This window comes from Gymnoscopelus braueri, assembly GCF_963280865.1.
Source record: "Gymnoscopelus braueri genome assembly, chromosome: 15".
In the NCBI taxonomy this organism is placed as follows: domain Eukaryota; kingdom Metazoa; phylum Chordata; class Actinopteri; order Myctophiformes; family Myctophidae; genus Gymnoscopelus; species Gymnoscopelus braueri.
The window spans coordinates 41054300-41176195 of record NC_137620.1 but is presented as its reverse complement, the minus strand read 5'-3'; the positions used below and the strand labels follow the sequence as shown (position 1 = coordinate 41176195).

At 41.6% G+C, this 121896-nt stretch overlaps 6 protein-coding genes across 10 annotated transcripts; all 6 read left to right on the top strand.

The window, feature by feature from the left end:
- The first annotated feature begins 323 nt into the window (after positions 1–323).
- Positions 324–11341, top strand: LOC308102066 (triokinase/FMN cyclase-like). Of its 3 annotated transcripts, none has more exons than XR_013934614.1 (16): positions 324–418; positions 655–842; positions 1217–1295; positions 1494–1583; positions 1987–2021; positions 2479–2563; positions 3296–3385; positions 3548–3664; positions 4269–4388; positions 5118–5255; positions 5449–5555; positions 5724–5830; positions 6543–6576; positions 7159–7251; positions 9662–10094; positions 10470–11341. XR_013934614.1 is itself a non-coding variant. In XM_080451658.1 (15 exons), exons 1-15 carry the CDS (start codon positions 331–333, stop codon positions 9818–9820), a joined length of 1530 nt encoding a protein of 509 aa, XP_080307784.1. In that variant the 5' UTR covers positions 324–330; the 3' UTR covers positions 9821–10215. The 3 variants fall into 3 exon arrangements, 1 of the variants encoding a protein (XP_080307784.1); XR_013934615.1 differs by having other exon boundaries at positions 10466–11341; XM_080451658.1 differs by lacking the exon at positions 10470–11341 and having other exon boundaries at positions 9662–10215.
- Positions 11342–11909: 568 nt separating this feature from the next.
- LOC308102065 (circularly permutated Ras protein 1) lies at positions 11910–41301 on the top strand. 2 transcript variants are annotated; one of them, XM_080451657.1, is made up of 20 exons: positions 11910–12016; positions 13555–13612; positions 14077–14154; positions 15821–16063; positions 20003–20074; positions 20237–20322; positions 20771–20992; positions 21473–21523; positions 24180–24269; positions 31679–31830; positions 32025–32106; positions 32859–32980; positions 33213–33297; positions 35984–36090; positions 36801–36913; positions 37149–37260; positions 38124–38264; positions 38750–38843; positions 38932–38982; positions 40703–41301. In XM_080451657.1, the coding sequence occupies exons 2-20, from the start codon at positions 13555–13557 to the stop codon at positions 40853–40855; spliced, it is 2112 nt and encodes a 703-aa protein (XP_080307783.1). In that variant the 5' UTR covers positions 11910–12016; the 3' UTR covers positions 40856–41301. The 2 variants fall into 2 exon arrangements, with proteins under 2 accessions (XP_080307783.1, XP_080307782.1); XM_080451656.1 differs by having other exon boundaries at positions 11961–12179.
- A 5415-nt stretch (positions 41302–46716) lies between these two features.
- On the top strand, positions 46717–64362 carry LOC308101563 (E3 ubiquitin-protein ligase TRIM39). The gene is made up of 15 exons (XM_080450984.1): positions 46717–46930; positions 50037–50178; positions 51838–51987; positions 52414–52629; positions 53231–53335; positions 54069–54164; positions 55166–55399; positions 55548–55695; positions 56339–56386; positions 56552–56578; positions 56827–56891; positions 57617–57727; positions 58837–58955; positions 62474–62570; positions 62782–64362. The coding sequence occupies exons 2-15, from the start codon at positions 50038–50040 to the stop codon at positions 62932–62934; spliced, it is 1710 nt and encodes a 569-aa protein (XP_080307110.1). The 5' UTR covers positions 46717–46930; position 50037; the 3' UTR covers positions 62935–64362.
- Positions 64363–84007: 19645 nt separating this feature from the next.
- On the top strand, positions 84008–102868 carry ovol1a (ovo-like zinc finger 1a). Its single transcript, XM_080451884.1, has 5 exons — positions 84008–84611; positions 92229–92464; positions 93218–93433; positions 94719–94863; positions 99490–102868. The coding sequence occupies exons 1-5, from the start codon at positions 84512–84514 to the stop codon at positions 99882–99884; spliced, it is 1092 nt and encodes a 363-aa protein (XP_080308010.1). The 5' UTR covers positions 84008–84511; the 3' UTR covers positions 99885–102868.
- LOC308102257 (exportin-2-like) lies at positions 95119–98095 on the top strand (the record flags this gene model as incomplete). Of its 2 annotated transcripts, XM_080451883.1 has the most annotated exons (2): positions 95119–95877; positions 96034–98095. In XM_080451883.1, the coding sequence occupies 2 exons, from the start codon at positions 95119–95121 to the stop codon at positions 98023–98025; spliced, it is 2751 nt and encodes a 916-aa protein (XP_080308009.1). In that variant the 3' UTR covers positions 98026–98095. The 2 variants fall into 2 exon arrangements, with proteins under 2 accessions (XP_080308009.1, XP_080308008.1); XM_080451882.1 differs by having other exon boundaries at positions 95119–98095.
- A 3466-nt stretch (positions 102869–106334) lies between the features above and the next one.
- mus81 (MUS81 structure-specific endonuclease subunit) lies at positions 106335–118111 on the top strand. Its single transcript, XM_080450983.1, has 16 exons — positions 106335–106484; positions 108646–108775; positions 109709–109794; positions 110231–110359; positions 111000–111080; positions 111227–111315; positions 111594–111821; positions 113374–113544; positions 114568–114695; positions 114948–115060; positions 115245–115364; positions 115591–115686; positions 115953–116084; positions 116496–116599; positions 117334–117417; positions 117782–118111. The coding sequence occupies exons 1-16, from the start codon at positions 106341–106343 to the stop codon at positions 117846–117848; spliced, it is 1902 nt and encodes a 633-aa protein (XP_080307109.1). The 5' UTR covers positions 106335–106340; the 3' UTR covers positions 117849–118111.
- Positions 118112–121896: the final 3785 nt, after the last annotated feature.

The following is a 121896-nucleotide window of genomic DNA, read 5'->3' as shown; positions in this document are numbered from 1 at the left end:
GTATTATGTCATTATTATGAAAAACATAACACAGTGCTGTCTCTGACACAGTCAGTGTCTCAAATACATTTTAGCGGAACATTTGAAACTTTAGACCTCGTATGACCTGCCTCACGAGCTTATTAACAAATTGAATGGTTCACGAAACCAACAGACAGAGGAACTGGTTATGTTTTTGTTACATAATCTGCTTTTTGTTTTATCCAATTCTACTGTCTGTCTGTCCGTCCGTCTTTATCTATCTATCTATCTAATCTATCTATCTATCTATCTATCTATCGATCTATCTATCTATCTATCGATCTATCTATAGGTTATATAGGTAGAGGTATGCTGTCAGCAGCAGTAGCAGGGGGGGTCTTTGCCTCTCCACCTCCTGCCAGTATCCTAGCTGCTGTACTGTGTCTGCACAATGCAGGTATAGTCGTGTGTGTGTGTGTGTGTGTGTGTGTGTGTGTGTGTGTGTGTGTGTGTGTGTGTGTGTGTGTGTGTGTGTGTGTGTGTGTGTGTGTGTGTGTGTGTGTGTGTGTGTGTGTGTGTGTGTGTGTGTGTGTGTGTGTGTGTGTGTGTGTGTGACCTATGTTTGATACTCTGCATGTCCTTGAAATTAAAAAGTTATAGAATCACTGGATTAAATCAACCCTCTTCTCCTAGGCGCCTCGGGGGTCCTTCTCATCGTTAAAAACTACACCGGTGACCGTCTCAACTTTGGATTGGCTGCTGAACAGGCCCGTAACCACGGCGTCTCCGTTGACATGGTGATAGTCGCCGAGGACTGTGCGTTTGACCGTCCCAGCAAGGCAGGGAGGCGTGGCTTGTGTGGGACCGTGTTCATACACAAGGTAAGCTTTGGTTTACAAGGCAAGGAAAGTAAACTTAAATTACCATTCTTAAGAGTTCCATTAATTACATTTCTGTAGAAATTCAACCTTGAATTTAACAGTTAAAGGGGATTTTCACTGTAAAGCAACATTAAACAAGTTTGAGGCATACAGGAACGTTGCGTGAACATGCAGTTGGAGAGGTGTATTTAATAAAATGGCCAGTGTATATGAAGCGTGCTTCTCGATTATTTCGAAAAACGTAATCGATAGAATAATCGCTAAGAAAATATTCAATAGTTGCAGCCCTATGTCTGTTTGAGGGGCTAAAAAACACTGTCCATAATTCACTATTGTTTTTAAATAAACGTCACTATATATTGTTTGTGTGTTAGCTGGCAGGTGCATTGGCAGAGGAAGGCTGTCCATTGGACCAGATCGTCTCCAAGGTGACAGAGGCCTTGAAGGGGATAGGTGAGTCAATGCAGGTTCCTACATCCTGTTATGGTAGATGATGGGATATGGTTTATAAGGTTTTGCGTGTATTTTTGTGCATCCATAAAACATGCATGCATGCATGCATCTATCTAGGCCTGGGCAATATCGAAATATTGAAACGTACAATAGTGCTAAAAGAAAAATAACATGCGTGTGTGTATTCTCCATCCTCAGGTACTCTGGGAGTGAGTCTGTCTCCCTGCAGTGTCCCTGGATGTCTGCCTTCATTTGACCTTCCACCTGGAGACATGGAACTGGGACTGGGTGAGAGGGAGGAGGGGAGGGGTGGATGGAAGGAAGGGTGGATGGACGGATGCATTCATTTGGATTGATAAGACAGTTAGTGGAAAGGATGAAGACAAGGAAACTTCTTTCCCACAGATTGAAGCAAACATACATGCATGCATAAATGAATGTGTCCCAGCTGTGGAGTCATAAAACAGTGGCTCACCACCAGAGAGAGCCTGCTTCAATTCCCTGCAGCGGTGCCTCAGTGTTCATGGGTGGGAAGCCGGTGTGTGATCCTTGTCGCTGTGGGGACCCCTGCTGGTTACATGCAGTACATGCGTTTTTTTTTAATGTTCTGTCAGTGTGAAAAGGGAAATTTAAAAAGCTTCTCTAGTTTCTTTGGTTAAAATTGACAGCTCTGTTCCCTGCCACTATTCAGGTATCCACGGTGAACCTGGCATCAAGCGATCAAAGGTAGGTTTTCACCCCAAAACTGCCCACTCGTAGACTAAAATAGGCACAGCACATACAAGTATTTTCTCTAGTTTTTTTAAGGTAGTGGAATCATGCCCATGATGCATTTTGAGAACAGCCAGAGCCAAGCATAGTTGAGCTAAAGGTATAAATTCAAGGTATACTTGTTTGTGTTAGGCATTGCAATGAGTAAAAGTACAATGATTAAGATTAGGTATAAGTTTAAAAATGGCCTGGGATGGCGATTAGCCAGCAGTTAGCCAATCAGATAGTGTGACCTTAAACTACAAAATTAGCTTGTAGAAATCGTTACCAGTTCAGGAGCCCCAAGCTTTTTTTTTATTGTGAGCTCATTGCATAATGTCTATTTGTAATACATTTAATGAAACCCAATGGCAATTCATTTTTGTTCTATTCTATTGTCTTTCTCCATTACACTTCTGTTTCTGTCACTCAGGTGTCGTCAGCTGATGAGGTGGTGAAAACCATGCTGGATCACATGACCAACACTGACAGCCAGTCACATCTGTCGCTGAAGTCGGGTATGTATGACACTGCATGTTTGTGTATTCAGTTTATTGGCTTTACTTCAATCCTATATACTTAGTTGACCGGAGTTCCCCAGGGGTCTATACTTGGTCTCCTCCTTTCTTCCCTCGACACCAAATGTCTTTGCTGAAAATAGCCGATCTACAAGCTTACAACGAATGTTTCGGCAATTTTCACCAAATGGTCCCCTATAATATAACATGCCCAGTATATAATAGGGACGCTAGGGTTCATGTGGTTAATGGAATATGCTGGATTGTCATAATCGATTGTAGTTTATGTGCCTGCTGACACTTTTATGTTCTTTTATTACATTTTCAGTTTTACCTTTATTCTTTTTATGCAATCGTACGTCTCTATTTTATTTTGTACTCTTTTTTCATATTTTGTGTTCTTTTATTTCATAATCGAAAAAACTCCTGCACGCCGTCTTAAAATGCAAAAGAATTACATGAATGGGAACATAACAACAACTATGTTTTGGTCTTAGACCTTCATCAGGTTATCTTGGGGGGTTGGGGGTCTGCGGCCAAATACATATCAATATGGGGGCCTTGACATGAAAATGTTTACAAATGTGTCTGTCTGTCTGTCTGTCTGTCTGTCTGTCTGTCTGTCTGTCTGTCTGTCTGTCTGTCTGTCTGTCTGTCTGTCTGCCTGCCTGTCTATGTCTGTCTATGTCTGTCTGTCTATCTATCTATCTCTATCTCTCTCTCTCTCTCCAGGAGACAGTGTAGTGGTGTGTGTAAACAACCTTGGAGCTCTGTCCTGTCTAGAGATGGCTGTGGTTACCAGAGCAGCTCTCAACTGTCTGGGTAAGTGTGTGTGTGTGTGTGTGTGTCGTGCGTAGACTACACAAGCATGCATCCGTCAAATGTCTCTATGGTTTTGTGTCTGTTTTGAGAGACGCTCACTTGATTGGTCGTTTGGTCCTGTCATCATGATGTGTGATTGGTTGGCCCTTTCTGCGGTTACAGAGGGTCGCGGGGTTACGGTTGCCAGGGTGATGTCAGGATCATTTATGACATCGTTGGAGATGGCTGGAGTGTCGCTGACGCTGATGAAAGCCAACCCGGAAATACTGAGACTATTTGGTGAGAAGAACACACACACACACAAATCTGCTATTTTTGAATAGCCCAAAGTATAAAATAATGGTTATAGCTAAAATATAAAATGACACAGATGCGTTCCCGGATTGAATGGGTTAAGGCAGGGGTCTTCAACATGGGGTCCGGGACCCCTAGGGGGTCCTCAGAGCTACTATAGGGGGTCCGCCAAATCTTTGTGTGATAGGATTTAGTTTTTTTTACCATTAACCACTTGAACCCTAGAATTCCTTTTCTGAGGGGAACATTAGCCGAAAATAGCAGATCTACAAGCTCTCAACGCCTCGCAGCGCGAGGCGTTGAGAGCTTGTAGATCGGCTATTTTTGGCAAAGAGGCTATAGGTGTAGAGGGAAAAAAAACTTTAATCTGAAACACAATTTTATACAATAGAGTAGGAGGTCCCTGCTTCTCCTCTCTCTCAGCTAGGGGGTCCCTGCTTCTCCTCTCTCTCAGCTAGGGGGTCCTTGGCCTGAAAACGTTGAAGACCCCTGGGTTAAGGCGCTCTGGACAAACGCATCTACTAAATACCTAAATTGAAAGTGTTTGTATTTGTATATATATACGTACATGGTCTCCTCTCCTGTCCAGATGCTAGTACCAGTGCTCCAGCATGGCCAAACCTCAGCAGTGTGTGTGTGAGCGCGCGCAACTGCACCGTGGAAGCTCCAGCTCTGGGGGCACGACCCCAGGACGAAACGCACACCGAAGGTCAGTCACTCGGTTTCTCTGAAAATTGTGGGTTCGAGTCCAGCTTTATGACCGAAAAATTTATAATACGTAATGTGCATTATTTAAAGGATCTACACCATGAATTAAAAAAAAATATTTGATATTTAATATCATATGGTGTATGTCCCTCAAACCTTTTTCAAAAGGTTTGAGCCTAAATCATCACTCAGATATACTCATCCCAAGTCAATTGTCTCTGGCTTATACAGCACTTTCAGCTGCAATACCAAAACGTCCTCTTGGGCAGGGGGGGGCTACTGAGCAATTCTGTCTGGCCAGCATCAATGCAATGGCAATGCAAGTGATGTCACTTGCATTGCCATTCTGAAATGGCCTGTTCAGACACGCCCATTCTGAAAATCTCTGAAATGAGAATGAATGACTGAATGTTAAAAAAATATATTTTTTGGGGTACAAGAGACACTGGGGAGCCCAAAAAATACTAAAAACCAAAAGAAAAAATGAAATTCATGGTGTAGACCCTTTAATATTTATTATTTGGTCTTTAATCACATTTTGGTCGATATACAGTTTTGAAAATAAGTCATTGGATTTATATTTACTCCCTGAATTGACTGAAGTAACTTAGGCAGACAAAAAAATATGATATGTTTGTGTCTTTCAGTTGACCCAAAAAAAACATGTCTCTCCTCTTTGACTGGTGAATGTTAGTATTTATCTGCCGGTGTGTTTCATTTTGCTGTCCAGGTAGCTTGAGCCCTGTGATGCGTAGATGTCTGCAGGCGGTCTGTTCCACCCTGTTACAGCACCGGGAGGAACTCAACTCCCTGGACCGCGCTTCCGGGGACGGAGATTGTGGGAACACCCACGCACAGGCCGCTAAAGGTGAAGATCAAGCAGTGCGCACACACACAGAAAAAAATATATAATTATGTAATGACTGGAGGGTGAATGGTTAGTGTGCCGCCGAACATAATAGTTTGCAACATCTCTGGTATGAGTCCAGCTGGACCGATGTCTTGAGTATGAGATGCATTGGAATGCATCGTAGAATCAAATCGAAATATTTTGCTCTCAGCCATTCAGGAGTGGCTCCAGAGTCATGTGGTACCTGGTTGCCCGGGGAAACTGCTGTCTGTCCTCGCTGGATTGGTGGAGGAGAAGATGGGCGGGTCATCGGGAGCAGTGAGTAGATAATAGGCCGTGGGTAAATGCTTGTACTGTCACATGCATATATATATATATATATATATGCATGTACAGTACACTGCAATACAAATACAGTACACTCGTCTCTTACACATCTCTCTCTGCCTTCAGTTGTACAGTCTCTCTCTCTCTCTCTGCCTTCAGCTGTACAGTCTCTTCCTGACAGCAGCAGCTGGTCATCTCACTGAGGGGCGGAGCAACGCTGCAGCCTGGGCCGACGCAATGCATGCTGGGACAGAGGCCATGAGGAGGTATGACTGGTGGAAGGTGTCACGCTTTTGGTTCTTCACTGAGAAAGAATGTGTGAGCTTCAGCGTGCCCGTATTAGTACTCCGATATTTTACTTAAGTAAAAGTAGAAATAGAAATACTCTGTTACAAGTAAAAGGCCTGTGTTCAAAATGTTACTTGAGTAAAAGTGCAAAAGTATTGGCATCAAACTGTACTTGAAGTACCAAAAGTAAAAGTACTAAAATATTAAAAAATAGCAGATCTACAAGCTCACAACGCGTCGCATCGAGCTTGTAGATCGGCTATTTTCAAATAGCCTATGTATAAAATAGGGCTAAAGTGGTTAATGTATGTTTTATAATATCATAATTTATAACTGAAAAGTAACTAAAGTAACTAAAGTTTTCAAATAATTGTAGTGGAGTAAAAGTACAATATTTGCCTCTGATATGTAGTGGAGTAGAACTAAAAGTATTGGAAATTGGAAATACTCAAGTAAAGTACAAATACCTCAAAATTGTACTTAAATAAATGTACTTGGTTACTTTCCACCACTGTCAATTACTATACTTGTGAGGGCCAAATGTCCCCACATGTAGAGATGTAGAATTAGAGAAAGGGACATCGTAAGGACCATTTTCCTCGTCCTCATAAGATAAATGTCTGTCTGTCTGTCTGTCTGTCTGTGTTGTCATCAAGATGTTTAATGACGCTGAGCTGACCTGTCTTTCAGATATGGTGGTGCAGACCCTGGAGACAGAACGATGGTAAGAGCTCAGTGAATCACTTCTTATTTAACTCCTGCATATTCATTTAGTGTTTAAGCTTGTTGTTGTTTTAGCCCATATTTCAGTCAAATTCCATTCAAAATAAATGAATGAATGGTGTATTTATAAAGTGCCTTTATCCAAAGCCTGTTACAATGTACGTTACATTCACCCATTCACACACACACATTCACATACGGACGGCGGAGGAAACAAAACCATGCAAGGTACTAACCTGCTCATCGGCAGCAGTTAGGGCTTCAGTGTCTTGCTCAAGGACACTTCGCCACTAACCAATGGGGAGCTGGGGATTGAACCATGTGAACTGTGTGTAGCTGTTTGATCTATGATGGCATGATGATGATGATTTACAAATATGTTTTCATCTGATTACATCCAAAACATTACTGTTTTGCTTATAAACAGGGAATGAGCATTAAACACTATTAAATTAAATTACACTTGGAATATGAGGCTCACGTTATTTCTGTAGTTGATGTATGTACAGTACACTGTACACACAGGCAACATTAATTAAAGTGGACATTGAGATTAAGTCTTTCTCTCCTCATCTCCCATCAGTTGGATGCTCTGTGCCCTGCAGTGGATGAGCTGATGAAAGTAACCACAGCACCGCCTGGCGGTGAACTTGTGACACTGCAAACAGCTGTGGAGGTAGGTTTAAAGTTAACCACTTAAACCACTATATACTTAGTTGACCAGGGTCGCCCAAGGGTCTATACTTGGTCTCCTTGACACCGGAAATAGCCAATCTACAAGCCCACAACGTGTCCTATTGTAACACATTGTGAGCTAGCTTAGTAGATCTGCTATTTTCATAGAATGTTGGCCTATTAAGACAGGAATACGGACGCTACAGGATCATGTGGCTAAAGGAAAAACCTGAATAAATGAGTGGAGAAACATAGCAAATGCAGATGCTTCCATACAACTGTACTGCATGACCCTATCATGCTTTGTGTCATGTGTAAAATGCTGAGCAGGCACAGCTGGCCTCAATGTTGGATAAAGATGGCAAGAGAAAAAGATTTAAGTGACTATGAACGGTGGGTTCATTATTTTGGGACATGGATGACAGGAGCTTCAGTCACAAAGGCTGGAATTGGAGTTGGAACAGTGGATGAAGTTTAAGTGACATCTGCATTTAGAACGATGGAAAATACACTAGTAGGGTCAGAAATGTGTGGTTGAAAGCACACATTCAATGACAGTGATGCTTGCACATTAGAGTTCTCAACGGGTCTGAAAATTAAGGCCCGGCCCTACTGGGCCGGCCCGAGGCTTGGCCCGGCCCGAAAAATTACCATACTTTTAAACCCGAAAAGGTGTCATTATGTGCTTAATGTCCTCTAAGTCAAGCATCCAACAAGCTCTGAACTGAGCAGATTGGACCTACCGTTCCAGAGATAATGGCCAAAACATCTTGATCGCCAATTTTCGATTGAGTTTTATCCATCGTCGACCGTTTTTCTTTAATAACACAGGCTAGGAAGGTCGGACGGTGACAAACTAGATACCAGAATTCGAGAATATCAATGCAGTGATCGATCAGACTGTGTCAGCAATAACAGTCTGTCGACGATTACACAGGGACGGATGTTCTAGTAGGGTTGCAGTGCATAATTAAACGCCTACTTACAAAGAGAAATACAGATTTCTACAGAAATAGAGAATTTGAGAGTTCAGTGGTGCAAAAACCATTGTGGCACTGTGACTGGTCTACTACAGAGATGTGGAAAAAAAGGTGATGTGGTCAGGTGAGTCATCCTTCACCATATTCTACACAAGTGGGTGAGCGTACACCAAGAGAACGCTTACAGACATATTTCCACAAAAATTTGTTCAAATATGCAAATTATCCAATTAAATATGCACAATACCAAAATTACCCTAGGGTTTATAAGACCATTGGTTTCCAAAAAAGTATTGTCTAGAAGTCAAAAAATGATTCACACACATCACAGCTGTATATATGGGGGTAGGTTTGTTTAGAGAGTGATAATAACTGTCCTTAAGCTACTAGATTGGCAGATGTATCATACCAAAATATAAATTAGAGACATGTAGGAAGACAAAAATACAAAATATTTACGGTCACCTTTAACTGTAAAGACTTGTACCATCTTATTCCAAGTGCATCGAAGCTGTTCTGGTACTGTAGCTTACACACCTTAACACCTTACTAAGACACTTTATGATGTTTTTTCCTTTAATTTGTCACCTGTCAAATACAATAGAATACAGTATGTGTTGTGTTGTTTGAAATATATAATAATATACGTACAATATATCCATCACATCCTCTCTTAGGATGATGACCATATGTGCAACATGATTGCTTAAGAAGTGCTTTAGCCCAACTCATTCACTGCCACTGACGTAAAAAACGTAATTTGTCCCGTTTACCAATCCTGCCACTGACGTAAAAAATGTAATTTTTTTTTCTTCAAAAAAAATATTTTTTTTTTTTAGTTTTTTTTTTTAGTTTTTTTTTTAAATTTGACCCAAAGACCAAGGAGATATGATTGTTTAAAGATCTACACTCCCATCCACTTCCTTGTTAACTTAAAACTTAAAAATTCTGTATCTCGGCTCCTGAGTACTTTTTTTTTTCAATGAAAAATCTCTGGCAGTGGGCAAACGCGGCCAGCAATAATTGTGGCAGTGAATGAGTTAAGACCCGATTCTACAAAATATCTTCTAAATCCTAACAGTTTTTAGAAAAAAACTATGTTCTCTATCAGTGGTTCTCAGACTTTATCATGTGAAGGACCCCCAAAATGATATGTATTTGGCCGCGGACCCCCATCTCAAAATATTTTGTTCCAGTGACCCCCCAGAAGCAAAGATTTGAGTTACAAATGGTCGCTTTGAAAATATATTATATATTCAAAGATTTGCACAACTTTTCACGATAAAAAAAGAATAGCAGATCTACGAGCTTGTAGATCTGCTATTTTTTGAATAGCCGAAGAAATCTAAAATGACACAGATGCGTTCCGGGTCTTAATGGATTAAAAAAGTCATGACTCTGTACTGTATATGTACATTTCTCACTCCTCAGAAAGCGGAGTCGGGGGCGGAGTCAACCCGTGACCTCACAGCTAAGGCGGGGAGAGCCAGCTACATCGCCACGGAGCGTGTGACCCTCCCAGACCCGGGCGCCGTGGCGATAGCCGCCATTTTCAGAGCCGTGCTGGGGTCACTCGGTGGACAGAAGTAACCTAGCAACCATCCATGGGGCTGTGTTGGCCTATCACAAAACGTTCAAACTTTCAAAACTATCATCAGCTAGCATTTGGATAAAGATTTGTTATTAAGCTAATATAGGAATCTGTCCATATTCACATATTACTGGTGACTATAGATTGTTAGACATATCCATTGAGAACAGTATTAATTGCAATCGTCTAACCATTGATATATGGCAATATTACATACTGTAGTTAATTTAGTTCTTTACAGATGGGTCAGTGTTGATGTACTGTATAACATTGGTTCTCAAACTTTTTCATGTCAAGGACCCCCAAATTGATAAATATTTGGCCGCGGACCCCCATCTGAAAATATGTTGTGCCAGGGACCCCCAGAAGCAAAGATTTTTGTTTTTAAAAAAATGCCTTTTAAGATTTGCACACATTTTAAAGATCTTTCAAAAATAGCAGATCTACAAGCTTATAGCGCGGCACTCGGTGCCGCGCTATGAGCTTGTAGATCTGCTATTTTTGAATAGCCAAAGTATAAAAGGTTAAAGTGGTTAAAATGATTTTGATGCTACATTAACTACTTTTGCTGGGGACCCCCTAGAACCCCTCCAAGGACCCCTATTGGTCCCCGGAACCCACTTTGAGAACCAATGCTGTATAAGTTAGGCCTTGGTAGCAACCATAAGATAATGCACTATAACTGTGACAGTTAAGCAAGGGATATTGAATGGCGAGCATGTCATTGTTGAGAAATAAACGCAGACAGGGTGATTAGACCCTGATGTGAAGCAGAGACACATTCACAGTGGAGTCTCCCGTCGATCCGATGGATGAGTAGACTAGACATGCAGTCATTTCCTCTTAGCGTGGCTCCTCATGTGGGAGCGTAGCCCTATCCCTGGGACACACAGTCTTCCACAGATATACTGCAGGGAGTTTTGTCCTGTGTTGATGTGAGAGGTCCACGTGTCCTGCGGTCTCTCTTGTCTTGGATTGATGCCGCTCTTGTTAGAAAGTCTCAATGCCTTGGGTAAACACAACACTCTTGTAGACAGCTTGCCTCCTACAGTCACCATTACAAATTTAAGTTGACGATTAATTGTCCCTCAAATAATTGCGATTAACGATATAATTGTGTGTTTGGCTGCATTGAACATTGGAACATAAGAAGCCTTTTAGCCTTCGTAAGCAAAAATTGCACAGGGAGGCAGACATGACAAATAATTGAAATATGGAAAGAGATTATTGATATTTAATAATTTTGTAAAATAGTATGTAAAATTAATGTAAAATAGCGGAAATAGCTGATCTACAAGCTTACAACGGGTCACGAATTAACACAAATGCTAAGCACTTTCATATACATTTTGATTGAATTTACTAACTCATTTATTTGTAAAATAATCATTATTGCAGTTCTACACAAATGGAACTGATGAGGGCATTTGAACTCGTATCACGACAATTAAAGGGAGAAGACTCGATAAGTTAAAGTTTCACATGAACACTTCATGACCATTCATTAATACCTTTTAAGTGACCAGATATGTCATTTACAGAGAAAATGAATGCACTTGTTTTAAATAAAAATAAAATTACAATAATGATGCATAGAAAAACAAATCCACTAATCTTTGTAATTATGGTTAATAAAATGAATTTCTCTATGAAATGTGTTTGTCAACTCTAGCCCCCCCACCCCTGTCCACGCACCTGCATTTTTAGGTGGTAAAAAATTAAACCCACCCACATACATTGTTTTGAGTCACTGCTATCATTTTCTCTCTCTCGTCTTTGCATATTTTCCCCACTGGTGCAATATTTTATGTCTATTTCTCAATGCCTCACTTTTATTTTAGTCACTTCCGCTCGTGTTCTCTCCTGTCTCCTCTCTCTCTCTCTCTCTCTCCCTCTCTCTCTCCACTCTATGACTTTAGTTTCTCTCTCGTTTCTCTCATGTCTCACCGACCTCTGAGCTCTCATCAACTTCCTGACACACACACATCTCGCACAGATCAGACTTTGAACACACACACACACACACACACACACACACACACACACACACACACACACACACACACACACACACACACACACACACACACACACACACACTCTCACTCACACTCACACATCTCAGAGACGTAGGCTGGAGAGAGAGAGGGAGAGAGAGACACTGGTGGTGCTACAGTACAGAGACCACGCCAACGGTAAACAATCACTGTGTTGCGGTGTGATTTGTGTGTGCATATGTGTGTGTGTGTGTGTGTGTGTGTGTGTGTGTGTGGACCTGCTGTGCCGATCCAAGAATTTGTGATTCTCTGAGAGCTGATCTTCTAACTGAGACGTTAGAAACTGATCATCTGAAATGCAGTAAGTAGGAAAATACACGTGACACACATTTTGCAAGTGTGTGTGTGTGTGTGTGTGTGTGTGTGTGTGTGTGTGTGTGTGTGTGTGTGTGTGTGTGTGTGTGTGTGTGTGTGTGTGTGTGTGTGTGTGTGTGTGTGTGTGTGTGTGTGTGTGTGTGTGATAGACAGATCCAGTATATACTGTACACTGTTGACTAATGAGTTATTACTTTTACCGGTCACTTTAACTTCTGTTATAATTGCTTCTTTAGATACCTGACCTGAAATTCACAGATTTTGTACTATGTCCAGAACCACAGGGCCAGCATTTGAATACGTTTTCTGACCTGCATTACAAAAAAATACTGTGCTTCTTAAATGGCCAAACTAAGCTGAACTTATTTCGGGGCCCAGAATTGATGATTTTATTAAATCGATAAGTTGGATTAACGGTTGCAGCCCTATAGTTTTTTTCCACATTATGTAGTTTCACATAGGAAATAATGATATGCACGGTTTCAGCGGGCCACCTGTTTAACAGATCTGTAACCAAAACATGTGGTTATGTACGTTCACGCCAACAACGCATAGCAAACCACCAGGAAGTTGATGTTTTTGGTGTGGTATCTCGCTGTCAGTGGTGGAAAAAAGTACTCACATCTTTTACTTAAGTAAAAGTATCAATACTGCAATGTAGAAGTACTCTGCTACAAGTAAAACTTTAATGTACTTAAAGTACCAAAAGTAGAAAGTACTGATTGTGCAAAATGTCCCGTTTTGCAAGTTTTCAAATGTATTTAATGTATACAAATATTTTGAAAATAGCAGATCTACAAGCTGTGAGCTTGTAGATCAGCTATTTTCAAATGGCCAAAATGTATATAGGGCTGAAGTGGATAATGTATGTTTTGTAATAATAATCAAAATCGACAAAGTAACTAGTAACTAAAGTCTCTCTCATCGTCTGTCTCTAAGAGGAGACCTTGAACCATGAAAGAGCTCTTGTTCGAAAAGGACCGTCTTGTCTCCAGATAAAATGTTCTTTTGTTTCTTCTTTTTTTTGTTACTTTTTGATGACGTTCATGAACCAAATATCCTGTGGCACAGGATGGTGCCTGCACAAAATGATTACACAGGCATTTCTATCTGCACCTGTATCATTTGATTAAACGGACTACTATCTTTATAGCAATATGATTATTATTGTATATAAGGTGGTTTGTCACATGTTCCAGATTCTAAATTAGCCATTGATTGATTGTGTTCTGGCCTGCCATTTATTGGCCTAGAAAATAGTCATATTTTGCTATCATCTCTCTCTATCAATGTCTCTTTATCTGTTTCTCTCCCTCTCTCCTTCCCTCCCCTCTCTCTCTCTCTCGCTCTCTCTCTCTCAGATGGAGTTTGCCTGTAGTCATGTCGTGTGTAACTGGAGACCTGAGAGCATTAATGCAGGTAAATATCAATCCCAGTGCTCACATAATGTATTCATAAGGTCACTTCTCATAATGTATTCATAAGATCACATCCCTGTGTGCAATATATAATATAAAGTCACCATTGCACCCTAGCATCCCTATTCCGGGCATGTCCTAATAGGCGGTCATTCAGCAAAAATAGCAGATAGGGTTGCAACGTATTGTGAGCTTGTAGATCTGCTATTTTCAACGAAGATATTTGGTGTAGCGGGGGAAAAGGAGGGACCCACGTAAATATCCCTGGGGGACCCCAGTCAACTAACATAGGGCTTACAGTAGGTGTATAATTGGCTTCAGCACGTACAGTACAGTATTTCTAATATAATTCCCTTGTTTGTGATTAAGCTGAGTTAATAATGAACCCAGCATTTTCCCAGCATACACCAGTGTTTGTCCCACATTTTCCCAGCATACACCAGTGTTTGTCCCACATTTTCCCAGCATACACCAGTGTTTGTCCCAGACGGTCTGTGAATGAACATCCATATGACAACAGAACCAGTGCTTTACATCAAGCAGGTAACTCTCTCCCTCTTCTCTGTGTGCATTTCTTGCCCTCATACTCTCTCTCTTTGTCTGTTTTTCTTTCTATACATTTTGTCTATAATTGTCCTTTCTGTCTCTCTGTCACTTATTCGTTCCTTCCGTCTCTCTCTCAGTATGCCGTATGAACAGTGTTATTTGTCTGTGCGGTGAGCTGATGTCAGGGCCATTGATGGCAACAGGAAAGTTTTTTTTGCAGCGCGTGTGCGTGTGTGTGTGTGTGTGTGTGTGTGTGTGTGTGTGTGTGTGTGTGTGTGTGTGTGTGTGTGTGTGTGTGTGTGTGTGTGTGTGTGTGTGTGTGTGTGTGTGTGTGTGTGTGTGTGTGTGTGTGTGTGTGTGTGTGTGTGTGTGTGTGTGTGTGTGTGTGTGTGTACTTTAGGCATATGCTTAAGAACGATGGACAGAAAAGTCAGATAGCGTAGGAAGGTGTGAAAACGCACACACACACACACACACATAGTGCAAACCACAACACAATTCTTAGTACCAGACAACGACTAAATGTGCCTAAATTATTTCCATTATGTTCTGTCAACTCACTCACACACACACACACACACACACACACACACACACACTTCAATTTTTTTATTTGAGTCCACGTTTATAAAATACATTACAAGGGCACAAATATTTTTCAGTTGCTTTTGATGTCCCACACACTGGAAACAACATGTGTCTCAGTGCTTGAATCCAAAGTCCAGAATGTACTGAATGTAAACAACAAATGTGCATGAACTAGTCTTATTCACAGTCAACACATTGGTCATACACTTCAGTCTGCCATATTACCAACACCGGGGGGAAACTATGGGTACAGGAAGCACCTTCTCCTCCAAATACATCGACTGCCTATAATGGAGGAGATTAAGCAATATTTTGCAAGCTGCTCTGCCTCACACACACACACACACACACACACACACACACACACACACACACACACACACACATACACACACCAGTGTTGATTTCGTCGACTAAAACTGATGACAAATGCTCGTCGACTACCTTTTTTCACTGACAAAAACTAAATAAAAACTAAGCTATGATGACAAAATATGAAAATATTGACAATTTGTCAACAAATAAAAACTAGACTCAAATGTTAGTGAGGGACTAGTGGAGAAGAGATCAACAACGCGTCACTTACAACGCGTCACGCTGCGACGCGTTGTGAGCTTGTAGATCTGCTATTTTCGGCATGCAGCTAAGTGAAAATCTGCCATTTCGATGCCATCAAGGACCGCCAAAATATTTTTTGGCCGACAAAATCAACTGTAGATTTAGTCGACTATAATTTTATGATATTTAGTCCATTGAAACTAGACTGAAACTAAAACTTTTTGGATGACTAAAATATGACAAAAACTAAATGAAATGTTATTCAATAGACTGACTATAACTAAATCAAAATCTGCTGTCAAAATCAACACTGACACACACACACACACACACACACACACACACACACACACACACACAGTCACACACAGTCACACACAGTCACAGGTTGCAACTCACTTGTTCATCATATGTTGTGCTAGTGTTTACTCTGTATTTGTTATCTAATAATAATATAAAGGAAAACGGGTGGTGAACCTGTCATAGTAAGTGGACAAGTCTTTGTCTTGTTTTTCAGAGCCTCCTCCTCTGCCCCCTCGACACATCGTTCCCCAGAAACAAACGCGCCGAACCTCCACCACCACCATCCCTCCTCCACCCTCCTTCAAACCACCACCACCCCCTCCTCCTGCTCCTTCTGCGCCTCCTGCACCTCCTTCTGCACCTCCTGCGCCTCCTGCTCCTTCTGCTCCACCTGCACCATCCGCTCCACCCGCACCTCCCCCTCGCTCCACCCTCGTTCCTCCTCTACCTTCAAAAGGTGAGCGTCCGTCTGTCTACAGCATACATGGGCAACTGGCGGCCCGGGGGCCACACGCGGCCCTCACCTTCACTTAATGCGGCCCGCAGGTTGATAACGGATTACTGATGTATTATTGATTTCAGCTGTTTACAATTCCAAACATGCAGACATGACCCGCTTCAATTACTTCAGTCTATATTAGTAGCTTAATGACTAGTATTACAATTCTATTGTCTTTTTCATGTCCAATGTATTTGTGTTTAAGTTCATAAAGTTAACATAAGTATAACTAAATGCATTTCAAATGAAATACAAATGTTACTTTTCAGGATTCTATTTCAAAAATAACAAAAACAAATTCAGGATTCCAAATTCAGGATTCCAAATTCAGGATTCCAAATTCAGGATTCCAAATTCAGGATTCCAAATTCAGGATTCCAAATTCAGGATTCCAAATTCAGGATTAAAAAAAAATAAAAAATAACATGGCGAAGTACGGCATTAACTCATTGAGTGCGCAAATTATTATTATCTATTTCTGGCCATTACGATTTTTATTTTTTTATTTTTTCAAAGTAAAAAAAAAGTACTTAGGAAGCGAGATACAGCCTTTTTCAGTTATAAGTTAAACAAGGAGTGGATGGAGCTGCAAATCTTCAGATAATGATATCTTGGTTTTTTTTTTCTACTTTTTTTTTTCTATGTCTCTCTGACCCTGAGGACACTCATCTAGAACAGTTAGCAGCATCTGTCTGTCTGTCGGTCTGAGTTAACTGAGTTCACGGAATTGCAGTGGTGTGAAGTACATAAAAGTACATGTACTCAAGTACTGTTTCTGTTTTGTCTTGTTTTTGATATGAATATTGATGTGAAAATGAAAGGTTTGAAATGAAATGAACTGTACTTAAGTACAATGTCGAGGTATTTGTTACTTTGCTCACAATGCGACGCATTGTGAGCTTGTAGATCTGCTATTTTCAAAAGATTTTTTATACATTTTATACATTTGAAAACTTGTGAAATGGGACATTCTGCACAACGAGAACGTTCTACTTTTGGTACTTTAAGTACATTGTGATACCAATGCTTTTACTTGTAACAGAGTATTTCTACACTGCAGTATTGATACTTTTACTTAAGTAAAACATTTGAGTACTTATTCCTCCACTGGTTAGCGGAATTGAGCAGAAGCCACAGTTATGGTTTACTTCGAAGTTAAAAGTAAGGGGGATGTGGTTTAATGTTATCAGTTAGGCGTTTAACTTGATGATGAGATTGGTACTGTGTCACAGCCAGGAATAGTAACTGTGAGTCGCGCATATTGTTCAAGTGTGAGTCCATATGCTAAACTCAAAGTAGTCTTTATTTGCCTGTGAAAAAAGAACTCTGTGAAAGAGCACATATGGGCCTCCACCAAATCTTTTAGCCGAAAATAGCCGATCTACAAGCTCACACTGCGTGAATCTTCTATGTTTGCATAATGTTTGCTTAGTTATTACGACATGCCCAGAATAGGGAAGCTAGGGTTTGAGTGATTAAGTCAGTGTCTTTTTATTTCTATGCCTGACCTCATTCTCATGACCCCAGGCGTATTCTAAGATATTGTTACTGGTGACAGAGTCTCTGAGACCATACTTCTGCAGAAGTAATTTCATATCATTTCAAACCTTTATTTATACTCGAAGGACATAGAGGTTGCCACTCATTTTCGGTGTCGTCGAGATACATCACAGTACAGTTTCATGTTCACGTCAATATTCATATCAATGATAAAACAAAACAAAACAGAAACAAAACAAATACAGAAATGTTCCCCTATCGTGTGACACAACACAAATTTAAAAGCAGTTGGAGACACTTGGGGGTAGGTCTGCAATCAAAGATTTAAATTCCATATTTTATGGGAGAACAGATCTTAAATTTAAGCTGTAGGTCATACCAAGTGGTTGGGGCACTAAAACAAAAGGCTGTTTTTTCCAGTTCAGTCTTTACTTTAGCGTGAGCCAATCACTGGAGCGTGTCCTATGTGGTACAGGATTCCAATCCAGCAGAGATCTAATATACAATGGTAAAGTCCCATCAATTGCCTTAACCCATTGATACCTGGAACGCTTCTGTGTCACTTTAGATGCCTTTGGCTATTCAAAAATAGCAGATATACAAGCTCATAGCGCGGCACCGAGTGCCGCGCTACGAGCTTGTAGATCTGCTATTTAAAAAAAAAAACAATTTATATTTTCTTCAAAAAACTGTTAGGATTTAGATTTTTTTAAAGAATCGCCTCAGGTCTTAATGGGTTAAAGATGAACAGGTACCAGTGTTTCGCCTGTCGGCCAAGAAAGGCCAACCCACTCTGTCATACAGGATGCAGTGATGAGTCCTAATAGTGCAGTGGTTCTCAAACTTTTTCATGTCAAGGACCCCCCAAAATGATATGTATTTGGCAGCGGACCCCCATCTCAAAAATGTTGTTCCACCTCCAGGGACCCCCAGAAGCAAAGATTTAAGTTAAAAATGTTCGCATAAAAAAATATATATTCAAAGATTTGCACACATTTTCACAATTTTTTCAAAAATAGCAGATCTACAAGCTCATAGCGCGGCACTCGGTGCCGCGCTATGAGCTTGTATATCTGCTATTTTTGAATAGCCAAAGTATAAAAGGTTACAATTATTGTGATGCTATATTAACACATTTTACTGGGGACCCCCTGGTACCCCCTCAAGGACCCCTGGGGGTCCCAGGACCCCACTTTGAGAACCAATGCTATAGTGTTCACCAGATACAAAGCGCAGAGCAGAATGATAAACTGTATAGAAGGGCTCGAGGAACAGAAGGAGCAGCATTCCCATAAATGACATCTCCATGATAGTCCAACACAGAAAGAAAGACTGCTCCAATAACCCTTGTCCTACATCGTTCATCTAGAAAGAAGCATATTTATTTTATGACTCGATGAGACACTCCGGTACACTTCCCCTTCTTGAGACCTCCGACTTCCCCCTAACTGACAACAATGACCTCAATGTCACATCAATCATAGGTCACTAGGTCATTTAGTGCACTGTTCCATGGAAGATAATATTCACTTCCTACGTTACTAAATGCATGGTCAGGGACCACATGCTGTACCTTCAATGGTCCACTGACCACCCGTTGAAAACCCCTGGTGTAACTGATTCCCAGTGGTGGAAAAAGTACTCAAATGTTTTACTTAAGTAAAAGTATCAATACTGCAATGTAGAAGTACTCTGTGACAAGTAAAAGTCCGGAATTCCAAAATGTACTTGTGTAAAAGTACAAAAGTATTGGTATCAAAATGTACTTAAAGTACCAAGAGTAAAAGTACTAAAATGTTTGAAAATAGCAGATCTACAAGCTCACAACACGTCGCATAGCGACGCGTTGTGAGCTTGTAGATCTGCTATTTTCAAATAGCCTATGTATAAAATAGGGCTGAAGTGGTTAATGTATGTTTTATAATGTAATAATTTATATCTGCAAAGTAACTAGTAACTAAAGTTTTTAAATAATTGTAGTGGAGTAAAAGTACAATATTTGACTTTGAGATGAAGTGGAGTAGAAGTAAAAGTAAAAATTTGGCAATTGGAAATACTCCAGTAAAGTAAAAGTACCTCAAAATTGTACTTAAGTACAGTACTTGAGTAAATGTACTTACACCACTGCTTATTCCTGTCTGGCCAGCCCGCCACACAGTATTTCATGACTGCATGATGCAAACACTGTCAACATACATCCGCTCGCAAAGGTCACTTGTATGTGATGACATAGAAAATATACTATAGGGTTAGTTATTTGGGTTTAAAACCAGAATACTGCCTGCTTGAATCCACATACTGCACATTTATGAATCAAATGAGTGAAGGTATAGTGTGTTCTTTTTATTTGAAGCTATCAGCCATGCATTCTAATGTTCCATCCATTCCTCCATGAAGGTCAGAGCAGGCTGAGGGCCAACGTGAACGTGGTCTCCCTCAGTGTTGGAAAACTGGTGGACATCAGCAAAGGTGAGAGAGAGAGACACACACACACACACACGCACACGCGCACGCGCACGCACACACACACACGCACACGCGCACACGCACACTCACACTCACACTCACACTCACACACACACACACACATGTGCATACCACACTTAGGTCCACTGTTCTTCCTCTGCTCAGCCTCAGGTATCCAGAGTTGTCAGCGCCCGGTGAATTGTGGGAAATGTAGTGCTGCCCTGTCATCTGTGAGTTCTACACAGATCAATGTGAGTTTAAATTCATCCATATCTGGTTCATTTTCACATGTTTTTGAGAGTTCTGTCTTACTTTTGTTTTCAACCAGTGTTGATTTTGACTGTAAATTCTGTATAGTTTTAGTCCTATTTTAGTCACCTTAAATGTTTTGCTTTTAGTCTAGTTTTAGTCGACTAAGTATTAAAAAGATAAACTATTTTCGGTCTAGTCAACGAACATTCTTCGTCATAGTTTTAGTCAACGAAATCAACACTGTTTCCAACGATGTCACGAGAGACAGCCTCTCCTCTCCTCTCCTCCTTTCCTTTCCTTTCCTTTCCTTTCCTTTCCTTTCCTTTCCTTTCCCTTCCTTTCCTTTCCTTTCCTTTCCTTTCCTTTCCTCTCCTCTCCTCTCCTCTCCTCTCCTCTCCTCTCCTCTCCTCTCCTCTCCTCTCCTCTCCTCTCCTCTCCTCTCCACAGGTGTGGTTGTGTGAGTTCTGCGGTACAGAGAACACTCTCTCTCCAGACAGCTGTAGTGCCGACCCCTCCAGGCTGGGCCCTCGGCTGGGTGCGTTCCGGGGCCCCCGGGGCCGAGACGTGCTGTACCTGCCCACCCCGGTGGACGACGACTACCAGAACCTGGAGGATAGTGTGATCGTGTTCTGTGTCGATATCTCTGGAAGCATGAGCGTCACCACTGAGGTATAGTCACTACTGTTTGTGCCTGTATTACCAAACCGTGTGAGGGCAAAATGAAGAATTTGAGAAAGAGGGCCCTATTTTTTGCCAGTGCCTTATCCATAAACTTCTTTGTCATTTTTTACTATTTTTAAAAACATTTTCAAATAGTTCGAATAGCCAATCTACAAGCTCACAACGTGTCGATGTATCGGCTAGTTGAAGTATTTGAAAATGTTTTTAAAAATAGTAAAAAATGGCAAAGTCGTTTAGGGATAAATAGGGCCCATAGACTAAAGTTAGGCTTACAGTTGGGAAAAGATTCTGGTTGGAATTAGGATTAGGCATTTAGAGGTTAGGTTTGTGGGTTAGGGTTGGAATTATGCCTGATTTGTGCTTACTGTAGTTGCACACTGGTGTCATGCGCTGTAATACAAACGTGTGTGTGTGTGTGTGTGTGTGTGTGTGTCTCTTTCACCTCACAATTGTCCTTGCTGTCATCAGGTTACCCCCGGCAACAGCATGAGGTCGGCAACCTACATATCCAGACTACAGGTGAGCGTGTGCGCATGGACACACACACACGTGCGTGTGCACGAGCGAGCGTGTTAACTAGACCCTCCAGAAAAATGCGATTATACGATCGCATAATTTACCGCATAATCAGCAAAATGGCGCATAATTATGCAGGGGTAAAGATTTTTCAAAAGGGACACATCGCATCACATAATATGTGCATCGCATCGCATAATATGCGAAATATGCAGCGCATATGCAACTTTACGCATATTTAGCAACTTCACGCAATTTCACCGCATAAAATCACATAAAAACCCCACATATTTCCCCGCATAATCTAGGATTTTAGCCCACATAATCAAGGATTGTAGCCCGCATAATCTAGGATTTTAGCCCACAAAATCAAGGATTTTAGCCCGCATAATCAAGGATTTTAACCCGCATAATCAAGGATTTTAGCCCACATAATCAAGGATTTTAGCCCGCATAATCAAGGATTTTAGCCCGCATAATCAAGGATTTTAGCCTGCATAATCAAGGATTTTAGCCAACATAATCAAGGATTTTAGCCCGCATAATCAAGGATTTTAGCCCGCATAATCAAGGATTTTAGCCCGCATAATCAAGGATTGTAGCCCGCATAATCAAGGATTTTAGCCCACATAATCAAGGATTTTAGCCAACATAATCAAGGATTTTAGCCCGCATAATCAAGGATTTTAGCCCACATAATCAAGGATTTTAGCCCGCATAATCAAGGATTTTAGCCCACATAATCAAGGATTTTAGCCAACATAATCAAGGATTTTAGCCCGCATAATCAAGGATTTTAGCCCCCATAATCAAGGATTTTAGCCCCCATAATCAAGGATTTTAGCCCGCATAATCAAGGATTTTAGCTCGCATAATCAAGGATTTTTAGCCCGCATAATCAAGGATTTTAGCCAGCATAATCAAGGATTTTAGCCCGCATAATCAAGGATTTTAGGCCGCATAATCAAGGATTTTAGCCCGCATAATCAAGGATTTTAGCCCACATAATCAAGGATTTTAGCCAACATAATCAAGGATTTTAGCCCGCATAATCAAGGATTTTAGCCCCCATAATCAAGGATTTTAGCCCCCATAATCAAGGATTTTAGCCCGCATAATCAAGGATTTTAGCTCGCATAATCAAGGATTTTTAGCCCGCATAATCAAGGATTTTAGCCTGCATAATCAAGGATTTTAGCCCACATAATCAAGGATTTTAGCCCGCATAATCAAGGATGTTTGCCCGTGTTTTTCTGGACGGTCTAGTTAACATGCTGTTATGATATTGTATATCGTCAGTGTCCAGCCGGGACCAGCTAACTCCATTTTCAGTTTTTTTTATTTTTTTTCATAAATCAACGCTATTGAAACTCTCTACATCTGTGTAATTTTTTTTTAAATAATAACATATGAAAAGTATTAAAAAGCGCCTCTGACGAAAACTCCTAACTCCATTGGACCCTCAAACTGTCCGTCAAAAACAAACAACTCCCCCCTCCTCTCAGGCTCTCAGAGAAGCTCTGCTCTGTATGAGGCAGACAGGGAGAAGATTTTTCAATGCTTTTGGGAGAACATAAACTGGGAAGAGAAGAGAATGTATGTGCAAGGTTTGATAGATTTCACCCCAGTAAAGAGGAGAAGGGTGTCTTCACAAAGGTCATCTGCTCGTGTTTTCTTTTTAAATGTTAATGGACAGAGAATGAGTGTGTGCAGGAGTTTGTTTCAAACATCTCCAAGAGCTCAAGGAGATCATGCCAAAAAACTTTCACAGCTTTTATGACAATCTAAAGCACTAAGAAACATCCACCACACACACACACGCAACACAACACACAACAGTGTGATAATAAAATGTTGATAGGTATATGATAGGTAAATTCAACCGTGGTTGTTATTGTTAGTGCAGTAGGCTACAGATTTGATAGGCTACAGATTCTATTTTTCATGAATGTATTTTGTATTTATATGCCATTTATTTATTGTTGGTGTGCCATGATTACTTTTGTTAAATACATGATTGAGTATTGAGGCAGAATTGTTTGTTGCACTCAACTGTAGAAGAACAACAGTGGTAACAGTTAGATCCATGGTTGTTTACAATGCATGTTAAAGTTGTTTAAGTACAGAATTCAGCTTGATCTATACTTAGTATATGAGGATGGCGCTCACCATAAATAGCTGATCTCCAAGCTCACAATGCGTTGTGATGTGTTGTGAGCTTTGAGATCCATTGCCAGCTGTTCTTATCAATGATGGACAAAACCTCCTAACTCCACTTGCACTGGATTTGTGTTTGGACAAAACTCCTAACTCCACTTGAGCTTGATTTGGGTAAAGTGGTGATAATAAAATGACACATGCAAGTATCTGATAATATATAAAGTCACAATACCAAGTTTGGTGAGGCAGTATTGCTTTGTTTTAAAAATATAAGGTTTTCTTCATTTTCTGAAAAATTGATATTTTGTTTTTCATTTCCTGAACAATTACCATTTTGGATTTAGCTGGTTCCGGCCGAACAGCAGAGATATGATGTGATATTTGAGTTGTTCCGTTACACCATTTTAACGGACATCTGCCAGTGCCAGCTAATCAGAAGTGTATGTTTTGTGTCCATACCTATATCATAATGCTAAACTGACAGTTGTTGTATTTCCAGGGCATCCAGGATGCCCTCCAGAGGGCGCTACAGTCTCTGCTCCAGAGCTCCCCTCACAGGAGAGTGGCGCTGGTGACTTTCAACGACGAGGTAGGATGATGGGAGGGTGGGGTGCTGTGGGACAGTGGTCCCCAAGCTTTCACTGGATCAGGGCCCACTGGAAAATCTTGAAAGCATTTGCAAGCTTGTAAAGAAAAGAAATACCATGATTTTGGTTATAAGCCCTGTGTGTGTGTGTGTGTGTGTGTGTGTGTGTGTGTGTGTGTGTGTGTGTGTGTGTGTGTGTGTGAGTCACAGAGAGACAGAAAGAGAGAGAGAGTTTTACACGTGCGTATGTTGTGTGAGGGTTGACAGCACATAGCAGAATGACATTCTTTACACGTTGTTGACAGCAGAGCTGTCTGCCTAAATCACAGTCATTGGCAATCAAATGACCCTGAGCCCACACACCCCACTCATTACTACACTATTTGTCACAGGCAGGTCTTAGACAATGCATGTACATCACTGCTGCTGTCATGCAGAAATGCACTCGGAAATATTTATATGCACGTGAGCTGGGTTCACATGCAACTAACATGCATGCTACACATGCTTATGCACCCAGTACAATAATACACATAGACACTGAGCAGACATAGGAAAAACATACACGTATACCTATATTCTTACTCTGTGCCACAAACACACAAGCTTACAAATGCAGGCACGCACACAAATATCTAGGTTCTATGTGCTTACTGACTTAAGCCAGTTGTTCTCAACCTGTGGGTCGGGACCCGACATGAATTTGGGGCAAGAAAGAGGCAAGAATTGTGAAAATAGCCAGTGCTAACAACTAGACACACATACAAAAAGAGAGTGGGCAAGTATATTAGTCATATACACCATACACTATGGACATAATTATTGTTACATCCGAATCCCCCAGCTATGTATTATTATTCATAAGCTATACTGTCAGTACTGTAGTAGCATAACTAGGGCAGTCTGCAGTCAACAGTCAGTTTAACCGGTTCACATGTTAGAAGCGTGTCAGGTGTGTTGCGTTCTCTTTGCAATGCCACCGGTCCAGGTCAGTAGAGTTTCCAAGCAAGCTTTGCTTTCTTGGAAAAAGAGTTCCACACAGAAAAAGGGAACAGGATAAATCCAACTTCACATTTGGCTGCCATCAGTCATGTACCATGACCTAGGTCAGGGGTTCTCAAACTTCTATTGGCGTCAGTACTCCCTTTCCCTCCTGATTTATGTATCCAAATACCACCTTTTACCATCTACAGCAGGGGCTTTCAACAGGGGGTCCGGGACCCCTAGGGGGTCCTCAGAATTACTACAGGGGGTCCGCAAAATCTTTGTGTGATATGATTTTTTTTTTTTTACATTAACCACTTGAACCCTAGCATCCCTTTTCTGAGGAGAACTTTAGCCAAAAATAGCCGATCTACAAGCTCACAACGCCTCGCGCTGCGAGGCGTTGTGAGCTTGTAGATCGGCTATTTTTGGCAAAGAGTTATAGGTGTAGAGGGAAAAAAAGAGCAGCAAACGTTTATCTGAAACACAATGTTATACAATATAGAGGGGGTCCCTGCTTCATCTCTCTCTCAGCTAGGGGGTCCTTGGCCTGAAAACGTTGAAGACCCCTGCTCTACTGCATAGCATAGAAAACTGGAAGAGAATATCATAGCTAGTATATTGTCATGCTATGAATGAATGATAATGAAATGGAGTGAAAGCGGTTTGCACCAGTGGTGGAAAAAGTACCCAAATGTTTTACCTAAGTAAAAGTATCAATACTGCAATGTAAAAATGCTCTGTTACAGGTAAAAGTCTGGAATTCAAAATTGACTTGAGTAAAAGTACAAAAGTATTGGTATCAAAATTGTACTTAAAGTACCAAAAGTAGAAAGTACTCATTGTGCAGAATGTCCCATTTCACAAGTTATCAAATATATGAAATGTATAAAAAGCTTTTGAAAATAGCAGATTTTCAGACGTCTATTTTCAAATGGCCAAAATCTATATAGGGCTGGAGTGGTTAATGTATGTTTTGTAATGATAATCAAAAGTAACTAGTAAATAATTGTAGTGGAGTGAAAGTACATTATTTGCCTCTGAGATGTAGTGAAGTAGAAGTAAAAGTACTGTAAAATACTCCAGTGAAGTAAAAAAATACCTCAAAATTGTCTTTAAGTACAGTACTTGAATACATGTGCAGTACTTAGTTACTTTACGCTACTGGTTTAGAGACGCACGCACGCACGCACGCACGCACGCACGCACGCACGCACGCACGCACGCACGCACGCACGCACGCACGCACGCACGCACGCACGCACGCACGCACGCACGCACGCACGCACGCACGCACGCACGCACGCACGCACGCACGCACGCACGCACGCACGCACACACACACACACACACACACACACACACACACACACACACACACACACACACACACACACACACACACACACACACACACACACACACACACACACACACACACACACACACACACACACACACACACCGCAAGAGTCAGTGAAGGTGAGGGATGTTCACACATTCACATGAGATCTCTATCTGACATGAGCTTTCTGTCTGACCCAGAATTCTAAGTATTTAGTTTCTTTTGTGACATTCTCAGAACTCAACAGGGGAATTCATCATAAACACACACATCATTTGAAAAACCTTTTGTCATTTCCTCTAAAGCCAAACAAATAAATCTTGCCACACATTGGGAGATGGTAGATTGGCTATTTTCACTAATTGTCGTACGACGAAATACAGTGCACACAAAGTTGAGATCAAGTTTAGTAAAAAAAAATCTGACAACAAACCGTGTCATTGTTTTAGTCAGTGTTGATTTTGACAGCTAATTTTTATTTAGTTTTAATAGTCTTTTGAATAAAATTCCATTCAGTTTTAGTCATATTTTAGTCATCTGAAATGTTTTAGTTTTTGTCTATAGTTTTAGTCGACTAAAATATAAGATTCTAGTCGACTAAATCTACAGTTGATTTAGTCGACTGAAATGTATTTTGGCGGTGCCTTGATGGCGTCGTAATGGCTGATTTTACACTTGGTTGCAATAGCAGAATAGCAGATCTACAAGCTCACAACGTGTCGCAGCACGACGCGTTGTGAGCTTGTAGATCTGCTATTCTCAGAGCGCAACACCCAAGCGCAACCAAACATAAAATGACTTGTCTTTTAGTTCTACTGGATCTCTTCTCCACTAGTCCCTTTAAACATTTTTTTCTAGTTTTCATTTGCTGACGAAAATTGTCAATATATTTAGTTTGAATTTTTATTTCGTTTTCGTCTGTGAGAAAAGGTAGTCGACGAACATTTTTCGTCATAGTTTTCGTCGACGAAATCAACACTGGTTTTAGTGTCTTCTGACATAATCTTTTTCAGCTTTGAATCATGACTGCATTCATTTCACTTTACCTTTTCCTGTTATCAAAGTATGTTTGTGAATCATGGTTCCTGTGATTCATGTTAGTGTTTTTTATTAAGGCTGGTCCCGTTGTTATTTACATCCAGTCTTCTATCTCTACCTTTCAGTGAATTAGCCTTGATCAAGATTATATACGTTCTCAGACATTTTGCCCGTATCAAGATACAAATCTATCATAGTGAGACACATATAAGTTGTTATGATGACTGACAACTAAGTCACTGTTATTGTTTGCCCAGACAATTTTTCAGACTTACATTTGTGAAGATTGCATAAATTCTTACACCCGTTAAGTCTGTCATCCAGATATAAATCAGTGACTGTGACTTTGAGACAGAAGTGTTTTCTTCAGTAAGTCTGTTTCCATTGTTATCAGTAAGTGAGTCATTTCTTCGTGACTCAACATTATCAACGGTGCCAAAAAGTATATTTTTAGTTATACCTTTTCCTCTGTAATCCCCTCCCCCACCCTCAGATTTACATTTCTGCAATGATGCACTCTATGACTCGAAATTGCAAGCTCAAAATAACTGAAAAATGTCCATTGTTCTCCAGACGGAGTTTTTAATGTCATTTTGTATGTACGCTGAAACATGCCTAGCATACCAGGACATTGATTGTGATAGCAAAAATAGCCCCAAACCACATCGCAACTCATTATGAGCTATTTGTTTTTATTTAGATGATGTGAAATTCTTTAGAAATGTTTCAGTACATTTTTATTACATCTTAGAGCATCCTCTCCATAATGTGTTCTATGATGTCATGCCCAGAATATGGACGCTAGGTTGAAAGTGGTTAAACAAGGTGTGTATCATAGTTAGACCATAAGCCTGTCATGGTTGGCATCATGAACCTATTCAATGAATGGACTCATAGCGGGCTGGGCCCTGTGTAGTAACTAGTAACTGTAGTTACTCCACTACAATTACTTGAAAACTTTAGTTACTTTGTAGATTTGGATTAATATTACAAAACATACATTAACCACTATATAGATTTCAGCCATTTGAAAATGGCAGATCTACAAGCTCACAATGCGTCGCGATGCGACGCATTGTGAGCTTGTAGATCGGCTATTTTCAAATGATTTTTATGCATTTTATACATTTGAAAACTGGGACATTCTGCATAATGAGTACTTTCTACTTTTGGTAATTTAAGTACATTTTGATACCAATACTTTTGTACTTTTACTCAAGTACATTTTGAATTTCAGACTTTTACTTGTAACAGAGTTTTTCTACATTGCAGTATTGATACTTTTACTTGCGTAAAACATTTTTAGTACTTTTCCCACCACTGCTCATAGTGGGGCTCTGTGCTAAAAGCATGCTTATAAGGAACATACTCAGCATAGGTTACATACATCCAGACCACATAGATCATCAGTGAACCAAACGTAAACACCTATTGGGTGTCTCTTGTTGCTATGCCTGTCATGGTGTTTCCCTCGTACAGTATGTTCTAACATACAGTCGCCTGTCTGTCCACTTGCGGTAAATATGTTAAATCTGAAATGAGACAGTTTGTGTTTAGTTTTTTTGCTGTGTGTGTGTGTGTGTGTGTGTGTGTGTGTGTGTGTGTGTGTGTGTGTGTGTGTGTGTGTGTGTGTGTGTGTGTGTGTGTGTGTGTGTGTGTGTGTGTGTGTGTGTGTGTGTGTGTGTGTGTGTGTGTGTGTGTGTGTGTGTGTGTGTGTGTGTGTGTGTGTGAAACAGAGAGTGAAACATACTTGTTCAGTGTCATAGTAAGGCCTATCAAGATGTCAACAACTTAGTTTGGAATATTACCACACGCACGCACACATACCGTACGCACACATACCGTACGCACACATACCGTACGCACATACCGTATATGCACATACAGACTGTGGGAAAACTACTGTAAATGCGATTACATCTGTCGTTCAATTTGACCTTTACCTAGATTCATTGCATGGCAGCACAGAATGGTTACCAGCTATTTCCATTGTACAATAATGCTCATTCTCTATTTACTCAACAAAACAGCATCTGTCCAATCCATATTATTATTCTGAAGTGGGTAGCAATTATGAAGTATTATAATTTATAATACTTGACCTTATACATTATTATAAAATGCTTTATAATGTGTTATGATGCATAGATGACTATGCTTTTAATGCACTTTTAACTATAATTATTATACGGTGTTATCAGCAGATTTATGTTTATAATGCATTATAGACATGGAATGCACAGCAAGTGTTACCGAATATTTATATTGTTATTATTGAAGCCGTGGCTATTATGTAATGAGTGTGTGTGTGTGTATATATGAATGTACAGTATACTGTATGTACGTACATACATACGTAAGTATAGCCTCATTACAGTCGTTTTATAATCTCTTTGCGGGTCAAATAATCATAACAATGCGCATAGAATCTTATTAGATCTCAAAAGTGCAGCGGCGTGTCATTGATGCACGTCATAAGTGCCGCCCCTAGCACCAAAAGGAAGTGTTGCGCTGCCGTGCGCTGCAGGGAGAACACACACAACGTGGGGCTTTTGTTGTGTCCTGACTCCTGAGTATTCCAGGCGGCTTGATTCCTCACCTGAATAACAAATATCCAGAGCTATGGCTCACCAGGCATTCTCTTTTTTCGGGCAAGGTTTTTATAATGACGGGATTGGGGATTGTGTGTCATACAACTCTGAATATATCTCTATTACAATTTACAATTTACAATTTAGGCATTTAGCAGACGCTTTCAATCCAGACACAAGTAGACACAAGGTAATACATCAAATGCATAGAAATAGTAATCTAACTAGGATCACAGGTAAACCAAGAACCTATCATCAGTCTAAACCAGGGGTCTTCAACAGGGGGTCCGGGACCCCTAGGGGGTCCTCAGAGTTACTACAGGGGGTCCGCCAAATCTTTGTGTGATATGATGTTTTTTTTTACCTTAACCACTTCAACCCCAGCATCCCTTTTCTGAGGAGAACTTTAGCCAAAAATAGCAGATCTACAAGCTCACAACGCCTCGCAGCGCGAGGCGTTGTGAGCTTGTAGATCTGCTATTTTTGGCAAAGAGGTTTAGGTGTAGGGGGAAAAAGAACAGTAAACGTAAACAAAAAAAGTTTAATCTAAAACAAAATGTTATACAATATAGAGTAGGGGCGGGGGTCCCTGCTTCATCTCTCTCTCAGCTAGAGGGTCCTTGGGCTGAAAACGTTGAGGACCCCTGGTCTAAACAGTATAATATCACAAAATGTATAATCTGTACATTGAAAGTATACAAACTATAGGATGCCAGGTCAACAAATGAACTTGGCATCTGTCTACACAACATGCTATCTAAATTACATTTTAGCCTTTGCATAAGCCTGCAAGGTCTCTATATTGTTCATAGGGTACCAGGAAAGGACAGATGCTGTAATTGTATTGGTATTTCACATGGCATCAGTCCTTTCCTGGTACCCTATGAACAATATGGAGTCTTCATTGTTTCAAGGTGATGACAGTTGGCACCTGTGTCCGTCTGGACTTGATTGCATCATACACTATTTATACCTCACTTCCTGTTGTCTTGACGCAACACTGAGGAAAACCTGTTAGGTTCGTTGCTCTGTCCGTGGAGGGGTAATGTGAATGGCTGAGAAAACAGTAAACATCTTCCTACAGTATGCATTAAGTTTCCTAGATGATGTAACATAATGTGAATTGATGTTTGGTATTTCACAGCTCAACTATGCACACCTCTAGGTGGCTGTTTAGAAACCGTGTTGTTTTCCTATATGTTATGGCCTGCAGCCGTGCGCCTCTCTCTTGCACCGCGCATCGCATTTCGTTTATTTTTTACCAATAGTGTAGCGAAAATGTTTTTCCGTGGAGACGGCCCCTGTTTGCCATGACGTTTCTGAAGCGTCCGTGCCTGTAGTGATACGGCTAGGCGTCATCACCCCCCTTAGATGGCACACTTAGTGGATGATTGTTTATTTAGTATGTTGACCACATAATCACTATGTCCCTTCCTGTCCATCCATGTGTCCAGGTGGTGGTCTATGGGGACGGGACCGGAGAACCCATGAGGTTCAGGGACTGGGCACTGATTGACTACGACCATATATGGCAAGAGGGTGTGTCCCACAGCACACCGCATTGTATAGCGGAGTGCTACCAAGCGCTTCTACAGAGAGTCAAAGAGTGAGTGTGTTCTAACACATGTTTTAGTCTGTCTATCTGTCTGTGTGTCTGTCTGTGTGTGTGTCTGTCTGTCTGTTTGTCTGTCTATCTGTCTGTGTGTGTGTGTGTGTGTGTGTGTGTGTGTGTGTGTGTGTGTGTGTGTGTGTGTGTCTGTCTGTGTGTCTGTCTGTCTCTAACCCTGTCTCCATGTCCAGGTTCAGAGACCACGGCGCCACCTGTCTCGGACCGGCAGCTCTGGTCTCCGTTGCCATGGCGTCACGGTACCCAGGCTCAAAGGTAGGCACATTTATTGACTTTGTCATGCGAGCAGCACATGATCACAACAATGCATCGATGTCCTGTGCTCAGGTGGTGCAAGGGTAAAGTACCTGCCCACCAACGCGTAGTCTAGGGCAGGGTTCCCCAATAGGCGGCCCGCGGGCCATTTGCGGCCCGCGAGAGGCAACTGTCCGGCCCGCGACGACTCCTGTCATAAAAAATATATATTTGAAAAAATATATATATCTGTATTACTGTTCAGGCAGACTGACAAACACATCTGTAAGTAAATTGTTGATTATGGATTTTCAGTATGTACAACTGGCTGCTGTTAATCTGTATTACTTTTCAAGCAGACTGTAACAACCAAATATTTTAAGTAAATGGTTGATTCTCAACTTATTAGTAGGATGAAGGCTCTACGTCTTCCTGGTGGGGGATCCTTACTGGCACTGGAGCCAGTATGGTACACAGCAGTGGCAAGCAGGGGGAGGAGTTAATTGGCATAGGTTAATGACTAAACTGGGGAGAGAAATGGGCAAAAATAAATGTCTACTCTAAATTAAAAACAATGCTTTGTCCTGACCTGAGTTCACCTTTTACAGTAGGTCAGATCTTGTGTTATTGTTAGTAATGTAGCCAGCAGGCAGCATTTTACACTAACAATCAGATTTTGTTATCAAGTATATCACAGGTGTGAGAGGTGAGGTCACAGGATGCAGCATTCTGGGTAATGGAGTTTGTAACTCAGTTGTATCTTGTGTCCTCAGGTGATTCTGTGTACTGACGGCAGCGCCAACATCGGATTGGGAGCAATGGAGCAGGTTCCCTCCTCTTCCTCATCTTCTTCATATTTCTACAGAAAGCTGGCTCACCAGGCAGCTGTGAGCGGGTGAGGATGCACACACACACACACACACACACACACACACACACACACACACACACACACACACACACACACACACACACACACACACACAATCTGTATTTCCAAAATGGTAAATAGTACTTCTCTGTCTTCTTTCTTTCTTTCAAAAAACAACAACAAAACCAAAATTGCTAATGCTTGCCAGTGAAATACTGTATACAGTAATGTGTTGATGTGTCTCTCTGTCTTTCAGGGTGATAGTATCAATCATGACATTTGAAGGGACAGACTGTCGTCTGGTAGAGGTGGGCCTACTGGCAGACAGTACTGGGGGCCGGGTGAGACATGCGCACACGCACGCACGCACGCACGCACGCACGCACACACACACACACACACACACACACACACACACACACACACACACACCTGGCATCCCTATTTTGGACATGTCGTTATAGGCACACATTTTCTAAATCAAATTTTGTTTTTCAAAAATACCGTAAATCCTCTAATAGTGACCCGGGCGTGTATTTGTTTCAACTGTAGTGGGTACCAGGCTTTAATTGAAAGGAGGCATGTACTGTATAGGTAGTTAAATTAGCGCATCGCGATGCCGCGTGAGCTTGTAGATCGGCTAGTTTTGGTACTTTTGCCCGGCACTGTCATACGAAGAAGTATAAACCAAAACATAAAAAGATGAAATATGAAGATACAAGATTCCTCCCCTCTTATTACTGTGAGTTACTTGTGACCTGAACTCAGACGGCTGTTCAACTGTTTTGAGGTCACTCTGTGACCTTGTTGTTGTTGACTCCAACTTTAAACCAATAGCCCAGAAGCCAGGAAGTGTATTAGTGTTTAGAAGCAACGGGGCATATTACATACTGTAGACCAAATACCTGTGATGTTAGCCAAATGTTCAGAGTAGGACAGATAAGGGACGACGTGTAGGACAACATGTCTGACCTGATAATCCTTGAAACTATTTGAATCATGTACTGTACTTTAGAGCATTTGGAACGCACAAGGCTCTTTACTTCAATTCAGAGTAAGCTCTATTGATTTTATAACATTTTGTAACATTGTATAAATGAAGTGCTGACGTAGCTAGTGTTAACTAAAACTACAGTGCCTGTTCAGAGTGCATTGGGCATTCACAGCCGGCTATCTGTGTCCGGTGCACGTGCATGCATGTGCGCACCGTATGCATGCAGGGTATGCTGACATGCTTAGTACAGTATATTGTCGCTGTCGGGCAGAAACCTCTTATCTCCATATTCTAACCTTTTGTGTTTTTTTTCATAAATTAACGCCCTGCTTGATCACACTACAGCGTCGCACAAGAGTAGCAGATCCGCTGCTGCTCGAAACGTTGCGCGAAGCAACACATTTTGAGCATAACTCAGACATGCACTGGAACATGTATGTTTTACACGCACAGATGATCAACTAGGATGCAATAGAGTTGCACGGCTGTAGGCTGCTAGCCGAGGGGTGTGAAGAAGAGTATAGTTCTGTACTGACAATCTCATATGCCAGACGGAGAACTTGTAGCCGCATTGGCTAGTTCCACTAAACCAGTGGTTTTTAATTTCATAACTCTGAGAGTATACAGTGTGCAGACCGGTAAGGGTCCATTTGGAAACCCCCTCAAGGAACACAGAGGGTCCCTGGACCCCACATTGATAACCACTGCGCTAAACAGCCGGGTGGAACATGTATATCCCATAGCTTGGAGGGACGGGCGGGTCTGAGATGAGGAATTCACAAATTGTTTGGCCTGCGTGTGTACAAGACATTTGACGATGATAATTGTAGCGGTTTGTGATGTTAGCTACGAACGCAGACACACACACACACACAACACACACACACACACACACACACACACACACACACACACACAGAGGCGTAACAACATAACATTGGCCCTGCCTTTGGCTTGGCAGAGATGATAGAAATAAATCCTTGACACAACAGTGTCTTTGTTCTGGAGGGTGGAGAGCGTCTAATCAGGCTGGTCTGCCTACAGTACAGTAAGATCTTACTGATAGGATGTTTACACTAGCGCGGTACAAACTGTCCCACTAATAAGAACCTGTTGATGGTGAGATCAGATACAGAGTGCTACGGTACACACTGTGCACATCTGAAATACATTCATGACCTTTGATACTACATAGACACAGACCTGACCCCACAATGTCACTGTAGCTCCCAATGGTCAGCAGTAGAAGACTGTGGTTGTACTGGTCAGCTCCCAGTGACCATCAGTAGAAGACTGTGGTTGTACTGGTCAGCTCCCAGTGACCATCAGCAGAAGACCGTGGTTGTACTGGTCAGCTCCCAGTGACCATCAGTAGAAGACTGTGGTTGTATTGATTTATTTTGCACTTTTCAGACAACACAAAAGACAAGAAAATGCTTTTTTTAATTAGAAATTAAATTAATTAAGTGCACGTAAGAGGCAGGAAACCTCAAAAGGGCTGATAAAAGGCCTCTAAGACAGTACATACAAACAGGGCATGGCTGATCTGGTTAGCCAACCTACGATAAACACCGGGATAGGAAAGTGTTATGTTTGTTTTGATGTCTGTGCCAGGAATTGGTGTTATGAAAGTGTTGGTCATCTTTTTTTCTTTTCTTTAGAACAGACAGACTTCCTTGTTCCTTGTTGTTTTTCAATGTGCACACAGTATCATTTTATTGAGGTAGCTAAAGAACATAGATTACGTTTCTGACTGGGCAGTATACGCTCTGGCAGATTTATCAGGTTTCCAGGCAAAAAATTGTTTATCTTTGAAAATGTTCAACTATAAAGACATGCAGGGACAGCAGGTTGAAAGTGACCTCAAAGTCGGCCATCCCACCCATGACCCAAAATTGCATAATTAAACAAAATGCCAGACGCCAGAGGATTAAGCTTTTTTCCCCATTGACCTTTTTTCCTGCTGTTTTGTGTGTCTTCTTTTCACCACCATTGCTTCCGCCTGCCGGTAAAACTCTTGCCCGCACACACAGGTGAACATCGTCAACATTGGCACCGTGGCTACGGAGATCCAGTCTGCCTTGGCAGACAACATACTGGCGACGGGCGTCACACTAACTCTGTTGGCACCAGATGGCATGTGAGTGAGTGGCAGGAAAACGGAGTAAAATGTGGCAAACAGCTGGCATGTGTGACTCACCCAGTTGTCACAATTAAATCCAGAAGTGGCGGTCTCTAGTACTGGATATAATGTCCACCAGTCAATTGCTTTACTTAAGTAAAAGTATCAATGCTGCAATGTAGAAATACTCTGCTACGAGTTAAAGTTTGGAACACAAAATTTACTTGAGTAAAAGTACAAAAGTATTGGTATCAAAATGTAATTAAAGTACCAAAAGTAGAAAGTACTCATTATGCAGAATGTCCCATTCCACATTTTTTCAAATGTATAAAATGTGTTAAAAATCTTTTGAAAATAGCAGATCTACAAACTCACAATGCGTCGCATCGTGATGCATTGTGAGCTTGTAGATCGGCTATTTTCAAATGGCCAAAATGTATATAGGGCTGAAGTGGTCAATGTATGTTTTGTAATAATAATCAAAATCTCCAAAGTAACTATTAACTAAAGCTTTCAAATAATTGCAGTGGAGTAAAAGTACAATATTTGCCTCTGAGATGTAGTGGAGTAGAAGTAAAAGTACAGAGAATTGGAAATACTCAAGTAAAGTAAAAATACCTCAAAATCGTTCAAATACAATTTCTGAATATGCTCAGTTAGTTATTGATTTCTCTTTCTCTCTCAACTACCTTCTATCTTTTCCTCTCCAATGCCCCCCCCCTCTCTAGGTATTTTCCCTATGAGGATGACAGTAACCACAAGCTGGTCAGAGAGATAGGGAACGTCACAGAAGGACTGGAGATCACCTTCCAGTTTGCTGTTAAAGTGGACAGCGTGGAAAGTAAGAGAAAACACACACACACACACACACACACTCACACTCACACTCACACTCACACACACGCACACACACACACACACACTGACTAATGTTGATGGCACGCAACAATGACCTTTGCTTATGACGGTATGAATATCCATGGATGTATATTATGTGTTTGCATCTGTTTGTTTGGGAATTCATTCCAGCCCCCATATTTTTGTGCGTGCGTGTGTGTGTGTGTGTGTCTCAACAGATTTCCTCCAGAGAGACAGGCTGCCATTTCAGCTCCAGTTGAGTTTTAAGACCAGAGACCAACAGAAAGTCACCCGTGTCATCACTGAACAACGCAGAGTTACCACCGCCAGGTACGCGCGCGCGTGTGTGTTTCTGTGTACATGCATGCCATGCATATATGAGTATGAACAACTGTGTACAGGATGTCTTAACATTTGGGAGAGGGCCAGGATACAACAGGAGTGTCAACATCTTCCAATAACAGACTAAAAATAGCAATGTACAACAAAGTCATTGTACAGGAACGATGACACAGCATCGTGAAAACAACACAGGTGGTGTGTCATCACCTGCTTAAATGTTACATCGTTGTTCCCTCCTCTCTCTGACTTCATGTTTTCTGTCTCTGTTTTTATCCAGTGTTAATTTCATCGACTAAAACTATGACGAAAAATGTTCGTCGACTACCTTTTTTTTCACTGATGAAAACGAAATAAGCTGTGATGACTAAAACTAAGACTAAATATATTGACAATTTCGTCAACAAATAGAAACTAGACTAAAATGTTAGTGAGGGATCTAGTGGAGAAGAGATCCAGTAGAACTAAAAGACAAGTCATTATATGTTTGGTTGCGCTCGGGTGCTGCGCTCTGAAAATAGCAGATCTACAAGCTCGCGACGCGTTGCGAGCTTGTAGATCGGCTATTTTCAGCATGCAACCAAGTGTAAAATCAGCCATCACAACGCCGTCAAGGCACCGTCAAAATACATTTTAGTCGACTAAATCAACTGTAGATTTAGTCGACTATAATCTCATGATATTTAGTCGACCAAAACTAGACTAAAACTAGAACATTTCAGATGACTAAAACTAAATGGAATTTTATTCAAAAGACTATGATTAAAACTAAATCAACACTGTTTTTATCTATCTCTCTCTCTATCTCTCTCTCTCAATAACAATACATGATGATTGACTGTGTTTCTCTCCAGCTGGGTGTGGGCAGGCAGTCTGAACATGGCGGTGTTGGGGGTCCACTGTGCCCAGCTGTGTGCCCGGCTGACCATGGAAGGCAGGGTCCACGAGGCCCAGAGGCAACTGAAAGCCCAGCAGGTCCTCCTCAAAGACATCAGGTACGGCTTGCTTTGACAAGTTTGACTCCCCACGTGTAGTTAACTGTGCACGGGTTACTTTACAGCGCTCAGACTGAACAACAGGCGGGTTGGTGAGTCAAGAACCATTCGAGGTCCGCTTATGACAGTTATATGACCCCTGAGCTGTCCCCCCGCTCGCCTACAGTTGGCCAATCACAAAGGCGCACGCGCACGCACACACACACACACACACATGCACACACACCCAACCAAAAGAGAGAGAGAGAGAACATACAAAACACAGCACCATGGACTCAGTCATGACAGAAATGAATGGTTTATAAGGGATGTAGATAAGAGGTGTGTGTGTGTGTGTGTGTGTGTGTGTGTGTGTGTGTGTGTGTGTGTGTGTGTGTGTGTGTGTGTGTGTGTGTGTGTGTGTGTGTGTGTGTGTGTGTGTGTGTGTGTGTGTGTGTGTGTGTGTGTGTGTGTGTGTGTGTGTGTGTGTGTGTGTGTGTGTGCAGTGAGCAGAGGCCTACCCCTAAAGAGGAGAGTATCTATGGCAACTGGATTGACACCATGACGACCATCTGTGACAACCTCACTTCAGAGTCTGAGGTAATCAGTCAATCAATCAGTCAAAGTGATAATTGGAGAACGCTCGTGCACATGAACATGAACACATGCACGTCTTTCTCTTTTAAAGGGGGAGAAGGTAGAAATGCGGCTTCAGAACAACCAGTCTGCCCGTCCAGCTGTAAGTACATCACACACACACACACACACACACACACACACACACACACACACACACACACACACACACACACACACACACACACTCTTGCCATGTTAACTGGCCCGTACTTGTTTGAAATTTGTTGGTGGTTTAACCCATTCAATCCGGGAACTTATCTGTGTCATTTTTAGGTTTCTTTGGGCTATTCAAAAATAGCAGATCTACAAGCTCAGCGCGGCACCGAGTGCCGCGCTATGAGCTTGTAGATATGCTATTTTTGAAAAATCGTGAACATTTGTGAAAATCTTTCAATATATATGTTTTTTAAAGCGAACATTTGTAACTCAAATCCCTGGAACAAAACATTTGACAAATGTTCGCTTAAAACATATATCATGGGGCGCCCGCTGGCCTAGCGGGCGCCCATTTCCTGTCAGCCTACTTTCGTATCAATAAAGGCAGAAAAAAACCCCCCAAAATATCTTAAAAAACGAAAGAAACAAAAAAAACATATATTAAAAAATGTACACATTTCCACGATTTAAAAATAATAGCAAATCTACAAGCTCATAGCGCGGCACTCGGTGCCGCGCTATGAGCTTGTAGATCTGTTACTTTTGAATAGCCCAAAGAAATCTAAAAATGACAGAGATGCGTCCCTGGACTGAACAGGATAAACAGCTGATAGGACGATGACAAGAGGTTCACATGTCTCCTATAGCAACAATACAAACACACGAGTCACAGACACCCACATGGATCCATTATGTCCTGTTTGTGTTTGACACTGTGTCGCCGTGCTTCCATCTCGGTTCTGTATATTTCTTTCTGTGGTTCCTCTCCTCCAGTGGTGGAAAGTAACTTAAGTACTGTACTTAAGTAACATTTTTCAGTTCTTTTTTACTTAACTAGAGTATTTCCAATTTGCAATACTTTTACTTCTACTCCACTAAATCTCAGAGGCAAATATTGTACTTTTACTCCACTGCAATGTTTTGAAAACTTTAGTTACTAGTTACTTTGCAGATATATATCAACCACTTTAGCCCTATTTTATACATGGGCTATTTTCAAACATTAGTACTTTTGGTACTTTAAGTATAATTTGATGCCAATACTTTTGTACTTTCACTCAAGTAACATTGTGAACACAGGCCTTTTACCTGTAACAGAGTATTTTTATATTGTGGTATTGTTAAGACCTGGAACGCATCTGTGTCACTTTAGATTTCTTTGGCTATTCAAAAATAGCAGATATACAAGCTCATAGCGTGGCACCGAGTGCCGCGCTATGAGCTTGTAGATCTGCTATTTTTGAAAAATCTTGAAAAAAAATGTTTTCGATTTTTTTCAAAAAACTGTTAGGATTTAGGAAACATTTTTAAGAATCGCCTCAGGTCTTAACTCATTGAGTGCCATTAACGTGTTTCACGTGTTTCAGCGCTATGGTGCAACGTGCCATTAACGTGTTTCACATGTTTTTGAAAAACAAAAAAAAATGCAAAACAAAAAAAAAAATCTTCCTGAACCCAAGATATCATTATCTGAAGATTTGCAGCTCCATCCACTCCTTGTTTAACTTATAACTGAAAAAGGCTGTATCTCGCTTCCTAAGCACTTTTTTTTTACCAAATTTTAACGGAATTGTAACGGCCAGAAATAGATATTAATAATTATGGCACTCAATGAGTTAATGGGTTAAGTAAAATATCTGAGTACTGCTACCCTCTCCGTGCAGGCCCTCTCTGACGAGGCGGCCAAGGTGGTGTACCAGATGAAGAGAGCCAGCAGTGTGACCAGCAACACCCTCCACCGCCAGCAGAGGAGAGACAGCCAAGCGCGCAAGAGCACCCCCAAGAAGAAGCCTCTGGAAGCCATGGAGGCAACGTAGAGAAGTCCTTCACAAAGTGGGGTCCCCGGGAACTCCCAAGTGGGGCCCTTGAGGTGGTTCCAGGCGGTCCCCAGCTAAATGAACAAAAAGGACCCTTACTGGTCTGTAACTGTGAGAGTGTGCAAATTTACAACACTCTCAGATAGTGGTGGGAAAAACGTCATTTCAGTGAACGAAAGATTTTGTTCACGTTCATGGCAATGATTCGTTCAAAATGATTCGTTCTCGTTCGGCGGCGCTATTTTCTAGTGAAAAAAACGATCGCGGGAGCGGTTTTTTTTTTACGTCGCGCGTACAGCCCGACCTCCCGTCCTGTGTACGGGGGGAGGGGATGGGGGCGTGAACGATAGCGTGAACGTAACAGTTTCAGAAAGTGAACGAGCTCGTTCACATTCTCGGCAAAGAACTAGTTATTTTGAACGAATCGATCATCATCACTACTCTCAGAGTTATGGGGGTTTGTAGAGAGAGGAACAGAGGAGATGTAGAGAAAGAGGAACACAGGGGATATACTGTAGAGAGAGTAGAGTTCTCAGCGGGCCGGTAAATTAAGGCCCGCCCCTAACTGGGCCCTTACTGGGCCGGCCCGAGGCTCGGCCCGGCCCGAACAATTACCATGCTTTTAGGCCCGAAAACCCGACAAACCTGAAAAGGTGTCATTAAGTGCTTTAATGTCCTCAAAGTCACGCATCCAACAAGCTTTGAACTGAGCAGAACGGACCTTCCGTTCCAGAGATAATGGCCAAAACATCTTGAAAACGGCCACTTTCGCCGATTTCCGATTGCCCGTTTTTCTTTAATAACACAGGCTAGGAAGGTCGGATGGCGACCAACTAGATACCTGAGTAAAGTTCACTTTGAGCTGCATCCAACACATTCACTACCATTTCCGTCTGCCTTACTGTTAGGCCGCTAGGGGCAGTTGATTGGCATAGATTCTAGGCCCGTCCTGGCCCGAAAACGTCGGGCGGGTTCGGGCAGAATTGGAGAACTCTAAGAGAGAGTAGCAGAAATCACAAAGCAATGCAAGAAATGGATGCTGTACGCACAAGACTTGGTCATCTTGGATACTCAAAATTCCACACTGTTTACCGATGTGACCTTACAATCTATGTGCGTAGGACACGAGGATGGACTGAAAGACATTCTGTTTAATGAGTCCGAGCCAGAGCCAAACGCAACAGAAAGGACATTGTGAAAGCATGAAGGAAAACCCAAACTATGCCAGGTACTCATCTGCATGGATACTTGAAAATCACTCTCTTATGACATCGTACCCATTGATGAAACAGAACCCATACTCCTATGACATCATCAGCTCTGTGGAGACCTCATAGAACTCATTCTGTTGTGACATCATCACTGTATTGGGAACCCCGCAGACCTGTACCACTATGACATCATCACCAGTATTACTGTACCACAGAAAGATAACGAGCTCCAATGCTGAACAACGGCATAACAGAACAAAGGAATGCAGATCAAAGTGCACCCAAGTATAATGCTGTGTTATCATCAACTGACTGACTCATTTTAGAATAAAGCATGTAGAGATTAATGTTCATTCAGAGGTGTTCCCTGTGTGTGTGTGTGTGTGTGTGTGTGTGTGTGTGTGTGTGTGTGTGTGTGTGTGTGTGTGTGTGTGTGTGTGTGTGTGTGTGTGTGTGTGTGTGTGTGTGTGTGTGTGTGTGTGTGTGTGTGGGGGCATGGGCATGTATGTATGCTTGTGTGTAAATATTTCAGTTTCCCAGGGTCTATCAAAGCAAAAGGATTGATAAGCCATGATATCACGTCCGTCGATGTCCTGCATATACCTCTTATCTCTGTTGTAATATCTTCTCTGCACTATAATTAGCAGCCATTCCCCACATGGAGAAAGAGGTTCCTAAACCTATGACCAGGTCAACCTGCCAACAACCCCTAACCCTACAGTGTTCAAACTACCTTGGCGTAAGCCTGTCATTATAGTCATGTAAGCCGACAGTTCACAGCAAATAAGTGCAAGTGTAGAATAAGCTTACCATTACAAAACAGTGGACAGACAGACAGACTGAGAAGGAAAACATTTCTAAACAAGAGTAATAAATGATCAAGGCCACATCGATTTAATAGATTCAATAGATTCAACTGATCTGTGACTATTATTCCTATGCTGGTTGGTTTTCAAATATGATTATTTAAGGTGTTGAGAAAAAACATTGTTATGAACAACTATCGATACAAAGAAATCTGGTTCTGGGAACCAAATTTTCCAGTATGGGATTAGTTGTCAACCAGCTGTACTGGTCCTTGAGTTCAGTCAGTCAACAGTGGAATGACACCTTCTTTGACCTACTGTACTATTGTTGCGCAAAGTAGGTCGTTGCAAAATGACATAACTTCCCCTGTCACGTTTTCTCATATTTCTTAGAAAAAGACCCACAACACACTGTATAATTTGCACTTTCAATTAAACCGATATAGATTATTATTTTGTGTACTATGATTTTGTAGGATTATTCTAACTAGGGGTGTAGGTAGAGGCCAATCTTTCTATGTGTCTCCACATACATAGGTGTCACGTTTAAGTGCATACTTCGTTGTGGCTGTCACTTGACCCACTAACCTAGAAAGATTGACTTTGATCATTGTTCATACATAGAGGTGGACCGCAAGTGACAGTTTATTTTGCCATCAGCTACAGTATAGGACATGACATGAGTCAGAAATCACAGAGAGTTGAAGAGTTTGTTTTAATTGGCAGTGACTATGCAGGAAATGTTGTTATTTGGGCTGGGAGCATGTCATTACTGTGACATAGGATCAGGGACAATAAGAGCTTGGCATTTGGGTATTTTGTTACTAACAGATCAAACTTTTATAAACAGATGGCCCCAGGGTTCACAGCCGGCCATTTTCTTAACCACATAAGCCATATACTTCTTTGTGACAAATAGTGAAAATAGCTGGTTTACAAGGTCACAACGCGTTGCATGCTTTGTGAGCTTGTAGATTTTTTCTATTTGCCCAGAATAGGGATGCCAGGGTTGATGTGGTTAACATAATTTTTTTAATGAAATTGTTAAACAGTGATATCTTCAAAAAATAATTATAAATGTGAAATAGGAATGCATGTATTTAACCCATTAAGACCTTGAACGCATCTGTGTCACTTTAGATTTCTTTGGCTATTAAAAAATAGCAGATATATATCTGCTATTTATTTATTTTTATTCAAAAAACTGTTAGGATTTAGAATTTTTTTTAAAGAATTGCCTCAGGTCTTAATGGGTTAATTCAGTCTGACCAGAAGGAGGGATACAGTATATATCCCCACTGGACATAAAAATGAATGACCAGAGCAGAGGGGGGATATAAAAAGCAGAGGCTTGGTTTCCTCCACATCTGCCCCCCCGGCAAATCCAACCCTTGGCTGGACCACAAAAATAATTGGAAGTGTTCTGATACTAAGCACATAAATGTATCAAAATCACAAGCTGAATCTTGATCATGTCCAGGTGTCACATAATTAATTGGATTGGCTGAGACACCTGCAGCTCTCTGCTCAACCTCACGTCCCTCCCTATCCTCTTTCACTGACTAAATTGGCCCGTGTTCAGGGAGGGAAGCCGGGCGGCGAGGGTGTGTCCGCACGTACTCCTACGGGCTGGGGGCGGCACCTGTCAGCAGGGAGTGTTGGGCGGGAGGAGTAGTACGAAGGGCTCTAGGTCTCCCGGTGTGTGTTCCTCACTGGCAGGTGAGTCAATAGGATACGACAGCAGTGACAATTGGCATAACGACTAAATTGGGGAGAAAAAGGGGCAAAAAAAATAAATTTCTCCAGATACTATTTTCAGTTACAATAAACTCAATCAACCAATCTGCGCTTTAAATGCATTAAAATAATAACGTAACTTTGACAAAACATATATATGAAAGTACATTTAGCACTTCAGATTACCTATTGTGGGCAAGTCTTTCCGAGTTGATTTTCATGCTATATTGAAATGAATGGCTTAATCGAAAATTAAACAGTCCGCGTTATGTTTTGGATACCATATGAGTCATATGGCCTAAATATACCAGACCTCTGGTATGATCCTTTAAATGAAGCCCACACAAGCTGCACCTTGTGTGGGCAGTGTTCAGGGTGTCTCCCCTTATCTCACTGCTGTCACCGGATCACTGCAAAAAAAGCAATGACATGTTCACACCCAAAAGGGAATACACATGCAGACACACACATACTGTATGCATATGTGTATGCACATAATGGCTATGCACTCAAATACACCGACTTGTGTTCAACGTTAATGCTATGTTCTGTATCGATGTTTGTACATTTACATAATTACTGTGCATGCATTCTTTTTGCACATGCATGACCGTGTGCAATACATGAGTATGTTACTTTGCACTGACTTGCATGCATGCATGCATGCATGCATACAGTAATTGCATATATACTGTATGTGTGTGTGTGCATGTGCTTACATGCAGGTATGAGATGTCATAGCCCTACTCGTGAGGTGTCATCTAGGTTGTAATTTTTAACTTTTCTTTTTTTTATCAATTGTTTTTATTCATAAAACATATATAATATAATATAATATATATACATATCACAAAAACAATACAATTATGGCCAGCATAACATAGTATTCGTACATGGATGCATCGTGATTAAAAACTAAACAAAATAATAAGATGCATATACATCATACAACCCAACACATACACAACATAAAACTAACACGACAAAAGACCAAGAAATAAAATAACAAGCAAACCCACCCACCCCTCCCAGGACCAATGATGTCACGAAAAGCAAGGCCAAACACCATGCATACCTGTGCAAAGTTCCTACCACTGTGTAAGGACAGCCTTAAATTTAGGCCCTAAATCATGTCCTTAAGCTTATTTTCAATGCTAGACCATACGTTAGCGTTTTTCTCGCTCGCTCCATGTACGTAATCTTGCCGTTGATTCTTCTAGATATACTATATCTAAATAAGTTAAGCCGACATCTTATACACATCACTCATACCTTCTCTGACACACACATAAAATGAACAACATTGTTTTCCCTTGCTTGAAATTTCCCTCTCAGCCATACAAAACTCACAGAGGTATGGAGAACCAGCTCATTAATACGTCATACCATAGTGGTGTGTTGATCACGTAACATGCACAGTTTAAATCCTCCGAGTTCGCCAAATGCCATGAACTTCCCTCATGGTGTTCCTGAGATCTCTTTTTTCACAAGGTTTGGACGGACGGATAACCCAGACATGGCTACCGGATGAAGAGAGCTTGCCTGGGAAGCAGAAGGTCCCGCGTTCGATTCCCAGCCCTTGTCTGACGACTTGGGCAGCAATCAGCTGGGAGAAGCTGGGAAATGAATTTCCCCCGTGAGATGAAATGGGCCTTATTATAATTATTTATTTATGAGGCCATGGCTGTCATCGGCGGAGGCAAAGTAAAATATAAGGGGTGACAAGAAAAAGGTGACAAAAATAATGTTTATATAAATCTTCATCTTCATTGTCCTCCTTCTATCATGGCAACACATCATTCAGTGCTAGCAGTAAGCCTGGTGTTCACAGTACAAGAACAACATTGTGTGTGTGTGTGTGTGTGTGTGTGTGTGTGTGTGTGTGTGTGTGTGTGTGTGTGCGCGTGCGCGCACGTGTTTCACCTGTCTTGTTTGACAGATGAAAGCAAAAATTCATTTCCTCAGCCAAACCAGTCCTGCCACATTTACTTGGCACTCAGTCAAGCCAGGCGAGGGGGGGGGGGGGGCGTGGTTTTACCTGAGACAGGTAGGATGGAAAAGCACCGGCATGCTGTCACTCATTCACACACTCGTATATCACTGAGAGGAACACACACACACACACACACACACACACACATCCTGCGGGAGTGAGTTTGATAGAGAGACACTTGTGCGGTAGAGAAAGGAGAGAGGGAGAGATAAAGGGATCTCTTAACAGACTGTTTGGATATTCATCTGTTCCTACTTTGTGTCCACCAGGAGAAACCGTCACGTCTGAAGAGTTCCACCTGAGTTAGACATCTATCCCTGTCCAACAGGTAACATGAATTTACCAAACAATTATGTGATGAATACGCAGTTAGATGACACTCTTAAGTCAGCGTTGTCAAACTGGTGATCCGCGGGCGTTTTGCGGCCCGCGTCATGGTCAAATGCGGCCCGCGACGATGTGGTCCTTGGTCTGCCCCGGGGTCTCCTTCCAGTGGGACGTGCAATTAATTAATTAATCAATTAATAGATAATCTTCATAATAACATTTTTTAAAGTGATATACTGTAGTTATAGCAGTGACTGAGACAACAGACTGAAAAAAACAAAGACTGCGCGCATGCGTGTCTCTGTGTCTGCGTGCCCAGTCTGCCCACCTCAAGTCACTTTTTTGACCAGTGCGGCCCAGACCCCAAAATGAGTTCGACAAGCCTGCTCTAAGTAGACTTTAAATCTGCAATCCGCAACGTTTGTGTCCTACGCGAGATTTGAACCTGCCTAAAGCTCATAAGCGCATTATCTCCCCTGGACAGTCGAGGATTCTCTCTGTGGGAAGACTGGTAGAAACTTGGCCTCCCACTCGGGAGAACTTGAGAGAATCCTTGACTTGGCTGGGGGAGATATTGCGGTTATGAGCTTTGGACAGTTCTACGTGTTAACCAGTAGATGTCCTACCTGACACTAGGTTGTAACTTTCTCAGTGGTAGAGAAGGGAGACCACCTCCAACATACCCTAACATACACATTGGTTAAATTAACATTTTATTAATTAAAAAAAGTTCTGGACTGCAGCATTAAAATCCAAAACCGTTAGTACTATAAGCAATCTGTTGTAAGAAGTAAGAAGAACCCAACAGGACACTGTGAGATTTGAGAGTGTAAAAAGGAATGAAATAAATAATTACACTCTCGGCCAAATTAACACTGAGGATTTTACCTTGTGTCCTGGTCAGTGTTGCCAGATCTGATTATAATAATTTCCCCGCAAGATTTTATTTGAAAATTGCCGATCTACAAGCTCACAACGCGTCGCGATGCGACGCGTTGTGCTATTTTCAAATAGCTGATGTGTATGTTAAAGTGCTCATGTGGCCCATAGTTGCTTCTTTTAGGCTGGTTCTCCTAGACCTGGTTGCTTGTTTCTCTCACAGAATCTGGCAACACTGGTCCTGATGATGAACGTGACATGCTCTGTGTCTCCAGAAGCATCGTGCTGTGTTTGTGTTTGATCGATGGATAAATCGAAGAGGTGTTCGAAGAGATGAGTTTTTAGGATACGACTTGACAAGATCGATGTCCCATTCTGGCGATGGTTACCCTGGCATCCCTGTTTTAGGCATGTCAATGTAGGCAAAGGTTTTCCAAAACTTCCACAGCTTTTCTACAAAATAGTGAATATAGCAGATCTACAAGCTAGAGTATGAATTGGGGCCTGTGTGGTTAAAGGTTTGTTCAGCAACCGTTTTAATTTGATAGTGGTGGTCTTTGGATCCTTTCTGTTTCTACTGCAAATGGTGCTGTTAGCGCCTTGTCCAAAGTGCTTTACAAAGTGCATTACATTCATCCACACACTCACACACACACACACACACACACACACACACACAGACACACACACACACACACACACACACACACACACACACACACACACACACACACACACACACACACACACACACACACACACTGTTAAGAAGAGTGACGTAGAGATCATGTAATCATTACGTAATCTCCTTGTCTATATTAACACACACACAGTGACACACATTGACACACACGCACTTGCACACATGCGTGCTTACATGCAAACATGCGTACATAAATGCATGCAGGCATGTTTTAATTCCAGTGTTCCAAGACAGAATCTCGTCCAGCTTCATTCCAGGTCAGGACAGTCATTCCTGACCGCCTAATCTGATCCCCAAAAAAAGAGTGTGTTTGTTTCTGAGTGTTAATCCATTTGTTGGAGGTTATGCTCTATATCTCTCTCTCTATCTCTCTCTCTCTATCTCACTCTATCTATCTCTCTCTATCTATCTCTCTATCTCGTACTAGAATTCAAAGAGTAAAAACATGACACACTCTGAGTCCATGGACCCAGTGGTCATTAGAAGTATTACAAAAAAAAAAATTCGGAACCACATGTCGTTTTTAGCTCTTTGCTGGCAGACCGTAAACGTTAAACAATGATTTGTACTTGGTTGTGCGCCAGGTGTCTTGCACCGACAATAACAGATCTACAAGCTCACATCGCGTCGGAGCGTGACACGTTGTGAGCTTGTAAATCTTATATTTTCGGTGCAAGCCATGGAGCGCAACCAAGTATAAATCAGGCATAACGCTCTCTGCGGGTCACGGCGGCTCACATTACTCAGGTGCCCAGCTCCAGGCATGACTGCGTTTTAAATAAACATCCAAGACGGGGGCAGAAGAATGCTGTTGTTTTGCACTTACAGATTGATTGATTGATGTGTATTTCAACAGCTGTCATATTGTATGTTGAGCTTGAATGGAAATGTAGTTCTTTATTTACAGTACCCAGGGATGTAGCTGAGCACAAAGTGCTCATTTACTGCAACGCCCTACACATAGACGCGCGCACACACACACACACACACACACACACACACACACACACACACACACACACACACACACACACACACACACACACACACACACACACAACACACACACACACACGCACACACACAAATTAAAAACCTGGGAGCTGCAGTGCATCCCTTATACTGTTGGCCACTGAGCAACTCCACTGGAGCAATTATAGGGTTCAGTGTCTTGCTCAAGGACTCTTTGACAATAACACAGGGGGAGCCGGGGATTGAACCGAGTGCCTTCCGTTTCCCAAGCGGCCGCTCTACCTCCTGAGCCACTGCCATCCCCCTAGGATGGCTGCTCAGATGGCTCAGACTATTTTAGGGGTTAAGTGTCTTGCTCAGGGACACTTCCACACATAGACTGGGGTGAGGAATCGAACCGACAAGCCTCCGGTTCCCAGACGGCCTCTCTATCCGCTCGGCTACAGCTGCACAGTACTACTTTCTCTCCCTGCTGGTCGCTCCATCTCATTTTCTACCCGTCTCTCATCTCTCCTCTTTTCTCTCCTCTTTCTCCCCCTCTCTCCTCACTCAGGATGTCCTTATACGGCAGTTTCCTGTCTGACGATCAGTTCCAGTGTTCCATCTGTCTGGATGTGTTCACCAACCCGTCGTCCACGCCGTGCGGTCACAGCTTCTGCATGGGCTGCATCACCAGGTACTGGGACGGCTCCAAGGTACGTTTTCCGCTTTTTTTTTTTACCCTTGTCCTTTAATTAACCCATTAAGACCAGAGGCCGATTCTACAAATGCCTTCTAAATCAATAGTTGTCAAACTGTTTAATGCCAAATTCGTACGTATTTGGCCACAGACCCCCCCAAGGTTTTGTGCCAGGGACCACAAGAAGAAAGGATTTGTGTAACATTTTTCAAACACTTTCTAGATGTTTTTTTTTTTTTTTTACAGCAGATGTACAAGCTCGTACTTGTACATCTGCTATTTTTGAGAACTACTGTTCTAAATCACCTAACCATCTAAATCCGAAGAGTTTTCTGAAAAACGTATAAAATCTCAAATGACACGGGTTAAAGAGTTAAAGAGTCAATCTGGGGCGTTCAAAAGTCAAAGTGGTGCAGAGGGAAAGTGAATGCCCGCTAACGCAAGACTAGGGGTCGAATCCTCCGCGGCGATTTGGGAGAAAAAGGAGGGGGGAGAAAGGGTAAATCTCCACTGGCACTCTTAACTTTCAGGCATGCTGCTATTCTGACCACACTCAATCAGTGATGTCACAGCTATCCAGCTAGCCAGCGTTCGTCAGTGCTGGATAGCCGAAACATTTGTTCTTTTGTGTGGCATAATGGAGAAATAAAAATCATCTTGTCACTCTGAGTGCGACCCTTCACTCGTTCATGTTTTAAGAGGACAACGCACCAGAGGAGTCAGTAACCAAAAAAAGTTTATTTTTCGTCAAATATTTTAACAAGGGCCTCTGGGCGGGGCAATGTGTCGCCGGATTCGGGTCCCGATCCCGGCGACCTTTGTTGCGTGTCACTCCCCATTTCCTGTCAGTCTATTGTCCTATCATTAAAGGCCCAAAAACAAATCTTTAAATATATATATACATTTTAACAACACAAACCTTGCATGGGGGTCCCAGGCACACAGTCTTTCATGAAAAAGTTTAAGAACCACTTGCTTTGATATCAGTCCGTTGTGGCCGGATTAGCTCCCATGGTTGGACGATTGATTGATTGATTGATTGATTGATTGATTGATTGATTGATTGATTGATTGATTGCAGTGTTGATTTTGACAGCAAATTTTGATTTAGTTTTAGTCATAGTCTTTTGAATACAATTCCATTTAGTTTTAGTCATATTTTAGTCATCTAAAATGTTTCAGTTTTTGTCTAGTTTTAGTCGACTAAATATCATAAGATTATAGTCGACTAAATCTACAGTTGATTTAGTCGACTAAAATGTATTATGGCGGTGCCTTGATGGCGTCGTAATGGCTGATTTTACACTTGGTTGCATGCTGAAAATAGCAGATCTACAAGCTCACAACGCGTCGCGCTGCGACGCGTTGTGAGCTTGTAGATCTGCTATTTTCAGAGCGCAACACCCGAGCACAACCAAGCAGAAAATGATTTGTCTTTTAGTTCGTTCTACTGGATCTCTTCTCCATTAGTCCCTCACTAACATTTTAGTCTAGTTTGTATTTGTTGATGAAATTGTCAATATATTTAGTCTTAGTTTTAGTCATCGTAGCTTAGTTTTTCTTTAGTTTTTCTTTAGTTTTCGTCAGTGAAAAAAGGTAGTCGACGAACGTCTTTCGTCATAGTTTTAGACGACGAAATCAACACTGATTGATTGATTGATGCTTCCATTCCCAGGTGTGTCAGTGTCCTCTGTGTAAGAGGAGCTTCCAGAAGAGGCCAGATCTGCAGATCAACAGAACCCTGAGGGAGATCACAGAACAGTTCAAATCTATGAGCGTAGCCGTGACAAGAAGATCAAGTATAGGGGGAGGGAAGGAGAGGAAAGTAGGAGGAGGAGGAGGAGGAGGAGGGGGGAGGAGGAAGAGGATGGGAGGGAGCTGGGATGCCAGACGTTTTATTTCTCGAGCTGAAGAAGAAGCTGCCACGAGGACAGAGGACACCGATGATCATCATCCCTTCAGAATCACAAAGTCAAGGTGTGTGTGTGTGTGTGTGTGTGTGTGTGTGTGTGTGTGTGTGTGTGTGTGTGTGTGTGTGTGTGTGTGTGTGTGTGTGTGTGTGTGTGTGTGTGTGTGTGTGTGTGTGTGTGTGTGTGTGTGTGTGTAATTAACTTTAGGCATTATGGTTAACGTGACGTGGGTTTGGTGTGGTTAAGGTCAGGGTAAGGATGCATGCTGAGAGCAGTTTAGGATCCTATACGATACATGCTGCTCTTTAATCTGACTTCCTGTACCGCATTATTTCCAAAAGGCAATCCTTTCGCTACGTCATGCTCACCCATGTCCACTCTGGGGTCTTCAGTGCCCAACCAGAGTCCCGCTCGCCGCCATGGTCCAGGCCCAGGCCTTGAACCACGGTGCCGGTGGGCCTCCACCGCTGCCCCCAGGCCGTAGACGCTTCACCGTGTCCGGGGTAGACGACAGTATGAACGTGCCTCTCTGTGAGGTCCACCGAAGGGGAATACTGGTACGGCATGAGCGTGTACTTTATATGAACATAGTTTTAATTGTTTCAAACACATTTTCAAGCTCCTAGGTTTTTGTTGTTGCATAATCGTTGTTATTGTAAAATAATAATGTTTGTGTTTTACATACTACTGTGTGAGCAGTTGTAGACAGATGCTAGTTGTGTTATTTAGAAGATAAATGCAAAGTATTTTATTTAGATAGATGATAATTATGTTATTTAGAGTGATTCTATGTATGATTTTTAGATGCTAGGTTGTATGTGTACCTGTACCCTAGTTTCTTTGTAGCACATACTTGTTTTCTAAGCATTAATTCCTTGACCATTAACTAATTAGGTTATTGGTTGATAGGTTGAAAGGTTCATATCATTTACTCTGACCTTGTTTTTTGTACATCTTTCAGGTTAAGACCTGATGAATGACAAAAAAAAGGGAAACATGATTACATGTACATTTTAAGAGTACTGTGTCAAGTATTATAAACAAGATCATACAAACTCATCATACTAGTATGGCAACAGACGGTATAGCCATGCTATTTTAGAATTTTATTTTAGGTTTTAAAATGCTGTAATTTGAACATTGTTCTTTCATCTCCAGGTGTACTGCAGGACAGACAGGGTGTGTATCTGTCCTGAGTGTGAGACGTTGGACCACCAAGACCACGATACTGTGTCTCTGGAGTCTGAATGGCAGGAGCAGAAGGTAAGGTAGGATGGAGGAGAGAGAGAGAGAGAGAGAGAGAGAGAGAGAGAGAGAGAGAGGAGAGAGAGAGAGAGAGAGAGAGAGAGAGAGAGAGAGAGAGAGAGAGAGAGAGAGAGAGAGAGAGAGAGAGAGAGAGAGAGAGAGAGAGAGAGAGAGAGAGAGAGAGAGAGAGAGAGAGAGAGAGAGAGAGAGAGAGAGAGAGGTGTGGGGATGGAGTTAGGGAGGGGAGGGAGGGAGGGATGGATGGATGGAGGGATGGATTGAGAGAAAGGGTATAGGGAGGAAGAGTTATCACCAGGCAAGTACTTTCTAACAAGACATAGGGCCCTATTTAAAGGATCTATAGTACATACTATATGGTCTAAGCAAATTTCCCAAACTTTTCAGGCTGCGACCCCCCAAAATGGGGGTTCTTACGTAATATTTGACAATTTGGCCATTTTGGTATTAGAAAGGTCTTAAAAGTCATTAAATTGTAACGTTAGAAACGTGCAGATGCCAGATACCCTGTATACACTTATACTGTATGTTGGTTTGTTTACTGTTGAGTGAGAAAACAATGTTGCACATTAAGCTAATCATCTGGGGACTCCCCACAATAACTCATACATAATGTGAACTCAAAAGGCGCAAGGGGCAAAGGTGCTGTATTTGTTTTCTTAATAAATCTTAATTAGCTTTGGGTGTAACATGAATTAAACCAATTTGTGCGTGCGTGCGTGTGTGTACGCAGGCCCTGCTGAGTGTGTCGGAGCAGGACACTCAGGACATGATCAAACTGAGAGTCCGAAAGATCGAAGAGATCAGGATGTCTGTGTCCGATCTAGAGGTAGGACACACACACACACACACACACACACACACACACACACACACACACACACACACACACACACACACTTTGTATTACTGTCTATTGGCTGACTCATAAATGTAATAACATTGGTTGCAACTAACTGTTGAACAGAGGTTGACAAATTGGTTCTTGCAAAAGTGGCAAAGTGAACTTAATAGTATGACCTCATGTGACCTCTATGTAGAGTTCAAACAAGTTGCATGCCATGCCTTTTGCTATATCTGTATGAATATTGAATATATGTATTCTATACTGTCTATACTAATTATGAATCTGTGCTCCATATCATGTGTACATGGTCTATGAGTTAAATCAATGTTGATGATGACTATCCTAAACATAACCTGAATCTTTACCTAATTGTAAGTGTAACTCAAAAAATCATTTTTAACCATAACGTAACCATTTGGAAAGTTGTCCCTCACAAATGATACGTAGCTTGCGAGGCTAGTTCAGGCAGTACATACTCGAGAGGTTACCTGCTCATTACTATGTGGGTGTATACACAATGTTATGCAAGACCCATACGTCATACACTGACGTGGCAATCAGCTGACCAATTGGGTGGGTTATTTAAGCTCAAGTAAATCTGCGTTCCTTACGCTGTACGTGTCCCTGGTTTGTTGTTATGCGGCTGTTTGCTCCCACCGCCACCCCAGCACCACCAGTGGGCTCTGCTATTGGTTCTGTTCCCCATGGGGGCTTGTTATTGTATATCTATCTCCCTGCTCTTAATGGTTAATGATGGTTGTGTAATTGTGCTGAGCAGGGAGAAAAATGTAGCCTGAACGCCAAGATAAAATCTTACATCCACACTTGTATTCTCGTTCTATAATATTGGTTCTAATCGTGAGTTATCTGACTGAACTTCTATTTCTGAAATTCTAGTAGGTCATATTCGTGGGGACACTTGGCCCTCACAAGTATAGTAATACAAGTACACAAACAAACACTCTCTATACCCCCCCCCCCAGGTAGCTGTGGAGCGTGAGACAGCGGGCAGTGTGTGTGTGTTCACGGCCATGGTGAGCGCGGTGGAGAGGAGCCAGGCGGAGCTCCTGGAGGTGATGGAGATCAGCCGGCGGGCGGCGGAGCACCAGGCGGACGCCCTGATACGACAGCTGGAGCTGGAGGTCAACGAGCTCAAGAGGAGAGGCCACGCCCTCTCTGAGCTCGCCCAATCAGAGGACCACATCCACTGTGTCAAGGTAAAGAGAAAAGACCATAAATTAAAAAAAACTTTCACTTTTAGACCAGTTATAACCCGGTTTTAGACGGAGGTCTAATAACCGACTATGGCTCACTGGGTACTTATATCACCGACTTCCTGTCTTCGCTCACTTCCTGTTGTTATAGAGCTTTCCCGCCCTCTCCACCCCTCCACCAACCAGAGACTGGTCTGGGGTGTCCGTGAACTCTGACCTGGGAACGGGGACCGTTTATAGGTCGCTGGCTGCCCTGATGGAGAGGTTCCGGGAAGAACTGAAGCACATAGCTGAGATAGGTGAGTGAAGCCTCATTTAGACTTTGTTGTACGACCCCCTTGGCTTTCACTGACGTGTTTTCAACAGAAAATGGTGTAAACTAGCCTTAACACTCGGCTACATGTACAGACCGTGAGTCTAAAGGACAGATTCAAGCTACACTCTTTCATTTCCTACTCTGTATTTGAACCGCGCGGTCCAAGTGCTTAAAGCTTTCACCACCGAGCTAATAGAGCCTGACTGCTTGCTCAGGGGAGAAATGTAATTTTGATCTTCAGCCAGCCATTTTTCAAATGTATTGTCTTATTAATAGTCTTAATATTTCAAACATTCATTGTATGTTCAAGGTGTTTTAAAATTGCATGTATCTTTCCTCCTCTACTATGTATTTGAACCCGGGTCTCCTGGGCAAGTGCTGACATTTTGTTACTAAAGTTACTAAAACTGAGTGTCAGAGTTTAACCCAGCACAGTTCAATACTGCCCCCTAATGGTTTGATAAAGTGTCATAGTTTATAACCTTGCTGTTTGGCAGAAACCTCCCATGTCCATATTCTAACTTTTTGTTTCTTTGTAAATGTAATCTCTTGGCTCAAAAGAGTTGGAGGTTTTAACTCAAACATGTGATCCTGATCCTGATCCATGTGTTGTGGTTCCACTCCAGGTTTTCCCGGCTCAGTGTTGGAATCCAGTCCGGTCCGGAATGCACCCAGTGAGTGCCTTTTAAACAGCCCTATGTACTGTATGATCTGTCAGTGATTAGTAACAGTAAAGCATTTACCAAAACAAATAAACATAATTTAACATAATCCTTAAATTCATAGGGTTTAAGAAATTCAGTTTTAGACATTTTGCTATTTTTTTCTTTTTCTTTTAGAGGTGAAGAGGATGCAAGACTATGCAGGTATGTTACATGTAAAAAACAGAGGATGAATACACATAATACACATAACATACCCTTGAAATCATAGCTACAAATCTAATGTTTGATTTTTTGTTATGCTCTTTATCTCTCTGTCTGTCTGTCTGTCTGTCTGTCTGTCTGTCTGTCTGTCTGTCTGTCTGTCTGTCTGTCTGTCTGTCTCTCTCTCTCTCTCTCTCTCTCTCTCTCTCTCTCTCTCTCTCTCTCTCTCTCTCTCTCTCTCTCTGTAGTGGACATGACTCTGGACTCCAACACCGCCCATCCCAGGCTCGTCCTATCAGAGGACATGAAGCAGGTGAGATCGCCTGTCAATCAAATTAAACACCATTTCAATTTGATGTATCTCTGTTGTCAGGCAGAAACCAGCTAATTCCAACATGTTCATTTTTCAGGAAATGACAAAAACGAAACATAAAGTGGAGTTAGGAGGTTTTGTTCATCGTTGATAAGAACAGCTGAATGGACCTCCAAGCTCTCAATGAGGTTGGAGGTCAAAAGGGGGTGGAGCCTGGCAAAACCAGCTAACTCCACCCCCCTTTGATGGACTTAGCAGAAAGTTTGGGGATCCAATGGAGTTAGCTGGTTTTGTCAGAAGTGCTTTTTAATACTTTTCATTGCTTCAATATGTGTTTAACCAGCACACACATGTAAAGGGTGTTCAATAGCACTGATTTATGAAAAAAAATTAAAAGCTCAAAAAATGTGTTAGCTGGTTTTTGCCCGACAGCAACAATATGTTCAAAGAAACGTCCTAAGTTGAAACAAAGCTGTGTCCAAAACTGTTCACTTTTCACCATTTAAATTTAAAAATGTGCCGCATTATGAGCTTGTAGATAAGCTACTTTTGCTGTTTTTGTGTGACAATTGGTATGAGGAAATAGGGCATTAATTTACGAAAAAGCATTATAGGGCTAAGAGGTTTCTGCCTGATAGCCATGAAATAATATTGTTGTTGTTGTTGTTGCTATTATTTTCACTGTTGTTGCTATTACTGTGTTATTATGTGTTTTGTCATCACAGGTGAAGTGTGGCGAGCGTCACCAGTTGGTCCCAGACAACCCGGAGAGGTTTGACAGAGTGGTGTGTGTTCTGGGCAGAAAGGCTATTACATCTGGCAGACACTACTGGGAGGTAAAGGCTGTGTGTGTGTGTGTGTGTGTGTGTGTGTGTGTGTGTGTGTGTGTGTGTGTGTGTGTGTGTGTGTGTGTGTGTGTGTGTGTGTGTGTGTGTGTGTGTGTGTGTGTGTGTGTGTGTGTGTGTGTGTGTGTGTGTGTGTGTGTGTGTGTGTGTGTGTGTGAATGTAGAAATACACTGTTACTTGAGTAAAAGCACAAAAGTATTGCTATCAAAATGTACTTAAAGTACCAAAGTACTCATTATGCAGAATTTCCCAAGTTTTAAAATGTATAAAATGTATACAAATCTAGCAGATCTACAAGCTTAAAATGTGACGCATTGCGACGCATAGATCGGCTATTTTCAAATGGCCGAAATGTATATAGGGCTGAAGTGGTTAATGTACTGTATGTTTTGTAATAATAATCAAAATCTACAAAGTAACTAAAGTTTTCAAATAATTGTGGAGTGGAGTAAAAGTACAAAATCTGTCTTAGATGTAGTGGAGTACAAGAAAAAGTATTGGAAATTGGAAATACTCAAGTAAAGTGAAAAATACCTAAAAATTGTACTCAAGTACAGTACTTGAGTACATGTACGTTGTACATGTACTAATCTGAGTTCCCAGAAGTTTTTCGCCTCGCATACAAACGGGAGCGGCGAGGAACTTCTGGGCCAGAGCCCTGGTATTTGTGGGCGGGATGTAACTTACGCTCAGAATCTGAGCGGACACGTCACTTACCGGTCTGAGAGCTGTGCAACTCGTCTAAAAAGTCCGACGAGAGGCAAACAGCAGTACACAACAATGGCGGCCGCAATGTCTCAAGGGGAAATTGCTTCCCGTCGCTCCTATTTACATCTAACACCCACTGCGTGGATCCCGCCCCCTTTTCTTCATTGGCTGTTGATTTGAATCAGAACTCAGTGGCCGCGCCCCTGTTGTTCAGGCTTTGAGCCGAAGCCTCCCAGACTATACATGTACTAACTTTCCACCACTGATATTACACAAAATGAGTGAGAGTTTGAAAATGGTCTCTCCGCTCCTTCTCTTTGTGTATTTGTGTGAATTAGCTGAAAATTGTGTTTCACGATTCTGTTGCTATTCTTTTTTCCCCTGTAACCAGGTCGAGGTGGGCGGGAAGACCGACTGGGATCTGGGCGTGGCCAGCCAATCAATCGGCAGGAAGGGAAAGGTTGACGTCACCCCTTGCAACGGATACTGGTTCCTCAGCTTGAGAGACAAGTGGGTTTTGTGGGTTCACTCACTACAGATATACATTATCCACAGTACAGCCCGACCAATGGCAGGTGTTAGAGTCCGAACCCGATTCTAGAGAGATCAGAACCACTGATGAACCATGTTTTGACCAATATTTGGTGCATATTTAGTCTCTAATCAATTTGAAACCATTTAACTTGCAAGCATATTAGTGACTATAAATAAGTACATGATAGCTTAAAAAAATCACACGTAACCTGAACTTAATTTTATTCATCCACATTTATTTATTCAAATAATATTTGTTGTACGAAGAAAGCCAGATCTACAAGCTCACATCCAGTGTTAATTTTGACAGCAAATTCTGATTTAGTCTTAGTCAACAAAATTAACACTGCTCACAACACGTGGTGTGAGCTTGTTGATCTGGCTTTCTTCGTACGACAAATATTTTTTGGGGAGGGATACATTATCAACAGCAAATTGAACCCCTTGTATGTCCATGCCATGTCTTATGGTATTAAGTTGTATGCATGTGCCATTGCCTGTACTGCAACACTTGCCCTGCTGCATGGATAATCAAGTATGCAATCTTATAACCAGCTGACATGCAACAATAGAACAAGCTTCTGTTCCTATCTAGCGAGCTGGCATAACAAACAAAGCAGCAGTGATGAGTCCAAAGGTCAAAAGCCTCGATTAAAGCCATAGTGTCCTACTGCTAGATGTCTTCCTTTGTCCCGACAGTGGAAGACATTAAAAGGCGTAATAAGTGTTTATTACTGATACGCTCTATATTCTGGTAGTAGGCTAATCATTGCTATAGAGCAGGGGTTCTCAAACTTTTTCAGCTGAGACCCAAAAGATTAATTTGGTGTCTCCTTGGGACCCTAACTTACAAACAACCCAAATGAGTTAACCACTTAAGCACTATGTAATAGTGAAAATAGCTGATCTTCAAGCTCACAACGCATTGTGACACGTTGTGAGATTGCAGATCTACTAGTTTCAAAACATTTTAAATGTACGGATGATGTTCTGAAATTATTTTAAAAAATGTTTCAAATAATTTGACATTTTCACAGATAGTATTTCTGAAAATCCTTAGAAATAATAATGAGAAAACAAAATGTAGGTGATGTGAAAAATAAATTGATATTTATTTGCGCAACCCAAAATGGGTCCCGACCCAATCTTATAGAGTGTTTGTTCAGAAACAAAAAACAGGGGTTTCCATTTCTGTCCAGCTCCTTAGTAACCTTCCCAGACTTTTCTCATTTCACGAGGAGAAAAGCCTGGTAAAGAACGTGAAAGTGTCTATATGGCAGGACTTTGTTGTACTAAAGTGGTCTTTTTTGACCATCACACAACACATCATTTCCTTGGGCGGTACCTCTCGCCCAGCATACAGTAGCTCTTTAGTAAACAGAAAATCATTTTTTACAACAAACATAACATTAAAACAAATCACCCTCAGTGTGAAGTAAGCAGTGACTTTGATGCGTTTATTTCATTGAGCTGATACTAGGAATTCACTTGGAAGCAACAATGTTAAATCCCTGTCCATTCATTTCTATAGGCTGCTTGAAGCAAATCACAGCCAGGAGTTGCAAATGCTGCTAATTAAAGAAAAAATTAAGTGGGGATGCATAGTGTGCATTGTGCGTGCGTGCGTGCGTGCGTGCGTGCGTGCGTGCGTGCGTGCGTGCGTGCGTGCGTGCGTGCGTGCGTGCGTGCGTGCGTGCGTGCGTGCGTGCGTGCGTGCGTGCGTGCGTGTGTGTGTGTGTGTGTGTGTGTGTGTGTGTGTGTGTGTGTGTGTGTGTGTGTGTGCGTTCACACTTTGCCTTCCCGTGTGTGTATGTGTTTATAAGTACCGGGCGTGTGTGTGTGTTTGTATGTATGTGTGTGTGTGCACGCACACGCGGCCAGTGTGCGCATGCGTATCTTTTGAAGTGGCACTGTGGTCCTGTTTGTGTTGCCAATGTTACTAATCAGTTGCAGAAGTTTGTGCAACAGACAGTGATAAAAAAAATCACAATACGTCACACTTATAGCAGCACCTCTGCCAAGGAGGTTATCTTTTGATGCTGTTTGTGTCTGTCTCTGTCTGTGTGTGAGCAGGAAAACCACTGGGCCAATTTTCATTAACCGCATGAACCCTAGCATCACTACTCCGGCGGGGGAATGTTATAGCAGATTTACAAGCTATGCGTATTAAGCTTGTAGATCAGCTATTTTGGGTTCAGAGAGTGGAAAAGTAGGGGGCCTAGTATAGATCCCTGGGCGACACCAGTCAAGTTAAAGGAGAATTTTGGACTAAGTTTTTCTTACCTTTTCTAGGATGTTATGATATCTTAGGATGAATGGTACAGTAGAACAATTTCATAACTCTATCCCGGTCCACCACAGCTTAAAACGTGCGCGGATAGGCCTTGCGTTAGATCGCATATTTTAATATTTTTTAGATCTGACGTTCATAGTGACAGAACACTATGCAACCAAAAAAACCTAAGTCTCGCTAGACGAAATTGAAATCTCGAGATTTCAATCTCATCTAGCGAGACTTCTGGGTTTTTTTTCTTTCTTTTTCATAGTGACAGTGTTCTGTCACTATGAACGTCAGATCTAAAAAAAAAAAAATCTCCTTTTAAGGTGTAAGACAAGTGGTAAAACGTTGTGGATGGATGTAACATGGGCCTGGGACAAAGGCACCCAACTACAGTGTTTCTAAACAAATCTAGCCTAATATGATTTGCTTTGTGTAATGCACCTGAACACATCACTAATCCACCAACCAGTGTTAATGTTGTTGACTAAGACTAAAAGACTAAGATTTTGATATTTAGTCGACTAAGACTAGACTAACAATTTCAGATGACTAAATAGGACTCAAACTAAATGGTGTGTTATTCAAAAGATTAAGACTAAAGACTAAATCAGAATTTACTGTCAAAATTAACACTGCCACCAACAGCCCAAACATCAAATGGAGCAGCAAACAGTCAGGTCCGAAAATGGAAAAATCCCCCTGGAAAACATTTTGGTAGGCATTTTTGAGGATAGGTTTCTATAAGATTGGCACACGGCATAAATATATATCTGTGTATTCTGTTGATGTTGTTACGACACTGATCGCGGGTGTTTTGTTTTTGCTCAGTGCAGGATATGCGATGACACAGTGACTGTGTATATTTGTTCCTGCATAGTGCAGGGTACTGTATCGGTTGTATACTGTCGTATAAAGTCGTTCATTATGGCATTTTTATGTTGTTTCTTTTTTTTTACCCCTAGCTAATTGTGTAGCTAGCTACTCTGGGGTACTTTTTTTACTCTGTGTTTGTACTTTAACTGCTTTGCTGCCTCTGGCGACTGAATTTTGCCTGTGGGATCAATAGAGCTCTATCTATCCTAAATGGATTCAGTACATAAAAATAATATAGAAACAACACAAGTGCTTTTCCTCTTTTACAACAAAATTACAACAACGTTGTTTTTTGTTTCGTTTTTGTGTTTTTCCGGTCCTGACTATCTCCTCTCTTCAGGAACAAATATGCGTTCCGCACAGAGCCCTCCACAGACGTACCGCTCAGTCTCCGACCACAGAAGATCGGTGTGTTTGTGGACTACGACAAAGGCCAGGTGCAGTATAATAATAATAATAATAATAATAATAATATCTCAATATAGTGTACTACTGCAATATGTAGTGGGGGGGTCCCTGCTTCATCTGTCTCTCAGCTAAGAGGTCCTTGGCCTGAAAAACGTTTGTAAAGCCCTGATATAGGGTATAAGTGGTTAAATTTACATCATTGAATTTCTGCTCTTCTTGCTTGATCTGTTATCTCCACAGGTTTCCTTCTACAACGTGGACGCTAAGGTCCACATCTACACCTTCACGGACACGTTCACAGAGAGAATCTACGGGTTCTTCAGCCCCTGCACCAACAAGTCAGGGAAGAACGACGCCCCGCTGACCATCACACCTGTAAACATGATGGAATGATACGTATATGTGTTTACTAGGGATGCACGACTATTGACATTTTGGCCAATATCCGATTACCGATTAAATTGCATGGTCAAATCGACCAATACCAATACCGATATTACAATTACTGTTATACAGTAACTGTGATTCTGGGAATTCTTATTACCTGATTTATTAGGCCTACTGATTAAGGCCTTTTAAGGCCTACTAAGAGTTCAAAACTCTTAAATGTAACATTTTGACAACTTGATTGATCCTGACAAGTTACTCAAATATATGTTCACATTTTGTACATACTATAAGCATGTATCTATGTGCACAAAAATATATTGTACATACCGGTAAGCATGTATTTATGCGCACAGACAGAAGCATGAATGTACATTACATGTGCACACACACAGACGTGCACAAACGAATATACACATGGACACACACACACACACACGCACACACACACACACACACACACACACACACACACACACACACACACACACACACACACACACACACACACACACACACACACACACACACACACACACACACACACACACACACACACACACACACGCGCACAATTATTTTTGTTTATGATAGAAACTTGGCAAAAATCCTCCATTTGTAGTTCATAAATTTCAACACTAAAGCGCACCCTTCTACAGACAACAGTGTGTTTGACAATGATATGATGCAAGAAGATAATATTGAACAGTGAGGATGATAATGCCTTCGATCTTAATGGTTTTTAAACTATATTCATTATATCCCTGGCTGCGTTGTAAAGAGCTCCTCTTAGGAGAGGAGCTGAAAGTTTCTCCTAGATGCATTTACAAGACATGCTTAATTATACAGTGGTGTTTTTTATTGTTTTATATTCATGTCCTTTATTGATTTGTGAAACATTTCCTCACCATCCTGGTTAGAAGTACTTTGTTTGTGATGTTTGTTTATGAACACAAACATTGATTTTCCCCTATTGTTACTTTTAGCTTAGGTCAAACGATACAATAGTTTTATCATTACTGTATGCTTGACCTGCACACGCACGCACGCACACACGCATTGTGTACAGGCATATTTTCATGTGTGCATACTACATATACCATACATATACATATAAAGTATATATACATACAATATATATGACGGAAATGGTGGAGTTACACTAATGTTCCTAGTTGTTTTAATATAAATGTAAATAAGATGTTACTTTAAGTGGTAGCTGTACAGAAATCAGTATAAAGAAGGGCGTTTCATGTTTGTATAACATTTTCCATGCAGAAAATGTATTATATATCGCCGCTGTCGGGTGGAAACCTTGTATAAAGCCGTTACTTTTCAGGAAATGGAAAAAAAGAACCAGAAAAAAAGTTAGTTATTATTTAGTCACAAGTTCTTGTTCATACTTTTCATTTGTTAAATAAAACTCACAGACAAACTTAACCACTTTCAACATCATTTTCCTGATGGCTGCAGTTACACGTTTTCAACACTAGAGGGCCGAATCACCACAACTATGAAGTCAAGGGTAACATGTTTGCTGCAGTGGTGGACAGTAACTTGGTACATTTACTTAAGTACTTTGTACTTTTTACTTGAGTCATTTCTTTTGAATATCTGTACTTTACTGTATTTTCACGCTACATTTCAAAGACAAATATTATACATTTAACTCCACCACATTTCTAGGAATTAACCACATAAGCCCTCTTTCAAATATAGTGAAAATATGATTATTTTATTATTTATTTGGAAAAGATCATCATCTTTTGAATACTTAAGTATTTTTAAAGCATGTACTTTTGAATACTTAAGTGTTTCTAAACGCAAGCACTCCAATACTGTAACTACAAATTTGACTGAGAAACTTGCACTTGTAGTAGATTAATTTTTGACCAGGAGTGTCTTGACTCGAAGGCAAGGCAAGGCAAGGCAAGGCAATTTTATTTGTACAGCACATTTCAACCACAAGGCAATTCAATGTGCTTTACACAGAACATCAAGCAAAGGAAACACAATTATACAATGACATGATTAGGATGCATAAAACAAAAAATAATACATACAATTACAGTGCAGAAGAGAAAGGAAAAAGAAAAGTAACTCAATTAAAGACATGCAGCAAACAGAAAGGCCATTAGTTGTGTTTTAAAAGAAATAAGAGTGGCAGCAGACCTGCAGTTTTCTGGGACTTTGTTTATGGTTTTAGGGCAGGGGTCTTCAACAGGGGGTCTGTGACCCCTAAGGGGTCCTCAGAGTTACTACAGGGGGTCCGCCAAATCTTTGTGTGATATGATTTTTCTTTTTTTTTACCTTAACACATTGGGTGCCAAAACCGTATATATACGGTTTTGCGCATACTAACGTTGAGTGCCAAAACCGTATATATACGGTTTTTGAAAAAAAAAAAAAAAAAAATCCTTTTTTTTTTTCCTTCACAGCAACAGGAAATATCACTCCTACAAGATTTAGACTCCAATCCACCTCCTGGTTAACTTATGACTTCAAAAACCTGTATCTCGGCTCCTGTGCACTTTTTTTTTTTACAATGTTAATTTAACTATTTTCAACTGGCTGCAACTATGGAATGGATTTCCGAATGTTTTAAATTTTTTCCCCCCGATTGTACGAGACCTGTATGTGTGTAATGAGGGGATCACCGTGAGGACGGTGATCACTGAAAATATTTTGTGACTACTTGAAAAAGGTTCAAAATGTTTAAAAAGTCCTGGCACTCAAAGTATAATATTTTAATAAACCTCTGGCACCCAAACCACTTCAACCCTAGCATCCCTTTTCTGAGGAGAACTTTAGCCAAAAATAGCAGATCCACAAGGGCACTGCAAGCTCTACAAGCTCACAAGATCTACAAGCTCACAACGCCTCGCGCTGCGAGGAGTTGTGAGCTTGTAGATCTGCTATTTTTGGCAAAGAGGTATAGGTGTAGAGGGAAAAAAGAGAAGTAGACCAAGTAAACAAAAAAAGTTTAATCTGAAACACAATTTTATGCTATATAGAGGGGGTCCCTGCTTCATCTCTCTCTCAGCTAGGGGGTCCTTGGCCTGAAAACGTTGAAGACCCCTGGTTTAGGGGACAGAAAGCAGATCTTTGACCTGAGAGATCCGGAAGGATGATATCATAAATGTATTTTGGCCTCTAAACCATTCAAAGCTTTATGGACCAACAGTAGTATTTTTAAATCAATTATTTGACACACAGGGAGCCAGTGTAAGGATATAAACACTGTCTTTGTATCAGTAAGGAGTCGAGCAGCAGTAAAAACAAACTGTAAAGACACCGTTACAGTTTACTGAAGATACTGTAGTGCAGATCAGGGGTCTTCAACCTTTTCAGGCCAAGGACCCCCTAACTGAGAGAGAGATGAAGCAGGGACCCCCTCTATACATACAATTGTGTTGCAGATTAAAGCTTTTCATAGATGTTGGATTCATGTTAATGTGTATTTTCAGACATTTAACGACTTAAACCGTCAATACTTAGTAAACTTTCACTCTGTACTTGGTCTGCTCTTTCCCCCCCCCCTCTTTGCCGAAAATAGCCGATCTAGAGCGGCTATTTTCGGCTAAAGTTGTCCTTAGAATAGGGATGCTATAGGGTTTAAGTGGTTAATGTAAAAACAGAGATTTGGTGGACCCCTGTAGCAACTCTGAGGACCCCCTAGGGGTCCCCCCCTGTGGAAGACCCCTGGTGTAGACTCAACCCCACTACACAAATACTGGGGTTGAGTACTTTGCCCACCACACCTTTAGTAGGAATATATTTTTTAATGTAAAGAATACATGGACAATTGGACATCTTGTCAGTTTTGTCTTTAAATTCTCCATTCAACAACATGATTTATATCCAGCCTACATGTACCTTACAGAACCTGCGGAGTTAAACTAACCACTGCTCTCCTCTCACACCTGAAATCACACCTGGACTTGTCAACAAGTTTAGTAATATAAGATTATATTTAAGTGGATTACATGACTTGTCTGGCAAACCTCTGTGTGTGTGTGTGTGTGTGTGTGTGTGTGTGTGTGTGTGTGTGCGTGTGCGTGTGCGTGTGTGTGTGTGTGTCGGTATGGTGTTGCAAGGTAACACAAGTGGGCTCATGTCTTTTCTGCTCCTGTAGGCAAATGAGTCAACAGAACAGACCCTACGCCCAAACACACACATTTGCCAAATAAGTGGAAAACTGTGGACACACGTTTCTCTCTTCCTCCGTTTGTCCCTTCTCTCTCTGTTTGATTTTTTATTTTCACTACACTACTTTTTTTCTTATAATTACCATCCTTGTTCATTCACGTGAAAAGACATTTGCTTTTCTTTCTTTCTCTCTTGCTTTCCTTCCTGCCTTCTTTCTTTCTTTCTTTCTGTGCCCTAAAAGCTAACATGTACACAACACACAAGCCTTCTCCCTGCACATTTCTTATGGCGTATGGACACACACCTTAAACACACTTAAAAAGCACATATGTACATACTGTATGTACACACACACACACACACACACACACACACACACACACACACACACACACACACACACACACACACACACACTCACACACTGTGTCCCTTCCGAGGTAAAATCCTAACGGTATTTGTGGACAGCTATCTGCCTGTTCCAACATGTTCCAAATAACTGTCAGACTGCACAGAGAAACACTGACAGTTAGAGGGAGAGAGAGAGAATAAGGGAGGCATGGAGAGAGAAAGGGAGGGAGGGAGAAAGGGAGGGAGGGAGAGAGCAAGACAGAGGGAGGAGAGGAAGGAAGGAGAGAGAGATAGAGGGGGATATAGAGGAAGTGAGAGAAAGAAAACAAAGAGAGAGAGGGAGAATCTTTTGTCAACAACCACAATCACCTCATAATAAAGTCCCCCAAAACATTAGTACATTTTAATATAGACCTTTAATTTATATGAGAGAGAGACAGAGAGAGGGAAAGAGAGAGAGAGAGCGAGAGGGAGGGAGCCAGAGGGAGAGGGAGGGAGAGGGAGGGAGCAAGAGAGGGAGGGAGGAAGCGAGAGGGAGGGAGGGAGGGAGGGAGCGAGCGAGCGAGCAAGTGATGAACCAGGGAGGAGAGGAGCTCCATGGGAGATACCTTGGGGGTGTAGTACCATGGAGTGTCCCCTAGAGGGCATGTAATAATCAGCTTCATAATGGAATCACAGTCTATGTGGATGTATGTACATCCCCAAGGAAGTGACTTGTTAAGTTTAGCACATGGTGCCATTGTAATCCTATACCAAACGATGAACACAGCCACAGGGCTACTGTAAATAGTGTGTGTGTGTGTGTGTGTGTGTGTGTGTGTGTGTGTGTGTGTGTGTGTGTGTGTGTGTGTGTGTGTGTGTGTGTGTGTGTGTGTGTGTGTGTGTGTGTGTGTGTGTGTGAGGGCCAATTGTCCCCACAGTGGGGGCAAGCATTCAGTAGAATAGCTGATGACTCAGGTCGATGTGAACTTGTAGATCCGCTAGTTTCGGTGAAGACGTTCAAAGTTATACTTTGGGGCATTTTCTTGCCTTTATTGATAGACATAGTAGATAGAGACAGGAAACCGGGAGATAGGGGAGTGAGTGTGACAAGCAGCAAATGGTCCGCCCGGCCCGGCCCTGGCGGACCTTTCCTGCGGTTAACTGCAGGAAAGGTTATGTTAAATAACGTTCCAATGTTAAGTCTATTCTTGGATCCATTATTTCTCGAACCATGCACAGCACTTTTAAAAAGCACCTCAAAGTGTGCTATGATTACTGTACAAATTGGGTTAGTTTATTGTAGGCTACTACTCGTACTTTTCTTGTTTATCTTCTTTAAAATCTGCTCAGTGGTTTTGTGGTTAGAGTGTTCACCCTGAGATTGGGGGGTCCGGGTTCAATCCCCAGCAGAGTCCCACCAAAGACTTTAAAAATGGTCCCCAATGTCTCCCTGCTTGGCACTCAGCATAAAGGATTGGATTGGGGGAACGTCCCTGCATCATACTAGCTTCATGTTCAGGGGAAACAGGAGATAGGCTCCTGACCCATGGGCTTCGGCTTAGGAACCGTTGGTTTCCAAAGCTATGGTACTTATTCTAAAAGAAAAGAAAATAATAATATAAATAATTATTATTATTATCGTGATGATTATTTTGGTTTCTGTTGCTATAATGTTGATGAACCGAAACCAAAGAATGTCACTTGTATACGGTATGAGATGTAATGGATAACATTTAGAAAAATGCACATGTTACTGTATATTGTACATTCACAAATATTGACATATGCACATTTACACACGCATCCCACACACACACACACACACACACACACACACACACACACACACACACACACACACACACACACACACACACACATTCGGACAACCGGTTTGACTCCATTCAGAAAAAACACTGAAACTAAAATGTTTTTTAACCGGTCACATGGCGACTCACAGAGACTCTCTCTCTCTCTCACTCACTCACTCACTCACTCACACACACACACACACACACACACACACACACACACACACACACACACACACACACACACACACACACACACACACACACACACACACACACACACACACACACACACACACACACACACACACACACATTTTCACGCACCCACGCACACACAAACAGATGGATTAATGACTCAGGATTAGTGACTCTTGCGTTACTCTGGCGCAATTTCACATGGACTGTGATATACAGTATAGCACCAGGACAGTTGGCTGCTATAGGATAACTGCTGTAATGTTTTACTGCTGACAGAGGGCATATTGCTCATTAAACATGGTTGCTGTTGATTGACTGTACATATTATCGACATACTGTACATATATTATCCATATACACATTATGTCACTACACATATGAGCCTCGTTCATATCAATTCATTGACGAATGATGTATGTTCATATTACTGGTGATAGAATCATTGTACATTAAACTTATGCCTATATTATATTGTACTTATATTTATGAATACTTCATTCCTTACACTCAGTCAGTTCAAGTGCAGATGGCAAAATCCGACCTTAAAGTTGTACAATGCAAAATCACAACTAACGATTTTTAGCAACCTCTGCTGGTCACTACCGTCACTGCATAGAATTTCCGTAATCCTCGATTACCCAGAATTCCATTCGTTTTCACCGGAAGCCGGAAGCGTTTCAAAAAGCGATCTTTTAATTGTTTTATACTATCTACGGATCGTTTCTCTTAGCCAGTGGAGCATTAGTTACCATGAGCTGTGCTTTCTTTTTCTGTTCTTTTTCGATCTTCTAATCCTACATTCTCTTAAAATCAGCGTGAGGTTCCTTTTTGTTACTAGCGCGATAGTTCCTGGCCAAACAGGAAACCGTTGCGGTAGTTCCTGGCCAAACAGGAAACCAGTGCATTTCCACCTCCGTTTTCCGGCCAGATGACGTCATTTCCCCGGGAAAGTCCCCCCAGTCCACGTTCAATATAAAATATATAAATAAAAAGCTTCCGGGGGTGAAATTCATGGAGTGGGTGTTGTGAAACTTTTGCCACTCACAAAAGATATACAATTTAACTTTAGTTTTGTTGAAAACGTTACCTAGTATGCCTTTAAGTCTGCCTATTTGTATTCTTATTTTAACCGTAATACTTTTAATTTTAGTAATCTTATATGTATCTCTCTATGGGCTGATGCCCATAGAGAGATACCCCCCCCACACACACACGCACGCACGCACGCACGCACGCACGCACGCACGCACGCACGCACGCACGCACGCACGCACGCACGCACGCATGCACGCCTCCGCACTTGCTTTCACAAACTTTTAGGAACATTGCATTGACTTACATTTATTTCATATATCTCTTTTTCATATATCCCCCTTGCCTAACTTAACTCTAACAGAAAACAACAACATAGCTACATTTGACCCCAAATGTGGCCTATGTTAGGAGCACACACATGTGTGGTCACACACACACACACACACACACACACACACACACACACACACACACACACACACACACACACACACACACACACACACACACACACACACACCTAACTGAAACGTGGCTGTTCCTCTACTGAGGGTGTGGATGCTTTTAAATCCATGCAGAAAAATGACAGGAGGTGACAGCACACGACAAACTCCTCCGACCTGTTATATGATAACCACCCATGCACAATTAACATTCTCTTTTTCCTTTTAACCACTTGAAGAAGCACTTCGCCCAATTACAACCATATCTAATTGGTCCTCACTAATCCTCATTAAGATAGAACGATTTCTGTCTAATCACTGTCTATGGAGCATTCAGAAACCTGCCTATCAATGACATGATCACTAATGGAATCTACAAGGTTTCTCTTCCTGGAGAGTTAGCACACTAAAATAGAAGCTAGTGTTCTTGCATTGAAAAAAAAGTTTAAAATCTTGTTTGAAATCATCAAACCCTGCCTATCAATGATGATGTCACTGGTATAGGCAGGTTTCAGAACTGTCCACAGCCCACCTATGAGACACAGAATGAGTTAACAGAAATGGCCACTAATGCTTTATAATGAGCTTTAGAGTGGACCAATTACATGAAGATAAGGTTGAAAATGGGTGAAGTGTTCCTTTAATCCTATTTTATAATGTTTTTTTTTATTTTGTATTATTATTATTATTATTTATTTATCCAGGGTAAAGCTGAGCATAAGCGCTCATTTTCAGCAATGCCCTGCAAATAGACACACACACACACACACACACACACACACACACACACACACACACACACACACACACACACACACACACACACACACACACACACACACACACACACACACACACACACACACACATTAAAACCTGGGAGCTGACCAGTACAACCACAGTTGTCCACTGAGCAGCTCCACTGCCACTGGAGCAGTTGGGGGTGCAGTGCCTTGCTCAAGGGCACTGCAGCTGTGTTGGGGGAGGGGTTAGTGGTGACCATTCACTTCTCCGCCCCGGAATTGTTCCTGCCGGTCCGGGGGAATCGAACCATCAACCTTCCGGCAACAAGTGCGCTCCTCTAACTTTTGGGTCACCGCTGTCCCCCATAAAATATATATTTATCATCGCAATGCAATTTATCGTGTTAAGTTGTAGATCACTTGTAGTACAAAATTAAATTGTAGTCAAAATCCCATATCATCCATAAAATGTCTACCACTAAATACTATGCACATAATGTTTAATATTTCAAATTTCAATGTCTGATTAGTTGTAGAATAGAAGATAAAATCCAGTAACAACTAGCTCAACTACTGCAGGTAGGAGTAGAACTAATGTTGAGCAATCACGTCACATGCATTTCGGTGTTGGATTTGCTCCCAATTCTGTCACAATCTCACAATTCTGTCACAATTTGTCGAGATATTTACATTTCTTGTTTTTTTATATGAAAATAGCAAAGAAATCTACAAACAAGCTAAGTTAAGAAAATGCCCCCCCCCCCGCCCTCTGACAAATTTGTTCAAAGGTTTCAAAGGCTAAGTCCTAAATATGTTTTCCCCAATACATATTTTCAGCTGGGCTTATTTATTTATATTTAAATCTTAGGAGTGATAGATGTAGAATTCTCTTGAGATTTGTGATCTCAATGAGTTGTTTCCTGGTTTAATAAAGGTTAAATAAAGACCAATGTTGTTGTTCAGCCTTAAAAAATATCTGGAGAGGAGTGACAGCCAGTGTTCAGGCCAAGAGGATTTACTACCCACTGACTGGATTAATAATGACAGCAGTACACACACACACACACACACACACACACACACACACACACACACACACACACACACACACACACACACACACACACACACACACACACACACACACACACACACACACACACACACACACACACACACACACACACACACACACACACACACACACACACACACACGTTGTTTGCATGTCATGAGTGCCGGAGAGGCACTCAGAGACACACACTCAGGTATGCAGCCTGACAGGCAGGATTCTGTACCTGGGGTTCGTTAATATCAGGCACCTGTTAGTTACCATAGGCGTCTCATGAGACAATGGGCCCCTGGGCAACAGACTTATCAAGGGGGCCACGTCCCTTCCATGGCAGGGCGGGTATAAACTCACTTTGCAGCCAACGGCACAATAATTCACCTGTAGCCGTATACCTGATCAGGACTTACAGTGCACATAAACACACCGCCACCAGCAATATTAACCCATTAAGACCTGAGGCGATTCTTTAAGAAAATCTAAATCTTAACAGTTTTTTTTGAAAAAAAAAAAAAAAAAAATGTTTTCAAGATTTTTCAAAAATAGCAGATCTACAAGCTCATAGCGCGGCACTCGGTGCCGCGCTATGAGCTTGTATATCTGCTATTTTTGAATAGCCAAAGACATCTAAAGTGACACAGATAGATTCACTTTAGCATTAATTATCAATTTAAATATTAAATATTTATCTTATTATAATGAACTCACCTGTGGCGTGAGTTCACAAACTTTAATAGCGGCCTCTATCGACCACTTTCTATACTAATTAACGTGATGGCATTTTATTGCACATTTGTAGCACGCACAAGCTTCTTCTTTTTGAAGAATGGACAATAGACTTAACAAGCATTATATCTGCAAACAACATTTTTTGGCAGCCCCATTTTTTCCGCATCCCCCACCCCCCAAAGGAACAGAGAGAAACAAAAAGAAGAGAAAAGAAGAGGGTTCGAGTTGCATGGCGTGATGGTTCTGTGAGGGGAGGGTCTTTGACCCTGACCCTGACCCTGGGAAATGGTGGGAGACAGAGACAGGCGCTGTTGGAAAGTGATGTGATCATAGATACATACATATACACGTAGATAGATACTGCGTTGGCCGCTGCTGTTCATTGGAGTGATGCGGCAGCGGTGTAAAGTAACTAAGTACATTTACTCAAGTACTGTACTTAAGTACAGTTTTGAGGTACTTTTACTTTACTGGAGTATTTCCAATTGTCTATACTGTTACTTCTACTCCACTACATCTCAGAGGCAAATATTGTACTTTTACTCCACTACAATTATTTGAAAACTTTAGTTACTAGTTACTTTGCAGATATAAATGTTTATTTAAATCATTATTATAAAACATACATTAACCACTTTAGCCCTATTTTATACCCAGGCTATTTGAAAATAGCCGATATACAATGCGACGCGTTGTGAGCTTGTAGATCTGCTATTTTCAAACATTTTAGTACTTTTACTTTTGGTACTTTAAGTACATTTGGATACCAATACTTTTGTACTTTTACTCGAGTACATTTTTCATTCCGGACTTTTAGTTGTAACAAAGTACTTCTACATTGCAGTATTAATACTTTTACTTAAGTAGAACATGCAAGTAGTTTTTCCACCACTGTGCGTCAGTGGGGCAATGGGGGGCCGCCATATTGGCTATGGCAAGCTCCATTCCTCCTAATGCATGTTTGCATGTATGTCTAAGGCAGTGGTTCTCAACCTTTTCAGGCCGTGACCCCCCCAAAAAGAATCCTATTTGAACTGCGGACCCCCCACCCTGACAAGCACTTGGAATTGTAGGAGTTGAGGCATTACATTTAGTTTGACTCGGTTCCCACAGAAACATTTTGGGAAAATAGCAGATATTATCGGCTATTTTCTTGTAGATCGGCTATTTTCTCATTTCTTATTTTATTTGACAATTTGGCCAATGTTAGACGAGTTTTTATAGTTTGTTGACCTTTGATGCATCAATGGTATGATTTAGGTATTAAAAAAGGTCTTAAAAGTCCTTAAATTGTCACTTTGATCTGTCATCTGGGGACCCGCCCAAAATCATGTGGGTCCCGACCCACAGGTTGAGAACCACTGGTCTAAGGTTGGTTTGTTACAAATCTTAGACAAGTTGTCATCTGACTTACAATATAGGACACTTGTACTTACAAATGTGGGTTTTCATACCAAGAGGAGCAGTGTGCTCGAAACGTCGCTCGGCCCCCTCGGGTGTGGTACCAGAAATGAAGTCTTCAAAAGGGAGCAACAGTGTGTGAACTTTTATTGTTTTCTCGTTGATGTTTGTTGTTTGAAGTTCAGCACCTGCCTTTATATGGTACTGTATGTGGATACGCACAGCCTCCTTTGATCTTCATACCAAACCGCCTTATCTCAGGTAGATAAATTAATAACGGTAATGATTTATTAAAATAAACCATTTTAGGCTCAGGTACTCAGGCATGTTTCTTGCAGTGGAGTTGTGGCAAGATGCCCTGCTTGGGGACAGCGCTGACGTTTGGCCATGGTGGTCAATGTGGCATCTATATGCATGTATGTCTATGTGTGCGAGAACAAGACCACAAATAATTCTTGGTAGATTTTAACGGGTGTGGTCCTATGCCTATAAGTGCTAAGTTATTTAGTTCAGGTTATCAATGCCAAGAACAACAACCACACACACACACACACACACACACACACACACACACACACACACACACACACACACACACACACACACACACACACACACACACACACACACACACACACACACACACACACACGCTGCATGTGCGAATGCACACACACACTCACACACACAGGTATGCTACCTGTCCAGTGTCTCTACCTGCACACTTAAAGTATGTGGCGCTGGTGACATAACAGGACGATAAGTGCAGAGAGAGATGGAGTGACTGCTAAATGACTAAATTGTAGAGTGGAAGAAGGGGTGGTACAGGCGGTGAGGGGGGTAGGCAAGAGGAAAGAAGGATAGAATGAGAGCAAGAGACACTGTACAGAGAGACAATTCTTAACCACATCGGCAATTTTCACAGACACCGTCATACGACAAAGTATAAAGAAGTGCTTAAGTAGCTAAAGTACCATTTGCATTTGAGTCCTATTTTAACCAATGCATTGTCTCACATCTTCAGCCATACATTGTACATAAAGAGCATTCTAATGCTAACTTTCAAAGTCATTAAAACATTACTAAACTTACTTAAATAATGTAGTCAATGTCAGCTAAAAATCTTTGCATGGTTAATACATCAGATGTTTTTTCTGCAGGGACAATTTTTCGGCTATGTCTTTCCATGCATTGAAATGCAAGGCCTATTGAATAATATGCACATGCAACAACCCCACTGTGTTGCATTACCTATTTCAAGCTAATTCTCTGCAAGTTGATTTAATTTTCATCAACTTTCAGACTGTACTGGAATGAACGGACATGGATGAGAGAGACCGTACACTGCTATCCCCATTTATTTTTAGAGAGAGAGAGAGAGAGAGAGAGAGAGAGAGAGAGAGATGGTTTTCACAAAGGTTGTTCATCAGGTTGAGTTAGTGGAAAGTACATTTGCTTCATCCATCTCAGCTCCCTCGCTTTATTCTCTCTTTCATCTCTGTGTGTACTCAAGAGAGCCCTGTGTTGTTAGTCATATATGAACCGAACCATACAATGAGGACAGGTGATGTGTGTGTGTGTGTGTGTGTGTGTGTGTGTGTGTGTGTGTGTGTGTGTGTGTGTGTGTGTGTGTGTGTGTGTGTGTGTGTAGAGACTGGCTATCTGTACAGAAATAGGGGAGGAGAGAAGAGGATGCTCTTTAAACCAAACCAGGTTGATAATTATTGGTGGGTGCGTGAGAGATAGAGGCACACATAGCGAGGCACAAGAAAAACCTGTGAGAAAAGAAAATATATAGCAGTAGATGAAAAGAAAAAGAAAAAGGAATATGTGTGTGTGTGTGTGTGCGCGCGTGTGTGCGTGCGTGTGTGCGTGTGTGTGTGTGTGTGTGTGTGTGTGTGTGTGTGTGTGTGTGTGTGTGTGTGTGTGTGTGTGTGTGTGTGTGTGTGTGTGTGTGTGTGTGTGTGTGTGTGTGTGTGTGTGTGTGTGTGTGTGTGTGTGTGTGTGTGTGGGGTGAGAGAGACAGGTAAAACCATTTAGGGCGGGAACCCCTATTTGTAACTATACCTTTCAAGACGGGAACCCCTTTTGTGGTTCTTGTTGATATGTACAGTATATAGCAACATACTTTTTTTAGTAATTTTGGAATAAAACTTTTTTATAAAGCGTTTTTAGAATCGGCCTCAGGTCTAAATGGGTTAAGAAAGTGAGAGAGAGAGAGAGAGAGAAAGAGAGAGAGAGAGAGAGAGAGAGAGAGAGAGAGAGAGAGAGAGAGAGAGAGAGGAAGATCAGCTCTGACTGCCCAGACAACATACCAGTCATTCACTCCTCCCTCCACCTCTCCATCTGGTCTGACAACCTGCTCTCTCTCTCTTCCGTTTCACCTTAAACCGTCTACTCTACTGCTAGGTTACGTTATATGCTGTAAGTTAACCAACCCACGCCCTATAGGCTTTGAAAATAGCAGACCTACAAGCTCACGTGTTGGATGGTGGGGCATTGTGAGCTCGTACAACCTAGAGAAAAAACGAATTGAGCATTTGAATGCCCAGAAGGGACACCGGGGTTAATATGGTTTAATATGTTGTGGGTTCTGGTCAAAGAAATGCTTGGTGACATTTGGTGTGTAATTTGAACACCATTTGAATATTTGGAGTTAAAAAAAAGTATACGCTGCTGTGTTTTAGAAAGCTCACACTCCTACCGCTCTAACTAAGGTTAGCATGCAGGTTACAGCTTACTGTGTCCCTATCATAATGATATAGGCTAATGATAAATTAACTGTAGCAAAATGCTGGAACATTTTTGACACAATGGAAAATAAAAAGGCATTTATAGCCAAAATACAACATGATCACTTCATGTTCAGGATATATACGTATGTATCTGAAGCAGGGACTAAATCATGCATAAATAAATAAATATATTAAAAGACATTAAATCCTGTAGAAAACACTGTACATGAAATCATGTTGAAAATACATTAATTAAAGAAATAACATCATGTAGAAAAAAATACATTAAAGTGTGTGTGTGTGTGTGTGTGTGTGTGTGTGTGTGTGTGTGTGTGTGTGTGTGTGTGTGTGTGTGTGTGTGTGTGTGTGTGTGTGTGTGTGTGTGTGTGTGTGTGTGTGTCCGTGCGCGCGTGCTGTCAGGGGATCATTGTGTTTAGGTTTCAGGTGCTTCAGCGGGGGCCCTATAATGAATAAAGGGGCGGGGAGTGTGTGTGTTTAAGTCATTACAAAGACAATAAGACAAAGGGGCTAATGGAATGAAACAGGGGGGGGGTGCAAACACACACACAGCAGGGGGTTAGGGCAGGGCACAGAGAGAGAGAGAGAGAGAGAGAGAGAGAGAGAGACCTATGAAGCTAACGGTGTTGTCATGTGATGGAGAGAGAGGAAGTTAATATGTTTGATTATACATTTGTAACGTGACACAGCTCTGTTTACACATTTCTTTATTCTATGTATTTGCACATACAGTTCTTATTTTTAATTGGTTTATTATACACTGTAAACGTAAGTTTCCCATGCCAATAAAGCCCCTTTGAATTGAATTGAATCGAGAGAGAGAGAGAGAAAGAAAGAGGAGAGAGAGAGAATTTATGTTAAGCATACTGTGCTATGTGAAACAGTTATCCTATCAGTTTCAAACATCGTTATAGTAACCTGCTGTACAAGTTTAAAATAAGCCTCTGAATGACTCACAGTTCCAGAGATGCCTGCATGCAAACAGGGCTGAACAGCTCGAGAGATTCAAAGAGTCCTGGGCTGATAAGGAAAGGGATACTCACTAATTTGAGGATTTATTCATTTCCTCGGTAAAGAAATACCCTTTAAACGTCCAGCTGATACATTGCGTGATGTAATACAGAATGGTTTTAATCACTTAAGCCTGATATATATATATCGTCTCTGTCGGATGGAAATCTCATACAGTATGTCCAGAACTGTTACTTTTCAGTAACAGTTCTTTTTTCTTTATCTTGAAAGTATTGGAAAATGGATCTTCTCTTCTGGGTCCCTGGCACAAAACATTTTCAAATGGGGGTAGGGGGCCAAATACATATCAATTTGGGGGGTCCTTGACATGAATGAAGAGATGGGGGTGTGACACACAGCAAAGGTCGTCGGAATCGGGAGTCACGCTGTCAAACTGGATTACCAGCATAATATGGTATGCGCCTGGACCACTAGGCCAACTTTCTGCCCCCTACTACTCTCTTTCCACGCTATACATTGCTGTGGGACGTCACGTCCTTGTGTTCAATGTCTGTGTTATTGGCTCCCACAGCACCAGTTTGCCTACTGGGAGCTCCCAGGGTCATGTCAGTGCCCGCGGGTCACTGACTCACTGCCATTCTCCTCCTGCAATATTCTCACTCACCCTCGGTAGCCCTGTCTCTCCACCTGTCTGTTTCTCTCTTTGTCCGTCTGTCTCTCTGCCTGCTTTCTGTCTTTCTACTCTGGCCACTCCCACATTGCCATACAGCTCACCTCAATCCCAGGTCCACTCCTCGTCAGCCCTGCAGCGCTCTGACTACTGCTCACCTGTGGCCATTTCAGCAATCAGCTTGTAGTTTATATAATGGACTCACTCTCTGTGGACAATGGATATGTGCTAAGTTGTATTCCTCATCTGAGGTTCTGCCATCCTGTTATGTTCTTCATGTAAGCCTTTGTTAAATAAATGTTATTGGACTTGACCTGCCTGCCTGCCTGTTCGTCTGCTTATGGGTCCACACTTGACACACAATGTGACACAGATTCTTGTTAATGTGCCCATCCTGGTTGATGTTCAGTATAACATGTAGCTTTCTGGTGTAGCACCCATATCAGGCAAACAGGAGACAGGAGAACAGACGCTATAGTCACAGAGAAGATTCAAGATTTAATTTGTTACATCTCACATATACAAGTACACAAGAGTAAAATCCTTACGTATCGGTTCCTCAACATTGTAGCAACAATAACAAAAGAAAGAATTAAGAATAACAAAAAGTAGTAAGGTAACACAATGGTGTGTTATCCTTTCAGCCTTAATGTCTTACTGTACCATGTGCTGTTGACATTTCTGACTCAAGTATTCAATCAATCAAATCAAATGTTCAAAGGTAAAGAAATAGCTGAGCATGACCTTTTTGACTGCACTGATTCACTCTGATCGGCATAAGCACACAGATATACTTGTGACGTCATGCTTTATCAGACGCTGTATGACCAATGATATGAGATGCAACTGTTTAAGTGAAACTCATCTACATTGTAAAACATCATGTTCTACTGTACTTATTCCTATCTTACTCTGTTCCTCTCTGTTCATTTCTATATCTGTTACAAGTGACAACTCATATCTCCTGCTCACATAAAGTGACCAGTGCCAACCCTACTGTACAGTATGTGTTTAACCCATTAAAACCGGGAAAGCCGGGGAAAAAATAGCAGATATACAAGCTCACAGCGGGTCACTTCGTGTCGCGCTGCGAGCTTGTAAATCTGCTATTTTTTTTACATTTTTGAAAATTCTTGAAAGTGTGAATAATTTTGAATTTCTTAACACAAATCTTCTCTTCTGGGGGTCCCTGGCACAAAACATTTTCAGATGGGGGTCCGCAGCCAAACACTTCTCAATTCGGGGGTCCTTGGCTCGAAAACGTTTGAGAACTATTGATTTAGAGGGCATTTGTAGAATCGGCCTCAGGTCTTAATTAAAAATAAACTTCAGAACTGGTTGTGTGATAGCCTACTAAAAGGTGTCATCTTGTTCTCCCAGCTCATCCACACAACTGAATCATCACTCACCACCCTTAATTAGAGGAAAACTCTTAGCACCACATCAAGGGACTACTAAACATGAAGTACCGTATGTATTAATCGTAGCACATAGTATGAGTAGAAGCAGAGCTTGAATGGGTTGGAGGGAGGTTGGAGTTCCACACACTGTTTTTATATGAGCATCCAAAGGCAGTGGTGTAAAAGTACAATTTTGAGGTACTTATACTTTACCGGAGTGTTTCCAATTGTCTATACTTTTACTTCTACTCGATAACGTCTCCAGAGTCAAATATTGTACTTTTACTCCAGTACAACTAGTGCATGAACCGATTCAGACTACAGTTGAATGTATTTGATTGTACACTGGACATTTATCTTTCTAATCATTGCTGTGATACACCATTGACACAGGTGTTGCTGGACATCGGGCGTGGTGAGACAAATAAAGCTTAATGCCTTGCCTTTTTTCAAACGAGTGGATTTTAGGATCACACTGCAGGCCCCCAAAACATGCAAGTCTGCCTTAAAAACACTTCAGCAAACCAGGCCAAAGCCATTACACAAATACACAAACAACACATCATCTAATGGGAGTAAACTTGCATAAATATCGTCTCGGTCGGGTGGAAACTTCATACATGTCCAAAACTGTTGGAAAAATGGAAAAAAATGCCCAAAGTAACAGATCTACAAGCTCGAGCTTGTAGATCTGCTACTTTTGATGCTTTTGTGTGACGCTGTAGTATGATCAAGTAGGGCACAGATTTACGAAAAACACAAAAAGTTTAAATATGGAGATAGGAGGTTTCTGCCCGACAGCAAAAATTCGCATGTGTAACGCCCCGGGATTTGAACTCGGGTCTCCCACGTGGAAAGCCAACATCTTAACCACTATGCCAAAGGGGTATCTTATTTGCTCAGAGGAGATATTAGAATTTCACACCATCAGACTGAGGTAACGAACCACTCAGTTAACACTCACCCCCCCTTTTGACCTCCTCCCACGGGTAAACCCGATTTGGGTCACGGCACCATTGTAACACCCGGGATTCGAACTCGGGTCTCCCGCTTGCAAAGCCAACAACATCTTAACCACTAAACCAAGGATCGCTCGATGGAGATAGTAGACTTTCAGGCCATCAGGCTGAGGTATAGTGAACCACTCTGTTACACATACACTGACACTATTCTGTGTGCCCTTGCTTTAAATAATCAATTAAAAGCTTACATTTAAAGGTTAGGCTTCAGATGCAGTCGCCTGGAGCAAGTTCTAGTGACTAAACTCTGTACTTTATTGACCACCAGAGTACCACATGGGTCTATACTAAGACCCTTACTTTTTCCCCTCTACATCAAATCTCATCAAATAACCGATCTAAATCCTCACTTTACAAAACGTTTGCAGCTTGCAGCTTGTTGTGAGCTTGTAGATTGGCTATTTTTGTGTGTGCAAATGTTCGTTACAGAATAGGGACGCTATAGGGTTCATTTGGTTAATTCAACCAACTTTAAAGTAAAGATCAAGGGATGAAAACATGTGACCAATATTCCTGATATGAACGATGGTTTCTGATAGAGAATGAGAACCATGCAGTCGGCACATGTATTATAGGCTCTATTCTAAGTTGTTTTTATTCCATTGGTTCTCAAAATGGGGTCCGGGGACCCCTAGGGGTCCTTGAGGGAGTTCCAGGGGGTCCACAGCTAAATGATGGATAGTTAGGAACCAAATGGACCCTTAGGGTCGGTAACTCTGAGAGTGTACAAATGGAACCAATTTGTACACTCTCAGAGTTAAATTTACATTAATTTACAATAAAGAATTGGGGTCCCAGAGATAGAAATGCCATTAAATGGGGATCCGTAGCCTAATGCATGTCAAACTGGGGGTCCTTGAAATTAAAATGGTTGAAAATCACTGCTAGAGCCATAAAAATCTTCTCTAATGGGGGTCCCTCGCATATCTTTTCAAATGGGGGTCTGCGGGCTAATAAGTGTCAGTTTGGGGGGGACATTGACATGAAAACGTTTTAGAACCACTGTTCTATTCTACTCTATACTCATATGGTTATATGTCTACCTGACTTACGGGATATACCTAGTTGAAATACTATGCCCTTTAGCTGAACGCAATGGTGAAACATCATTCACAGTAAAAAACATAATCACAGTTTTGACTGGCGGTGCAGTTATGCTGCTTCAGGGCAATTGTGCATTTGTGTGTGACTGTTTGTGCGTGTGTGTGTGTGTGTGTGTGTGTGTGTGTGTGTGTGTGTGTGTGTGTGTGTGTGTGTGTGTGTGTGTGTGTGTGTGTGTGTGTGTGTGTGTGTGTGTGTGTGTGTGTGTGTGCGTGCGTGCGTGTGCGTGTGTGTGCGTGTGTGTGTGTGTATGCATGCATCTTTGTTTGCTCTCTCCCTTTCTGTGTATGTGTGTTGTATAATTCCTTTTCACCCCTCCACTCTCTATCTCTCTCACTCTCGCTCTCTTTCTCTCTCTTTCTCTTTTGCATGTTCTCCCCCTTCTTGCACTACCGTTTTTTTTCCCTCGTCCCCACCTTCGAGCGGAATGGAGAAGAGTTGGTGGGAGTGAGAGAGAGAGACACAGACAGAGAGGGAGAAGGAGAGGGGTGGGGGGGGGGGGGGTGTAGACAGTGGTGTAAAGTAACTAAGTACATGTACTCAAGTACTGTACTTAAGAACAATGTTGAGTTATTTTTACTTTATTTTATTACTTTATTTCCAATTTTCAGTACTTTTATTTCTGCTCCACTGCATCTCAGAGGCAAATATTGTATTTTTTACTCCACTACAATTATTTGAAAACTTTAGTTACTTGTTACTTTGTAGATTTTGATTTTTATTGCAAAACACACATTACCCACTTCAAACATTTCGGCCATTTGAAAATAACAGATCTACAAGCCCACAACGCATCGCAAAGCAACACGTTGTGAGCTTGTAGATCTGCTATTTTCAAAATATTTATATACTTTTGAAAACATGTGAAATGGGACATTCTGCACAATGACTACTCTCTACTTTTGCTACTTAAAGTACATTTTGACACCAATACTTTTGTACTTTTACCCAAGTCAATTTTTGAATTCCAGACTTTTTACTTGCAACAGGTTGTTTCTACAATGCAGTATAAATACTTTTACTTAAGTAATAAAGAAATATGAGTACTTTTTTCCACCACTGGGCTGTATAGAGGGGGTGAACCGGTCTAGCAGGTAGCGGCCTGGCCTGTTGTCACCGTTATATCTGGGACGCATGCGCGCTGGGGTCCGTTTCCTGCTACCTGTGTGTGTGTGCTTTCTTTTTTTCTCTCTCCCAGCCCACCTCCTGTATAATAGCTCTGTGTGGCTAAGGTAGTGTGCGTGTCTCCCAGTCTGTTGTGTGTGTGGTGTGCGCGTTGTGATCAGGAGGGATACGTTATCTGGTGCGTTTTAGCAGTCCCACCACCGGCCGTTATTTCTTCTTTATCCACTCGATACATTGTAGCCGTTAGAGTTACAGAGTAGCCGAGCTCACCTGAGAGCAACCGCTCACCTGTATGTAGCACTTTATACGACCGTTTAAACGGCTGGAAACAACGGATCTAAAAGAGAAACGGAAGAGAAAGAGAGAAAAGACAAGTGGAAAACCCTGCGATCGTTTGTTCGGGTGGAAGGAGGAAAGGAAAGGAATTGATACCTTCCGTTTTTTCCTCCATTCTCTTTCTTTTTTTCCTTTTTTTTTTACCCAAGGTGCAGTGTTGTTGTTTTTTTGTTTTTCCTCACTTTTAAGATTCAGATCTTAACAGGTGTTGTTCTGGGATTTAGTTTTTTTTGGGTTGAAGATTCATCAGAGACAGTTTTATAAGTTTGGACTGATAACTGATCCTCATCATCATGCCGAGAGCCTTCCTGGTGAAGAAGGCTGGTATTTCTCCTGGCAAACGGAACTGGAGTGAGATAGCAGACCACAGGAGAGGAGATGTCTACATCCCAGGTGAGTGAGTCCAGTCTTTCTAGTGTGTGGATGGCAAACTTTTTTTTTTAACTTTCCCTGGACCCCTCCATAACTCTGAGAGTGTGCAAATGGAACCAAATGGACCCGTACGGGTCCATTTGGTTCCGAGGGTCCCTGCATGGTTCCCGAGGGTCCCTGCATGGCTGGCAGTGGTATTGTAAAGTAACTAAATACATGTACTCAAGTACAAATTTGAGGATTTTTTACTTTACTGGATTATTTTCAATTTTCAGTACTTTTACTTCTACTCCACTGTAATCTCAGAGGGAAATATTGAACTTTTTACGTCACTAGGCTACAGTTTAATATTTGAAAACTTTAGTTAGGCTTCTAGACTTAAATTGTGATTACAAAACATGCATTAACGACTTTATCCCTATAAACTTTGGCTATTAAAAAAAAATATATATATATTTGTTATACATTTGATTGAAAACTTTTGTTTGTAACAGGATAGGCCTACTTCTACTTTTACTTAAGTAGCCTACAAAATGTGAGTACTTTTCCCACCACTGCAGACAGTCCACTGTCTGTCTGCATTGTGGGGGAATAAAGGGCCATTTTGTAACGGCGCTGCGAATAACGGTTAAAACCAATCTGGCTGCGATCAAGTGATCCGTCTATTATCTTTGAAGTTATAGAACTCAGGATGACTAAACTTTCACATTGAGCCTTTATTTATAATGATGTATTTAATTGATTTAAGCCTATTTATTTATTTTCAAAGCCGGTGGCCAAGATGTAGGCTACACACACACACACACACACTAGAACAGTGGTTCCCAAACTTTTTGGCTCAAGACCCGTAAGAGTTTAGACTCTCTTATGAGCTTGTAGCAGAACTACAAGCTCACAACGCCATGCACTATTTTCACTATAATCTTAAAAACATATTTTTTCCTAATTTGTGGATTTTTTTCCTCACTTATTTATGAAATTATTTAGAAAAATGTGTTAATTTGTTATTCATTTCTTTAAAATTTCATTTTTTTTTCTTTTGAAATAATAATTAAAATGTAGTTAAAAAAATTAAGGGATATTTACTCGTGACGCTTAAAAATGGGTCCCGACCCACTGTTTTGGAACCAGTGCACTAGGCCATACACACTGTAAAAGTTTACAACTGGGCTAGCCATGGTTCACATGACGCTTGTATACAAGCGTCATGGTGCCCTGTCCCCCTGGTCTAAAGTTTTGTTCGATTTTTTCAGATTGCCATCGCTCACATAAACATAAACGTTCAGATTTCAAATATAAAGTGCTTACCACCGAGCCACGGATGTTACAAGGCGATGTGGACCGCGATGAGTACCCGTATCTCCCGTATTGTTCAATAAAAAGCATTTTAATCCCATCGCCGTCCATTTTCTCCAAATTGTCTCCTATACTTTCAACCATGCGACACTAATGGTTGGGAGGTGTATTGCACTCTGATACATTACAAAACAAAAAAAAACAAAAAAAGAAAATGGCCGGCGATGGGATTAAAATGCTTTTTATTGAACAATACGGGAGATACGGGTACTCATCGCGGTCCGCATCGCCTTGTAACATCCGTGGCTCGGTGGTAAGCACTTTATATTTGAAATCTGAACGTTTATGTTTATGTGAGAGATGGCAATGTGAAAAAATCGAACACAACTTTAGACCAGGGGGACTCGGCACCATGACTGTCATGGTATGACAGTCATGTTTCAGGGCTACAACTGGGCAGGACTTTGACAGCCTGGTGGTTTGAGTAGGTTAGGTTATACCTGGTGATTTATGACAACTATTTAAAGTAAACAACTATAAAAAATAATAATACAATGAAAGACAAAGTAATATTAGTCTATTTGAGGAAGAAAAAAAGATGCATTTCGGGCACATTATTGTTCTGGCAACAAGTGTCTTGTTACGTGTGTGTGCGTGTGCGCGCGTGCGTGTTGTGCTGCTATCATAAGGATCCGTTGCTTTTTCACCTCGAGCTCATTTCGACCTTCAACCCCAGATTTCAGCTCCTTATGCTTCCGTGTGTGTGTGTGTGAGAGAGAGAGAGAAACAATATGTACAAATGTACAATATTGTCAAAATTCAATATTTATTGACATTGTTTTGATTGTTTTGTTCCACTTTTGCTTTGGCAATGTAAACGTATGTTTTCTCATGCCAATAAAGCTCCTTTGAATGGAGAGAGAGGGAGAGAGAGATAGGGAGAGAGATATTAGAGGGAGGGATAGAGAGAGAGGGAGAGAGAGACAGCCTGGTTTTATGATAATAGTCCACCAGTGGAAATTGGAATAATGGTCAGCCTGAAACTTCAAATGTTGTGTGGATGTCATTTGATACAGTTTCATGACTTCTGTTTTATCAAAACCCTATTGATGTAGAACTGAAGAAGTGTTATGTTTTAGCTTCCTTTTTGATTCATATTAGGTTTTTAATCTCATGACAGTAGCCTATGCATCTGAGTCACCAATTTCTGGGCTCCCACAGTAGCTACTAGCTACCGTTGTAGCCTTAAGTATCATCTGGTCACTGAATGGAATGTGCCGTTATGATACAACTAGGCTGATCGGTGTTACAATGATGATTAGACTGGTTCTGATATGGATAACTGGTTTAAGAGTTTTCTCAACCAGTGGTTCTGATTAGGCTTATTTATTCCTATTACTAATAATAGCCTCTCTCTCTCTCTCTCTCTCTCTCTCTCTCTCTCTCTCTCTCTCTCTCTCTCTCTCTCTCTCTCTCTCAGAACAATCCCTATTGTTGCCATTGGCAGAGTTTTATTGTTGGGTCGCATTGGTATCAGATAACAGCTAACGGACTACACCCAGTAGTCTCTCTCTCTCTCTCTCTCTCTCTCTCTCTCTCTCTCTGTCTTTATGTCTCTCTCCCCCTCTCTTTCCTTATCCCCCCCAGCTCTTTCTTTATTTCCTCTGTCCCTCTCCCTCTCTTTCTTTACTTCCTCTGTCTGTCTCTGTCTCTCTCCCTCTCTTTCTTTATTTCTCTCTCTTTCCCTCTTTCTCCCCCACTCTCATCTCATCTCCGTTAACTTCTAATCATTGACTTGTACATCCTCTTTGGGCCTGTGACCGCTGAAGCAGTAGACTAGGCCCAACATGACTTGTTTGAACAATTAGCCGCTTGTGTCCGCTATCTAGCCCAGGTTCTACCCACAGAACAAACCCAGTAGAAAGTGGTTATTGGAACATTCCTTATATAGGCCTACTTTAGATTGACACATCAAAAGTGTTCCTTTAATATCAGTTTCGATATTCTCAGAGAAATCATTGCGGGTGACCCTCATTTCTAATGATGTGTGTGTGTGTGTGTGTGTGTGTGTGTGTGTGTGTGTGTGTGTGTGTGTGTGTGTGTGTGTGTGTGTGTGTGTGTGTGTGTGTGTGTGTGTGTGTGTGTGTGTGTGTGTGTGTGTGTGTGTGTGTGTGTGTGTGTGTGTGCACGTAGTAAATAAAATAAGCTAAAATGAGATTCAATAATATATAACATACATAGTACATACATGTACACACAACATAGAATCTGTTTAAAGGATCAGAATGAGATCAACAAATATAATCTGTCAGCAACAAATCAGTTAAAACAGTTGCATACAGGTAACATGATAGTAATCTAGCAGGCTACATTCAACTTTGAACTTTTGGGGAACAACTCAAAATATTGCTACTAGTGGGGGGTTGCCTCGATTTGAAAGCACAGTTATGCTATTGACACCTGATGTGAAGACGGCGTGTAATTTGGAGGTGGAAGGTCGCCACCTTAATAACCATAGCAACGGTCTCTGGCATGTGCCGTTACTTGATGTACCTGCCCAACCTGTGACACACACACACACACACACACACACACACACACACACACACACACACACACACACACACACACACACACACACACACACACACACACACACACACACACACACACACACACACACACACACACACACACCAAGTATGATAATGGCTCTCTCTCAGAAGAAGGTGTGTTAAATAGTTTCATGAACAGAAGGCTTAGTTGGTCTCAAAGCAAAAAACTTACCAGCAGTAAAGTGGGGTTGGGTCATAATGGCTTATTTATTTTGACCATTAGCCTGGTTATTATTTTTACATTGTGACATGTCTGAATGCATATTCAGATAGGCCTTTGATTGACTCGTTCAGTCTATCAAACTTTATTTATACTATAGCACATTTCATAGTGTTTGGAATTACTTTTTAGTGAGAACAGCCGCCATTTTCCTTTTCTCTCCTACTTCACAAATTGCTTAGGTGTTTCAGAACGATCATACGGAAATGTATTAATCCCTTGTTAGAGAGGCTACATCTATGTGTTTGCTTAATTCATTGCCGTCATTTAATAACCGTGTCGCCGATACTATTTAGTTAAGTATTATTAGTATAGCGCCACGCTGGGTTAATGTTTACAGAACAGGAAATATAACGGGCCCTTTCGGACGCACGAGCGCCCGCCAACTTGTCTTCCCCGGAGTTAAAAGCAAGTCTATTGCATTCATTACACCCTTAGCAAACAGCACACACACACACACACACACACACACACACACACACACACACACACACACACACACACACACGCACACGCACACGCACGTTTGATAAAGCTATCCGCTGATTGTTGACCCTCCTCCTCCAAGCCATCATGACATGTCAAAAATAATATACTAGAGTATGTAGGCTTACTAAATATAGAGGGAGTGAGTGACTCTGTCTCTCTTCCTCTTTCCACACATTGTTGACCTGCTGTCAAAATTGTAATCATATAGGTGTATTATTCTAGCCTACAAAATCTCTCTCTCTCTCTCTCTCTCTCTCCCTCTCTCCCTCTCTCCCTCTCTCTCTCTCCCTCTCTCCCTCCAATTCAAATGGGAGTTTATTGGCATGGTAAACATACAAAACAATCCAAACTATGAAATACACGTACAATGAAAATGTAGGCCCAATAGAATAAAGACACACACACACACACACACACACACACACACACACACACACACACACACACACACACACACACACACACACACACACACACACACACACACACACACACACACAGCTGTCTAACAGCTCTCTTTCTCTCTCTCTCAACCCATTGTTTATTGGGTGGGATCTTGAAATCAATGAGGCGATTAGGCCCCCCACTACACACACCTACCTATCTGGCTGGTCCACTGTATTGACAGGCTGGACCGGTGTGAGCAGAAGGAGTGGTGAGCTGAGCAAACAACCGGCACCAGATTACAACATGCTTGACACAATGGTGTGTTATTTCCGCCTTTAAACCATATGAAAAATTAGTAGATCTCAACCTGACATCCATATTTTGAGCATAGGTGAAGATTTTACCATTTGAACCCCATAATAGTAAACTTTGGCTTGGGGTTGGTATTCTTTTTCCCACTCTACAATAAATCCCTTTACAGTAATTCTCTTTGCTGCAAATAGTTAAATTTGCTATTTAGTTATAGATGCATGCAAACCACGTTGAATTAAATTGATTGAAAAGACAATGGCAGCTTAAAATAATCTGCCTTTTTTTTATATTAATTTCAGGCTAACTTTCATGGCAACATGTATACTTTACTGCAATTAAATGTAACTTACTAATCGACACACCATTACAGGTTAAATTAAAAGACATGTGAACATTCTGTGTAAATTAAAGAGAAAAAAAGAAACGCCTTGTAAAATACATGAATACTGTAGACCTACTTCAAACTTGATCACCTGACAACATTGTTAAGCCTGATTTAAGCCTTAGTTACACACTGGTGTTGCATGCCCGTAAATAGCAGATATACAAGCGTGTCGTTGTGAGCTTGTAGATCTGCTATTTACTGAGTGTGACACTGGCATACAACTAAGCATTTCTGAGGTTTTAGCTGCATAGCCTGCATAGATCTCTGTCGTTGTCTCACCCTCTGACTCTCTGTCTCTCTCTCTCTCTGTCTCTCTCTCCCGTTAGTTTTAGTTCAACTAATTACTTCTGTATAAGTGTTTGTGTCCAGATATCATCGCGTGCATCTGAACCGCTATGGGCCTCATAGCGTTTTCATTTGCATGCTCATTTGCGTTTTAGCTGGTCGAGGTGTCTCGCCAGAGGCCACAAGACTTTACAGATTCGTTGTCTCTTGAGTAACACATAGCCTACAGTTAAGGCTCACATGGTGCAGGCCCACACACACACACACACACACACACACACACAGCCCCGCGGAGGTGTATTGTTTGAGGAAGACGCAGGGCTTGTGCCACAAGCTTGTCTGGTCTGACAAGTCTGGCTGTAATGTGTGTGTGTGTGTGTGTGTGTGTGTGTGTGTGTGTGTGTGTGTGCATGCATGTGCGCACCTTTTTGTTTTGGGTGATTGATGTCACAAATGCGCTATACACACACACACACACACACACACACACACACACACACACACACACACACACACACACACACACACACACACACACACACACACACACACACACACAGAGTATTGGAGCCTGCATGTTTGCTAATTAACAGATTGTGTAAATACAGACCGTGCACGCATGCTGCTATTGAGAAATTCTAAACGTCTAGGCTCAATCTCTCCATGTACCTCTCTCTCATTTGCTCTTTTTATGCCATGGCTCTGTAGGAGGCGAGCCGTCTAGAAGAGCGTCTGTGTGTGTGTGTGTGTGTGTTTGTCCGAAGGTTAATCCTGCTGGACCATTCGGCACCACATTTCTTGTGCACTTTGCCAAAGAAGTACAGCATTTGTTTCACTTTTGTTTTATATATATATATATTTTTTTTAAATCTTCCAACTTAAATTTTTATAATGAAGTCAATTCAATGGGAATCGGACCGGGCTGAAACCTTGCCCATACATAGTCTCTGTCGGGTTGAAACCTCATTATGTCCAAAACTTTTCAGGATTCAAATTCAAAAATAGTGAAAATAGCAGATCTACAAGCTCGAAATGCTTGTGGATCTGCTACCTTTGATGCTTTTGTGTGACGCTGTAGTATGATCAAGTAGAACACAATCACATGAAGTCTAGGGGTGCAACACTTAATCGAACTAATCGATTTAATGTATTGTAAAAATTTATCAATAATTTTATATAATTATCTGGCTGTTGATCCCTATTTCATCATGGGTGAAAAGTTTCAAAACGTGTTCAAAGTATAAAATAAGTGGTCCGAATTATATTTTTTGAAATATAAAAAAGCACTTCTTGATTATTTGATTAATTAATAAAGTATCGATAGAATAATCGCTACGGAAATAATTGATGATGGTTGCAGCCATAGGAGCCACGCTGTTGTTAGACCCCATTTTGTTTCTTTCTTTCTCTCACACTTGTTCTCTTCTCTCCCACTGTTTTTCAAGTGTCACTTTTGTTTCACTATCATTTCCCAAACAGCAAGAAAGACCATTATATTTATTTTCAACTGGAATAAACAGAATCACGTCCCTCCCCCTCTCTCTCTAAGTCTCTCTGAAGTATGTCAAATATTTGTCTCAGTTAGCAGGTTTCAAAATGTTGGTGAAAAAAAAAGTGTCTATATGTAATTTCTCTCTTTCTCTCCTCAGTCTCCATCTTCCCTCCGTCCTTCCTAATGATGGGAGCCGAGGCCACGCCCGCCGAGACCACGCCCCTGTGCCTCACTAAGCACACGCACTTTCTGTCCGACACTAACGCACACCCCGAGCTGCCCTCCTGCACCGTGTTGGGGCGACCCCCCAGCCCCTCGCTGCTGTCAGAAGAAAGGACGGAGATCAGGAGGAGGCCACAGGGTGGCTCCACCTATGTTCGATCCAAAATTAAGGTGAGCCCCCCCCCCCACATGCCATTCCAGTTTGGGGTTGATTGGGTGTTGCATTCATGGTATAATGGGGTCTTTTTGTGAAAAAAATGAAACAAAAAAACAGGCTAACAGTATGGAATATCAAAAAGCAGTTTGAAGCTGCCAAGACTCCTAATTTGGTGAAGATCGGTTAATTAAACAAAATAAAATGTCCCCCTGGTCAGCCGGGGTGCCTGATGGAGGGGAAAGGAACTGGTTGGAATAACTTGTTCCTTCCACGCGCTACGTCCTACCGGGGAAACCCCCCTCTGTCGGGTGATAATAAGAAGGCTAGTTGGCTCTCATGCATTGAAGGAGGCATGAGCTCGGCTCTGGGCTCCCTAGGCTGGCAGGAGGAGTGTAGCGCCCAGGATTAGTTAGACAATTGGCACTGGGTGAAAAAGGGTTGCAAAATCATGGGATAAAAAATAAAATCTAACTTTTTTTTTTGGTGTCAATCGGTGGCATCTTTTGTAAAATAGGCCCCTCCCACAAACTTTGCAAGTCCATGCCATTATGGAATATGAAAAGTCTGTATGATACACTTTTATCACGACTCCAGTGATAGTGGAGATGAAAACTCATTTTAGAGTTAAATAAACATTTTGCTTGTAAGGCGCTCTGGATAAGAACGTCTGCTAAATGCCTTAATTGTAAATGTTTTCTGTCTGCATCTCACTCTCTCCTGTCTTTTTCCTCCCTCTCTCTCTCTCTCTCCCCCGCCTCTCCTCACAGGTAACTACCGGTGAGTTACCTGCCATCTCCGCCCTTCCTCCTCCTCCTCCTCTTCCTCTGTTTCTTCCTATGCTCCCCACCGAACTGTGCTTCACCCAGGATGTCGCCATGACTCCAGTCTCCCAGGAAACCACCACCGCTAGCGCCCCTGACATCAGCCTGGCAGCATTCGCCCCGGCAGCTAGGTCGGCGGGAGGTCAGATATTTTCGTGCCAGGTAAGTCGAGACATTTGAGGGAACGGGCATTTAACATTACATTACATTACATTACATTACATTACATTACAGTCATCTAGCAGACGCTTTATCCAAAGCGACTTACAATCTAAAACCCATTAAGCCATTAACCCATTAAGACTGAGTGAGAACGCATCTGTGTCATTTTTAGACTTGAGCTAAAAAGCATTATTTTACACTTTGGCTATTCAAAAATAGCACAAGCTTGTAGATCTGCTATTTTTTTTTAATCGTGAATATGTGTGCAAATGTATATTCTTTTAGACTGAACATTTTTAACTAAAATCTTTGCTTCTGGGTCCCTGGAACTAAATATTTTGAGATGGGGGTCCGCGGCCAAATACATATAATTTTGGGGGTCCTTGACAATTATGAAAACGTCTTTTGAAAACTGTTGGAATTTGGAATACGCATTTTGTAGAATCGGTCTCAGGTCTTAATGGGTTAAAGCAGTAGCTTTGTAGTAGTAAAGCGTAGCCACGCCTTTCACAGCTCCGCCCACTCCGCTCGAGAGAGAGTAGGCGGAGCTCTGGAGAGGCTGGAGAGGCTGACTATCCCTGAGGAGGTTCCAGGGGGTCGTCAACAAAAAGGGTTATTACAGCATTAAAATCAGTTTAACCAATTTAACTAAGTTTTGTCAATTCAAAAATAGCAGATCTACAAGCTCACAACGCGATGCATCGCGATTCACGACGCGTTGTGAGCTTGTAGATCGGCTATTGTCAAAATGATGTGAAACACATATGTGAAAAACATTACACAAATCTTCTCTTATGGGGGTCCTCGGGACCAAAATCTTTTCAGATGGGGGTCCGTGGCCAAATGTTAGAGAAACACTGATTTAAAGGACCATACTGGTGGTCTGTCATGTTTAGAACCATTGATTATGACTCGCCATATATGTCACATACTTTAGATAGTCGATAGAGTAGACAGACAGGCAGGCAGGCAGACAGACAGACAGACAGACAGACAGACAGACAGACAGACAGACAGACAGACAGACAGACAGACAGACAGACAGACAGACAGACAGACAGACAGACATTGATAAAAAAAAATCATTGATCCCTGTGAGGAAATTCAGGCGTCATCATAGCCCGGGCATAGACTGGCCTCCAAGTACCTCTGATAATGGGTACTGCACCAGTCCATTGTAAAGTGCTTGATTTGAAAAGCTAAGGTTTTTTAAATGCTAACCTGATTATCTCTCTCTCTCTCTCTCTCTCTCTCTCTGTGTGTCTGTGTTTGTGTGTGTCTCTAGGTGTGTGACAAAACGTTCCAGTACCAGAGGATGCTGAACAGACATGTCAAGTGCCACAACGACACAAAGAAGCACCCCTGTACCTTCTGTGGGAAAGGATTCAACGACACCTTTGACCTCAAGAGACACGTACGCACACACACTGGTAAGAACACACACACAAAATTGTGCAGTATCGCTGTCAACGTACTTTCTATTGTACTTGATGGCCAGTCCATCATCTCCATATTTGGGAATAAGACCGAGCCGATGATGTCATCATGCGTATAATGTACTTATAAGGCATGCTGCATTTACAGTACACATATGCGCATACACTCGGGGTTGATGCATACAGTACATGCATAAAAGGCGCTCTGTCAACACCATACGTTTACTGGTGCTCTAGTAACGAATCAGCATGGAGTTGAATGACGCCCTTCAGACCCTCACCGAGTTTATGAGGAAAACATTGGACCCAGATCCAACCGTACGACGTCCAGCTGAGAAGTTCCTGGAGTCTGTTGAGGGAAACCAGAACTATCCTATATTACTTCTCGCTTTATTGGAGACATCACAGGAACATGTGATCCGGGTCTGTGCTGCAGTTACATTCAAGAACTACATCAAGAGGAACTGGCGTATCGTTGCACACAGACCAAATAAAATCTCTGATCCGGACCGAACGACAATCAAAGCCAAAATTGTAAATCTGATGTTAAGTAGCCCGGAACAGATTCAAAAACAGCTGAGCGATGCCATCAGCATCATTGGAAGAGACGATTTCCCCCAGAAATGGCCCGATCTTCTTACAGAAATGGTGAACCGCTTCCAAAGTGGCGACTTCCATGTCATCAATGGAGTGCTCCGGACAGCCCACTCCCTCTTCAAGAGATATCGGCATGAGGAGCAGTCAAATGAGCTTTGGTCGCAGATCAAGCTGGTGCTGGACACTTTTGCTCAACCTCTCACAGAGCTGTTCAAGGCCACCATTGAGTTGTGCCAGACTCACGCCACAGACGTCAAAGCCTTGAAGGTCCTTTTCTCCTTGCTCACGCTGATCTCAAAGGTCTTCTATAGTCTTAACGTTCAGGAGCTTCCAGAGTTCTTTGAAGACCACATGGAGATTTGGATGTCTAATTTTCATAACCTGCTGACAGTGGATAACAAGCTTTTACAAGTGGATAACGAGGAGGAAGCAGGCCTCCTGGAACTGTTGAAATCTCAGATCTGTGACAACGCCACTCTGTACGCTCAGAAGTACGATAAAGAATTCGAACCATATTTGCCTCGCTTTGTCACTGCTATCTGGAGCCTTCTGGTGTCCACTGGACAGGAGGTCAAATTTGACCTGCTTGTAAGCAACGCCATCCAGTTCTTGGTATCCGTGTGTGAAAAGCACAAGGATTTGTTTGAGGACCAGAACCTACTCACTACCATTTGTGAGAAGGTCATCGTGCCCAACATGGAGCTCAGAAGTGCTGATGAGGAGGCTTTTGAAAATAACGCAGAGGAATACATCAGACGGGACCTTGAAGAATCAGACACCTATACGCGTCGCAAATCTGCATGTGACCTGGTACAACGCCTGTGTACATTGTTTGAAGGCCCGGTTACAGCGATCCTATCGGGCTATGTGAACTCCATGTTGGGGGAGTATGCCAAGAACCCCCGGGCAAACTGGAAGCACAAAGACACTGCTATCTACCTGGTCACATCTCTTGCATCTAAAGCGCAGACTCAAAAGCATGGAATAACACAAGCAAATGAGTTGGTGAATCACACAGAATTCTTCGTCAACCACATTCTCACAGACCTCAAGTCCCCTAACGTTAACGAGTTCCCGGTGCTTAAGGCAGAGGCCATCAAGTACATCGTGATGTTCAGAAGTCAGTTGCCTAAAGATCACCTGCTCCAGGCCATTCCTCTACTCGTAGCTCACCTGCAGGCAGAGAGCCCAGTGGAGCACACTCACGCCGCACATGCCTTGGAGATGCTGTTCGCTATGAGAGGGCCAAACAACTCCACACTTATCACTGCAGCGGAGATGGCACCCTTCACCGAGCAGCTGCTCAGCAACTTGTTCAAGTCCCTAGCTCATCCCGACTCCTCTGAGAACGAATACGTCATGAAAGCCATCATGCGCACCTTCTCCCTCCTGCAAGAGGCGATTGTTCCCTACGTTCCCACTCTGATCGGTCAGCTCACTCAAAAGCTCCTCGTGGTCAGCAGGAATCCCAGCAAGCCGAACTTTAACCACTCCCTGTTCGAGGCCCTGTGCCTGTCCATCCAGATCACCTGCAATGCCAACCCCACCACCGTCAACAGCTTCGAGGAGGCCCTCTTCCCCGTCTTTGCGGAGATCCTTCAGAGCGACGTCCAGGAATTTGTGCCGTACGTGTTCCAGGTGATGTCCCTGCTCCTGGAGATCCACGACAACTCCATCCCCTCCTCCTACATAGCTCTGTTCCCTCATTTGCTGCAGCCCGTGTTGTATGAGAGCTCAGGAAACGTCCCCCCTCTGGTACGCCTGCTCCGAGCCTACCTAGCGAAGGGCGGAGACGACATTGCCAGCTCTGCGCCAGATAAGATCCCCGACTTGTTGGCGATCTTCAAAAAGCTCATCACCTCCAAGGTCAACGACCAACAAGGTTTTTGCCTTCTCAAGACCATCGTAGAGCACATGCCCCCAAAATCCATCAATCAGTACAGGAAACAGATCTTCAGTTTGCTCTGCCAGAGGCTCCAAAATTCCAAAACCACTAAATTCATCAAGAGTTTTTTGGTGTTTATTAATCTCTATGTTGTCAAATATGGAGCGATTGCTCTTCAGGAGGTTTTTGACAGCATTGAGCCACAAATGTTTGGCACGGTGTTGGAGAACATAGTCATTCCAGAGGTCCAGAAGGTGTCTGGCACCGCGGAGAAGATGATCTGTGCCGTTGGCATTACCAAGGTCCTCACCGAATGCCCGGCCATGATGGATACAGAATACACCAAACTCTGGACCCCCCTGCTTCAGGCCCTCATCGGCCTCTTTGAGTTGCCCGAGGACGACAGCGTCCCGGTCGACGAGTACTCCTTCGACACCGAGGACACGCGAGGCTACCAGACCGCTTTCTCCCCGCTGGCCTTTGGCGGGAAGAAGGAACACGATCCCATTGGGAAGGCTGTTGGCAATCCTAAGATCCTGCTCGCCCAATCCCTCCACAAGCTCTCTACCGCGTGTCCGGGACGGGTTCCATCGATGCTGAGCACCAATCTGGATGCAGAGGCCCTCCGTTACCTGCAGGGTTACCTACAGGCAGCAACAGTGCAGTTGGTTTAAAGTTAATAAGAATGCACTGCACCAGTTGAGCCAAAGTATAGCCCTGCTCAGACCAGAAAAACTTAAGACTTTGTACAGCTTTGGTCTGACTTCAGACGGCATAACATGGGGACGATGGGTCCTCTAATAGTTCTTTTTTTTTTCTTTCATTCTTTGTTTCTTTTTTACAAGGTGGTGTAATCAGCAGTTAATGACATCATGTTGATTATGTCAGCCCTATGTCAGCCTTATATGAGGGACAATCGGGCAAAGATATTCAAAACATATTAACAAAATGCGAAGAATTGACTTCCTTGGCAGCATTCACAAGAAATGTGGTGCTGATCGGTGTGGTGGTTTGCGAGATTTGCCACAGGACACACACACACGGACACACAAATGCCCCTTAGGAGCTATGCCGTAAAGAATACATTGGAGTTGTATAGGAAGACATAATGAAAAGGTTGACTACATTGAATCTAATATTTTTTTCTTAAAGATACAATAAATGACATTCAGCCATTAGATGTCACACTTACAACACTCTTTTGCATAAGGTTTATTTTCCTGATTCGTGTCTATAAGGAAGCAATCATGTAGTAGTTTGCAAAATTGTAATACAACGCCTGCCTGCAAGAATACATTGACATTTACCAACAAAAACAGAAGCACACAATACATACATACATAAACAAAACAATCGTTCTTAAGTTTTGTCGAGCTGACAAAATTAGCAAAATGATTATTTCACCAATAGCGTAAATCTCTGCGGATTTACTATTTACTTTAATTTTTTTTATTAAGTTTCATGTTTCTGCGTTATTTGCTTGCTGCGACTTCAACAAGGATTAATAAACAAAGGTGTTCGTTTATTTCATACAGCGACTGAAACAAGGTTCATCAGTATTCTGGAACTTTGAACATCTGTATCTGTAATCTTTGTGGCTCCAACAAAATGCTTCATATATTTCTGTCGCTTTATCTTCAATGTCACGTCTTCATCGTTTCTATACTGTAACAAACAAACAAAAAAAACATCTTCCTCTTCCTTACTTTCTCTCTATTTCCACACCCCAAGTCCAGAGCACACTGGTGGTAAAACTGACAGCGTATCGAACAGATTTATTCTATTGTACAAATTCTCTTGAGGGGGTTCCAGGGGGTCCCCAGCAAAATGTATTAATACAGCATCGCAATTGTTTTAACCACTTTATCTATTTTATGTTGGCTATTAAAAAATTGCAGATCTACAAGCTTACGGCTTGTACATCTGCTATTGTTTGGAAAATGTTGAATTATGTAAAAAAAAACATATGTTAAAAATGTCAAAGACAAATACTCTTTTCTGGGGGTCTTTGGCGCAGAACCTTTTCAGATGGGGGTCCTTGCACATGAAAAAGTTTGAGAACCACTGATCTCATATAAAGCAAAAACTGCCCAAATCTGATTCTAACCCCCCCGCCCCCTCCTTCTCTCTTTTGACAGGAGTCCGTCCCTACAAGTGCGGCCTCTGCGACAAGGCCTTCACCCAGCGCTGCTCCCTGGAGTCCCACATGAAGAAGATCCACGGCGTCACGCAGAAGTACGCCTACAAGGAGCGCCGCAACAAGCTCTACGTCTGCGAGGAGTGCGGCCACACCGCGCCCAGCCAGGACGCCCTGCTGGTCCACCTGCAGACCCTCCACCCGGGCAGCCCCTTCCTCAAGGGCAAGGCCGCCAGGAAAACAGGAGGAGGAGGAGGAGGAGGCAGGGGAGCAGAGAGAGAAGGTGATGATGATGGAGAGGAGGAAGAAGGAGGGATGGGAGAAGGTGAAGGGTCTGGGCCGGGATCACCGCAGGGTGACGATAGTGATGATACGACGGGTTCTGGAGGACACTAGGGATGGATGGGTGGAGGGATGGATGGATGGATGGATGGAGTGATCAGTCTTAGTCGAGACTTTTAACCCGATCAATCCGGGAAAGCATCTCTTGTCATTTTAGATTTCTTTGGCTAATCAAAAATAGCAGATATACAAGTTATGAGCTTGTAGATCTGCTATTTCTGAAAAGAAAATCGTGAAAATGTGTCCAAATCTTTGAATATATATATTTTTAAAGCGAACATTTGTAACTCAAATCTTTGCTTCTGGGGGGGTCCCTGGAACAACATATTTTACAAATTTTGCTAAAATGTTCACAATTAAAAAGAGCAGATCTACAATCTCATAGCGCGGCAAAGAAATCTGAAAATGACAGAGATGCATTTCCGGATCGAATGGGTTCATAAAAAGGGGGGGGGTGGTTGAAAAAAATGGACTCGACAAAATTGTGAAGATGTACTAGAAGAATGATGATTGTATGCACAGATATTTGAGTGCGTTTGCGTCTGCATTGATGGATGCATCAAGGAAAGCATGGGTGGTATGGGTGGACAATATGTAATATATACCTCATAGGAAACACTACGGCCAAGTTGGAGATGGATTTATTCTTCCTGAGATTATATATGATATTATTATTATTACTCGTAGTCACTCCACTGTATAAAATGCCTGACAATCGGAACGTACGTTTCCTCTATTTCTGGTAATTATATTTTCGTATAATTGTGTTTATTGTGTGAATATTTCCAGGGTTTTTCTGTATAGTATTTTCCAGGGTTTTGTGTATAGTGAGAGACACTTTTTTTTCTATGAAACATAGTATGTGCATTAAAGGGAGTAATATATATGTATATATTTACTGGAGAATGTATTTTGTAATCTATTATATACCGTGTGAGTTCATTGTGTACTGTACTTCTATTTGGGAGAATATAAAAACACCTTTATTGTATGTTTTGTTCTTACATCAGCAACTCAATTTGTTAAACGTAAAATGCAGAAAAGTAATTTCCTCCTGGGGGTCAGTAAATACTTTTTTGTTTGTTTTATAGGATAGAATTCCATATTGACAAAAAAATATATGATTAAATGTTAAATGGTACGCTATCCACTTCTATATCCGCACTGCTTTTGGTGAGACAAGATGCAGTTTTCCAATTTTCACCGTTTTAACCACTGTCGCACAATTCAAAGCATCCAAACACGGCATTTGCCATGAATGTTGCGTTGTGGGAAGGCCCAGGACTACTTATATTACACACATCCACACCTGGAGTCAGCCAGGTGTGACCCCAGTCTTCTACCGTTGGTCACTGACTGGCTCCGCTCCAGGTGGGGGTTAAAAACCGCCTAGCCCTATTTCAAAGGTAGTAAAAAATGCCTAATCTACAAGCTCACAACATCAACATGTCCCATCGCGACACGTTAGCTTGTAGATCTGCACATTTTTTAAGATTTCTGACAGTTTGTGAACGCATCTCTGTCATTTTAGATTTCTTTGGCTAATCAAAAATAGTAGATATCTATGAGTTTGTAGATCTGCTATTTTTGAAAAAAAAGAACTTGAAAATGTGAAAATATGTTTTCAAAGCGAATATTTGTAACTCAAATCTTTGCTTTTGGGGGTCCCTGGAACAAAATAAGATGCCTAATCTGCAAGCTCACAGCGTGTCCCATCGCGACACGAAAGTGAAGTGGTTTTAAGTGCCTTGCTCAAGGTTGTATGTACAGCACCTTTATAATGTTCAAGGCTTCTTTATTATTTCTTTATACAGTTACTTTACTATAAGGACAACTCACTCATCTCTTGTACAGTATACGGGTCGCAGTCTTGACTGTGTGTTCACAGAGTAACTATAGTTGAAAGAGGCCAGTAATGTTTACATGACTCTGTATACCATTATACTGGGAAAGTGGACTATTTTGTGTTTGAATAATACTTTCTTGATTTGTCAGTGCACAGTATGCTGGTAGCCACTCCTTATTTGAACATAAGTAGGCCTATATGTGTAAGAGTTGGGGTATCAATTCAGTTAAACAGTTCTGTTTAATGCATGGCTAAATTGGTGATGTTGAGAGTGATCACATGGCAGTAATATGTTGTTGTTGTTGTTGTTTTGACATTTTGAATTGTGGACGTTTGTATGGAATTGACTCCCACCCTGGTGTGTGTTTCTAGTTGGTAACTGATAAAGCAAATATACTTATCTGTCAGAGTTTTATGCAATTTTTAACAACTCCTGAGAAGTTGACATATTTGTGCAGTATGCTGCCACTGTTTGATTTGTTTTTTTGTTTCTTTTTGTCTGTCTAACTTTTGTGTATATGGGAATTTTGTATTATGTAAATATGTTTCACCTTCTCTCACTTGCTATTAGGTGAATATCTCAAAGTGCCTTTCTCTTATCTTCCTTTATACACATGTACATATCAGAGATTTTTGGTTTCATATTTGCCAGTTTACATTCCTGCTGAAGGCAACATTATCCAATATGAGCACGCTGTTTGTTCCTTTTGTTCCTATTCTATTCTAAATGTTGAGATGGCTGGTAAATTAGACTACTTTGGTACTTTTGGTACTTATCTGAGGGCCAAAACCCCTGTGTCCTCTAAACTAGGCTAATGAAAGAGGCTGGTGATTACTAGGATGTTGTATGTTAACCTAGTGTTTCTACTGCTCTTTCATCATCGAGCCCTCTTCTGCACTTTGTTTCCATTAATTTATTTCTCTTCCTCATGTTTTTATTGTTTTATTTTACATCCTTATTTTTCATCGCCTGCTTTTGCCACAGAGATTTGCCCAAGCATAATATCCAATACCCATTCCCTATACCTAGAGACTGCCCTGCTTATCTCTAATGTGTGTCACTTCTAATTAAATGTATGGAGTTTTTATGTGTTTGTAGAAGACTGCTATGATTGTATACAAAGTCTCAGGGAGACTTCAGTCCAAAATGGCTGCTTGGTTTTGTAACAATAAATGTGTTTTCTTGGATTTATTTAAGCCTCTGTGATTCATTTGTGACCAGGAGTCAAAGGCAATTATGACAATTTCTAGAGAGAGAGAGAGGCAGTGGTGCAATAAGAACATTTACTCAAGTACTGTAGTTAAGTACAGTTTTTAGGTATTTCTTTGACTTACTGGTGTATTTCCAATTTTCAGTACTTAACTTCTACTCCACTACATCTCAGAGGCAAATATTATACTTTCACTCCACAACAATTATTTGAAAACTTGAGTTACTTTGTAGATTTTGAATATGATTACAAAACATGCATTAATCACTTCAGCCCTATAAACATTGCGGCATTTGAAAATAGCAGATCTACAAGCTCACAATGCGTCGCATCCGCATTGTGAGCTTGTAGATCTGCTATTTTCAAAAGATTTGTAAAATGGGATAATGGGGATAATCTGCGTAAGGAGTACTTTCTTACTTTTGGTACTTTAAGTACATTTTGAATGTTACCAATGCTTTTTTTGTACTTTTACTCAAGTAAAGAAATGGTCAAATTGAGTACTTTTTGCACCACTGGAGAGAGAGAGAGAGAGAGAGAGAGAGAGAGAGAGAGAGATCATGGTGGGTGGAGAAGGAAGGCAGTAGTTGCAGAGGCTGAGTGTGTGTTAAGGTAAAAATTCCAGGTCTTTGTCCGGTCTTGTTGATGGAATCCAGTGGGATCCTTCCAGCGAGACATTCTGTGTGTTCAAACGGTACCCGGGGGCATGAAGACTGAAATAACGGTCTAGGAGGAGCAGCAAACACTGGAGGGGACAACAGTTTGTTACCAACCCAGGCAAACAGCACTGGATGACAGATACATATCGCTGTTGTTGTCAGGCAGAAACCTCCTATCTCCATGTTCTAACTTTTTGTGTTTTTTTTGGTAAATTAACGGCCTACTCGATCATACTACAGCTTCACACAAACAGTGATGTAAAGTAACTAAGTACATTTACTCAAGTACTTTACTTAAGTACACTTTTGAGGAATTTCCCATTTTCAATACTTTTACTTCTACCCCACAAGTCAAATATTGTACTTTTACTCCACTACAATTATTTGAAAACTTTAGTTACTTTGCAGATATAAATTATTACATTATAAAACATACATTAACCACTTTAGCCCTATTTTATACCTAGACTATTTGAAAGTAGCCGGTTGTGAGCTTGTAGATCTGCTATTTTCAAACATTTTAGTAATTTCACTTTTGGAACTTTAGGTACATTTTGATACCAATACTTTTGTACTTTTGCTCATAAGTCAATTTTGAATTCCGGACTTTTACTTGTAACAGAGTACTTCTACATTGCAGTATTGATACTTTTACTTAAGTAAAACAAGATCAACAAGATCTGCTACTTTTGCTATTTTTTCATTTGAATCCAGAAAAGTAACAGTTTTGGACATATGAGGTTTCCACCCAACAGAGACGATATACTAACTATAGGCTATTTAACACCTGTATCACGTGGCTTTTCTTTGTTCAACAATCTTTGCATGTCTACCCAATTATGCAACACAGTCAATAAAGCCTCCAAGAAACTGAACACATGCAGCTGAAACTTACAATTTGTCTTTTTATCTGCTGAGAAAGTAGATAGATGGCCCATGTATCTAGGTGTAGATAGATAGATAGATAGATAGCAGTGGTGGAAAGTAACTAAGTACATTTACTCAAGTACTGTACTTAAGTACAATTTTATTTGTTTTATTTTATACCTAGGCTATTTGAAAATAGCCGATCTACAAGCTCACAACGCGTTGCATCGCAACGCGTTGTCTTGTAGATCTGCTATTTTCAAATATTTAAGTACTTTTACTTCTGGTACTTTAAGTACATTTTTATGCCAATACTTTTGCACTTTTACTCAAGTACATTTTTAATTCCAGACTTTTACTTGTAATGGAGTACTTCTACATTGCAGTATTGGTACTTTTACTTAAGTAAAGAAATTGAGTACTTTTTCCACCACTGTAGATAGATAGATAGATAGATAGATAGATAGATAGATGTTAAGGGTAAAGTACATTTTTGTTCGGTTTGATGAAAAGTCAGTTAATACATTTATACTTATTAATTAGTACATTCCATAATTGAATTACAATTTGTGCATTTTGGTAACCAAAAGATATATTCAACTCACAGACACAGCAGGCCTACAAAAATCACCATAGGCCTACTCCAGTGGTTCTCAACCTTTTCAGGCTGCGACCCCCCCCTCCCCCCCCCAACCAAAATGATCATATTTGAACTGGGGGACCCCTCACCCTGACAAGCACTTGTAAATGTAGGAGTTGAGGCATTACATTCATTTAGTTTGACTCGGTTCCACAGATAAATATTGTGAAAATAGCAGATCGACAAGCTCACACAACGCCTCGCAATGCGAGAGCTTGCCTCTTTCTTGTATAATGTGACAATTTGGCCAACGTTTCACCAGTTTTTATAGTATAGACTGTTGATACTTTTGATGCAGTAATAATGGTCATTTACTGTTACATGTCTCTGTCATCTGGAGACCCACATCATGTGGGGAATTAGCAGTAGTCCTAGCCGTTGTTCCACTCCTGGCCACAAGGTGCCACTGTCGGACCTGAATTCTCCTCGTTGAGACCCCGTGGTGTCAACAAGGAAGTTGTAGTTTTGAAGTCAAGGCGCCAGCTGTGTGTGATTCACTGAAAGAAGGCAAGCAGTTTAAACTTTACACACACATTGAATGTGACTGTATTGTGACTTCAACTATGTTTTCCGGGTCGGGGTTTGTGTCGTTGTTGACCATATGAGTTTATGTACGCAGTCTTTAATACAGAGCAGAGTGTGTTAGTTGGCCAGTGTGCTAGTGAGAGAGAGCTAAACGTTAGCACGTTAAACTGTACACAAACACAGTGGTGGAAAAAGTACTCAGATGAATAAACTAAACTAAACTAAAGGCTAGTATGGATACAGCAGTGATTCTCAATCTTTAATTTGAAGAACCCCCAGTTTGATGATGCATTATTCGGCCACAGACCCACATTTGATATGAGATATATATATATATATTATGTATATATATAATATATATATATTTATCTCTGTCTGGGTCTGGGACGCCAATCAACACATTGTAATCCTCAGTGTTGTTTTAACTATGAGTGTGTAGAAATTGAACCAAATGGACCCATTTGTAAACACTCAGTTGCACACAATTACACTCAGAATACAACCCAACTCAAGAGTTACTTAAGTTCCATTTGTACAAAGTACATTCCTTTTGTACACTCTCAGAGTTACGGAGTCCATTTGGTTCCATTCCCAACTATCAATCATTTAGCTGGGGATCTTCTGGAACCCTCTCAAAGGCCCCTGGGCTGGGGGTCCCCGGGGCCCCATGTTGAGAGAACCACTGATAGACATAATAACATTGCAGTCTCTGTCACTGCCTGGTTATGATGGTGTGACTGGTTGTCTTACAGGACCAAAGTGATGTCATCGTCAGGACGGCGGGTTCTGTTGGGTCGTAAGCGAGTCCTGCCCGTGTGTCCCAACCCTCTGTTTCTACAGTGGCTCACTGAGCTACGAGACCAGGCCCGGGACAAAGGACTGAAGACCCAGCACGTCTATCACAAAGTACAACACTGTGTTTGTTATGTTCTGATCTGGTCCCCTAGCACAGTGCTTCTCAACCTTTTCAACCTTTTCAATTTGAACTGGGGACCCCCCAAAATAATCATATTTGTACTGGGGACCCCCACCCTGACAAGTACTTGGAATTGTAGGAGTTGAGGCATTACATGAATTTGTTTGACTCTGTTCCACAGATAAATAACGTGAAATAGCAGATCTACAACGTGATCGGCTATTGTCAAACTTTTTGCCTCTTTTTATATTATTTGATAATTTGGCCAACGTTTATAGTATATATTTCTAGTATATATTGTATAGTTTGTTGATTACTTTTGATGCAGTAATGGTCTTATTCTTTTCTTTCTTACTTTTTTCTTTTCTTTTTTTGAGGTATTAAAAAGGTCTTAAAAGTCCTTAAATTGTCACTTCATTGTCATCAGGGGAGAGGGGACCCTGATGACAAAAAAAATCACGTGGGGGGTCCCGACCCATAGGTTGAGAACAACTGTTCTAGACTGCCAGATGCTACTATATCCAACGAGCTAAAAGTGTGTTGGTGTTGGCATGCTAATGAGCCAGGTGTGTCTCGGCGGAGTACAGGCTGGCAAATGTGGGTAGAGGGGTCTTCAACGTTTTCAGGCCAAGGACCCCCTAGCTGAGAGAGATGAAGCAGGGACCCCCTACTCTATATTGTATAAAATTGTGTTTCAGATTTTTTTTTTACTTAGTCTGCTCTTTTTTCCCTCTACACCTATAGCCTCTTTGCCAAAAATAGCAGATCTACAAGCTCACAACGCCTCGCAGCGCGAGGCGTTGTGAGCTTGTAGATCTGCTATTTTTGGCTAAAGTTCTCCTCACAAAGGGTTCAAGTGGTTAAGGTAAAAAAAAAAAATCGTATCACACAAAGATTTGGCGGACCCCCTGTAGTAACTCTGAGGACCCCCTAGGGGTCCCGGACCCCTTGTTGAAGACGCCTGCGGTAGAGTGTTCCCTCTTCTTTGGAGGAGGGAGGGGCTGCGCACGTTGTGTGTCCTGTCTCAGCCTGGGGTACCACGTTGAGGTGCAATAAGAATATAAAAATCACACCCTGTGTGAAGTGGGCGGTGTCTTGCTAGCTAATCACAATACTGAATGGAGTCAACCAAAAAATAAATACATTTATTGAAACACTCTTTATGATGAAAGAAACCATAACTTAAAAAAAACAAATTTATGTTTTTTTTTAAAGTTATGGTTTCTTATATAGGGCTATGCACATGTGTCATGTGACACTGGCCAATCACAGTCCTGAATAGACTGTGATTGGCCAATCACGGTGCAGGGTTAGGCGGGGTACATTTTTGGCCAACCACAGTGCAGGATTTGTTTTTACAAATATCCAAACCTCACTTATAGGGGCGGTTTCACCGCCCAAAAAAAACATAAATATGTTTTTTTAAAGTGCATAGTCCTATTTATAGGGCTATGCACATGTGTCATGTTTCACTAGCCAATCACAATCCTGAATAGACTGTGATTGGCCAATCACGGTGCAGGGTTAGGGGGGTACACTGGTGGCCAATCACAGCGCAAATTTCCAAACCTCACATATAGGGGCGGTTTCACCGCCCAAAAATCACACCCAGTGTGAAGTGGGCGGTGTGGTCACAGTGGTCATCACAGTGATGGAAGTTCACTTAAAGAAAAGTAATATTGTGGACCAACCATTGTACACCCCTAACTTAAAAAAAAACATAAATGTGTTTTTTTTAAGTGCATAGTCCTATTTATAGGGCTATGCACATGTGTCATGTTTCACTAGCCAATCACAGTCCTGAATAGACTGTGAACCTGAATCACGGTGCAGGGTTAGGGGGGTACAATGGTGGCCAATCACAGCGCAGGGTTGGGGGGGGTGCAATGGGTGGGGGGGGGTACAATGGTGGCCAATCACAGTGCAGCGAATGTCGATGTCCAAACCTCACATATAGGGGCGGTTTCACCGCCCAAAAAATATTATTTTACATAATCTAAGCGAGAGTTAATTTCCCCCTCTTTATAGAATTCTTCTAATGAATAATTCAGTCTGTAATGTGAACCGCACTGTGGCCCTTGTACCAAACGGCTCAGTGCAAACTAAGGTATCGTTGAAATGAACAGATGTTTAATTGTGTCTCTTCGCCAGGCAATCGGCTCCTTAACACGGTACCCTCTACCGCTGCAGAACGCCAGAGAGGCCAAGATCCTCCAGAACTTTGGGGACGGAATCTGTAAAATACTGGATGAGAAACTACAGAAGTACTACAGAGAGAACGGTACGAGAGGAATGGAATGAACAGAGGATGAATGGACGGGATAAAACTTGTGCAGTAGTACCAGGGCAATGTATTGATTTATTAATATTGATATTGTTATGAGGTATACGAGACTAGGTCCTCAGAGTTATGGGGCGGCCATAGCTGAGTGGTTAGTGAGCCCGCCTAGGGAGCCAGAGGCCCTGGTTGCCCCAGGTACGATTCCAGGCCACGCCAGCATATGAGTCGATGAAATGAAATTTGTCCCTGAGCAAGACTCTTAACCCCTAATCGCTCACAGGCCCTCATTGGAAACAAGCCCGCAAGGACTTTCATGAACGTCCTGTTAAAAGGACTTATCCTTATCCTTAGATGTTGTCTATTTTGAATATAGTTTAGTCTTTTCCTGGTTTTAATCACTTAAGCTTTATTTCATATTTTCATAATTCTTTTGGGGGGGGAAAATTCTTTTGGGGTGCCGTGAACACATTGTGCTCACGGCACAATGCCGTGAGATTTAGTTATCATAGTTATTTTATATTGTCACGACTCACGAATCACGATACAATATTATCGTCAGAATATCGATATTGAGGTATTTGGTCAAAAATATTGTGATATTTGAATATTTCCATATCTGCATAGTCCAGCCCTATACAGTAGTACATTATAAAGATGCATGTACTTGATGAACAGTAGTGGATTAATGTGTGCTAGAAATATCTACCACTACACCAATGCGAGTGCTACAGACTTAACACTAATAATGTATTTGTAAAATACTAAAAAACAGCCTTTCTATTAAGCCTCTGATATGTATTTAGTATTTACTCAAAAAACCTTTGAGGCGAGTTAAGCTAAAAGTAAAAGAGAACAGAGTAATCAGATTACAGTACAGAGTTGATCTAATCCAGATGATAATCATGCTGCATCCCCTCTCTTCCTTTGCTGTAGGTCCAGACGCTCCAATCCACTCTCTCCCTAAAGGAGCTCCCCCTCCTGGTGGACAGAATAACAACAATCTGGCACCCAACAGAAAGGTAAAGTGTGTGCGTGTGTGTGTGTGTGTGTGTGTGTGTGTATCAATGTTGTGTTACGGTGTGGTCGGTCACTTATGAACTCTTCCAATAGATTCTCTTCACAACACAGAGTGACGAATGGGAGAAAGGAAAGGAGGCGTACGTACAGCTATGTAATATTTGTATACAAGAGTATACAATATCTACAATTATAACAGGTTGACGTGCTAAGGAAACGGTAAACTATCTCTGCTGCTGGCTTGATGTGTCTTGTCACCATCTTGTCACCATCTGTCACAAAACAATTAACTGTTACACCCTTAGTATACTTTGAGGTTGTGTGCGGCATTCTACACTCACAACTCATTTAGGTTTGCTGCTGAAAAAAAGATGTGTCCTTGTCCATGTGAAAGCTTTATTCCATTTCCTCCATGATGTGACGTGTCTATCATTGCAGAAGAATGCCCCATCGAATGGAGGGAAGGAGAAAGGAGGTGATGAGAGCAAGAAGAAGAAGAGGGAATATGTTCCCCAGAAGAGGTCTGGGGGCTACGCGGTCCTCATCGCCCTCTACAGGCACAACCAGGTACACCTGTTCTCACTCCTACTCGCTCCATTCAGTGCTTACATGTGTATATATACATATCCATTTGTAAATAAATCAGAGGTGGACATTTTCTTAACTGCTTAAGATACTTGAATAAAACCTATCCCCCGCAAATCAAACCCTGGGCTTTTCCACAGAGATGAACAATGCAGTGCTCCAGGCTGTGACTGCAAGGTCACATTCTGTCTCCCATTTTCTCTTCTAATTTTGGACACAATACCTTGTAGAGACTGATGTACAAATAGATTGAAAAATTGCTAATTTAACATCAACTGTCTGGTACTAATGGATGGATAAACACTGTTTATATTATTGTATGGTGAAAATATTGATATAGGTAGGCTATTGGTGTATAGTATTATATATAACTACTGATATTACAGAATACCAAAACGTAATACTGGTGAGGAGAAACTGTTCTGCTGAAGAAGGTACCAGCATTGAACAAAGCTCAGCAATAAGTGAGCAAGTTGATTGTCTTTCACATGGAAACTTCCATTATGTGACACAGAGTTATTTGGGGGATTGAACGTAAAGTCTAACCCCACTGTTTACTTTTCCTGTCTGACTGACTGTTTAGTATCATTTAATCTAATCTAATCTAATCTCATCTCTCCAGATCCCAGGTAGTAAAGGCTATATGTTGAAGTTGGAACTTCAAGCAGAGGCCCAGCATCTCTGTGAGAAGTCATTCACTGTGGTGCGTGGGTTACACACACACACACACACACACACACACACACACACACACACACACACACACACACACCTTGCATACACGTATAAACTTCCCTAGTAAAATATAAAAATGTATACCCGCCTCATTTTGTCTCTTTCTCTCTGCAGCCAGATTTAGGTAGTAAATACACAGCCTGGTCATCAGTCGGCACCCTGGTTCTCAAGAACCTTGTTCTGAAGACTCACAATCCTGCAAGGTATGGAGAAAACATAAACACACACACAGACACCCCTACACACACGTTCAAGAAGTGCACACACTCCTTTGAGGTGCATCAGAGGTAGTCACAGAGCCGAGTTGTCTGCGCGGCACTCGTGCTGTGCTATGAGCTTGTATATCTGCTATTTTTTAATAGCCAAAGAAATCTAAAGTGACACGGATGCGTTCCCAGTCTTAATGGGTTAAAGAATAAATATCAATGAAATAAAGTGGGAAAAATAATACTCTCTCTTTCCCTCTCTCTCTCTCTTTGAGGTATTCTCTCACAGAGCAGGGCATGGCTTTAGCAGAGCGACTGGAGGCCGGGGAACCAGGGACCAACGCAGCACAGGAGAGAGGGAGGGGCGGAGAGAAGGAGGACATGATGAATGAAGGAGAGGACGAGGAGCAGGGAGACGAAGAAGAGGAAGGAGGCGGAGCAAAGGTTGTAGACCTGACACTTGAAGATGAAGAGGAGGAAGAGGAGACGGCGGACAGATTATGGTGAGTGTTTTAAAAAAATTGGGTTGTGTAGTTACCTTGCCATGATGTAACTCCAAAGGTGGGCAAGAAATTAAAAACAATTGCTCCATTGATTAGAAATTGATAATTCAAAATATGCTCCTCATTGACTTACATTGTACGGTAAAACTGCTCTCAAAGTCACTCTTTTAGCACAAAAACAAAAGCAAAAAAAGTTGATTCAGACAATATAGAACATCACCAAACCCAGTACAGTTTTTTTTATTTATGAAAATGTCAACTTCCTGTTGATTTTGCCATTTTTAATAAGTAGAAAACCCGGACTGGATCGGCGGATCCGGATCCAGATCTTCAAATAGTAAAATCAACAGGAAGTTGACATTTTTATTAAAAAAACAAACAGTACTGGGTTTGGTGATGTTCTATATTGTCTGAATCAGCTATGTTTGGGTTCATTTATGTGCCAAAAGAGTGACTTTGAGAGCTGTTTTACCGTACAATGTAAGTCAATGAGGAGCATATTTTGAATTATCAATTTCTAATCAATGGGGCAATTATTTTTGATTTCTTGTCCACCTTTGGAGTTACATCATGGCAAGGTAACTACACAACCCAAACCTCTACCAAAGTGGTCTTACCCTTTAAAAGGATCCCCGGCTAATAATGCCTTAATACATTAAAATTGCCCGCTCTATAACTAAAATTAAAAACACGTTTATTTATTTTAGATATAGTTCATCTTTCACTCAATAGGGACAACTCCAGTCGCAAGTTGATGATGTCATTTGTCCATGTGTGGTCTAGCGGCTCTAGCCCTATGGAATGTATGGAATGCATTTGCTAATAAGTTTAAAATTAAAAATATTGCTTTGATGCTCATATTTACATTAGGAAATAAGAAGTTGTTTTTTATTAAGGGATGCTAAGAACATTCCTTAGGGCTGGACCCAAGCCCCCAGAACCCAGTGGTTTCATTGAAGCCAATTGAACATGCTGGCCATTCATGGTAGTGCAGGCCTGGGGCCTCAACACATGAACGCGAAAACGGTTTCGACCAATGGGCTCGACTCACGAGCATGCGCACGAGCTTGCGCACGGGGCTGCGCGCTTTTGTGACGCAAAACGCGTCACTGTGACGCAAAACGCGTCACAGAAGTGACGCGTTCGAGGCCCCAAATAGGCCTCGCCCACCAAATTTCCAACCCGGAAGGAGGGTTCAAATAGGCGCATGCGCTGGGTGAGCAACTCAATGCAAGTGGATGGGAGGAGAATTCGGGTGCCCTCTCTATTATTTTTAACTCTATGGCTGGACCACACATGGACAAATGACATCATCAACTTGCGACGGGCGTTGTCTCCCTTGTGTAAAAGATGAACTATTTATTAAATAAAAAAAAAATTTAAGGTGTTTTTTTATTTTAATTATAGAGGGCAATTAGAATATATTAAGGCATATTTGGCTGATTAGCCAGGGATCCTTTTAACAGCAGGAAAATTTGATTGGCTCTAGTATTGCAGATGTCCTTCCTACTTGAGTCGACTTTAAGTAGATCACACACTATTACTTGTTTAGCCCCACAGAGAGGCCTGGCGCTTTCACCCAGCTTAGGAGTGAGGTGGCTGGGCTGAGCTGTCCAGGAAGGTCCCAGGCTCCAGAGACGACAACCAGGAGGCCGGATGTAGCATGTCTCCTACCCGGCAGATATGACATTATCCTCTGTGTTGACTTCATCGAAACAACTGGGTAAGAGAAGTGAGACTAGGATTAATAATACATGCAATTTATGTAGCGCTTTTCTAGATACTTAATGTCGCTTTACAAAACTAAACAAACAACTTGATTAACATAAATAACTAGTTAAAAGGGTAAAAAGGAAACAAAATTGTACAAATTAAAATGTAAAAAAGGGGATTTGAATTAGATGGGAATGCAAGTCTGAGGAGGTGGTTTGAGGGTGGTTTTAAATGAGGCGAGGATGGGGGCAGATTTAAACATTTTACATTCAAAACTTGATACATTTACTGTATCTGTGTGCCCAGACCTGCGGCCACTGTCGCAAAATTGCTTGCTCAGGGGTGGGACTGTCGGGTCTCTTCTCTACATGTAAAGTGTCTTGAGACAACTTGTTGTGATTTGACACTTTAATCAAATTGAATTTAATTGAAATTGAATAGACCTGGATGTAATTCTACATAATAAGAGGAAACAATGTACAAGAGTTGGTGCTTTGCTAGATGTACAGCAGGGGATCCTCAAGGGTCTATTTTAGAACCGATGTTATATATTGATGATCTCCCTCAAGCATGTCCACATTTTAGCATCAGCCAAACTGACTGCTACAGTATAATGAACAAAGTGTCAGATTGGTTTGCTATTCACAGCGAGGACCAATAAATCAGTTAATCCTGAGATATAATTAACGGTTAAGTCGTCACTTCTGTGACACACGTTAAATACTGTATCTAGGCAGGTAATTGACACAAACTTGTCTTTTAAAAAAACAGACAAAAACAAAAAAGTTAGTAGACGAGAGTCACAGCAGTGTTGAGTATGACACAAGCAAAATCACTGTGGGTATGTATGGTCAATACCTTTGTTGTTTCACACTAACTGTGTGTGTGTGTGTGTGTGTGTGTGTGTGTGTGTGTGTGTGTGTGTGTGTGTGTGTGTGTGTGTGTGTGTGTGTGTGTGTGTGTGTGTGTGTGTGTGTGTGTGTGTGTGTGTGTGTGTGTGTGTGTGTGTGTGTGTGTGTGTGTGTGTGTATAGTGGCAAAACAGGAGCGAAACAGGAGTTGGTCAAAGAGCTTCAGAGGAACGGCGTGACCTTCGACGTCAGGAAGTTAAACATCGGAGACTTCCTGTGGGTGGCCCGGGAGAGGGTCGCACCTGTACCAGGTAGCCCATGCAAAATGCTACTTTATTATCGACCTTTCTCTGTCCTAGCAACACACTCTCACGGGATCTAGCACCAGCAAAACATTGGGCGTTCACGAGATCAGACGGCACCCGTTTTTGTTTACCATTTCGCCTCTAGTGGCTCCAATTGGGATGTTGTATCTTTAATGATTTAATCTATATTTTGATAAATTGGTTGTAATTGTAGAATAAATAATGAATGAGAGGCCTTGCTTGTGTTGCTGTCCACAGGTCAGCTGCGTGCTCCTCCCAGCAGAGAGCTGGTTCTGGATTACATCATTGAGAGGAAGAGGATAGATGACCTGTGTGGAAGCATCATCGATGGACGCTTCAGAGAACAGAAGGTGTGTAAGAGTGCGTGTGAATTTACTTTACCTGTCTCAGCTTGATTATTCTCCAAATGATTGTAGTGAATTAACGGCAAGTCTCTCAGTCTTTCTCATGTCTCTATCTCTCTGTCGCTCTCGGTCTCTCTGTCTCTATCTCTCCGTCCCTCTGTCTGTCTCTCTCTCTCTCCACGATGATCAGTTTCGTCTGAAGAGGTGTGGTCTGCATAAACCCATCTACCTAGTGGAGGAGTGTGGCGCTGCAGCATCTCACCTGAGTATACCTGAGAGCACTTTACAACAAGCTATTATCAACACACAGGTACACACACACACACACACACACACACACACACACACACACACACACACACACACACACACACACACACACACACACACACACACTCACTCAGTTTAAATGAATTGTGAATGAATTGTCTCTTGAAAAGACTACATATGTGAATGTATTTCTGCGTGTGTGGATATGTTTGCTTGTATGGACATGTTTGTGTGTGTGCGCGCACGTGTGTGTGTGTGTGTGTTAGGTGGTGGACGGTTTCTTTGTGAAGAGAGTTCAGGATGTGAGGGAGTCTGTAGCCTACTTGACTGTCATGACCCGATACCTGACCAAACTGTACCAGGTAAAACACACACACACACACACACACACACACACACACACACACACACACACACACACACACACACACACACACACACAGTAAGTAACATTACAGAATATTTCTCTCACGTGTACACATAATTTTTTATTAATAGTTACTAATGTATGGTAAGCAACATATTCCTTTTGAAAAGTTAAAGTTGACTTCTCTAAATACATACACAACAGCTTGTGTATGTATCATCTAATACAATTCAACAACTCTTCTCTGCTCCTCTCCTCCAGAACAAGACCCTGTTCTGTCGTTCCAGAGAGCTGGAGGTGGATGGAGGGAGTGAGGTAGAAGAGGCCAGAGAAAACCCTTCCTCCTCTCTCATCTCCTTCGCCGAGTTCAACCTCGGATCGGTCAAGAACAAGGTGTGTGTGTGTGTGTGTGTTGGCGGTGCCTTGATGGCGTCATAATGGCTGATTTTACACTTGGTTGCATGCTGAAAATAAAAAGAATCTACAAATTAACAACACGTCGCAGTGTGACGCATTGTGAGCTCGTAGATCTGCTATTTTCAGAGCACAACCAAACATAAAATGACTTGTCATTCTCCACTAGTCCCTCCCTAACATTTTAGTCTAGTTTTTTGCTGACGAAATTGTCAATACATTTTGTCTTAGTTTTAGTCATCATAGCTTAGTTTTTATCTTGTTTTCATCAGTGAAAAAAAGTAGTTGACGAATATTTTTCGTCATAGTTTTAGTTTTTAGACGAAATCAACACTGATGTGCATGTAGATGTGCTTTTGTGTAACCTTCCCTTCATGTGTTGTGTCTTAGTGCCAGACGGTGAGAGAGGTGTTTGCAAGACAACTGATGCAGGTCAGTGGTCTGTCTGGTGACAAGGCTGCTGCTATACTGGAACTATACCAAACACCACACAGGTAATACACTGGAACTATACCAAACACCACACAGGTAATACACTGGAACTATACCAAACACCACACAGGTAATACACTGGAACTATACCAAACACCACACAGGTAATGCACTGGAACTATACCAAACACCACACAGGTAATACACTGGAACTATACCAAACACCACACAGGTAATACACTGGAACTATACCAAACACCACACAGGTAATACACTGGAACTATACCAAACACCACACAGGTAATACACTGGGCTAGTTTATGCTCATGGTCATGATGAATGAGCATAGACATCAATCAGCATTTGCAATAAATAAATGTGTTTTCACCCTCTGAATCTCATCTATGTACAGTAATTAAAATGCGTGCGCTTCTCCATTGTCTTGTGGTCGCTGGGGTGAGCACATGAACATGTGTGGAAAATCTATCATGGATTTCTTGTTCCAGTGCTCACAGTTGAACTATGACTACTGGAAAACAAAAGAAGTCCCATTTATGACAGTTTCCCTGACCTACAGTATATAACAATTCATTGCTCATGTAAAAGAGGTAATGGACACATGGACAAAGATGTATTATTTATTATTACATGTAATCACTTCTCTGTTTTTCTTTCTCTGTCTGTCTGTCTGTCTGTCTGTCTGTCTGTCTGTCTGTCTGTCTGTCTGTCTGTCTGTCTGTCTCTCTGTCTCCCTGTCTCCCTGTCTCTCTCTCTCTCTCTCTCTCTCTCTCTCCAGTCTTCTCACAGCCTATGAACAATGCAGGAGTGAAGCAGAGAAAGAGAAACTCCTCTCTTCTATCCGATACGGGAAACTCAAAAGGTTTGCAGGATTAATTTTTGATTCAATTCCATTGTTATGCTTTGTGCTGCATTGTATTATATATATATTTATTTGTTTGACAATACAGTCCTTCTGTGCGTTCCTACAATTCCCATGAAGCATTTTGTGAACAAGCTGGCACGCCCATAATGTATGGTCTTCAGGCTCAGAGTAGGGCTGGGAAAATATGTCGGAACCGATAGTTAGAACCAATAACCGACTTATAAACGAATAATCGAGAAGCAGGTAAGGAAACAGTGTCCTACTGTAGATGATGTAAGATGTTGTCAAGTTTGGCAGCCATGTGGCTTGACCATGCACACCTCAACATTACCCTTGTTACTTTTGTGTTTTGGTTTTTCAGGAACGTCGGGCCAGCTCTGAGCAGGACGGTCTACCAACTGTACAGTACCCAAGGACCACTGTCATAAACACACACACACACACACACACACACACACACACACACACACACACACACACACACACACACACACACACACACTCAAAGATAAAGACACACATAGAAAATTAACCACACACATACTACTTGTATATTGACTTACACACAAACACCCACACATAAAGGAAAAGGCTGCCATAATTTATTTAGTTTATAATTCTTTTTCTTATTGTCAACACACTTTTGCCTACGAAAAGGACAAAGATCTGCTTGCCGATGCTGTTGCTGTCACCATGGGGTCTCAGCAAGGCTGGGGTAGCCCATAGGTGACCAAGTATGGTGTGACTGTGGCCACTGGCCACACACATTATGTGATGATGGAGCAGAGCAGATATAAGAACATTGGCGCCAAGCTGGTGCAGGACGTGGCCAACAACACCAACGAGGAGGCTGGTGATGGCACGGCCACGGACATGGCACGGTCCCTGGCACGTGCCATCATCGCCAAGGAGGGCTTTGACACAGCCATCCTGGTGAAGATCCGTCATGGCGTCATGATGATGGCTGTGGATGCTGTGATCAACCTGCTGAAGAAGCTGTCCAAGCCTGTCACAACCCCAGAGGAGATTGCACAAGTTGCCACAATCTCAGCCAATGGTGATGTAGAGATCGGACATCATCTCTAATGCCATGAAACAAAAGTACCAAATTTAGTTTTTCTAAAAAGTATGGCCAGTGGCAGTCATAGAACTCTGCTGCCCAGAGCATGTACATTTGAATATTTACTCTCAAGTCTTAAACCACTTAAACCTTATACCAGTGGTTCTCAAACTTTTCCATGTCAAGGACCCCCACATTGACACTTATTAGCCCACGGACCCCCATTTGAAAAGATATGCCAGGGACCCCCATAAGAGAAGAGTTTTACGGCTCTAGCAGTGATTCTCAGCCATTTTAATGTCAAGGACCCCCAATTTGACATGCATTAGGCTACAGACCCCCATTTAATGGCATTTCTATCTCTGGGACCCCAATTTATATTGTAAAATCAATGTTAATTCAACTCAGAGTGTACAAATCGGGTCCATTTGGTTCCATTTCTACACTCTCAGAGTTACAGACCCATAAGAGTCCATTTGGTTCCTAACTATCCATCATTTAGCTGGGGGCCCCCTGGAACTCCCTCAAGGACCCCACTTTGAGAACCAATGCCTTATACGGTACATGGTAGTATGTCAATAGTTAAAATAGCAGATCTACAAGCCCACAAAGCGCTACCTTGCAATGCATTGTGAGCTTGTAGATCTGCTATTTTTGCCAAATGTTCACCTATCTTCGACAAACGTTTGCCTATTTTTGACACACATTTTTTTTTGCCTAATGTTAACACATTGAATGCCAAAAACGGTCCGGACCGTTTTTGAGGGTCCAAACGAGAAGTGCCGAAAACGGTCCGGACCGTTTTTGACCCAATTCTATTTTTATACATGTGGGCCACGTGGGGCGCTAAAACGAAACTTTGACATCACCCAAGTAGTTTCTGAGAAGAAGAGGCTGGATCTGGCTCCATGTCAAAAATCCTTCCGGTCGGCGTTTTCAATGTTATCTCCTTGATTAAAAGCTTAATATCTCCATTTCTTTTTAATGTGGTGGAAACGAGCCGTTTTCGATCGGCGATCACGCTGCAATGGAGGGTCGCGTTAGAAATATTATTGTTCCAGGCGTTAGTCGGGACCCTCCGCCGTCTCGCACGCACGCTTTGTTTACATGCATTTCCGCGTCGGGGCTTCTCACAGCACGAAGCGTATAACGCAAGTGGATGGAAGAAATGCTGGCACTCAACGTATAATATTTTAATAAACCTCTGGCACCCAATGTGTTAATCAATTGTTTTTGCCAAATGTTCATCTATTTGTGCCTATTATGACATGGCCAGGAAAGGGACGATAGGGTTGATATGGTTAATGAACGTTGAACATTACTATGACCGTTTATAGCAGTGATGATTTATGCTGAACTAAGGACCAGTTCCTGTGATAACGGAATGGACTGCAGTTCTATGACGTTTGTACATGAGCTACACCTGGTGTTGGGCTACAAGGACCATACTTGAAAAGCATGTTTTGATCTGGGTCTTTTTTTGCAGACCAGTCTTAATCTCTTTAAACTCCATCACCTAACAAATTATCCCCTCAAACACTAGTAGATTTACATTTTGCACCAAGAGTTAACAGTGGTGTTTGTACGGTCCATGTAAATCTCAAAATGCTGCTTTATTTTATATATTGTTTTCTAATGAAGAATTGCCACAATTGGCGTTGGAAAAAATAAAGTGTTTAATTTTTAATAGCATACACTGTATGCATTTGGGCGTATGGTTTATGCTTCCATGTCAATCTGAAAATAGTAGCTATAAGTTAAGGCCAGTCCACACCAATGCAACTTCTTGCAACTCCTTGTAGTCAGGGAATATTCTCAGAATAATGTCAAATCTTGGAATAAATTCCTTACCAAGAAATGTCTTCACCAATGTGTTTGTAAAGGATCCCACTTTAGTTTTAGCTACAGGGACACATTAAAGAGACATACCCACCTATCAAAAGGTAATTCCTGATATGAGCCAAAGAAATGTTTCAAATTCAAAAGGTTAATATCTTTCACATTGCCCTATCATGATTCATGACCTACTGTACTACTGCAATTCTTTGATTTGGTAAAACATAGTATCTGAGAACACAGCAATTAATTCAATGTTTGTTCACTGGAACAACACAAGAACCCCCCCCCCCATCTCTAACTCGTCTCTTATTTTCTTGTGTAAAGGTCAGACCGCACCAATGCAACTCCTTGCAACTGCCATTGGGGATAATGGTTGCAAGTAGTTGCTTGTTGCAATAGTCAGGGGATATTAAAAATATCTTGGAATAAATTCCTTACCAAGAAATTTCTTCACCAATGTGTTTGTAAAAGTGTCTAGTAACACATCTCATAAAGACTGAAATGCAGTTTCCCTAGGGGAATTTTTGACAGCTGCTGAAAGTTGGGGAACCCACCATAACCTTATGCGGGGGAAACATAAAAAAATTATTCTGTTTTAAGTAGCATGTGAAGGGTCAAACTAGGGTGTTTTTATGATTCTGAATCCATTGCAAGCTTTTGTTTTGCACCAAAACCAGTCCTTGGGCTGAAAACGGCCATTGCCAACCTTTTCCAGGTAATTTTTTGTGTGAAAAGCCCATTGAGATTGGGGCGTTTTTAATCCCTAACGTTTTAAATCCCATGCAACTTTGCATTCACACTATTGTTTAGTTTATTTTATCTTATTTTTTTTATTTTTTTATTTTTCGCATTCTACAAGTTTAACAAATACATGCACTTCTCACTGGAAAAGATTGACACAGTGAGGCTTGGAAAGGGAAAGCTAGTGATTATTATGAGGTCTTATTCAGAGGTCTGAGAGTGTTTTTAATGAATGGTTCCTTGTTTTCCTTCCAGAATACAGTAGCATTATGCTTGCATATTGCATGTTGCTTTGCTGTCAAAGCACATGAGGTGTTGACCGTTCTGCTGTAGAACAGAGAGTTACTGTAGTGCATTTCCTCCTTGAATGCTGACCTTTTATTAAGTTGTACACTAGGAGGTAAGAGACTGTACAATGAAATATTATAAGCCTACAATTTGGTCTGTATACCTATAAATGCTTTTCTATTCCATGTAAAGTGCCTAAAAGTGGGTATAATTTGAAACTTGTGTGTTCTGAGCTTTTTCATCTGGACCATGTACATAACACAGCTATGAATTACTGTAGTGGGGGGGGGGGGGGGTTGTTTCCAAAGACAAAATAGTTCAATCAAACAATCTCATATGGTGACATATGCATGTAAATTAGACTAATGATTATATATCAGAAACTGATTCCCTGGGATATACATATTTCAAAAAATTATGGCAGATGCATCATGCCTATTAAAAAAAACTATTGTGCAATGTAGAACATTTACTGTCTAAAGTATCAACTATAGGCTACACTTGATAGGATGAAAGGCAACTCAGAAGATGCATGTGTGTCCCCTGAC

What these genes read in the sequence shown, in the direction of transcription:
- LOC308102066 (XM_080451658.1), top strand. Translation starts at nt 331, where the DNA reads ATGCTGTCAGCAGCAGTAGCAGGGGGGGTCTTTGCCTCTCCACCTCCT. An exon ending in GGGACAGAGGCCATGAGGAG is followed by an intron (nt 5,831 to 6,542) that starts GTATGACTGGTG and finishes CCTGTCTTTCAG; the next exon opens with ATATGGTGGTGCAGACCCTG. An exon ending in CACTGCAAACAGCTGTGGAG is followed by an intron (nt 7,252 to 9,661) that starts GTAGGTTTAAAG and finishes CTCACTCCTCAG; the next exon opens with AAAGCGGAGTCGGGGGCGGA.
- LOC308102065 (XM_080451657.1), top strand. Translation starts at nt 13,555, where the DNA reads ATGGAGTTTGCCTGTAGTCATGTCGTGTGTAACTGGAGACCTGAGAGC. An exon ending in ACTGGTGGACATCAGCAAAG is followed by an intron (nt 20,075 to 20,236) that starts GTGAGAGAGAGA and finishes TCCTCTGCTCAG; the next exon opens with CCTCAGGTATCCAGAGTTGT. An exon ending in CGCAGAGTTACCACCGCCAG is followed by an intron (nt 37,261 to 38,123) that starts GTACGCGCGCGC and finishes GTTTCTCTCCAG; the next exon opens with CTGGGTGTGGGCAGGCAGTC.
- mus81 (XM_080450983.1), top strand. Translation starts at nt 106,341, where the DNA reads ATGTCATCGTCAGGACGGCGGGTTCTGTTGGGTCGTAAGCGAGTCCTG. An exon ending in ACCTGACCAAACTGTACCAG is followed by an intron (nt 115,687 to 115,952) that starts GTAAAACACACA and finishes CCTCTCCTCCAG; the next exon opens with AACAAGACCCTGTTCTGTCG. An exon ending in CGATACGGGAAACTCAAAAG is followed by an intron (nt 117,418 to 117,781) that starts GTTTGCAGGATT and finishes TTGGTTTTTCAG; the next exon opens with GAACGTCGGGCCAGCTCTGA.
- LOC308101563 (XM_080450984.1), top strand. Translation starts at nt 50,038, where the DNA reads ATGTCCTTATACGGCAGTTTCCTGTCTGACGATCAGTTCCAGTGTTCC. An exon ending in TTCCTCAGCTTGAGAGACAA is followed by an intron (nt 58,956 to 62,473) that starts GTGGGTTTTGTG and finishes TCCTCTCTTCAG; the next exon opens with GAACAAATATGCGTTCCGCA. An exon ending in TGGACTACGACAAAGGCCAG is followed by an intron (nt 62,571 to 62,781) that starts GTGCAGTATAAT and finishes TTATCTCCACAG; the next exon opens with GTTTCCTTCTACAACGTGGA.
- ovol1a (XM_080451884.1), top strand. Translation starts at nt 84,512, where the DNA reads ATGCCGAGAGCCTTCCTGGTGAAGAAGGCTGGTATTTCTCCTGGCAAA. An exon ending in GTCAGATATTTTCGTGCCAG is followed by an intron (nt 93,434 to 94,718) that starts GTAAGTCGAGAC and finishes GTGTGTCTCTAG; the next exon opens with GTGTGTGACAAAACGTTCCA. An exon ending in ACACGTACGCACACACACTG is followed by an intron (nt 94,864 to 99,489) that starts GTAAGAACACAC and finishes CTCTTTTGACAG; the next exon opens with GAGTCCGTCCCTACAAGTGC.